This window comes from Xenopus laevis, chromosome 2S (assembly GCF_017654675.1).
Source record: "Xenopus laevis strain J_2021 chromosome 2S, Xenopus_laevis_v10.1, whole genome shotgun sequence".
In the NCBI taxonomy this organism is placed as follows: Eukaryota; Metazoa; Chordata; class Amphibia; order Anura; family Pipidae; genus Xenopus; species Xenopus laevis.
The window spans coordinates 13,328,464-13,472,642 of record NC_054374.1 but is presented as its reverse complement, the minus strand read 5'-3'; the positions used below and the strand labels follow the sequence as shown (position 1 = coordinate 13,472,642).

The following is a 144,179-nucleotide window of genomic DNA, read 5'->3' as shown; positions in this document are numbered from 1 at the left end:
GCGTTTTGTCGCAGCACGTTGGATCGCCCCGGAATCGTTCGTGTAGTCTACCCTAAATTGTAGTTAATGTCAATACCTGCTACGTGGCTGGCCCGATACCCGTGGGATCGGGTCGAGCTCTTCTTCCTGCTCTCCCCGCCTGCCACCTTGCACTGGCAGCTTCCGACTTGCAGCTTCCGTTTTTATAGACACGCGCCTTCTCGCCCCTTTTGTGATGTCATCGGCAGCGCAGGTTTATATAAGGAACCCGGAAGTCGGGTGCGGGCTGAGGGAGGGCGGGTTAGGGTCAGGTGTGGGTTGGATTTTTCCCGACCCGCACATCACTAGTCTACTACTAAATTATCAGTAAAGATGGTGACAATGTTTCCTTTCTCATTTGTAGGTTCATATACAATTTTAATCTCCCCTTTATTTTAGAGGCCTACATCATACAGTCACCAGCAATACTTTTATGACATTGTATTCATCCAAAATACAATATGGGCCATTTCCATATGTAGTGCAGTGGGCAAAGTGCTTATTTTCAGTTGCATCTTAAGTTAGTTCTGCCATGGGGAAAATAATATTAGCATGCACATTTTTTTTTTGGCACATGTCTGCTGTAGGTTTAATGCAACCTGCTGTTAAAACCCACATTCAGGGTGGCTTTAGTTCCAGGGTCACTTCATCAGTAGATACACTTGAGCGTGATTCAGCAGAAGAGACAGGTCGGACGCATTGGTGCAACTGTACAGAAGTGCCAGGTGCAAGTAGCATTAATGATTGTCTGCAACATTTGTGTGTGCTCGAATACATATGCAGCTGCATACATAAATGACTCTTAGGGGGCAATTTATTAAAACTCAATTTTTTCCCATTATATTAATAATAAAAATTTGACTCCCAACCATGATCTGGCTTAATTTACTAAAAATTAGGTTAAAAAATTGTCTGTACAGGAAAAGTCTCAACAAAAATGTGCGACAATTTGAATTTTGAGACTTTTTCTAATTGTCGGCCAAAAATTTGAATCAAAAAGTGTAGCACTCTACAGGTCTTAAAAAAATAATGTAACACATTTATTTAATTACAGTAATGTTTAACAGCAGGAAAAGCATTGAGGATAAACAAAAATGACTGTTCCCATTTTCAAACATCACCAAGATTTACTTGCTACTACTTTTTGTGAACAGCTAGGGAAGCCAGGGCTGTTCTCGGGTAGTTGGTATGGGTGGCCACTCCAGTCACAAAATTAAAGCAGCCAGTGCCTTTAAAAATATGTTTCTATTTGATCTTGGCCTTTAAAAGGAAAGCATTTCCAGTATATCTATATTCAGCCTTGGTGGTCCTGAAAGAAAATAGATTCACTCTATATAATTGGCTAGCACAACTGATCCAATCGGATCAATGACATGCAAACTTAAAGTGCATGTAAAGGCAAAAAAAAAAAATCCAATTTTACTTTCTTTAATGAAAAAGAAACTCCAATATACTCCAATATACTTTAGTTAAAAAATGTTTACTGTTTTACGTATAATAAACCTGACTGTATGCAGTGAGATTCTCCCTTCATTTACTGCTGTGGATAGGAATTGTCAGATGGTCCCTAACTGCTCTGCAGGGAAACAATCATACTTAGGAACAGCAGGGGGAGCCCCGCCTTACTTCCAGCCACGCAGAACTCAAGCAGCTTTGTTTGTTTCCCTGTAGAGCAGTCTGTGTAGAGATTTGTATTATATTTTATTTTTGCCTTTACATCCCCTTTACTGTTTCCAACTCCAGCTGCAGGGACAAAGATCATGGAGCCAGATTTAAACAAATAAACTAGGATACTATTTGGAAGATTATTTTTCTGCAGCCACTGGTTCTGCAGAGTTGGAGAAAGTTTGTATTAAACAATACAAAACTATAAAATCCACATTAGATTACATGACAACACAGGAACCAGTGCAGTCTGCATTCTGATTATTAATCAGTCTTGCTGTATCGGCTTCTGCAGATATTATTTGACTTGTGCTGTTTTGATTATTTATGACGATCCCTAAACAGCCCAGACCACACTGAGCATGTGCACAGTCTTGGTCTTGCAAAGATGTTTAACAAAGTTACAAGATGGTGACCCCCTGTGGCCAACTTTGAAAGCATAAATCATTTGTTTGATTAGGCTTGTGGCGCAGAAAGTTTATGTTTAGTATACAAAATGCAGCATTTCCATCCTTATTCTATTTTAGACTTCACTTCCCCTTTAAGGGGCTTGCACAGTAGCACTGGATCGACAAAATCACTTTTTGCAGAGCCTGCTATCACAAGCAAGGGGTTGGAACCTCAGCAGTTGTGGGTAAGACAAACATTAAATTCTCAATATACTTTTTTCGTCTTCTACAGAATCTCAGCAGATTACAGAATTTTTTCATTAAAATTTTCAAACTCAAAAATGTAATACATTTGCCCCTTATAGCAAGTTTTTGTGTTACACTACTATCTAGACATCTGCTTCTTCAGCCTATGTCGGGCACCGTTTGGGAGAGTTTTGCTTGTTTTTACCTCTTTACAAAGGTGCACTAGAGCTGCATAACATGTCAGTTCTTTATAAATAAAGGATGATAATAATAATAGTTGCAGTGCAGATGTATTTAGGGCTGACCTTCAGGCTGAGGAAGGTCACTAAGCAATATTAATGAACAGGCCATCTACACCTGAAAATGTATATTATCTTGAAGGTAAGGAAAATGAACTTTATGTTCCGTCTCTGATGTTCTTTCTAGGCACTAAAAGGATGCTTGTAAATTAGAGATAGAAATGGCACTTGCAGAGGTTTCGTATCTCTCAAAAGGCTTGGGTTTATCAGTCCAAACCAGAAATTTTTGACCTGCTATTAAAGCTGTGCAAGATGTGTGTTAATTACATTGCTTCTACTCATGCCTCTAGCCTAACTGTTCACCCACGCAAGTCATTACATTGTCCAGAGTGCCTCCATTCTCTTGGCACTGAGCTGCCCTTAGTACATTCCAGTCTAATGCCTGTGTGCAGTAAATTGCACCTTAATATACCCTGGTGTTCATCAAAACATTTCTTGGTTTCTCTATTGAACTAGAAAGAATGAGTACACCTCTGTGTCAGATTGAACATATTGCATAGATAACCTTCGTGTAAATCTTTGTGTTATAAATTAAAAATAAATAGTTAGATTTAGATCCAGAAGTTGTCTATTCATCTTTTACTCTTGATGCAAACCCTCTTGTTGACATCATTGCCGGTCACTGGTGGTATGATACTTCTTAAAGGTAAGTTTCCACTCCCACCTGTCCTTTGCATGCAAAGATTAACCAATACTAACTATATTAAGGTGAATTAAACTTTGTATATGTTACCTTGACTGGGGTCAAAATCCTCCTTGTAATATTGAATGTCATTTTATCTTCTCCCGACACAGCAGTTCTGCATGCAACTTTATATGCAAAAAAAAAAATGTAATTATTATGCGGAGCATGGGCAAACAATACTGGGGTATAAGCAAACATCAATAATGGTAGAGAGTAGTCATACTAAGACAAAATGGGTAATTTATGACCACAAGTGCAGTTGCGGACATGCAGATTTCTCTGCAGTAATTGCGTAGAGAGTCATTAAGGGTACTTTTGTCATTAGATGCTTCTTGCAGTCCCGGGTTGAGCTCAGACCTGCTTGATCTGCATTGTATTCCGTTCCTAAATTGAGCACAGTACGCCTTTGTGGAGCTACCACGACTGAAGGTGGTGGTAGCTCCAGGGTTCCCAGTGGCCAGTGTCAATCATTGCAGCACCCTAGGGCCTAAAGAATCAGAACGCCAATGATCCAAGTATAGGAGAAGGAAGAGGAACTCCAGAAGTATTACTGCAAACAACTTGTTTGCAGTAATACTGCTGGAGTTTCTCTTCCTTCTCCTATACTTGGATCATTTGCAGCAGTTGCAGCACAGAGGAATTGAACGCATAACATTTGGAAAAGCTGTGCTGACCACCATCCCCCTCTCCTATTTGAATCAGAACACCAGAAATTATTCTAATTGGCATTCAAAAACTTTTTTTTAGTGCTGTCGCATCTACTTAAATTCAAAACACATGCACATTTATGTAAATGTTTATGCATTGGCAGCAATTGTTTCAGGTGGAATGCCTACTGCAATGCAACTACTTTGGAATGAAAACACTGCATTGTGGGTAAAAAATATGTCTGAAAGTGCACTTTGCACACTGCAATTGTGTTTTCATCATCACTTGAAGCAGGAACAGCAACCCTTACTGTCTATGATGAAAGCAAAATAAGTACGTAGCACAGAATTATAATAGTACATAAATATACACTAGGGGGAACCCGAATACCCAATTACTGAACATGGCGAAGTCTGAAAATAGTAAACAGGGTACAAATACAGCTACTTTGTAAGCTACAGCGTAGAAATCATGAATTTGATGACTGAGCAGACTGAGATTAATAAGTGCAGCTAAATTACATTCACATGCTGTTACCGCCGCTTTGCTATATCATAAATTCATTTTCGGATATCTCAACTCTTGAGTGAAACCAGATCATTAACAACTTTTTATATGGTTAGACAATCTGATCTGAACATGTGCTGACAAATTTATATAAAAATGTAGCTTGTTCCCTCAGATAAACTGCAGGCCAGGCAGATAGCTGGAAGATGTGAAAACCATGAGACAAACTACGTCAACTCTGCATAAAATTAGAACTCTCTCTAAATGAAAGCCCTGCAGCAATCTCAGTGCAAAGCCCACACAACATAATAAGAGAAATGACTGCACATGCCTTCTGGCACTTTAATTGGACATGTTTAATGAGGTCTGTATATTGATGAAACTAGTGTTAGCCCTGCAATTTGAAGAAAATAGAGGTGAGTACAATATAAGCCATGCTCATTATAAAACATACACACTAGCAATAATGTTTCCACTAAAAACTTTCTCGTCATGGGGTCCCACTTATATAATGGGAATCATAATGGGTGAATTTGGGCCATAGAAAGAAAAAAAACTGGGTAATGGCTCTGAGCTTCTCCACGAGTTAATGCCTAGGCATCCTTAGTACTTACACACTTGACTTCATGATTGCTTGACCACCCCTTCAGTAGCTGTAAGATCTGAAAGGTCATGTATGTTAGAAGAGGCAACTCCTGCTGGTATTTGATACTAATATTAAAAACAGATTTATTTTTAATTCACTCTAAGGACTGGAAAGGTTTATAAATGTATGATGTACTTTATATATCCATTAAGATTTTCATAAATAGACTATATGGTGAAAAACATCTCTACTTTCCAACATCTCTTTCCAAAACCAATAGAATTAATATGTAGCTGGTCTTCTCTTTGCTGCTAAAACAGCCTCTGCTCTTCTGGGAAGGATTTCAATGGGACATTTGAACATTATTGCTGGGATTTGCTTCCATTCAGGCACAAGAACATTACTGATGTTGGACACCAATGTTGAGAACAGGCCTGGCTCACAGTGGGCTTTCCAGTACATTCTTCAGGTGTTTACTTAGATTGAGGTCAGGGTTCAGATAAGTTACATTCTTTAACTTCCATCTCAACAAAATCAATTTTTAGGGACATGTATTTTTGTATAGGGCATTATTGGCCTAAAGCAAAAAGAGTGAGAAAGGCTAAAAGGATCCAACGAGCCATTATCAAATGCAAGACATGCACCGAGAGCCTTCTTCAAACTGATACAGCCTTATTATTCAAAGCCATATATGCAAATTTGAAGACAGTCTATTTTGATTGTCTTAGATCTAGTAAGTGCAAGATATTGGAACATGGCTTCTGAGAGGGAAGGACTTGGAAAGCAGCAAGACACTAAAACTGTTGTCAGAAGAAAGCAAGAAATTGTCAGGAATGTCATTGTACACTGTAGAGTAAAGATTTACTTTTAATTAAACCAGGAGGCCTATCTTAAACCATGAATAGCAGCCTTCGTTTATTATTCCTACTCCACCAGTCTATAGAGCTGGCATTACACATTCAGGCCCCATGCTTTCAATGAGAGATGTTGACAGTTGTCCAGAGACAGTTTGGATTTTTACACTGAGCATTCCAAGGGGCAGATTTACTCGAGGGCAAAGTGGCAAACGCTAGTGTCAATTCAATATCGTTACTGCCAACAGGGACATCGCCAATTTATTCATTTATTAGCGAAAGAGATAGACGCAAACGGCCATTCACCAGGTGACAATTTGCTCTGGCAAATGGACGTTACTCCGAATTCAATGAAATATGGATTTTACTGAACGTTACCTCTTTCGCCAGACTTGCCTTCACCAGCTCAGACCAGGCGAAGTGCACTGGAGTGCATAGATATTCCTCAATCTTCTGTTACGTACATCATATTTTTTAGTGGAAAAAGCTTCTAAGTCCAAAAAACGCTGGCGTCTTTTCTTTTTTCAAAGTGATAGCCTGCAAAGTCTTACATTTTCTAACATATGGAACATTAACTATACAGTGGGCTCATGCGTAGGTCATTATAACAACTCTATTTTCTTTATTTAGGTTCCCTGGGCTTGTGTAATGTAATGTATTTGCTGCAACATAAATGTCCATTCAACTTTAAATTTCCCGCCGTATGCAAATTAACCTGAGTGCAAGACCTCTAGCGAATTTGAGGTAGGCAGAAATGAATGCTAGTGCATTTTCACTTTCAATTGCTCGCATTGCTGAATTAACGCTAGCAAAACGTAGCCCACGACAAAACTTTGCATTCCAATGAACTAGCGTTGTCTGAACAAATTTTCACCTGGCGAAGTGTAGCGACGAATCAGTCGCTGAGGAATTTTCACCCTTGAGTAAATCTGCCCCCAAATGAGAACATGCTTTTTAAGAATATAATATATAATATAAGAAACATCTGCATAGGTTTGGCCATATAGGGGTAAATTCACTAACCTCCGAAAATTCGCCAGCTATGGCTTCGCTCACAGCGCAACACTTCACCAGGAGTAGATTCGCCAGGACAACGCTAATTAGTTCCGAAGTTGCGTCCAGGGTGCCGAACTAATTTGATACTTTGTCACTTAAAACCTGCCAAGTACAAGTCAATGGCAGAGGTCCGAACAATTTGAAGATGTTAATTGCCTTGCTGATATTCAAGGTTTTTTTCAGAGGAAAACTTGATTCGAATTTGATTCTAATTTTCGGGTCGTTACTATTTGATCGAATATTAGACATTAAAGTTTTTTCATAAATAACCTCCCATCCGAGTTGTGAGTACATTCGAATTTATTAGAGTTAAAAAATTTCACATAACTTCAAAATATGACCTTTGATGATAAATCTGCCCCCAGTGAACTTTTTTTTAGAGCGTTAAGAATTGTCTGCCTTCTTAAATATGTCACCCAAACCCTGACTATGTGATAAGTCTGCGTATAGATACACTTGCATGATTTGTACGGAAGTTCTACTTGAACTTTACCTTCGTCGCATTTGCAGAAAGCAGACCATTACTTTTTAACTACAATGGGAAATGTTCTTTAAAATTCACTTTAGTGGGCGCTTAACTTTTTATTAATAGAATAACACTGTTCCATCTTTGTGAAGCACTTTTTCCTGGGGAGAGCTTCCATGGAAACTTATATTCTTTCAAATATGTCATCTGTCATTCTCAAGTGAATTGGTCAGGCAAAGATACGGGGAAAATGTTACATTTATGACATTAAAAGAATGTGCTCTATTTTTTGTTGTTGTATTTAATGAGCTGATCATTGTTATTTTAATATGTTTTCTGAAAGGCTTTAACAAAATTTCCAATTTGTTTTTAACAGTAGGTTAATAATTCCTATTAAATGTGTTAAATATTCACAGCCATCAATGCCACTTATCTGTTTGCATAAAATGATGAGAGTTTGCCCTTTTGTAAAAGTCCTCTGTGGAATATCCTAAAATGGATCCTATTATTATGGTTAATATTTTGTTCTAATTATTTTGTTATAAACACGTTGAAGCTTATTTATCACTATTCACGTTTAAGTGATTTAAGAGGTATCACTTATAGTCTCCCAAAAAGCCAAGGCTCTGGTCATGGCTCATGCTTCTGCCTATAACAGCAGCCTTTCCCTTCGGAAGGATCCCTCTGCTACTCGGATGCTGCCAGGTCTTAAAGTGTGAGAACCAGGGCACTGGTTCTGGATAGGCAAGGGAACCAGAGTGTAAATGTAAGGAACAGGGATAAGAGTGTAGTCAGAGGACAGGGCCAGGTCAATGACTGAGAGGACAGCAAGGTACCAAATCAAAATCCAAAAACAAAGTCAAGAACAGATAACAGGGTCAGGACAGGCAGCAATCATCAAGGTCATGATCAGGCAGAGGTCAAAACTAGTGATGGGCGAATTTCTCCCGTCTCCTTCGAAACACCAATTTTGACGCCCACGTCAAATTTGACGCCGTTGTTAAAGTCAATGAATAATTTTGACGCAAGCAACTTTTCTGACACGTGTCCAAATTTTTTTGATGCCTGCGAATTTTCTTAGGAGTTTTGCGAATTTAGCTGTGAAATGCGGACTTTCACCGTGAATTTGGGCCATGCAAATGTATTCGCCCATCACTAGTCAAAACACAAGAATCAATACAGAAGTTGCACCCAGGAACTATACTGTATAAGCAGAACCTACGTTGGGCAACAAGAAAAGCCCAGGCCCTTTAAATATTTGGTTTTTTTACCAAGCAGCATGACATAACGTGGCACAACAAAAATAAAAAGATGTGTGCGTTTGATGTGTCCACCGAAACTTAAAGACAAGGATGAGGGCATCCCCGCCACTCCACTTAACCACCAGGCATTGTTACAAAAGGGTTTTTGAAACCACAATTAAACTCACAAACTCAAAAAAAACCAAACAAACTGTAAAACCATGAATTTCATGGAATTTGATCCAAATATACCAACGAAAAAAACACTGAACAATCTAAAAAAATAATAAATTCCTCAAACATTTTTGTGAACAATAACTTCAAAAAAAATCCAAAAACCTCTAAGGGGGTTATTTATCAAAATCAATTTTTTTTTCTTGTCGGAATTTTAAAGGGGAAACCAACATTTTTTTGTAGAAAAAAAACTTTTTTTGTGATTTATTAAACTCTGGTGCTCCAACTGAGTTCATGTAGAAGGCAATGGCAGATGTCCCGTTGATATCCTGGTCTCAGCTGGGTTTAGTTCAATAATCTGAAGATTTTGTGTTTAGGGTGTCAAATCCAAAAAAGTCTCCGTTTTTGGCGACAAATCAGAAACATTCTTATGATTCAGATTTTTTCATGATTGTATTGATTTTGTTTCTTGATTATTGATAAATGGGGGGGGGGTCTGTGGATTTGGTCAGGGTAGTTTTTGATAAATCCGAATTAAAGTCCCAATTGATTAAAAACAGTCCAGTAGGATCAGCCTAGCTCCCATTGACTTCTATAGGCCCTCAACAACATTTACTTGGCAAATATTTGTTTTAAATTTTTTCGTGTTTTTTTCACTTAGTGAATCTCAAATTTGTAGAGCTTTTAAGAGATATAGAAAAACCACAGATTTTCGAGATTCGTGGAAAAAATATAAATTCAGTTGTTAGTAAATGGGCCCCTAAATATGTAGATGTTTTGTAGGTTACTGCCTATTAGATGCCATAAACATTTTAATTGGAAAAATATGTGCCTTTATAAAAACACGCCACTTCATATACCAAAAAGAAAAAACCTGTATCACAAAGAAAACCCCAGTGCTACATGTGTGCAAATGATCAAGTAATAACATGATGTCCATGTGAGAATATCTGTATGAAAATGTCTGAGATGTTAGATTGTTGTACTTGACAGAAAATCATGTCATAAAACACATCCAGTAAAGACTGAGGACAGATTTAAGCTTGAGGCATAAATCTAAAAGAATTGATTGCTCTTGGAGAATCCTAACATGCACATTTCATGGTTGGGAAAAAAAAGAAGATTACACGCTCTGTTGGTCGGAGATACTGCTTGGTCAGAGAATTTTAGATTTAACTGTGTAAAGAAAGGCCTGTCTTGTATTGACGTTTTGCATTTTATTTTCTTGTGCTTCAGTTTCTCAAGTTCAAGCCAGTGGTAAGTTGCCTATGGCATAATAATCATTCCATCCTATATCCTTCCATCTCTACAGAAGAGCCTGCTGCTGCCTTTCCTGTGATAGTCCTCGTACAACTGAACAGTTTGCTTGCATGTCTGGAGGGGGAAACATGGCAAGTCCATCAATAATTGTAGAACGCCCAAACTATATTTAGCATTTTATCCCCTGTGCTAAACCCAGCAAAGGCAAGGCATTTTATTTTATTTTAGCAAGCTTTCAGTAAAAGGACAAAAAAAAGTCAGTGCAAGAGCTATAATTATTTTACTGTTTAAGTAACGTTCATTAGTTTCAAAATAAAGTAGCAGTGTAGCCATGAATTTGTGACACCCATAACCAGATTCCATCTATGTTGACATGGAAGATTTAGAAAGTTCAAATAGTTTATGATAAAGCCAGGCAAAGTCAGAGGGATGTCAATGTAGTAATGGATATGTTGCCAAAGTCCTAAAAAATCACTGAACGCCTATTATTTTGACAGCATTTCTATTCTTTTGATCAGATTATTGAAAAATATTGATGGGTTCTTCTCTCTCTCTTTGACAGAAGTTCTTTATCCTCCCCTAGTGACGTTATTTCATTGATTTATCTTTTTAAATGTATTTATTACATCTCCATTAACAAACCAAAGAGTGAGAAAGACAAAGGTTACATAAAGTAAGTAAAGGTTGACTTTTTGGTGACATGACATATTAAATGGAGTACAGTACAGCAGTTTGACGAGATATTCTTGATCTTTTGATGGTGAAGTTCTTTAAAAGGCCAGTTGTGTTTAATTTGTTTAGTTTACTGTAATAATAAATCCAAACTCATCTGACTCACTACAGACATCCCAGATATATAAGTGTGAAGTATACCGCTGTGGTAGGAGGGTACAGAGCTCAAACAAGATGGTGTTCACAGCCATTTATATAAATAACTCTGTTCAAATTAAATCCATCTGAGGGGAATTGTCAAAAAATGTTTACTGCAATTTGTACAATAGTGAATTTTAGCAACTAATAGCAAAGGAGATATATCTAATTTGCTGTCCGTATGTGGATTCTTAAAGGGATTCTGTCATTTTTATGGTGTCGTTTTTATTTCTAAAGTACACTGTTACACTGCAAATAACTCACTCTACCATGTAAAATTTCATTCCTAACCCAACAAGTGTATTTCTTTTGTAATACTGGTGTGTAGGTGCCATCTCAGGTCATTTTGCCTGGTCATGTGCTTTTAGAAAGAGCCAGTACGGCACTATGGAACTGCTTTCTGACAGGCTATTGCTTCTCCTACTCAATATTACTGAGGGAGTCGCAGTGGGACATGGATTTTTGCTATTTTGTGCAGGTTTTATATCTACCAAGGAGCTGTTATCTGGTTACCTTACCATTGTTCTACTGACGGCTGTTTGGATGAGGGGTTGATATTACTTAAAAAAAAATCCACTTGCTCTTTTGAAAAAGAGCTGAAGTCTGCTGGAGCAGCACTATTAACTGATACATTTTGAAAAAAAAACAACATATATCTGTCTATATGTATTCTGTGGGCACAGCCTTTCCAGATACAGTCAAGTGATCCCAGTGGTGGCCAATGAAAGGGCAACCATGTTTGGTAGTTTTAACCATGTGATCATAATTTATATTATATAGTGCTGGTTTCACTTTTGGGCTAAAAAAATATTATCACCTTTAAAAATGGTCCCTATATTGGCACTCCCCATAGAATTACTTCAAATTACAGGTGGGCATGTCCTAACAGTCCATGCCTTTGGAGTCAATTGGTGGACTTTGAATCAACTTCGATCTAATGCGCTATTTTGATTCAAATATGGCAGAATAAGGACCTATTCGACCAAAAAAAACTTCAACTTAATTTTGGTTGGTCTTTTTGAATTAGAATTTCGACGTTTTTTCAATTCGAAATTCGACCCTTGATAAATATTCCCCTATATGTTCATTACTTTAAACCACTTTAATTTTTTGGTGTTACTGTTCCTTTAAGCTGCAAATCACAGTTTCCCCAAGAGACCTGTATCTTAAATTACAAAAGTATCTAAGTATCTATTCTGGGCTCTCTGCCAAAAGCCAATTAAGTTAGAAACTTTGTATCTTTTTCAGGCTGTTCAGTGCAGGAGATAAAAGAGAAAGTCGAGACATTTCAGTAACAAACCCAGACTGTGGGTTGAGCTGTCAAAATCGGGACAGTCAGCAGGTATGAGTGTTGTATTATATAGTATTGCTTTTGCATAGCAGTATTGCCAGAAAAAGAAAAAAGACTTTGGTTGCAAAATCTCAGCCAGTAGTTTAGTGGCACATACAGATGACTGATAATATTGTTGTTTTATAGGCATTGATGTTTGTGTCTTGGGATACAACAGACAGCAGCCTGGGTTCAAGCTTGAGTTCATATTGTAAAAAATTGTATTATGTTTTGTTGTTAAAGTGAACAGCACCCGTGGGTCAGCAGACAGATGTAATGTTTCCTATAGATTTCTGCTTGAAATGTTATTTGTGCTCTCCACAGCACTGACCTCCCAAGCCTTTCAGATCTGAATACACTATGGGGCAAATTCAGTAACCTGCGGGGTTGCGCTAGCGCAGGCTTCGCCAGACGAAGTTTCGCCAGGGCGCTGCTAATTCACTAAAATCCAAAGTTGCGCTCAGGGAGGTGAAAGGTAGCGAAGTTGCGCTAGCGTTAATTCGTCAAGAAAAGCGAAGTTACGCTAGTGATGCCTTATTTGCATACGGCGCCAAGTTAAAGTACAATGGACGTATATGTAGCAGCAAATACATTACACTACACAAGCCTGGGAAACCTTCATAAAATAAAATAGAGGTGTTATTTTTCCCTACACATGTGCCCACTGTATAGTTTAGGTGCCATATGTAGGGGGGAAGGAGGGTACCCCCCAAAAATATTACGATCTTTTTCAGCCAATCACCCTTAAAAAAGGAAAAGACGCCAGCATTTTTTGGGACTTAGAAAAATTTCAACTTTTTTTGAAGCAATTCCTATCTACTCTATTGCACTTCGCCTGGTCTGAGGTGGCAAAGGCAAGTCTGGCGCAAGAGGTAACGTTCAGTAAAATCCCCAAGTAGTGAATTAGCGTAATTACGTCCCTTCGCCATAGGGCAACTTCGCCTGGCGTAAGGGTGCGAAATAGCGCTAGAGTAGGTCCACTTCACTAGCGAATTTACGCCAGCGCCCGTTAGTAAATCGTCGAAGTAACGAAATGATGTCACGCTGGCAAATTTGCGCTAGTGTTAGCCGATTCGCGCTTTAGTGAATTTGCCCCTATGGGGCAGATTTATCAAGGGTCAAACTGAATTCGAGGGAATTTTCGAAGTAAAAAAAGTAATTTTTTGGATACTTCGACCATCGAATAGGATACTACGACTTCGAATTTACTTCGACTTCGTTTCGAAGTAAAAATCGTTCGAATATTCGACCATTCGATAATCGAAGTACTGTCTCTTTAAAAAAACTTTGACTTCAATACTTCACCAAATTAAACCTGCCGAAGTGCTATGTTAGCCTATGGGGACCTTCTAGAGCAGTTTTCTAAGTCTTTAGAGGTCAAAACAAAATCCTCCGATCGATCGATCGCTGGAATCGTTCGATTCGAACAAATTAAACGTACGATTGAACGACCAAATTCGGTAAAAAATCCTTCAACTTCGATATTCGAAGTCGAAATATTTTAATTCGATGGTCGAATTTCGGAGTATTTTTTACTTCAAAATTCGACCCTTGATAAATCTGCCCCCTAGAGTAGTATTGCAAACTACCAGATAAACGCAAGTTCTGGAGGGTCAGCTTAAAGGAACAGGAATTTCTTATAGTCAGAAGCATACATGCAAAGATTGGCTAACCAACATGCTGATACCTCAGTGTTTTCTGATATTTGGAATAATTTGGAACTACCACAGACAACGTTGAACATTGTTGCAGTAAATTATTTACAGGTATATATTTTTTTAATTATTTCCAGTTTTCCTAACTCAATTCATTTAGACTGACTAAAAATCAATTCAAATATTTAAAACACTGTAGCAACAAGAATCAAATTGTTGCTAATATAATCTTTCCATCTGCCACTATGTAGCAATAATTATAATCAAACAATGGTTTTTTTTTGGTCAGGGTAGGATAATTTGCCGTGACACACTGAAAATGACATTTTTTATGGTTGTTTTCTTCCAAGATCCCTGCAGGTGTTAATTGCAAAGGATATCAGTTCTGCAAGAACGCTACCGTAGTTCTTTTTCACTCCAATTCTGGTGTAACAGAATCATTAAATGCTGGCACTGAGCATATTTTTCTGTAATTACTCTTGGAAATAGTTGGAATACATTAGATTTTGGATTTAACAAAATTAGGCATGTGTTTTCTTGCCGAAGGACTGTTAACATTTTCTGCATTGCAATGAATTTCAGGGTTTTATTTGCAGTATTTTAAGTAAGGTGAAAACTGGAGTGAATTCTTTGAACTCATTTTTATATCATGGGTATGAACACTACAACAGATTTATATTCAAACGGTGTCATCTTGCCATTACCCATTAAGAGGGAATAATAAACTCAGCTGTTTTTTTTTTATAAAAGCTTGTAGCAAATACATTGTAAAAATCAACAGTGAAATAGATTAACTGATTTCAGGAGCTAGTATTTCCTGGTAATTCCCATTAGCACTCCCATTCAGTGGTTATTTATTATGGTCTGAATTACTATAAAATCCGATTTTTTTTGTGGAATTTTTTGAGATTTATTATACCCCGAGGCTGTAAAAAGTCTGAATCCAAAAATACTCCATCTTCAACCTGTCGAGGTCCTGTAGAAGCCAATGGCAGAAGTCCTATTTGTAATTTGAAGATATAATTGTCTGCACTGGATTTCGTATGATAAGCCAAACATTTCTGGCTTTTCCACCAAAAATTATGATTTGTCGGGCGTTAAATCTGAAAAATTAGAATTTTCCACAAGACAATACGAAAAAGCCGCGGTTTTAGTGCGACAATCTGAAAAAGTCACGTTTTTGGCAATCCAATTTTTTTGTGGTTTTTATTGATAAATAAGGGTAAATCATGGATTCTAGTTTGGTCTGACTTTTTTATTTAAAAAAATCAGGATTGGATTTTGATAAACCCGCTAAGAAATGCATTTATTTAAAATTTTACTTACGGCAGTTTAGATAGAAAGAAACATAGGTGGTTATTTACTAAACTCCAAAATGCTAAAATCCTGAAATTTTTTTGATTTTTTTTTTTATAAATCAGACTTTTAAAAAATCACAATTTTTTTGGAATTTATTAAACCCTGAGGATGAAAAAGTCCGAAATAGAAAATCTGGCATCTCAGATCTGTCGAGGTTGCATATAAGTCTTTGGGAGAAGTCCCAATGATTTTTTGATGTGCGCTGGGTTTCATGCAATACCCCGAAGTTTTCGGGCAAAAAAGCATAAGAAATCTGAGTTTTTGGGTGAAAAATCGGAAAAAACAGAGCTGATTTGATTGGAGTTTGTAGCAGAAAATGTTGAGATAAAATCGGACTTATAAAGATAAATAACCCCCATGGATATATATTATAAATATAGGCAAACTTTTATTTAATTGGGTGACAGGTGAAAATACTAATTTACCAATCTACCCTTAGGGGCAAATTTTCTTATGGTCGAATATCGAGGGTTAATTAACCCTTGATATTCCACTGCCGAATTGAAATCCTTCCACTTTGAATATCGAAGTCGAAGGATTTAGCCCTATTCCTACAAACGAACGATCGTTCGATCGAATTAAATCCTTCTAATAGAACAATCCTAGGATTTTAATCCATCGATCGAAGGATTTTCCTTCGATCAGAAAATTGTTAGGAAGCCTATGGGAACCTTCCCCATAGGCTAACATTGGCCTCGGTAGGTTTTAGGTGGCGAACTAGGTGGTCGAAGTACTTAGACTATCGAATGGTCGAATAGTTGAACGATTTTTAGTTCGAGTCGTAGTCGAAGGTCGAAGTAGCCCATTCGATGGTCGAAGTATCCAAAAAAACCATTAGAAATTCGAAGTTTTTTTCCTCTATTCCTTCACTCGCGCTAAGTAAATGGGCCCCTTAGTAATTCTGCCCCTTAGTGATTTAGGAAATGGACTATTTTTCTAAAAAAACTGATTCAGAGATGAGCACAGGAAGGACAGGATTATCATTAGAGTATGTCTAAGGTAAAATAACCCCAGCAAAGACAAAGATCACGTTTGTTGGTTTATGTTTTCTACAGGGATTATTGATTCATTCCTTAGCAAAAAGAAATATACTGTACTTTGCTCAGGAGATTTAAAAGATATGAGGAAGGAATTCTGATGTAGATAATAACATTCACATGCATGAAGACATTTTATAGGATTTGTGGATGTGCATTGAGTGGATTGGAGGTAGGGAGGGGTGACCGTATAGTTTGATTTTTGGTTCATTTATAGATCTTTTGGCATGATACAAAACATAAATTTAAGTATTGCAAGTTAAGGGACTATGATGATTAAACTAAGGAACATGGAGTGGTATATTGAAATTCTGAACATCTCTGTGTGGAATACGTTGCCTGATCTAAGGTATGGGTCATCCATGCTTTCTGAAAAGAGATTTATAATTATATCTATTAAATTGTTCATAGGCTGGACTCTGATATCGATCTGAACTGATATTGAACTGTCTCTTTGCTACAGTCCTGTGTGGCTATTATCTATTCCATGTACGTTGCTAGGACTGCTGTTATGTGTTAAACAGTGAGTGTGAGCTCTAATTGCAGTTGGATCCTTAGGGATGTAAACAGTGCTATTTCTCTAGTACAGGTTTAGGATATGTTATCTAGAATGCTGGATCTTCATACCTTAAAGGAGACCCATCACTCAAAAAAAAATATTCAAAATCCTATTTTATCACATTAGTCAAGCAAAACGAACTTTAATTACACTATATAAATTATTTGAATCTTGTTTCCTTCAGTTTGGGAATTCATAATTATAGCAAGGAGGCAGGAGCCATTTTGTGGACACTGTTATTAAGACAAGCCTTGTATCATCTCAGAATCTTGTTTGTGCACCAGAATGGGGGACCTGATGTCCATTCCCACATGCCCTGGTTACACAATTAAATGGTAAAGAGAACGGGGAATGTGGGGAAAGCAGTGACATCTAGGAAGTGCTGACAGGAAAGTGAAAGTGATTGTCTGCCCCCCCCCTCTATGCCATTGGCATTCAGGAGAAATATTTGATTGACAGCTGAGATTTTTAAATGAGCTATGAATGCTTTAATAAAAAATAGAAATTGGATTTCTTGTTTAATTTGAAAAGGACTTTTATTGTACAGATTTTTGTGTCTGGGTGACAGGTCCACTTAAGTCTACTAGAAAATCATGTAAACATTAAATAAACACAATAGACTGGTTTTCTTCCAATAAGGATTCATTATACCTTATTTGGGATCAAGTACAAGGTCATGTTTTATTATTTCAAAGAAAAAGGAAATCATTTTTAAAAATTTGGATAATTTGGTGAAAGTGGAGTCTATGGGGCAGATTCACCAAAGGGCGGATTGTTGCCAGCGACCACTTTGCAAACGTCGCACCACTTTGGCAGGCAGATATTTGCTACCACTACGCTAATTCACTAATATGCGAAGTTGCGCCCTGGGCCCCGAACGCTGGAGACTTTTCATAGAGAAGATGCGCTAGCATTCGTTTGTGCTAGTGATATTGTGCTTAGGTCAATTTGCATACGGCATGTAATTTAAAGTTGTATGGACGTCTTTATTATAATGTTGGTGCAAATGCTTAAAGTTACCACTTTTTCTTACAAATGTCCAGGGAACCTCAATAAAGACAACAGAGTTAATATAATGCCCTATACATGAGCTCACTGTAAAATGAGTGTTCTATATGTTATGAAATGTCGAGAAAACCGGTTACCCATAAAAGTTCAAGTCAGAACTTATGCAGGCAATTCCGCTTCAAAAAAGGAAAAGTCGCCAGCGTTTTTGGAACGCATTTTCGGCACACAGTATATGATGTAAGTGACAGAAGATTAAGGAAGATGTAGCTTCTTTTTAGTACTTCATCTGGTCTGAGGTGGTGAAATTAACTCTGGTGAAAGAGGGTAACGTTCAGTATAAGGCGCACTTTAGTGAATTTGCAGAGTAGCGCCCCTTTGCTGAGCGAAAACACGCTTGGTGATAGGGTACGAAACTGCACTAGTGACGGTCTGGTTCGCTATTGAATTGGTGCTTGTGCCTATTAGTGAATTGGGGATGTCGCTAGGGGTACCAATGCTAGCAATTTGTCGCCACTTCGCTTTTCAGTAAATCTTCCCCTATGGGAGTTGGATTTTCCATAATGGATCCCATGGCAGTCACAGTACCATTGTGAGACCTTGGTTTCTACATCTACTCTTGGATGTAGTTCTGACTGCTGAGTGAGACAGATGCTTTAGGTCACAGTCTATTTCGTATAATTCTTGTGACTGAGGTGCAGAAGAACGTTTTTGTATTGTTTCTTTTTTTTTTTTTCATTCCATAAAATACATTCTTGAGATATACACCAGAACTCAAACCATGCTAGGGAAAAACATATTTCAAATAGCAATATCAGTAGCTACAAAACCTTTGGCTATATGACTTATGACACTTAATAAAATCTAGTCTTGCAGTTGTTATGTACGCTTTGTTTAGAGATCACTTATGAGATAAGACATGACATTCCCTCAATGCAAGAAATGAAAGTGCACGTTCACAAAGGAACATGAAAATTGTTTTATGACTCATTTTCATTTCAGGTCAACGTGACTCATGTTAGAACTCTTTGGTCAAACAAGTTCAGACAGACTATAGCTCTCACAATTAACAATATCCTTTTTAGTCAAATAATATTGGGGTATGATCAAATAATTATGTCTCTACAAAAACAATTGTTTGAGTTTCTTTTACACAAAAAGTAGTCAGCACAACAGCACTTCAATTTCTCACGTAGTGCAGGTTCCCCAATGGCTACTTTCCACGGGTTTCAACACAGGATTAGAACATGGAACAGCACCACTTGTCCTATTGCTGTAATGCCCTACAAAATTATGCCATAAAGACGTTTTATACTATTTTAAATGACAAATTTTGCTGTTCCATGTTCTAATCCTGAGTTTCTTTTAGATGCAGTCTTCCTGCACAGTCTTCTTTAACCACAGCTTAAGTAAAAATTATTGTTAGACTGAGCTTGTGGGATATTCCGAACAAAACCCAGTGGGCCCCCAATCCTCCTGGGCCCTGCTGGCCCAAACCTGCTGCTGCTCACGACCTCCTTCCCTTGCCTCAGTAGTGAGCAGTAGGGGAGTTGTGGCTGGGTCCTGTGGTGTCTCTGTGGCCGGGGGCCCCAGTCCAACCCTGATAGTTGTCTTCTTTCACACTGCATAAAAACAAGAGTGGGGATTCAATCTATCAAAGCAAAGGGAATCATGGGAAGGAAGTCCAATTTCACTCCTAGGGGCAGATTTACTCAAGGGCGAAGTGGCTAACGCTAGTGTCAATTTGCTATCGTTACCGCCAGGTGACAATTTGCTCTGGCGAATGGACATTACTCACTAATATTTTACTGAACATTACCTCTTTCGCCTTCACCAGCTCAGACCAGGTGAAGTGCATTGGAGTGCATTGATCTTCCACAATCTTCTTCTTCTTATATCATATTTTTTAAGTGGAAAAAGCTTCTAAGTCCAAAAAATGCTGGCATCTTTTCCTTTTTTCAGAGTGATAGCCTGCAAAAGTCCTTAAATTTTTTTTTTCGGTAACCGGGTTCCCCCCATATATTTTCTAACATGTGGAACATTAAGGGGCAGATGTATCAAGGGTCGAATTTCGAGGGGTTAAATCCCTCGCAATTCGACTGGGGAATAGAATCGAATAGGCAATTCGGGCGAATAGTCGAATGGGCGAATATTCGCCCGGCAAATAGTCGCACAATCGAATATTCGATCGAAGGATTTTCATTCGAATGAATGATCGATCGAATGCCTTTTTATTCGATCAAAAACTTAGAAAACAAGCCTATGGGACTTTCCCATAGGCTTTTAAAGCAATTCAGTGGGTTTTAGGTGGCGAAGTAGGCAGTCGAAGTATTTTTAAAAGAGACAGTACTTCGACTATCGAATGGGCGAATAGTCACAGCGTTTTTGCGCTCAATCTATTCGAATCATTCTACTCTGGCGAATTTACGCCAATTCGATAGTCGAGGTGCACAAAAAAACTAATTCGAGTTTTTTTCCCTCTATTCATTCACGGAGCTTAGTGAATGTGCCCCTAAATTTCCAGAAATATGCAAATTAACCTGAGAGCAAGACCTCTAGCGAATTTGCGCTAGGCAGAAATGAACGCTAGCGCATCTTCGCTTTTAATTGCTCACATTGCCAATGTAACTCTAGCAAAACTACGCCAGTGTTCAGCCCCCACAATGAAACTCCGCATTCCAGTGAATTAGCGTTGTCTGAGTGAATTTCCTCCTGTCGAAGTGTAGCGATGGCTTCAAATCGGTCGCTGGCCAATTTTTGCCCTTGAATAAATCTGCCTCCTACATTTTCCATTTTCATGTAATACCCTCTAGATTAAAGCTCACCTAGCAGGCTTTTCACCACAGCCAGGGCAGTTGCTGTTCAAATATAAACTACACACCAGTTTGTGTTTATTAGGTTCATCTGTATAGTACAGGGTTTTTAGATCAGCATAGAGCCAGGGGAGTGGACCCACATGAGAAGCATTTTAAGGGGCTAGACACTTCTATTTTGTATGCAACGCAAGTGGAAATCTTGGAAGCAACAGCTTTGGCTGTGCTTTAAAAGTTCAGACTTGGCAAAATCCTGTTAATTCCTAGGATGAAGCAGTTGTTTTGGACAAAATGAAGAAAGAGGTCATTCATATTTTACTATCTGTAGGCAATTTTGCTAATGTTTCATTGAACTGGAAATGTAGTTCAAACCAGTTAAAGTAACCTTTTACTACATCAACAAACTTCCATTACGAAGTTGATAATGACTGCTTTTAGGAAGTTGTAGAAATAGCTTATCCCTGTCTGATGATTTCCATTGAAAAAGTGCACATTCTTACTTAACATTTTATTTATAGGTGTAACGTTCACAGCGGGAAGACTCTGTAACGGGAGATAAATTCACTCTTGTGGTGCATGTGGTGGAAGCCCAGGGAAAAAGCCATAAATACTTGAAGCAGGCATGGTGAAATATACAGGATTTAATGGAACTGAAGCAAAATAGGTCAAAAATAAAGTCTTTACCAGGAAGGCAATGAAAAGCTGGAACAAAAACACAGGAACAAGACTCTGGAACTTGGAACAAGGAATATCCAGGAACAGAATCAGGAACAAGATTCAGGAACAAGATTCAGGAACAAACAAATTACATTCAGATTCAAACACATTCAATGACTCAGCCCTGAGCAAGGCTCAGGGCGTGGTTTATAAAGGGCAATTGATTAGGGAATAGGAGACACATGAGGGTAAACAAGGTGGGTGGAAAACATACTGGAAACAGACAAAATATAGGATCACAATAACACAAGAGCCCCCAGTGGCTCATGAGGTAAATGCACCGACTGTGCACTGAAAGTCCAATAACCCCAATCCCAGTGTTCAAATCCAGGATGGTCCTTACAATAGGGTTCTATCAGGGCCACTCCTTTCTCAGGTGGCAGTTAGTGGCCAGTTATCAAGGCTGGCAGAAATCTGCCTCTTTAAGAGCCAAATTTCCGGTTTCTAAAATGGAAATTCAGCTCCGCTAGTCCAGAGAGCTATAGATCTGATTGCACTAGCGATGCTAGTGCATAGCGGGAGCAGGATCTCAGATGACAGCAGCCCTGGGTCCTATATTACATTGTTGGTGCATAAACACACACATACATTTGCTATGTAATATGCAGACAAAAATCCATCTGCCATCAAAAATCAAGTAATACAAAAATGGTGATAATCTATCACTGTTTTGTTTGTTTTCCTGGCATAATATACTTGCAATCTCAATGTTTCATAGAAATAATGGTGTAAAAATAACAATGTTATAAACAAACATTTTAAATTTTGTTATTTATTTTACACTGCTTTTTACACATTTTTCCCCAGAGTAAATATTGCCCCCTAAATGGCCCACAAATTCTGCCCAGAGTTACTTATGTTCTGGTGGGTTTAAGGTGCATTGTGGGCAAAGAACGTTGCACTTTGTGTTTTTTACTCCTTGGATCTAGGCACCATTTCCCAAAAAGACCCTATAGTGTCTCTGATTGATATTAGTACAGGGCCAATAGCTATTAATTTAGGACAAATAAGACAATTTATGCTAAACTGATTGAGACTGCCATTATTCACGACTACAACTGAAACCATAAAATATGCTTTATGAAGATTATGAATTACGGCTGAATATTTAGCTGGAGTTAATATACCATTACCATGATAACAAATTCATTACCAGTCCTGATACTACCAAATTTATTCAATGCTTGGCTATTAGATTAGCATAAATTTCATCTCAGAAGGTTTATCTGAATAGTTTCCATCTGAACATTTCACAGCTTGACATGGTGATTATATAATATATTGATTCTGATGTTAATAGGAAGGATAAAGATAGATTAGAAATAGAACTTGTATAAAGTGTATTATGGGAACAGCTTTCAGTTGCTGGTAAAGAATCTAATGTCCAATGATATTATCTCTTTTATCCCCACTCTGTGGTTTGGGCAGAGAAGAGGGTGACCTCTTACTTGGCAGAAATGCTGGAGACCTTTTCTGGATGGTTGGGCTTCCTTATCAGGGATGTCCATTCTGCTGCAGTGATGTTGTACTTCAACTTGCAGCATCCAATACAACTTTTGGTTCTCACTTAAATGCTGGGAGTTAAAGGTTGATTAAACATTGGTGGACACCATCCCTGTGCTACCCTGAGCCCGTTTTTGGATCCGAGTCAGGACAGGGGCGTAACTGCAGATAAAGCAGAAACTGTGAAGAGGCAGCCTAATTCCCAGAAGGATTTATTGTCATACCTAATTTTGCTGTTTACAACTACAACGAAAAAACTATTGTTCTTAAATTGGCTGTCCGAGTCCACTCCTTCAATGACTGACATTCCATCTCTTCTAAACCAACTTTGTTGGCAAGAAGCAAAAAGGATAAAATAAAATAAAAGCCACTTTTGTTGGCCCCAGCAGCTTAGACAACTCTGCCTGTGCAGTATCCAGGCTTTATGAACATATTGGAAGTATACTCCAAGGTCATGTGTGAAGACGTGAGAGAAAGAATTGAGAAGGTCACACACAAATGCCAGCATTGTTGATATATTTCCTTGGGGTGGAGTTCATAAACCATGGGTGACTGCCTGCTTTGTTGAATGGCATGCGAGTCCACAGCACCTGCTGGTATTTTCAGTTTGATTTTCTTTTAAACTTGATAGGTTGTGAGTTGGGAGTGATTTTAGTTGCTAATGGCATTAACAGTGAAGTGATACTATTCACAATCTCTAGAAATATTACACCAACTTTACCAAAAGAAACACTAATTTGTGTCCGAAGCAATGTATCAAGCACAAGTTATAGTATAATTATTTTAGACTGTAAGCTCCTTCGGGAAGGTCCCTCCAAATGTCTTGTAACGGTAATTGGCTGCTTTTTATGTAAATCTGTATGTTCAGTCTAAATGCCCATTTCTGTACAGAGCTGCGGAATACGTTGGCTGTGATAATGATAATAGGGAGAATTCGGCATTATGGGTAATATATGGCAATTTGCCTTCAGAATTTTGCTCATTGCATTGCATTTGAAAATGAGGCTTTATGGATGTCTACCCCATACAGTCATCTTCCTTGCTACACACACACACTGCTCTTTCTCACTGTTTCACTTATTTGCACATAATCATCCTAATGTTTCCTTGTATGTTATAAACTCATATGCACACACACATACACATAGGGGCACATTTACTATTGGTTGAATATTGAGGGTTAATTAACCCTCGATATTCGACCGTCGAAGTAAAATCATTTGACTTTGAATATCGAAGTCGTAGGATTTACTGCATTCGTACGAACGATCGAAGGAAAAATCGTTCGATCGAACGATTAAATCCTTCGAATTGAATGATTTTCCTTCAATCAAAAAAAGCTTGGAAAGCCTATGGGGACCTTCCCCATAGGCTAACATTGTGGCTCGTTTTAAGTGGCGAAGTAGGTGGTCAAAGTTTTTTTTAAAGAGACAGTACTTCGACTATCGAATGGTTGAATAGTCGAACGATTTTTAGTTCGAATCATTAGAGTCGAAGGTCGAAGTAGCCAAACAAAAATACTTTGAAATTTGAAGTATTTTTTATTCTGGTCCTTCACTCGAATAAAGTAAATGTGCCCCATAGTGAGTTTCTGATTGCCAATGTAACACCCTGGAAGCTCAAAATCATAACAATTTTAAAAATATATATATAGTTTACCAAAATAGATCTCTAAAACAATAAATGCCAACTTGAAGACAAACTCCATTCAATTTGATGTATGCCATCTAAAAGTGTATTTGCTTTCTTAAAATCACCACTATTCGACTAAAGCAAAAATCATAGAAATGCTGAATTCATGTATTCCCTTTGATGCTGAAAGTATTGCCGTCCAATGAGTCTTTCTGGTACTAAAGTGCTCTGATAAATTGCAAGATGGCACTGCATGAAATCAATAAGGATTTTTTTTTTAGATATTGGGCCAGATCAGGCAAGAAGAAACGTGTTTTAATCTTGTTAAAATAAATGTAACTGAAAAGAAATAAAGATTTTTCCTGTACTACAATAGAGATCACAGCTGGCAGTTGTGCTGAAAAGGCAAGGAAAAAGTCGGCTGTGTGCTTTGAAAGGATAAAGTTTCACTGGTTATTATGCCTGGCGGAGTTCTAAGCAAGGATGCATGCAGTCATACGCATAAAAACCTGGGATGCATCCCATAGACGATATGTGCAATCAAGTCACAAAGTGGCCACGTGTGACTTGGAAGGTCTCTTCACCTGCTGCTAGCATACAATTACATTAAAGCCTACATATTACCTTACTTTAGAATTCTTTTATACATTCCTACATAGGGCAAAAAGAGTAGATACTCATATATTTCTGTAAACGGCCTTCTGTTCTTACAGCGAATAAATCCAGCTATAAAACAGAGTATTATATTGAGCATCTACCAAGGTGGCACAGATTTTATCAGCCTATCCCTTATACGCGTTCTGTATAAATATGTTTGCCAATAAAATATATTTTAGCATGGACTGACTATAATATACAGTGATTCCAATTTATGGCAAAACATTCTCTGGATATAATGCCATTATCTTGTCTGTTTTTGAGAATGTCTGTTGAAATCTATCTTTCTGAGCTGGCACTGAAGAAAGCTCAAAATAGCATCTGACTTTAAAAAGCTACCCATGATTGGAAGAGTGCACATTTGGTTACACCTCTGTGAGTCTCCTCTCTGAAGAGTTACAATGTGAGTTACAATATGCCTGTGTGATTGGATTAGTGAAAGAGTTATGTGCAGTGATGGGCGAATTTGTCCTGAAACGGCGATTTTGACGCCAACAACAATTCACTGGCCCCAAAATGGGCACCGGCGTCAAAATGGACGCCGCGTCGGAACCTTAACTGGCATCAACATTTTTTTCGATGCCAGCCAGGGCCGGAACTAGGGGCAGGCAGAGTAGGCATGTGCCTAGGGCGCAAAGCTGGGAGGGCACCAGGCACGTACCTCCTCTGTCCCCTACCCCAAGTCTGGTTCCCTTCTCTGCGCTTCTGCGCATGTGTGCAAACTTCAATTCACGCATGCGCACTATATCGCAAATGCGCACATGATCGCAAATTTGCGCACGCTAAAGAGGCACCGCAACCGCCCGGCCTGCCTAGGGAGCCTGCCCAGCTTGGCCTGGCACTGACACCAGCAAATCTTCGTGGCAAATTCGCAAATTTATTCGCCGGCGTAGAAACAGGCAAATTCGCTGTGAATTTGCGCCTGACAAATAAATTTGCCCATTATATGCTAAGGATTTTCCATACCAGTCAGCTGAACTGAAGAAGCTGCTCGGATGAGTAGTGAAACATCTTCAATGATTCCAGTTTCTCTAGAATTACTCATTCTAGATTCACTAACAAATGTGTGAAATTTCAGCAACCATTCATCAATTAGTTTTGATTAAATGATGGGTAATCTTCCTCAAACATTTGCAGTGCACACCAGGAGGCAATTTCTAAAACATGGAACATTATATTTTTTCCCCCATATTTCTAATAGTTTTCCCAAACTCAATTTTTGTAATAAGAGTTTTCCAAACTCAAAAATATGAATTGAAAATTCAAATTTGTTACCAATGGAGTCAATGGTAGGTGCATTTTCAACACTGTAGGTATTATTAAAATGTTAGTTTGTTTTTCCATCAAATTTGTAAAAATGAAAAGAACAATAGCATTTTTATTGTAATTGCATTTTTCCATGTTTTCCATTCAAATTTTCCAATTTTACATTATGATTATTATTATTATTATTATTAATAACTGCAATTGTAATAAAGAAAGAAATCATTACAATTATAATAAAGAAATCTGCCTCCCTGTGCTCTGATGCTACAGTTTTTATATTAGTATAGTCTTGGTTTCTAAAACCGCTAAAATTCGACCCTTAATTCCTGAACTCTAGAAATTCAAGATTTATTAATGAGCTTATTTATCAAGAATATAATTTGTGAGGTTTTACTGTGTTTTTCTACTTGGAATAAACTTGCAATTTAAAAAAACCCATGTTTTTTCATATATTTTTTTCAAAGTTTAGGAAAAAAAATCTCAATATAAAAACCTAAATTGAATACAATTGTGGAAAAAAAACCCTGAAAAGCTCAAATTTGTGAGTTTATAAGCTCAATTTTGTCTAGGACAACTCCCAATGACTTCTACATGAACTTGAAAGCTTTAAGATACTGATTTTGCATTCAAGGTTTTTGAGGCTTTTTGTCTTTATGCAAAAAAATTTGAATCATGGCAAAAAAAAAAAAATGGAAAACTCTAATATACATTTGCTGGTGAGGTCCTAGAGAAGTCAGTGAGAGCTGCTCTGGTCATATTGGACATTTTTAATCAATACGGTCAATTTGGAGGTTTACTTTCTTTTTTTTTTTTTGCTAGTAATTGTGTTATATTTTTTAGTGCATTGTTCATCATTTTTTTTTATTTGTACTTTTTATATTCAGATCTCTTAATAAATTACATGGCATTCATGGTTTTAGAGAAAATGTGTTTATTAAATGTGTTACAACATGAGAATGTTGATAAATGGGCTTCTCTTCTATTTGGACCTTTCAATATACAAAAGACCATTTTTTTCCCTTGGACATCATTTCATGTAAATATAAACTTTTGATCTAAACATGTATTATTAGTTTGTTGCTGTATGTATACTGTATATATACATACATAAATATGTTAAACTGAGAGATTTAAATAGAACAAGGACTTTGCAAACTATCAATACGTATAAATATATAAGGGGATCATATAATAATCTCTCTAATGCTTTATTTACCAGTAGGTCTTTCCAGCTGACACAAGGTCACCCATTCTGATTAGAAGAAAGAAGGTTCTGCCTTAATATTCGTAAGGGTTTTTTTCTCTCCCTGAATCAGGTGCACAGGCTGATATATTAGATCGCTTTAAGAAGGGGTTGGTGGCAGTTTAGCAAGTGAGGGAATACAGGGTTATGAAAGATAGCCCATAGTACAAGTTGATCTAGGGACAAGTCTGATTGCCATCTTGGAGTCAGGAAGGAATTTTTTCCCCCTCTGAGGCAAATTGGAGAGACTTCAAGGGGCCGATTCATGAAGCTCGAGTGAAGGATTCAAAGTAAAAAAACTTTGAATTTCGAAGTGTTTTTTGGGCTACTTCGACCATCGAATGGGCTACTTCGACCTTCGACTACGAATCGAACGATTCGAACTAAAAATCGTTCAACTATTCGACCATTCGATAGTCGAAGTACTGCCTCTTTAAAAAAAACTTCGACCCCCTATTTCGGCAGCTAAAAGCTACCGAAGTCAATGTTAGCCTATGGGGAAGGTCCCCATAGGCTTGCCTAAGTTTTTTTGATCGAAGGATATTCCTTCGATCGTTGTATTAAAATCCTTCGAATCGTTCGATTCGAAGGATTTAATCGTTCGATCGAAGGAATAATCCTTCGATCGTAGCATTTGCGCTAAATCCTTCGACTTCGAAGTCGAAGGATTTTAGTTCCTAGTCGAATATCGAGGGTTAATTAACCCTCGATATTCGACCCTTAATACATCTGCCCCCAAATGTTTGTTTTGCCTTCCTTTGGATCAACTGGCAGTTAGGCAGGTTGTATATAGACTTAAAAGGTTGAACATGATGGATGTGTGTCTTTTTTCAACCTAACTTGCTATGTAATACAATGATTAGTAAAGTTATTAACACACTTCACTTACAAATAATACTTAATACTTACAAGGGCTCTAAACAGTAATTTTTGGGCAACTTTCAGATTTCCAACTGCCGGAAATAATCCAAATAATAATTATAGTCCTAAAAAGATGCAGGGCAAAGGGGAAAAACATAAAATACAGAAAAATATGATCTATCTATAACAATTCAATAGAAAACTACAAAATGTGTTTCCCATTCTACAAATCCATACTCAGTATCAGATATATTAATGGTGCCACAGAGGATACCTTCAGAGGTTGGACAGTATACAAGGCAATACATTCAAATATTAGTTCAGAGTACACAAAGCAAAACATGTGATAACTAGTTGCATTTGTTATATCTAAATTGGCTTGTGTAGTCCAAACTACTGTTTGTTCATAATTACATGTATACTACTGTACTATACCTCTGCAGGTATTCCCTGTGCCACTAATACTATCGGATACTGATTTGCAGCAATGCATAGCATTATTATATTTACCATGTTGTCTATTTTATTTTACATCTTTTTTCCACTGTGTGTTTCTAGAGCAGATAGACTGTATAAACCTTTTCCAATTGAGATACCATTAAACCATAAAACCATTGCACTTTTTACAATTACTTTTGATTGCCTGTTCTGCTGTTTCATTTTTGATTTTTCTATATTTCCTAAGCAAAAAGCATCAGTATGAATCTAAAGCTCAAAATATTGACCATGTTTCACCCTATACCCATCAACCAGTTTCAACTGAAAATGAGACGTGTCGAAACCCTTGGATTCTGATGTTTGACATCTACAGTATCAAGCCTTTTGCTCATAGCGCCACAGAAATGCTGACAATATTTCTCAGCAACATTTATAATTATTATAAAGAATAAATTGGTTAAGAGATAAAATGAAATTTAAAAAAAATAGAAGCAAAATTCTGAATTTAGATTAGAAATCTATAATAATAGGACAAAATATTTCAAAAGCGATATTAGGACTATGTATTATTTTATGCCGAGATTATGTCTAAATGCTGAGTATATGTGAGGCAGAATATTGTTGTTTTTCTAATTATTTCTACTAATAGTAATAATAAATGCAAGCAATAAGCAAATTACATCAAGACCTTAGACAAGTTCATTCCTGGTTACATATGGTAGTTACCATTGCAGATGGATATTTTAAATTTTTAGTTATTTATTTATAAAATGATAACATATCCAATGATTTATGGAGTGCCACATCATTTCAACACAGGAAAAAATAGTGTATTTTGGGCCATAAAATATTTATCCCATTGATAGGTACAAATTATTTCTTAGTAAGTAGCTAAATAATCAGCTGATAAATACACACTGATACAGTCAATTTTTTGACAAGCATAAAACATTTAAAGTCCTTTCTTAATGACAATGCCTGCATCGCATGAGTTTCTGGAATGCTTTTTTAAAGTCTTCATTAAAAATTGTATAAATGAGAGGGTTGATTAGGGAATTGAGGTATCCGAGCCATCCAAGGAAATTGGACATATCATCAGAGATGTAACATGCTTCACAAATATTAACAATGACTTCCTTTACAAAAAATGGCAGCCAGCATATAACAAAGGCTCCCAAAATCAGTCCTAAAGTTGTTGCAGCTTTACGTTCTCTTGTACTGGAAATTTTTTGCCTTCTGTAAGCTTTTTCTTGCTTCATTTCAAACTTTGCATTCCTCACCGTGATGTGAATTTTGTCAAAATCCGTGGAATGCTCAGAAAAAGATTTTTCTGCAATGCATAAAGTAGTAGTTGCCTCCAAAAGAACCTGTCCATTTTGTTCTCTTTCTACTCTGCTAACACTCCTTTTGTGATATAATGTTTTGGCTGCCTTATAAATTTTGTAATACAGGATTAAAATTAGGGCTAATGGAATATAAAATGCTCCAAAAGTAGAATAAATAGTAAATACAATGTGGTCATGTTTGATGATGCATTCGTCTTCTTTGTTGAGTGCCTGGTGGCGCCAAAATAAAGGAGGCATTGAAATAAATATGGAAATGATCCACACCACAGCAATCATGAATGCAGCATGCTTAGACGTTCTCTTTCTTGCGTACTCCACAGCATCAGTGATAGCTCGATACCGGTCAAGAGCAATAGCCAGTAGATGCAATATGGAGCATGTACAACATGTAATGTCAACACTCAACCAAATATCGCATATCGCTTGGCCCATAATCCACGTTTCTTTCATGATGTACATGATGCTAAAAGGCATCACCAAAACAGCAACTAGAAAATCTGTAACGGCTAGGGAACATATTAAATAGTTGGCAGGGTGATGTAGTTTCCGTGTCACGATTATAGCAGCGATTACAAGGGAATTTATGGCCATTGTCATCAAAGTCAAAATAGACAGAGTAAGCGAAATAAGGATTTTGCCTGTGATCCCTTTTTGTAGATGTTCTGAAGTGCAGTTGTAATCCGTAAAGTTCTCTATATCCATATTTTCTTTAAAATTTAAATTCACGGAATAAAGATGATATCTATAAAAAGAAATGGAAAGGTAACATGATTTTAATTGTTTAAACGTGGCTCTTTAATAAATGCTAGACTGATATGTGCACTATTTTTACCTATGGTATATACCAATTGATCTCACATTTAATTACCAATTTTATCTTGATTTTTAAAATTCTAAACAGAAACTGTAAAATTGTGATTGAGCTACAATCCCCAGTTTGCAACTGCTATTTAATGATTCTTTAAAACTTGGTAAGCATTGCAATCTTCCACACGGAGGGCGACAAAGTGAAATCACATTCTATCCATCATTTTCAATGAGCCAGCCAAAATTCTAATTAAACTTTAAAAGTTGAATTGAAAAGTAGCAACTCCTATGACTTCTGCACGAACTTGCCAGCTTTTAGGCACAAAACTTTTATATTCATATTGTTTTGTTTACTTAGGGGCATATTTATCAAGGGTCAAATTTCGAAGTAAAAAATACTTCGAAATTCGACCATCGAATTTAATTACTTAGAATTCGAACTTTTTTCATCAAATTTGGGTATTCTGCGGTCGAAGTAAAATTGTTCGATCGAACGATTAAATCGTTCGAATTGATCAATTCGAACGATTTTATCGTACGATCGAACGATTTTACTTTAACTTCAAAAAACTTGCTGTAGAAGGCCCCCATAGCACTTTGGCAGGTTTAATTTGGTGAAGTATTGAAGTTGAAGTTTTTTTAAAGAGACAGTACTTTGATTATCGAATATTCAAACTAATTTACTTAGAATCGTATTCAAAGTCGTAGTATCCTATTCGATGGTCGAAGTATCCAAAAAATTACTTTGAATTTCGAATTTTTTTACTTCGAAAATTCCCTCGAATTCACTTCGACCCTTGATAAATCTGCCCCTTAATGGATCTTAAAAATTTAAGTTTCGGAAATTCAAATGTGTGATTTTTGCAGCAAAAAAACTCAAATTGTGTTAAAAACTAAAATTCTTATTTTGATAAATGACCCCCTTAAATTTGAAGTAGCCCTCAGTTGTCTATCTGTAGAGTGTATTTGTACCACAGAGCTTACAAGTATTCAGGAGATCTATGATGTGTTTGCTGTAGCCATCAATTAACTCTTCACTTATGCCACAGAGCTGGAAAGCAAATCTATGACATAAAATTTGTTGCACCTGAGGGGGGTAGCAAACCTAATTAACATAAAACGTAACATAAAAAAATAGGATTATTCAAAAATGGAAATCAATAGAAAAAAACGTACTTGATTCCTACAAATTCAAAACAATATACTTTTAGGCAAGCTACCACTTTAACACATACATACAGATGAGCACTGGGAATTTTGACTTTTACAATTACAAATTTTGTTTGTGTTACCCATGTGACTTGTTCATTTAATACTAGCTTGCAATATTAGTCTTTGCTAAAAATATCAACAAACACCTAAAATGGTTAAAATTACAAAATAATTACTTTAAAACTGAAAATGTTTACTTTTTTAAAAAACAAAGGTAAGATTTTTATTTTGCTGGTCTTCTTCTGTACATACATACGTTCATTCATTCATTCATCTCTTTATACTTTCATCAGAAGAATACAATCTGAAGGTACAGGAGCCCTGTAAGTTTGTCCATGTCCCATGAAACATGCAGCACACTATATGACACAGTTTGGGCAATTTCTTTGTGTTTCCAACAGCATTCTGCAGGTTTGTGGATATTGAATGTGTATAATATGATGACCAAACCTTAGGGCTCATAGATGTAGACGTCACAATCTATTTATCAGTTTGCATTATGGCTCACTAGGTTTTTTCAGATTTAGAATTATGCTAATGAAGAAATGATTAGCATTCACTATTTGTCCTGTTAGAAGCTAATGCTTTTTCTCTTGCGGTTAGTTTGTCATACTTGTTCAATTAGAGAGAAAAGCATATAAGGGGATTGTTGTATTTTGTAGCAATAAAAGTGCTAACTGAAAATAAATGTTCTTTAAGCTGAATAAACTATACATTTTTTTTCCGTATACATTTCTCGATATACCCAGAAGTACTGGGAAAAATGTATACACCTCCTATGATGTGAGCTTGATGTAGGAATTTTAGGGATGCATGTGCAATAGCACTATGGGGTAAAAGAGTGCTAAATTCCAGCCATAGCAACCAATCAGATGTTTACTTTCATTTGCTAACTCATAGTAGACCAATCAAAACAGATAGATCATTCTTTGTTTTGGCAATTCATTTGGGAAAATGTATCACTCTATGTTTGTAAAACCCAAAACCAAAACATGGTTGGGGCAAGCAGGTGCGAACATTTTCTCCGCCACCAAAGTTGTGGCGTAATTCAAATGCAGAATGTACACATAAATGTTCGCAATTTGCGATTTTTGACATATTTAAATAGACATTCGCATTGCAAAAAAAAAATTAAAATTCTGTTGCACACTCTTATTCAGCTTTATAAATGTAACCATGCGCAGGGCAAATATATTCACTTTGCAAACTAATTCGTCCTGTGCGAAGTTTATAAATGAGCCCCAATATGTTATTCACAATATGACAGCTCTAATCAGTAGTCACCCAGGATTGGCAGAAGATATGGCAAGCCACTACTGAATTGTGTACATAAGTATGGTCCTGGATAAATAGATCGGCAAACTAGAACAAAGAAAATTGCAAGTTTTTCGTGATAGCTGTTAAGATAAAAATTGATTTTTAAAAGATATTCATGCAGCTAAGGAGAGCTCAAAATATTACATGAAGGAATGTCATTGATTTTTATGGCAAAATTAAATCACTGCAATATTCCATATGTGTGTGTGTTTATTTGGTTACACCAGGGGGCAGATTTATCAAGGGTCGAATTTTGAGGGGTTAAAACCCTCGAATTCAACCATCGAATTGAAATCCTTCGAATATCGAATTCGAAGGATTTAGCGCTAAAATAAGCATTAGATCGATCGAATAAAAATTGTCCGATCGAACGTTTAAATCGTTCGAATCGAACAATTTTCATCGATCGATCAAAGGTTTTTTATTCTATGCCAAAAACTTAGAAAATGCTTGTAGAATGTCCCCATAGGCTTATAATGCAATTCGGTAGGTTTAATTTGGTGAAGTATTGAATTCGAAGGATTTTTAAAGAGACAGTACTTCAACTATCGAATGGTCGAATAGTTGAACGATCTTTAGTTCGAATCGTTCGAGTCTAGGTCGAAGGTCGTAGTAGCCTATTCGATGGTCGAAGTACCCAAAAAATTACTTCGAAATTTGAACTTTTTTAACTTTGAAAATTCACTCGAGCTTAGTAAATCTGCCCCTTAGTAGATTGACTTCAAAACTATAAAAATAACGAACTGTCTGCTTATAGAAGCAGAGGAAGTAAAAGTAGAAAGAAATAATAGCTAGGAAAAAATTAGAAAGTAATGTTAACATTCTGGTAACAGGTAAACAAACTTGCAAATTGTAGAGGAAAAATACTATTTTACTGTTACTAAGTGATGCAAATAAACTGAAGTCATCAATCAAATGGCATATAAAAGTCTAACAATCACACACACATTAGACGAAACTCCCAAACCCGAATCCCCTTAATTGAAAATCACTGTTAGACCCTCTAAGATAACTTGAAGGTGAATTCTGCATGACAAACCCTAAACGAAATGTAACAATAATATGGATGCTTTTTTTCTAATAACCTGTTCTTAAGTGGATTTTTCCTATCTATAAATACAAACCCTGACTAAAGGTCAGCACAGATTCATTCATCTGTATAACATGTAGAAAATCTGAATCTTTCCTTTAGCCAAAATAAATCATGAATGAATCGGTTTCTATTAAACTTGGAGACATTCGTCAGGAATTCTCCCATGAGGCACTGATCCAAAACATGAGGTCACATATAAAAGAGCACAGGAATGATTTTGTAAGAAACTTTAAAGGTTAGAAACCTATATGTTTGGATTCGGTGTCTAACTCCATCTATCACACAACAATACTTACATTTCTGAAGTTTAAACAAAGTGTTATTTTCAATGACTAAAATAGCTCTCTTTACTTAATAAACTAACATTTTCTTTCTCCAGGACCGGTGATAAATTGTTTGTAGAACAACAAAGAATGTCAATTTGCTTCTCCATGCTGAACAGAATTATAATATATACCTGGTGATTTATGAACTGTGAACAAGAGACAACAAAACACTGCAGGTGTTGCATTAATGGGCATCTGCCTCCGAAGAAGCCGCTAGTTCGGCGAAATGTGTTGGGCGGCATAGGTGGACGGTGGGTGATTAGCTCCCACTTGTTCCACGTAGATAGGCAGGAAGCACTGGGGAGCAAACGGAAGGGAGAGGAAGGGTGGCACGGGTAAATTACGTCAGCCATTGGGCTTTAATTTAGAATTTGCAATCTTGATCATCGCAGTACCCTTGCCATTACGTTTTGAACAAGATTTCTGGGTGGACCACTCCTACTTGTCTCCCAGGCCAATAGGTGGCGGCCCCAAAGAGACGACACAGATGGGAGAGGTGAATGATCCACGTTGATTTATTAATAAAAATACTGTGTTTTCACCTGTAATTGAGATTATATCAAGTTACAGTTTTTCCAACGTTCCATTCTATTTGTTTTTAACATGAGTGGTTTTATGGACACGTCCAGCACTACTACTGAGATATGTTTGTAGTGAATCTTGAGTACCAGGCAGCGTGTTTTTAGTGCATTTCAAATAAAAGTCAAGTTTTACTTCATTAATTTTGTCGGTCACCTGAACTGGTAAACTTGTGTGTTACAGATTGGATATTATTTTTACATTGTATCCAGTCCTGTGACACTACCATTGTTTCTATTTCATCTGCCCAGCAACTAGAAAGATAAGGAAGTGTAGGGATTTAAAGCCATAAAGACTTAGTAAACCTTTGGGTCTCTACATTTGCAACTATAAAATGTTTTGTTTTTGGCCAGGCGCACATATTCCTTAGCCTACATCTCTATAGGTATAGCTACATTCATATACGTAAAACATTCTGTAACTAATACAAATCATATATGAGTATTACAAACTTAGTATATAAATCTTGCATAGCTACAGTATATACATGTGAATGCATAATTTATATATATGGTTTGTGAAGTCATTGTTGGGGAGTTGAAACAGCATGACCTAAACAGAACTCCCCGTGTCATAAAAATGCCTTTTATCCCCACATTCAGGCACAATCCATTAGCACGTCTACAGTCCTTTTCTTCAGAGGGCAAACAGGTTTCGGATGATGCCGGTCTTAAAGTGAGAGAACCAAGGCAAGAGTTCTGGGCAGACAAAGGAACTAAAACATGTGACTGGAGTAACAGGGGAAAGAGCTAGGTGTAGTCATAGAACAGCCAGGGTCAAAATCAGTCAACGCAGTACACAGTGAAGAATAGTCAGTAACAGGCAAAGGTCGGTACAGACACCAAATCAGCAGTGGTCAGGGACAGGCAAGGGTCAAGAACAGGAAACCAGACAATTAGCACACCCTAGAACTATCTAAAAATAGACCTTCATTGGGGGATGAGAATTAAGTTGTGATGCCTTTATATAATTGAATTTTGTGTCATGTGTGATGACGTCACATGGTATGCTGAATTAAAATGGCGCACGTGCACATTTTTACACACATCAAAAACATCAAATACAGGAAGAGGATAGAAGGGGGTGTCCCTGCAGGGAGCGTGGCTGACCCCCACCCCAGTAGGGATTTTTGGCCCAAAATCCCTGAAATCATCGGTACTAACAGCAGCATAGACACTGGGACTTTCCCCATTGACTAATACAGGACCCCAAGAGCTCTGAGATGCCGGGTTTTCGGATTTTCAGTTTTGATACCATCAGACTTTAATAAATCCAATAAAATTTGGATTTTTTTAGGTCCGAAAAAAAAAATCAGATTTTTTTGGATTTTGGATATTCTGAGCTTAATAAATAACGCCCATAATGGACAATTGACAAAAAGGACCAAAGGAAATGTTTGATGACTGTGATTGACTCTCTTTGTGGTCAATTCTGCATCATTAACACTGGGCAAATTATGGCACAACGTTTAAACTAGAAGGATATTTAAAAGAGGGTCAACCTAGAATTTTGTTAGTCAGAGCTATGCCTAGACTGATAATGCAAGCTTTTCTGGCAATACAAAGTATCCATAATGCATGCAGTTTTTACATGTGTAAACCATCACTCTATACTGTATATCTTAAAAATGTATACATAGTCCTTTAGCACATAAATAGCCTTATACTCAAGATACTCTTCCATGAACCATTTATAGCAAGCATGCAATTTGACATGACGTTTCATGCCTGCCAAGGGATTTTATTAGGTCAAACTGTCTCAGTCTGCTTCCCATCCCTCCCCAGCATAGTTTATTAACTCATTTCTTTCCTAGTCATTAAATAAATGAATGTATTAATTATATAGTCCCTGCAGCCCTGTAAAGATGTGAATTGCAAACAATCCTGGCCTCTAGTAAGAGTAGGTTAAAATGTGTTAAATAAGTACAGTAAATTTCCCACTAATTTCCTAACCTCCAGATATTATACTGTACAAGTTCTGCTAAAGGAAAAATAATATATAATACATGAATATGCAATTTTTATGAGTTCAGAATTTTGCTAATGTTACTAAGAATATTGGGATCGGTAGTGTATTTGCAGTGCATAAAAAGTAATTTGAAGCATCCAACAGAACCACCTAAAAACCACCTTTGCTATTTTAAAATATGAATGGGGTTTTTAAGGCCCATCCACCCATGGAATTACCAAAATTTTAAATTGTAACTAGCAGGGTCTTCATTCTTTTCCCAGTAACTTCTGACTGTGACCGTTTTTTTAAAAACCTGCCACCTGTGACCACTTCCTGACACACTTTAACCATTTCCGCCAATCCGTAACTGTATGGGACCACATTTTTTCTGGGATTAAAGAACATTGTGGTGCAAAAATGTCATTTCTTTTTTTTTTTTCAAATTTGATTTAAAAATATTTCATAAATTTCATGAAAAATTTAGACAGCTACAATTTGTGAAGCTTCAATGTATATTCTATGTATTCAAGTTCTTTAAATAGTTAAATATGTAAAAATGAAGGGAGCAATTTGTCTTTTATTGAGAATGAGCTTTTTCTGCAAATGAACTTGATTGAGTTTTCAGAGGATTTATTAAAATGCTAGAAATCAAGATATTGAAATCAGGAAAAAAACTCAATTGAGTTTAAAGGGATACTGTCATGAAATTTTTTTTTCCAAAATGAATCAGTTAATAGTGCTACTCCAGCAGAATTCTGCACTGAAATCCATTTCTCAAAAGAGCAAACAGATTTTTTTATATTCAATTTTGAAATCTGACATGGGGCTAGACATATTGTCAATTTCCCAGCTGCCCCAAGTCATGTGACTTGTGCTCTGATAAACTTCAATCACTCTTTACTGCTGTACTGCAAGTTGGAGTGATATCACCCCTCCCTTCCCCCCCCCAGCAGCCAAACAAAAGAACAATGGGAAGGTAACCAGATAATAGCTCCCTAACACAATATAACAGCTGCCTGGTAGATCTAAGAACAACACTCAATAGTAAAAACCCATGTCCCACTGAGACACATTTAGTTACATTGAGAAGGAAAAACAGCAGTCTGCCAGAAAGCATTTCTCTCCTAAAGTGCAGGCACAAGTCACATGACCAGGGGCAACTGGGAAATTGACAAAATGTCTAGCCCCATGTCAGATTTCAAAATTGAATATAAAAAAATCTGTTTGCTCTTTTGAGAAATGGATTTCAGTGCAGAATTCTGCTGGAGCAGCACTATTAACTGATTCATTTTGAAAAATTAATTTTTTCCCATGACAGTATCCCTTTAAGAGCAATTTTGGATCCATTTTTTAAAAAAAACCTCACATCTGCAAATGCATATATCTGCCTCCACGTCATTGGTTAAAATTGATATACAATAGAGAAGGATAGCAAAAGCGTCTCATTATTGTATACTTTAACACATTACATTTTTATCTGCGAGCCTCAGAAAGCTATTTGAATATTTTTTATGTCTTTCCGGGAATTTTCTATTCTTGAAGTCTCATTTTAATGTTTTTACCAATCTATCATGAAGCTGGCAAATCATAATTACCAAGATTCCTCCGGCAAAATATAATCTATATTTCCAACACTGTGTAGCGACATCAAAGACATAAAGTGAAATTAATGGGAACTTTGGTTAATGTTCTGTATAGACCTAACTGAAATGCTGTTTGTAACTGTATGGTACAGGAGTCGGTTGAAAACCCTTTTTTAATGTTAATGTACAAAAAAATAAATAAACAAAAGTCAGCTCCTTTAACGTGTTCAAAGAATAATGTAAGTAAAAATAAAACTGACAACTATTCAACAATATATCAAATATATTTATATAGTGATGCATATATACCTATAAAATTGTTTTACAGTTTTGTCTCATTCTTAGAATTATCCAGGAAGTGCTTTTCTTGGAAGATTGTACAAGCTGGTGCACTATTCTTCTATTTATGCGCTAAGATAACTTAAATAGCAGTCATATGAGGTTTCTGTCACAGCTACATAGAAAACAGACACCCACACTAAAATTTTTAGTGGAAAAAAAACTTAAATATTTTCAGGATTTATTAAAGCCCGATGCTGCAAAAAGTCAGAATCTGAAAATCCGGCATCTCAGACTTGCCGAGGTTGTATATAAGTCAATGAGAGAGGTCCCTATCCTATTTGGAAGTTTCTATGGTCTGCGCTTCTATAAAGAAGCATAGGATGTTATTACCAGTGGATTAATTTGTTTTAAGAAGATGTTGAGAACTTTCATAAATTATCTTTTAGAAGATAATGGCAGTAAAAAGACCTTGGGTAAAATTACCCTGAAACTATATATTTTGCATGTAAGTCCATTTTCTTCATCTTTGTTCATATATTTAGTAATACCAAATTGTGTGTTGTCTCGCAGTAAACATAACACTTTAAGGGGGTTATTTATCGAGGTCCAAATTTATCTCAGTATTTCTAAGTTAGAAATCCGACCAACTCCGATTGCCCGAATGGACCTTATTTATGAAGAAAATAGCCCGAAAAAATAGGGCCGGGCAAACGTCGGAGCTTTCCCCGGAAACTCAAAATTGTTTGGCGTTCTGCCAAATTTTTCCATAATTTTTTTGCGCAGAAACCATGAACTCAGCGGATGTCGGTACGGACATTAGCACATACACTGGGACATTCCCCATTGACTTATACAGGACCTCTAGAGCTCCAAAATGCCGGGGTTTCGGATTCAGAGTTTTTAGACCATCGTACTTCAATATATCTCTAAAAATTCTTAGTTTTTTTTTCTTTCGAAAACCACAAATTAATCGAGGTTTGGATATTTGGACCTTAATAAATAACCCCCTAAGGGTTTTCTGTCCTCTAAATATATTTTTCTACTGCCTAGTATTTTCATATTGCCTGAGATTATCACATGTGTCTGAAATTGCAACACCCAAATTCATGTCATGTCATGGAATGTTTCTTATAAAATTATGCATTCTATTTTCCTTGTTATTTTCTTTCTTTATGCATTGGTTTGTACTTTTGAGCCACAAACATTTCTTTACAAACAATAGTCCTTGTTTTATCTTTTAATATATACTCCCTGAAATTTATCTTGCGTAGAGTTTGCATCATCAGCGAAAAGGGCAACATTCTTGTTGTACCATCCGTTACTTTGCTAATAAATATATTAAACAAGATTTCATACAGAACAGAATGAACCCAATTTTAGTTTTTGAAGCTGTTTCCCCATTAGTGCTGATATAAACATGATGCTCTCCGACATGTTGGTTTAAGCTCTGTAATAGTGCAGATCCCTTTAAGTATGCAAAGGTGATTTCTGCTATTTCAGCAGTGCAGAGGTAAAATTATCAAATTCTATTTTTTTTTCTTATTCTATATGAAAACAAATGGGATTGCAGTATATTACTACTTCATTTAGTAGTATGTATAGTATAGTATGTGAAATAGGGTAACCATAATATAATATATATAATATAATAATTGAGTGAAACGTACAAAAATTTGTAGAGTAGTGTTAAGCTTCTGACACATAGGGGTATATTTATCAAGGGTCGAATTTCGAGTTTATGGAAGTTTCTAAAGTTTTATATTTGGGTGAATAGGATCTACCTGCCCATAGGGGCAGATATATCAATGGTAGAATTGAAAATTCAAATTTTTAAATTTGAATTTCAAGTTTATTTTAGTGTAATTCAACTAGCGAATAGTCCAAACTTGATTTGAGTTTAAAAAAAAAAATCTAAATTAGAATTTCAAAATGTATCATGTTCTGTCCCTTCAAGAATTTGAATTTGACTATTCGCCACCTAAAACCTGCTGAATTGGTGTTTTAGCCTATGGGGGACCTCCTACAATTTTTTTTGGTGAAAAGACTCAAATCGAATTCGATTCGAATTCAATTCAAATTTGCAGGTTGATCCTATTTACCCGAATTTAAAAAATTAGAATTTTTAAATAAATTTCAATTGGTCATTTTTTTTTTGAAATTTCGAGTTTATGGGAGTTTATAGGAGTTTTTATAAACTCCCATAAACTCTAAATTCGACCCTTAATAAATATGTCCCATACTGTCAGAAAGGTTCCCTGTTAAGGGAGGAGCCTACATACTATTTGCTCTTATAAACAAATGCAGGCTAGACAAAACTTCAAGTTTAACAAGATTTAATAAAGAATAAAGCCAGGCCCCCATCACCCTCCAGAAGTGATCTTCTTTCTGACTATGCAGGCGCGCAAACCGTGGCAGGCCCAGAGGGGGTGGGGGCCCTGGTGCAATCACACCCCGGCTCCCCGGGAGTTCCATCAATGATTAGAAGATATTAAGATAACCTGGCTGGTTACAACCACAGTACATTGTGGCTCAACCCAGATGAGCAGTGGCTGGAATATCTTAGGTCACTGGTTCTAAACCAGGGAGTTCCTGACACTGCCACTCAAAAACAGGCAGCTATCTGGAATTTATTAACTTCAATCCTTCTCTCCATTTGGATAGTGTAAGAAATAATTGTTTGAGCAAATGTTTGTCATATTCATTCTTTAACCTCAATAAGTATGTTGGTTTATTTATTTATCCAGATCCTCAGTGTGTGCTTCAAATTTCAATTATCTTCATATACCTAATCTATCCAAGAATAGAGGCCATAATTATAAATCTTTCACTTGGAAAATGAAAGATAGAAATAAGGCCAAGATAGTTTATATACCTGGAATGAATTGTTCTATCTGAAAAATGCAAATTAGAAATTAATATTCACTCAGATCACCTGTTAATTTGGTATGAGCTAATTGGAAAGACACACATTTAATGCAGTTCCCTACAAAACAAATGAACTCATCTGATCGGGTATCTCCATAACTTATTAGATATTTATAGAGAAATTGTTCTCCATATTCATGCATGCACATTCCAATTTTCTTCTGTAACGAACTGTGAGTGGTTAATTTCATGATGATTAGAAGAAACTGAAGTAGCCTTTGCATGTTAATATTTAGTTTAATTATAATATGTGGACTCAGCAGCAGAAGTTCCATAGTTCTATAAAGGATTATATATTATGTTTTCTGTAATTCTTTATATTTTTCTGATAGAGTGGAACATTTTATGTGCAACAGGGCACTAGCACACCCAGATTTTTTTAAAATGTTTTTAAATTATATCAAATTGAGACTTAAGTCAATCAGTTACCACCAGTGTTTTGGGTTGCATCTTACTGCTTTGGGTCTTGTTGGGGTGGTTGACCCATGGATGTGATCCCAGAATACCTTGTGCTACACTTACAAGTTCCAGCACTGTAGCCGTAGCACATGCTCTAGTTGTGTTTCAAAAATCCATTGGGTGAGAATTTGCTTATAGAGGCTGATATATTCTAAATGGCAAAAGTACAGTTGGTAGTTTGAAAAGTCTACTACAAGTTGGAAAATGAAATCACCAAACTGACTGGTTGCTATTGACAAGTGATGTTGTCTAATTTTGCATGGTAAAAACCAAGTAATATACTGGCAGAATTAGCGAAATTATACATAATAATTATACATAGTAACAACATTAACATAACTTCTATTTTGACTGAGTCTAAGTCACAGTATTTCCTACCATGATGTAAAATGAGTGTAAATTGGAAATTTAGCTCTTCAAACACAGAAAGCTCAATTATGCTCTTTGTGCTAGTGCCCTGGCCCTCTCTGCTGCCCTTGTGGACCCCCCCGGACCACCTCCGGCGCAAAAAGGTGATCACATGAGGGAGGGGGGGGCGGCAGCAACTGCAAGCTGCCTCAGACGGCGAAGGGGCCAGGATCGCCCCTGACCTTAAATAATTAGTAATTAATCGTGTCATGATCGGCACCCTAAAGGTGCTATGCTCTCTCGTCACGGCTCTGCTTCCAAATGTAGCAGCCGCCTTTGGCCTCGGGAGGAGCCCTCAGCTACTCAGATGCCGCCAGGTCTTAATAAGAGAGGAGCCAAGCAAAAGTTCTGTATGAGCAAAGGGGCACGAATGTTAACCAAGTATTTAGGATGGAAAGCAACACAACTCGGAAGGATCAAACAGAATTGCGTAGTCAGACAGGCGGATTGGTACAGGGAGAGTTCACAGGATAGTTAAACTGGCAAGGATCAGGATTGCAGAGTTCAGAATAGTCAGGCAGGCAAGGGTCAAAACCAGAATACACACGTAGAATTCACAAGAAATAAACACCCAGGAACTAATCAAGTTGGACCTAACTACGGGCAATCAGCTGTCATTCAAAACCCCAGTTAAATACCTTCGAATTTCGCACAAGGCGCAATGACATCATCACGTCAGCGTGTAAAAACAGGAAGTGCGTGCTGCACGTGCCATCGAAAAACCGGCAATGGAGGAACAGGGAACCATGCAGCAGGCGTCTCTGCTGGTGGTGCGGCGGACGTCCCCATCGGCCACTAGACCGCCAGGGTAAGTGTACATTACAAATTGCCACTTGTATATATATCAAAAGTGCTTAGTGCTTGTATATAAGTTAGATTAACAATTATTTTAAATTGCAAATTTTCCTCTAATAAAGTGCCGTGCCACAAATTTCATTTTATTAAAAATTAATTAATCGAAATAAAGTGACTGAGTGTTATCTCCTTAATTCCCCAAGAAGGATTTCATAGATTCAAAGTGACTACATGCTATTCAAATTAATAAATCATTTGGAATTAATTAAACTCAATACTGAAATTCATTGACAGCAGAGAGAAAAAGGAAATTCATAGATGGTGGAGTTGTCCCCAAAGACCTATCTGTATTTTGGCTAACTCTGGGACACCACAAAGTTGTAGAAGGCAAAGTATCAAGGACTGTGGTCTCAAAGTACCTTCCCTATCTGAATTGGAGAAACTGACTTCCCTGTAAAACCACAAAGCCAAGCACTCTCGCAATCAAGGAGAAGGAGAAGAAACAATTAACTTTTAGGCTGGAATTGAATCACCACCATAAGATTAAAAAGGCTGCTAAAATCTAGGTATATAGAAAAAGTATTTCAATCTTTTGCCGACACTCGTTTTGCTCCTGCTTTATCAATCTGCAAAAAAATATAAACCTGTGCATGTCATCTATCAGCATGTAAAGGATAATATTATATTTGCACAGATTTCCCTTCCGGCCATCACACAACGTTTCAATGTGGAAATACCAAAATGAACTTCATATCTGTTTAAAAACACTGAATGCTTCTCAAAAAAAAGCAAAGGATTTCTTTAATTAAAACTCCATGAATATTAATAGAATGCAATGACACACACACAAATACACCTCGTCCCTCGCAGTCACCCCCTCTCGTCTGATTCATTCCATTCACTTTTGTCAGTGTCATATAATCAGGGATATTGTAATGATAAATTTCCCTCCTTTTCTATTTGTGGCACATTATAGCTGTGTTTTTAAAAGCAGGGTCTTTCTTTCCCTCCCCCTGGCATACGATTTGATCTGTTAATTATATCTGAGGGTTTAGTACAATGAGTTGGTGCCAACTTGTCTTCTTTTCATAATTGCAGTAAATTGAATTAATATGAAATGGGACTTGGTTAACAGCAGAATCAGACTGGCAATTCGCCAGGCTACTGTGAGCATTGAAATTCGGAAGTTAGTAACACAGTCACACTGACAAACGTACATTCTAAATGTGCATTATTTTACTACATACTGCAATTAAAAATTACAATTTGAATTGAGTTTTCAAAAAATGCATTTCAGTGATGGGCGAATCTGATCCGTTTCCATTCACCAAAAATTTCATAAATGGCAAAAAAATTGCCAAACGCATTGAAGTCAGTGGGTGCTTTTTCACGCAACAGTTTCTATAGGCATTGTTTCTTGGGGAAAGATGGCAAACCTTTAGTGAATAAAAACACAATCAATTTCTTTTTCATGACCAAGAGGAGATAATGATCAACAAGATCAGGAGATGAAAAAATTATTTCACAAAAAACTCCATCAGATAAATTACATTGTACCATCCATTTTTTTTAAAAAAAAAATGTACAAACTCAAATAATAAAATATGACTGAATGTTAAGAATATACCATCCACTGACTTCTATACAGCTTGCCAGATTTTAGTTGCAAAATGTTTGCAGTTTCGTTTTTTCCATTTTTTAAGTTGCTAGATCTCAAGAATTTCGAGGTACTTGAATTAGAGGATAGTCAAATATTCTGTCTAGTTCCTACATGTAGATTAAAATGTGGAGTCAAATGGCTTCCCATAGGCCCAGAAGTATTAGCTCCAATTGGTCCAATTACAATCAAGATCGGGTTCTAGTTATGGTGACCCACCTGGAATGCCAAAGCTCCATTGGGACAGGGACTAATGAGACTGATATATAATCATTATAGAATATGCCAGCACTATAGAAATAAAGAATAATAGAATAATGATAATGAGGCACAAGAGCACATGACTACTTATCCTTAACAGGAATATCTGAATGTGAGACAATGAATCCAAACATATTGTACCTTCATATTCAGCTGCATTCACATACATCGTCTGATTCCTCTCCACCATTTTTAGGTCTGTTTTGTTCCTTTTTACTTCAGTCATCTTATAAAGGAATTGGCTTCATCAAAACCGGGTTGTGAATGACGCATAAACCTACAATCAAAAAAGAAGGTAAACAGCTGGCTTTGATACTAATATAGTATATAGAAGGTACCGAAGTGGAAATAACCTGCTACAATGCAGTAGCACTAATACAAATACTCCATAATATTATGTTACAAACTCATTCGATAAACAGCTTAGTCTCTAGCAGATGTTACCGCTAATTATCTTGAAAATAACCTTTGCTTTTCTGCCACCACTTTTACTATGTGTGATGTTACAATCTACAGTACTAATTTTAGTGACATAATGGGGAAGATTGGATGATCAGCTGTTCAAGTTAAGTTGGTTATAATTGTATTGCCACTGAATGTTCATTTTACAACATAAGCTGCAAATGCCTGAGAAAATTATAAAATATTTAGTTTGCATCAGGCATGTCCAAATTGTGGCCTGGGGTCCAAATGTGGCCCGTCTTCAAATTTACACCGGCCCTCAGCCTCCAGCATGAAATTAATAATAATGTGACCCGCCAGCACAGTGCAATCAGGAATCACCTAGCCGTAATATTTGGGCACATTAGTGAAATGATCTGCCACTTGGTCTATACTGCTGGTCTATACTGCTGGTCTATACTGCTGCCTGTGTGCTGAAGAAGTTGGCAATGGACACTTACTTGCACATAGTGATCGCCACTTCACATACTTCTTTAGGGCTGAAGGTGTCAATAGACGTACTGACGAGTATAGACCAAGTAAACTACATTCCAGTACGTGTCTATTACTAACACCTTCATCAAACAGGCAGCAGTATAGATCAAGTGGCAGATCATTTCACTAATGTGCCCAAATATTACTACTACGGCTACACGATTCCTTGTTTAAATGAGTTAAATTATGTTAATAGTTCAAAGAATGTCAGGCTGAATGGTCGGCCCCACACATTTTCACTTCACCAAATCTGGCCCTTCATTGCAAAAAGTTTGGACACCCCTGGTTTTACATTATGTAAGATGTAGGGAGGGAGTTGAGTGATTCTCCTTCAAAGCCAAAGCTGCTTAACAGTAGAACATTGTTTTACATTGCAGCCCCTACATTGCAATTCAAAAAACTGATTTCCTGAGCTTGGTAGAAGCCTTGATGCCCTCAACCAGCCTTGATGCCATTGCCCATTTGTAAACATTTCTTAAGGAGGTTCTTATTGGACAATTCCTCACAATTCTAGACCTGGAATTTAAATGCATTATTAAATGAAACAAAATGAATTTTTGATCTAGACATGAAACATTGATCCAGACATGAAACATTGCCCTGGAGTCATGGTTTAAAAATCAAATTGTCTCAGTAACTGGTGCTGAAGCATCACGGGAGAGATAATGATTCAGTAACAGGGGAGCTGGCTGAGCTTGTAGCTTCAATCACTAAACCTAAAGAAACACTTGCGAAGTTAAGTGATAAAATACGTCTTCAGAAATGTCCTTTTGAACTTGAAATAAATACAAAATGAGAATCATGTCAAAAGTGCTGATATGGTAACTGAAGAAAGCTTAAAATAAAGAGAGCACTAGAAAAAGAGCAAATGAGCAACATATGGGAGAGAAACAAGTAATGCCTACATGTGATAATGGTTGTAGCTAGGCTTGATTGTCAGAGCTCATTAAAGGGTCTGTATAATGAGCAATTATAACGTTCGAAAAACACCCAAGCTTTGTATCCGGTTTATTCCTAAGTAAACCAATGATGTCCCCTCCCTCCTTTAAACTCATTGATGCCCTGGTAAATATCATGTTAAATTTTTCTATAACTAGGAGATAAAAATTGCTAATTAAAACACAAGCAAACAACACAAAGCAAAACAAAAAGAACAAACTTTGCAGCCCTTTTCCTGATAATGTGGCCACCAGAGGACACCAAAACTCCTGAGTCTCCCAAGTTTATATTTGCCCAGCAAGTGCCACTTAAGTGACTTTATGGGGCCGATTCACTAACTTCGAGTGAAGGATTCGAAGTAAAAAAACTTCGAATTTTGAAGGTTTTTTTGGGCTACTTCGACCATCGACTACGACTTCGAATCGAAGGATTCGTAGTAAAAATCGTTCGACTATTCAACCATTCGATAGTCGAAGTACTGTCTCTTTAAAAAAAACTTCGACCCCCTAGTTTGCCAGCTAAAAGCTACCGAGGTCAATGTTAGCCTATGGGGAAGGTCCCCATAGGCTTGGCTAACTTTTTTGGATCGAAGGATATTCCTTCAATCGTTGGATTTAAATCCTTCGAATCGTTCGATTCGAAGGATTTAATCGTTCGATCGAAGGAATAATCCTTCGATCGTTTGATCGAACTATCTGCGCTAAATCCTTCGACTTCGATTTTTGAAGTCGAAGGATTTCAATTCCTAGTCGAATATCGAGGGTTAATTAACCCTCGATATTCGACCCTTAGTGAATCAGCCCCTAAGTGTTCAGCAAGTGCCACTTCCAGCATAACCTAGCAAATGTTTTAGCTGCTACTCCATCATTTGGTTGCTCTAAAGCTGTATATATGAAAGCAGAGGTTAGGCTTCATTTAAAAGCATCCTGTCTTACTCTGGCAATAAACATGTTAAAGGAAGCAGCAAGGCATTTAGGGCACTGGCACATCAAGCCGTACAAGATTATATATGGCATTTAATAAATGGTAAGTGCTAGAGGCTGTAATTTGTAAAATGAAAACGGTGATGAATCATGTTTATTTTTGATCGTTTGTTGTTACTACTGACTTGTATTGACCCCTTTTGAATAGCTAGTATTCTTCAGCTTTGACTATTCTTCAGCATTTGGACATTCACTGGGCTACAACAAGTTGCAAGTGTTACAATGTTCACATTTCAATAATGAACTGAACCGGTTTCATAAATTATAGGAACGTCAACAGCATGGTGGGTACCTTAAAATGAAATAAAGGAAGATCCTGTTTCTGAATTGTTTTCTTGAGTGCCTGCCTACATGGATGGATCAGTGATGGAAATGTAGAGGTATAGAAAACTCAGATCATAGAGACAAACGGAAGGAGCTGTGAGTGAAGAGATTTTTTACCAAATCTCCACGTGTCTCTGCCCTTAGAGGCGGTGACTGGAACAATTTACTGGTACAAAGGAAAAGGCATGAATGAACAATATAGTTTATGCTGTTTTCTGTAATTCTTGATTTTCTTCTTCTTTTTTTAAATTTTAAAAGAATTAAGAAAAGAGTCAGCTAGCTGTGTGGTTTTATCTCCTGCCTTGACATTTTTCATGGGTGAGGACAGGAGAAATAATTTCTTTATTGTGCTGGTTCTTAAAATTTGATAAAGTTTGTAATTTTTTTTTTCTTTGTTAGCATGATTATATTTAATCAGTTTGTATCATGCCGGATGTTTCAGTTTATTATTTACCTTGCATGGCATGTTGAGGTTTCTCTACTTAGGACAGGCCTCCACGGGCAGTTTCCTATCATCTAATGAGTTTAAGTTTCTTTGCAGTGGCTTCTAAAAGTGTGATTTTTGCTAATGGACTTACATCCTGGATGTTTTTCCCGGACTGTTAAGATTATACAGACTTTTGAAAGACTTTAATTTTTATACTATTCTAATTTGATTTTGGATACTTTCTTCTGGATATTTTTCCTGGATACTTTTTCTGGATATTATGGACAATAGTCTATTGTATGACTGACTCATTTGCACAAAAATGTCTTTTAATGTTGTTTTTATGTATTACCACTACCTGGAATAAATGTCTGCTGGAGTTCCATTTCCTTTCAATCTTTGATGTTTTGTTTAATATTATAACATGTATTGCTCAATCATTTTAAGTCAACTTTTTAGGCATCTCCCTGTGATTCTAGTCGCTAGTTCCTGGTTGTGCTTCTTCTTCACAAAATGTACTGGCCCTGGGTGCTTTTCATGTGAAATTATAACTGCCAATTTGTTCTAGTGTCCCAGGAATCCCAGGACAATATGGTGGCAACTTTCCTTCTCCTTTAAATATTGGCTACAGAAAATTTTATGGGCAAAAAAATTAAAAAGTTGTATGTAAGCAAAAGATATTTGTGCCAATAAATCCACAGGTACTGACAGTCATTACGCTCTTTGTGAGATGGAATTCCCATGTTATAATTATGCTGTCTTGTATGTAGGGATGCACCGAATCTACTATTTTGGATTCGGCCGAACCCCCGAATCCTTTGCGAAAGATTTGGCCGAATACAGAACCGAATCTGAGCCCTAATTTGCATATGCTAATTAGGGGTGGGAATGGGAAAACATGTTTAACTTCCGTGTTTTGTGACACGAAGGGGCACATTTACTTAGGGTCAACTATCGAGGGTTAATTAACCCTCGATTTTCGACCGTCGAAGTTAAATCCTTCGACTTCGAATATTGAAGTCGAAGGATTTATCACTATTCGTTCGATCGAACGATCTAAGGAATCAAAGGATTTTAATCCATCAATCTAACGATTTTCCTTTGATCATAAATTGGCTAGAAAGCCTATGGGGACCTTCCCCATAGGCTAAAATTGAGGTTCCGTAGGTTTTAGGAGGCAAAGTAGGTGGTCAAAGTTTTTTTTAAAGAGACAGTACTTCGACTATCGAATGGTCGAATAGTCGAACGATTTTTCGTTCCATTCGAAGTCGTAGTCGAAGGTCGAAGTAGCCAATTTGATGGTCGAAGTAGCCAAAAAAATACTTTGAAATTCAAAGTATTTTTTATTCTATTCCTTCACTCGAGCTAAGTAAATTTGCCCCAAAGTCACACGTTTTCCCTCCCTGCCCCTAATTTGCATATGCAAATTTGGATTCGGTTCGGCTGGGCAGAAGGATTTGGCTGAATCCAGGCCGAATCCCGAACCGAATCCTGGATTCGGTGCATCCCTACTTGTATGATGTCACAGCTGTTGGGCATGGATGGAACTCACTACCAGAAGGGATGTAAGGGAGGGTATGACAAGCACCACCAGGGAATGCAATTAAAAAGGTGTTCTGCTCATACTGAAATATATCTATATATATATTTTAATGACACTATAACATGAAAGAGTGCCCTAATATTTAGATAATTGATATGACAAGAAGCCAATCAAAAATGATTTAATTAATCTGCCCTAAAAATAAATTGAACAATATATATTTTACCTTTATGCTCTGTTGACTGTGCCCAAGAACTCCACTGCTGGTGACACACAAAACCTTTCTTCTTGAGCTATATTAATATGAGTGCACTGGACCTTTGTGACATCAATCAAGCATGAAATCATGTCTTAAATGTAAGACTCTGCAGGGTCTTTGGTGCATAACTTAGAACTATTTAATGGCATTTTAAATATTTATTCCAATTGTGTTCTAAAAATAGCACCTATTAACTTTCTATACATTCAAATGGTAGGAAGAATTGTATGCAGAGAACAGGGAAAAATAACAGGAGAACTGGATGAGTAAATAAGACATTGTTGAGGGACAGCATCCGTTGAAACTCAAAAAAATATTGTATAAACACTTCTTGTCAATTTAAACAGAAATGACGGTACTTTTAGGAAATTGTTGCACGTGAGGTCAAAAAGAAAAGATCAGTGTGATAAAATCCAAGCTGCTTTACTGAGGCATATTTAAAAAAATCCTAAAACCAAAGGCCTAAGCACAAGCCGATAGGGGGAATGTGGGCAAATGAAGTATAGTGTTAAAAAATCTGCTAGATCTAATACACTGAGCCATGCTGTGGTTTTCTGGTTTATTTCCTGATTACTTACAAATAGACCAAATGCATTTCTTCTGCAGTCTCTATTTTCATTGGATTTAACATTAAAGGAGAACTAAAACTTAACTGAAGAAATAGGTTAGAAATATTGTACATTATGTTTTGTGTACCAGCCGAAGGCAACCACAGCCCTTTAGCAGTAAAGATCTGTGTCTCCAAAGATGCCCCAGTAGCTTCCCATCTTCTTTTCTGCTGATTCACTGCACATGCTCTGTGCTGCTGTCACTTACTGAGCTTAGGGACCCACTCACAATATACAGTACACATAGAATAGAAATGTCACAGTATAAGGCTGATTAGTAATTAATACAGATAATTACTACATGGCAGCACAGAAACCAATACAATTAGCATCAGAATTTAATAATCAGCCCTGTAGCATCAGCTTATATTACAGACCAACCTCATTTTCTGCTGGATAATTAGTGACGAGCCCTAAGCTTAGCTTCTCAACAGCCAATCAGAGCCCACTGAGCATGTGAGTGTCACAGACACTTTCCAAGATGGTGACCCCCTGTGACAAGTTTGAAGTCCTGGATCATTGCTGCTATTGAGATGCCGGTGCAACAGGATCAGTATGTAAAATATGGTATTTTTAACCATATTAATTTTTAGGGTTTAGTTCTCCTTTAAGTGACAGAAATCTAGTTATCAAGAGCCTATATAAGCCAATGTTTTCTTTCTTCCTTTAACTGCATGGACTGTAGGTTCACTACTTGTGGTCTAGTCTAGTCCTAGTCTTGACTATTGACTATGATTACTTTTGACCAATGCACCAGACTCAGTGGAGCTCATTTATAAACGCAGAACACTGTTCGCACAGTGAATATATTTGCCCTGCGTATGGTTATATTTATAAATCTGGATAAGTGTTGTATATTTAATATGCAAACAGAATTTAATTTTTTTTCACACTTGAATGTCCATAAGAGCTTTTTAAAATGGACCTCAAATTAAACATGAAATTTAAATTCTTTTTTTATTAAAGCGTTCATAGCTGTTTTAAAATCGTTTATCTCAGCTGTCAATCAAATATTGCCTGCCCCTCCTCTATGCCTTAGGCATAGAGGCGGGGCAAGCAAATACTTTCACTTTCCATTTAGCACTTCCTAGATGTCACTGCTCTCCCCACATTCCCCCATTCTATTCACCATTTAATTGTGTAACCAGTACATGGGGATGGACATCAGGTCCTTCATTCTGGTGCACAAACAAGATTTTCAGATGATACAAGGCTTGTCTTAATAACAGTGTCCACAAAATGGCTCCTGCCTGCTATAATTATGAATTCCCAGATGGAAGGAAACAAGATTCAAATACTTTTTACAGTGTAATTTCAGTTCATTTTGCTTGACTAATATGATAAAATAGGATTTTGGAATAATTTTTTTTGGGTGATGGGTCCCCTTTAAATATGGCAAAAATCTCAATTTGCGATTGAATTATGGCACAACTTTGGTGGCAGTTAAAATTCGCAAAACAGTTTTGCAAATCGTGAATTTAAGTTACTGTCAACACTATTTTTACGCATAATAACCTCGCATAGTGGACGCACTCACGCAAAAACCCTTCATTTGAGAAAATTTGTGTGCAATGTGAATTCTAAAAAAAACAGAAAGACGGGCATAGTGGTGCAATATTTTAGCATTCAGGAAAAAGCATGGGCAAAACAACCATTTGGGAAAAAATATGCACTGGGCAAATTCTATAAATGAGCCCCAGTGTGTATATTCTTCTCTGCTACAGATTCCGGATAACAGACCTCTCTGTAATTTGGATCTTTATAAAGTCATTCAGGGGGTTATTTATCAAAGTCTGAATGCCAAAAACGCTAAAAAAATGTAACTATAAAATCAGAATTTTTAGTGGGGGAAAAAAACTTGTTTTTCAAGATTTATTATACCCCCAGGATGAAAAAATTCTGGATCAGAAAATCGGGCATCTCAGACCTGCCGAAGTTGTACATAAGTCAATGGGAGAGGTCCCTATCCTATTTGGAATTTCTGTGGTCTGTGCTAGAATTAGCCTGAAAATCTGACTATTTCGGACTTTTCAGCAAAAAGCCAAAACATTCTGACTTTTTTGGAAAAGTTTATTTTACCAGATTATTTGTCTCTATCTTTCCCTCTCTATAGTGATAAAATATTTTTTTATTTTTCTCCATGAATTTTTTTTTTAAATTGTCTAATTAGTTGACAATTGAATAATATAAAAAAATCCCTTTTAGTGTATTTTAACCAGTCACTATTCCAAATTTACAAATTTTACAAAATTGTTTTCCACTGCATCTACAAATTTCCACTGCATCTACAAATTGTGTCACAAGGTGGTAATACACCATCAATTTGTTTTATAATTCTGTAATTTATGGAACCCTTCCATTCATTTCAGTTAATGAGAGATTCTGTTTTATACAGATATGGAACCTGTTATCCAAAATGCTCAGGATGTGGGGGTTTCCAGATAATGGATTTTTCTGTTATTTAGATCTTCATACTTTAAGCCTACTAAACCATGACAAAACATTAAATAAACCCAATTGGCTAGTTTTGCTTCCAATAATAATCTTCCTTCGGCTCAAGTATAAGGTACTGTTTTATTATTAAATATACGGCTGTTTCATAATTCAGAGCTTTCTGGATAACGGGTCTCTGGATATCAGATCCCATACCTGTAAAAAAAACTCATTGTTCTCTTTTTCTGCCTTGCTTCATAACAGTGTTTCATATATAAGAAAACATTGTTGGTAAAAAATGCCCCCAGTACACAAAAGGCCAAGTATAGTGATGGCCAAATTTGTCCCATTTGCTTCTACAAAAAATTCACTAATTTCCTGCAAAATTTGCAAAACGCCCAAAAAATTGTGGAATGCAAATTTTGATGCCAACGACAATTCCGACGCCGGCAACAATTTGATGCGCATTAAAGACAATTGGCATGCGGAATTTCGCCGGCGTCGAAAAAAACTTTCCCCCGCGAATTTTCGCTGCAAATTTGCAATTTATTCACTGCCGGTGAAACGAGGAAATTCGTGTCTGCCAAATAAATTTGTCAATGTATTTTTATAGCCATGTATTTCACCGACAGTAGTATTAAGTATTTTTATATTACCGTCAGCCATAAGCAATGACCCATATCATATTTGCATGAAAATATAATTGAGCCTTGGCCAGATAATGTCAGTAAAATAATGCAAGGGCATGGTTATCAAATCCAAAAAATAAAAGGTGCTCGATTATGTTAACCTCAGCAAAATATATTAACATATGTGAAAGATTGATTGACTAGTAAAATGTAGAACAGTGAATCAATGTATTAAATTACATGCAAATTACTCAGGGTGTCTTTTGACCTTGCCCAACTCATTTACCTAAAATCAATTCATACTCACTCATTAAATAGGTTAAAGAACAAATATTCAAGATCTTTTTAAATAACTAAAAATGAAGTAACGTTTTATTAAGAGACTGAAAACAGCGTCTGGCATCTACTATATTTAATTTTAATATTAAAAAAAATGGCCTAATCTACATTGCAGTTTGCTGTTTGTATTATATACTAATCCATTGAAAAGCTGTTCTATTTTAAAAATGCTTTACTTTACAGAATCAGTTGACCTTTCTTGTTCAGGACTTACAGAAATAGACTTGGTAAGAGATTGTTCCATAAAAAAAACTCAACACTTATTTACAAGTGCAGTTATTTCATTCAGAGATATGCGCTTCACAATTGTGGAATCTCAAATGCCACAGAAATTCTATATAAGAATAAATTCAACAATACCTGGGAATCATGGCGGGGCATTCATATTAGTCTAATAGTGAATGTATGAGATGGGCAACGAAAAGCAATTTCCTCTAGGTCAGTGCTGGACAAATTGTTTAGTAAACCATAATGGTTTGTTATTGGGTGAACAATCTCTGGATTTTAAAACTGTTCTCAAGACACAGCTAACACAACAGCTTTCTATAAAAAACAAATTCACTAGAGCTACAGTATATGTTGCTCCATTTACAATAATAATATGTTAACACTGAAAAGTGACATATTGGACATTCTTAAAATTGAAGAAATACTAGTTATTTTTAGACACATCAAAAATCTCTTATATTGAAGGTAAAATGCAATCCTTAGGGGGTTATTTATCAAAATCCAAATGTTTCTGTTATTTTTAAATAAAAAAAAGTTCAACCAAACTAGAATCCATGATTTGGCCTTATTTATCTATAAAAAAAAACAAGAAAAATCGGATCATGAAAAACCGTAACCTTTTCTGATTGTCACATGTAAAACCCGAATCTTTCGAGTCTTGAAATTTCTAGTTTTCGTGGAAAAAGCGGTGTCAAACCCCTGAAAACTCAGAACATTTTGTGAGGGTTAAAACATCTTACAATGGTTAAGGGGACATCTGCCATTGACTTTTAAATGAATTCAGCAGGTTTTAGATGAAGGATTTTCCATCTGGAACAGCTTAGAGGCATAGTAAATCACAAAACAATTTTGCCTTAATAAATAACCCCCTTTATTTATGTGTACCCCTGACATATTGACTGATATGAAGTGTGGGACATATTGCCAAGAATGTGTTTTTATGGGGTACAAATAGAAGAATTTAGGAGCAGATTTATCAAAGTGGCAAATTAGAGATCACCACAGAACAGTTCACCCACTTTCTATTCATTCCTATGCAATATATTTATCAGTGGGTGATAGTTAGATACATTTGATAAATGTGCTTGTAAATATTCCATAGGAATGAGTAGAAAGTGGGAGTAGGGATGGGCGAATTTGACCCGTTTCATTTTGCCTAAAATTCGCCGGCGGAGAAATGTCGCTGACACCCATTAAAGTCTATGGTCGTCAAAAAATGTTGTTGCGCGGCGAAATTTTTTTGATGTGAATCTTTTTATTTTGGCAAGTCTATGGGCGTCATTTTTTCAGTAAAAAATTTGCCCATCCCTAAGTGGGAGGTTTTTTATCTCTAATTTTACACTTCACACATCAAACGTATAAAATAGTGAGAAATGTTCTCATTATTTTCTGAAAACCACTTCGACCATGCATGGACTTTCCCCCTGCATTTATCAATAAATTTTCATAAAATTTTTTTAATAAAATAGTGGAAAAAAATCCATGTAATTTTACCATTTTTTCAGGTTTGTTGGTGATTTTTTTTTTTCCAACAATAATTATTGGTAAAGTAAGGGGATTCAGGTTTTTGAGTTTGGTCAAAAAACTTTTTTTATAAAGTGAGAAAAAATCGAGTTTTTAGCAAATAGGCCTCGCCATGCACCATGCATTAAAGGCGGATGCAATGCAGCTTTGTCCAAACTGCTTGCCCTAGGACAGGGATCCCCAACCTTTTGAACCCATGAGCAACATTCAGAAGTAAAAGGAGTTGGGGAGCAACACAACCATGAAAAATGTTCTTGGGGTGCCAAATAAGTGCTGCGATTGGCCATTTGGTAGTCCATATGTGGCTTGTCAACCTACATTGAGACTCTGTTTGGCAGTACATCTGGTTCTTATACAACCAAAACTTGCCTCCAAGCCTGGAATTCAAAAATAAGCTCCTGCTTTGAGGCCACTGGGAGCAACCTCCAAGGGTTAGGAGAGCACCATGTTACTCATGAGCTACTGGTTGGGGATCACTGCTCTAGGACATGGGGTAAGTACAGGGCTTTTGTGCAGCCTGTTTCCACCGGCACTTTTCTTGTTAGTGAAAAGTATTCGCCAACCACAACAATGAATGGAGTATTTAATCTGGTGAGGTGATGAAGTATCTGGTATCTGTTGCTTATGGGTAATAATGAATTCAATTCCCTGATTTTAAATAACGGTTTCCCGGATTTTGCATCAAAATTTTGTCTTGATGTACCCAAAAACTTGCTTTTTTCCCCTCTATGAATGTTATTATTTGTGAAATAATGACGTTTAAAATACTTACCAAATGTATATTTTGCCATGGTTCTGCCTGTAAATAGTCAATTCCAATTAGTCTGCCCCTTATACAGTCCTGCACCAATCACTTATTGCTTTAGGTTGTGTATGTGACAGAGAGGCCTTGCACTTGCCCCCCATAGTGTAATATTAATGCTGAAATGTTTAACCTTTATTAACACACTAAATATTGCATCTCAAAGTAAAGTGGACTCCTGTGCTTGTATTCTTTCAGTACTTGAAGAAAAAGTTACACATTTCCCTGATTTTACATGTTCCCGGATTTTACATAATATTTTCCTGGTCCCCTGAAATATGTAAAATTGGTGTTCTACTGTACTGTATAGTAAGTAGCCCCATCACATCATAATTCTTAAGTTAGCCATAGATGCACTGATATTATAGTACAAAAGATCTTTCGTATGATAATCCTTGTGTGTGTGTGTGTTGGGAGACAAGGCAACTAATATTGGTAAAATGAAAATTTTAATTGGACGCTTTTAAAGGTTCCCGAACATCATAACGTTAATGATGAATCATCAGATAGAGCTAAAGAATTATTTATGTTTTTACCTGCATATATGACAATTCAACTCTTAACATTAGTAGAGTTGGTGGAAGATCGTAATTGTAGCATGTACAGTATAGCCATCTTTACTTTATTTAGAAGAATAGCTAATGCCCAACAGTCTGAAATATTTAGTAATATTCACCATACACTTAGGGGGTTATGTATCAAAATCCGAATTTTTCTAATTTTTAAATAAAAAAAAGTCAGACCAAACTGGAATCCACTATTCGCCCTTAATTATCAATAAAAAAAAATCGGATCGACAAAAACGGCAACTTTTTCAGATTGTCACCCGAAAACCGCGACTTTTACGGATTGTCTCACGAAAAATCCTAATTTTACGGATTTGACCCCTGAAAATTCTGAATTTTTCATGAACTTGCCAGAAATTTTCATGAAATTGCCAGGAAAATTTGCTTGGCTTATCGCACGAAACCCAGCGCAGACAAAAATTTTTTTACAGTATCTTCAAATTGCAAATAGGACCTGTGCCATTGACATCTACAGGACCTTAACAGGTTGAAAATTGAGTTTTTTCAAATTCAGACTTGTTGCAGCCTCTGGGTATAATAAATCTCCAAAAATTTTATGTTTATTTTCCACTAAAAAATCAGATTTTATAGTAAAAAAAAACTTGAATTTTTCGAGTTTTTAGCATTCTTAGCAACCCCTTAAGACACTTCTACTAGAGTGGACCTTGTATATCATGAGTTTAGCGGTGGACATGTAACCTATTCTTGCAAAACATTCAACTTTTTGGAATGTAAGTGGAATTAGCATTGTCTATATGAGTATAGGACAGGTTTAGGTATTTATTGATATTATTTGAGCAGAGGATTTAAACGTCCTGAGAATATTTATAAATGTTACTAAAAATAACATGGTGACTTGTTTTGTCTGTAATGGTCCTTTCCTAAAAAAATATAATAAGTGCTGCTAAGCAAACACGAGAAAATGAAAGTTGATTTATTACTATAATTATGTGATAATTATGTGCTGCTCTATGAACCTTGTATGATATTGAGCAAAGCACAGACTTCACTGCATGACGTTTTCACAAAAGTATGTGAGGCACTAGTTAATTTAAGGGAACAAATATACTTGTTTGCTCATCTATTAACACAAAAAAGCTTGAATTGTATTGTTCAATAGTTTTTGATTCCCTAAATAAACTCCAAGACCGATTTTTAAATACTTTTTATTACTGAAATCTCCGAAATTGGATTGAAATTAAAAAAAAAATCAAATTGCTAGTTTTTGCCACAATTTTCTTCAATTAATAATGAAATAATGCAATCTTGAATTTTTATTACATTTGCCCCTTAATCTGTTTAGTGAAAATGATTTAATTCTTGGACCCCAGGTTTGTCTTCTTTCACTTCCAGACATCTTGCTTAATAGTGTTTGCATTTTCCCATTCCAACTAAAAAACAGTCAATATTTTTACTGAACATATTGCCTTTGAACTCTTTCAGTCCTGCAAATGCTTAACATTTGTAACAGAAGGCATTTCTTTATCATTTCTTTATAATTTTGCCATGCATTAGGCTTATATGTCCATCATGAAATCATTTGCATAATGCATAGGAAATCTATTAAAAGCCAAATGAAGTGATGGCAAAGGGCCTGTACCATCTGTCAGTCATACCTATATTTTTCATTGAAAGGATAAACTAACTAATTTGACACTTTTTAATAGGATTAAACATAAGGTCATGAATATTAAAAATAAATCTACTGTACAATGACCTTTTTCTATTTACGTTCCTTAAATATACAGTAGGTTATAATGAAATATAATTGTTGATCTATGTATGACAAATAATTCTGGAGGCCTCAGATTCACAAGGGTGAAAATGTATAACCTGTATTTTGCAAGCCCACTTTACCAGGTATTACTGCTTTTACTCAGCAGAAGCATATAGAGTGTGAAAATGTATATTAATGAAAGAAATAAATTGCACTTAAATATTAAAAATGTACATAGATTTCAAAGTGTAAATTTGCAGCTCACCACAAAAAGGGGCACATTTACTATGGGTCGAATATCGAGGGTTAATTAACCCTTGATATTCGACCATTGAAGTTAAATCCTTCGACTTCGAATATCGAAGTCGAAGGATTTACTGCAATTCATTCGATCGAATGATCGAAGGAAAAATCGTTCTGTCGAACAATTAAATCCTTCGAATCGAACGATTCAAAGGATTTTAATCCATCGATCGAACTATTTTCCTTCGATCAGAAATTGCTAGAAAAGCCTTTGGGTAAGGTCCCCATAGGCTAACATTGGTGCTCGGTAGGTTTTAGGTGGCGAAGTAGGTGGTCGAAGTTTTTTTTAAAGAGACAGTACTTCGACTATCAAAGTCGAAGATCGAAGTAGCCAATTCGATGGTCGAAGTAGCCAAAAAAAAACCTTGAAATTCGAAGTTTTTTTCCTTCTAATCCTTCACTCGAGCTAAGTAAATGTGCCCCAAAAACTCACCCACTTTTTATTCATTCTTATAGGAGCTTTAGAAGGGAATTTATGCCATTTATTTACTATCACCCTCTGATAAATGTGCTTCTAAAATAGTTGATATGGCCATAACTGTACCAACATTATAGGCAGGACTTACCTATCACCTCTTCAGTCAAGCAAAACAATTACAAATAACATAAACTGATCTCTAACTTCATTCTTTGATAAATATACCCCTATGGGGTATATTTATTAAAAACTGAAATTGAAGATCGCCACAGTCCTCTATAGTGAAATTACACCACTCTCCATTCATTTCTATGGGATTTTGAAAAAGCATGAACTTTCATTTTCACCCAATGATAAATATTGTTTTAAAAATCCCATAGAAATGAATGGAGAGTGAATGAATGAATTGAATTTCACTCTAGCAGACTGTGATGATCTCTAACTTCACTCTTTGATAAATATACCCCTATGTGTCTTATGTAAAACACTGATCAACACCAACTGGTCAGTTTCTGTGCTTTGACCAAATCAATAATTGAATATATTCAACAAGGCATATGTTGAAGCAATGGTTGTTGGACTTTATATGTTCAAGACTCCCTTGGAGGCTTTAACTTTGGTCAGGGCTCCCTAATGACCTTCAAGGTGGACTTTCATTTGTATCTAGGAGAGACAACTCCACCCCAAACTAACCTTCAGACTAGCCCCTTCCACCGTTCCAGGTCCCAAGAGAGTGTCTAGTCCTACAATTTGCAAACCACTATGTTATAGACACCTCCATCCATAAACTTCCAAAATATTAAAGGAATAATAACACCAAAAAATGAAGTGTTTTAAATGAATGACAATATAATTTAGTGTTGCCCTGCACTGATAAAACAGGTGTGTTTGCTTCAGAAACACTTCTTTAGTTTATATAAACAAGCTGCTGTGTAGCCATGGGGGCAGCCATTCAAGCACAGGATACACAGTAGATAACAGATAAGTACTACTATAGTTTATATAAACAAGCTGCTGTGTAGCCATGGGGGCAGCCATTCAAGCACAGGATACACAGTAGATAACAGATAAGTACTACTATAGTTTATATAAACAAGCTGCTGTGTAGCCATGGGGGCAGCCATTCAAGCACAGGACACACAGTAGATAACAGATAAGTACTACTATAGTTTATATAAACAAGCTGCTGTGTAGCCATGGGAGCAGCCATTCAACAGCACATTGTACTTGATCCAACTAAGATATAAATCATCCTTCTATCCTTCAAATTCAAGTTTTTTTTTTTTTACAAAACAAATTGTGTTTTTCCGTTTTAAAGTCTGACCAGAAACAATCAGACTTATAATAAATAACCCCCTTAAAGTATGAAGATCCAAATTACGGAAAGAGGCCAGAAAGGAAGACCTAACCATGTCATTATTTTTCAACTTACAGGCACAAAAGGATTACAATATTTTTAAATTTATAATTTAAATTTTATATATATATATATATATATATATATCCTGAAGACGGTTCAGAGAGAACCGAAACGCGTTGATGTGGGGTAGATTGTAATACTCCAATAAAAGCCTTTTTGTTACAACACCCGTGAGTGCTCCTAACTATATCTATATATATATATATATATATATATATATAGCAACTTAATACACTTTATCGAGAGTGCCGGCTTCACGTGGATTTATATATATATATATATATATATATATATATATATATATAGTCCTCCATAAAGCCAGCACTCTCGATACATAGTTTCAAACGCCTGGGTGCAGTATCGACAGTTTCAATCTCCATGCAAAAATAAGATCCGCACTCACAGGACTTATGAAAATTATAGAAAATTTATTGCAAAAGTCTAACGTTTCGGCCTCCTCCGAGGCCTTTTTCAAAGTAACAAATACAACAATACAAATGCTTTAAATACCTAGATTGGCGGGAAAGCAAGTTTTTTAGCCAATTAGAGATGACGTGTCCACCTCATCATCAAAGCACGACAGATATACATATCCCAGACAACATAATATTTATCCCCAAAATCCCTACACTAACATAAATTACAATGTAACAGAACCCCCTCTCTAATACAATGTTAAAAACAAATTAAAACCAAATATTTAGTAACATTTCCAATTTGTTGCCACATTTGTTAACTAAATAGTAAGCTGTTACGAAAAATATCAAAGTTTGAATAAGGGTGGAAGGTCAATCCAGGGGCTAACTCTGCATATATATATATATATATATATATATATATATATATATTCGATGTTACTATTAAAATAACTGAAACTGAATAACATTCTAATCATCATATGAACCCCCTCTCTCTGCCGCTAGATCTCATTATAACTCAACATTCCGCCCACCATCTTTAATATATTGTCAGAACATGGTAAAGGTGTTTATCATAATGATATTCTCTATTACTATATTCATTAATGTTCACTATAGGGTCGGCTCCGTACCTAGCAAGGGGAGCTGTATTCATTCTATCCCAATGACCCGTATCCATATAGCCTAATGTTAAGGTATGTACAGAATGTACATGTATATCCAACTACATCCATATATTGCACTAACGATCCTCCGTGTAGACTTTTGCAATGAATTTTCTATAATTTTCATAAGTCCTGTGAGTGCGGATCTTATTTGTGCATATATATATATATATATATATGGGGATCTGAGTGCGCTGGGCCCCTCTGAAGATTTTTTTGCAGGGGGGACCGACACACTGAAAGCAGTTCCAGTTTAATTACCCCTACATGTCAATTTAGATCCATTTGTATGCTGTTCTTTAATCCCCCATTTCCACTTATTACTTGGATAACTTACTTGTAATTTACTCTTAAATGGAATAATATGTGCGGTTTCGATTCCATGGAAATTACATTACATTCATTTTTATCCCTCTAGGAAAAGATAATATTAAAGGCAAAAAGCCTTACTACACTTCTAGAACATCCAGTGAAAATGGCTTTAAATTGAGGGCAAACAGCTGGAACACAATTGATATAATTAAAGGAGTCTTTGTGGACAATTTGAAGACATAGGTGTAATTGTTCAAATGATGATAATTTTCAAATATAATTGCAGAAATTATGCATGAAAGATGTCCGCTTTTCAAGTACAAGATAGCGAGCTCCCGTTTCCATCATATCAAAGCATTAAAATGAAATATATTTTCATTGACTGTTTAATATTAATGGTTTCCATATAACAAGACTCCAAATCCTCTCACCTAACACATTTCAGGAAAAGCAGATCTTGTCAGTACTAGGGGAAGGGTCTGTATAAGTATACTCTTACTAAACATTCATTTACTAAATATTCTGTACAATTCAAGGTTTTATGGACCCACAATGCACTGTATTTCCCCATAGTGCCAGAGTCTTTGCATACACTGCAGCAAGATGTTTCTGCCGCTAGACACAAGCTGTGCATCAATACTGGAGCAAAATCTTTATCGAAGTGCAAAGACCAGAGGCTTAATATGGACATTAGTTTGGGAATTCCCTTACTGTCCTTTTATTTGTTTGCTGTAATTGATCATTTGTATATGGGCACAGTGTTCTAATGAATATATAATATAAATAGGTAGGTAGAATAGGTACCCAGAAGCCGTTGTGAAACATAGGGTTTTCTGGTGCCTATTACATTACATTTTATAGTTTTTGTATTATTTAATACAAACTTTCTCCATCTCTGCAGAACCAGTGGCTGCAGCAAAATAATCCTCCAATTAGAATCCGTTTATCTGTTTAAATCTGGCTCCATGATCTTTGTCCCTGCAGCTGGAGTTGGAAACAGTAAAGGGGATGTAAAGCTAAAATAAAATCCAATATAAATCTCTACACAGTCGCCAACTGCTCTACAGGGAAACAAACAAAGCTGCTTGAGTTCTGCATGGCTGGGAAGTAAGGCAGGGGCTCCCCATGCTGTTCATAAGTATGATTGTTTCACTGCAGAGCAGTTAGGGACCATCAGACAATTCCTATCCACAGCAGTAAATGAAGGCAGAATTTCACTGCATACAGTCAGGTTTCTTATAAAAACAGTACACATTTTTTAATTAAAGGATATTGGAGATAGGTTTCTTTTTCATTAAAGAAAGTAAAAATGGGATTTTATTTTTTACATGCCTTTTAAGTACAGGTATAGGATCCCTTATCCGGAAACCCGATATCCAGAATGCTCCAAATTACGGACTCCATTTTATCCAAATAATCCAAATTTTTAAAAATTATTTCCTTTTTCTCTGTAATAATAAAACAGTAGTTTGTACTTGATCCCAACTAAGATATAATTAATCCTTATTGGAAGCAAAACCAGCCTATTGGGTTTATTTAATGTTTAAATGAATTTCTAGTAGACTTAAAGCATGAAGACCCAAATTACGGTAAAATCCGTAATCCGGAAAACCTCTGGTCCCGAGCATTCTGGATAACAGGTCCCATACCTGTATTTACTGAGGTGAGGGTGACGACCATTTGACCAAGTTAGTTTTCTGTAATAAGTGCGGGTGCACCTTGTTTTTTGTTTCTTGTTCCTGATAGCACAGTGCAGTATTTTAAATGAATTGACTTGGCAACTCCACTTGCTTTGGGATGAAAACCATCTGATGGAGTAGGCAGAACAATAAGAAATATATTTTTAAATTGCCTAACAATATTGTGCTTTGAAGTCCCCCCATGTCCTTTTCCATACAGATGAAATGAGAACACTGGAGAAATCAAAGACATCGGGCTGATTTGTAGAACAAGATTACTATAAAGGAAATGCATGTTCTGTCATTTTGTTGTCTCTATTTATTCAGCAAGTGTATAGTGAGCTTACAATATATTTCTTTATAATGGGACTAAACAAGCCGCACAAATCCAAGAAAAGAAGGGGAAATATACTATGATCGCATTGAGACAGTTGCCATAGAAATATTTTATCCTTTGTTGGAGGTATACCACTCAGTGGAAGCTAATGATTCTTTTCCTAAATAGCTCTTGAAATGTTGTAGTAAATCAAAGTAATGAGGAAAGCAGGCACTTCCATGTGAACTTAGAAAATGGATTATTTCTGTATGAACTATGTCAAAACAAAACTGACAGTACTAATGGAATGCCTAGTTTGCTCTCTACCCCTGTCATTTGTTTGTGTCTGAAGAAGAGAAGACAAGGTTCAATGTGCATTTCCTTGTGATCATTCTACAAATAATAATATGCCATGGCCACCCTACTGAGAGCAAGGAAAAGGGCAAACACAGCAGAAATATATGACTAGTATGTGTTATAATAAAAAAAATATTATAAAACATATCAAAATGAACTTCAGTGGTCATATTTGTTAAACTTGTATTTACTGTATGTATTTGCATGTTTTAAACTGCATATGCATGATACTGTTATGTATTTGGGAAACACTAAAAGGGTCATTTACTCACGTATGACTGTGTCCACCACGTTCATGGTAGAATTAGATACAGCCAATGGAATGTATTTGCACCAGCGTTTATTCATTAATCAGATGTATATTTCGGGGGGAAAAATATATAGTGGGCAAAGATGTAGGGGGTTATTTATCAAGGTCAGAATTTATCTATTTCTAAGTTAGAAATACGACCAACTCCGATTGCCCGAATGGACAATATTTATTAAGAAAAAAGCCCAAAAAAATAGAGTCGGGCAAACTTCAGAGCTTTCATCGAAAACTCTTTTTCGTAGTTTTCGAAGTTTTTTCTGCAGAAACCACAAACTCATTGGATATTGGCACGGCCATCAGCACAGACACTGGGACATTCCCCATTGACTTATACAGGACCTTGGGAGCTTTTTGATGCCAGGGTTTCTGATTCTGAGTTTTTAGACCATCGGACTTTAATAAACCTCGAAAAATTCTTCGTTTTTTTTTTCCTCCGAATTATTCGAGGTTCGGATATTCGGACCTTAATAAGTAACGCCAGTAATTTCCAGCGTTCTTTGGTGTGATTCTTTGGGCACAAATTGGTTGCACCTATTGATGCAGCCCCCCTGGAATTACCAGGGTTGCTTTAGGGTTTCCTCCCTTGCACGAATAGGCTCTTTATTTTCAAAACCAATGATCGTGTTAGGACAGAAACACCTTACTGTCACCTATCCAGTTCTAAATAAATGCTACTGCCAGGCTAATGCATCTTAGAAACTGCTCCTCCTCTGCCATGCCACTTTGCCAGTCTCTTCCAATACTTGGATAATGCTTGGATAAAATTAAAACAAATGACCCTGACATTTACAGGTGTTCACAATTCTGCTCCACCCGTCAACCTTTCAAGTACTCACCAAGCCATTCGTTAGGCTCGTAATAACAAAAAAGTAAACATTTTACACTATGCTTTTGGGATACGCAAAGATTAAATGGATTGGTTTATTCTACAGCTGCCATTCACCCTGATATTCACAGAACCAATACCTTATTATGAAATTCCACTACCAACAGACAAAACAAAATCAAAAAAGTTGTTTTCCCTCAAATAAAACACACCCAATAATCATCATTTAGCAATAATATTTACTGATAGATATCTATCATTTAAACACTCAGCAGGTGGACTCTATCTTTCACAATCAGCTGAGAGTTATAATTCATCATCTAGATAGCTGCAAACTAAACATTTCAGATGTGTCACAATTTAAATATTCAAAAACTCGAATGACTGCACACACACACAAAATAATATGAAAGCAAGTAGAACTTGTAAGACTCACTTGTAAATGTCCTATTTCCAAATCTTCTCCCGAACCCTTGCCAATGAGTTCCTGTATCCCTATCACATAATATGAGAGATGGAACCAACCAATCAGTTTGCAATAACCCATTCAAGTCAGTTTTGTGGCGTGGTCATCATTGTGTTACTGTCCCAGGTCTCAGTAATGTTACTGCCAAGGGTTAGATCTTTGCAGCTTCTCCCTCAACATGTTAGACATTTCTTTAATATTTCTAGACCTGAATTTGTGAAAAGGTCACATGGGCCTGGGCCTAATTTGTCATTGTGTTGGCTTGTAGGAGAGGGTCCATCATCTAAACATGGCCTCACGCTTACTGGTAAATCCATTGCTGGATATTTTGCATTGCTTACCCTATGCGCTAGATGGCCATGTTCTAACATGTTCTACATTTATAAAACGTAAAATTAAAAAATCTAAAAATAAAAACAGGCCGCAATCTATTTTACAATGCATTTGAGGTATAACTACTGTTTTTCCCCACAACCATTTATACATAAATGCAGCCCTCTGGGAAGAGAAATAAATTATAGTAACTTTATAAGCCAACATAAATGTTGGATTTCAGTAATATTTTTTTACTAGACCATTTTAGTCACCAAAAAAAAAAGCCACTGCCTTTAATCTCTTTAGAAACTCACAAAAAATACACCTGACATATTGTAATTAACTTGTAATTTATCTTAATGAATGTAAAGCTCTATCTGCATCTGAAAAGCACAGTAATTGAAAGTACTAAAATAATGCATAAAACCAAGTTAAAGTTACATGGTGAAACGATTAAACCGTTTTTAGTTTTTCTTTTGTAAGTTCATACAACAACGTATGGATTGTTTATTAAACTGGGAATATTCTACAGCCAATAAGATCTTATGTCTCCCTCTATTCACACTGCATAATTATGAACATATAAGTCAACCCAAATATTTACATATAGATCATAATGCCCATATGCACACACTAGTAGATATATGATTTGTAGACTTAATAAGAAGCGGATCATCAAAATTTAATTTTAATTTAAAAAACCTTGAAAACACAGATATTTTTTATGAAAAATAAAAAAAACTCAATTGGTTAAAAACACGAAAAAGCAACTCAGATGCAGTGGAATCCTATTCTAGCCTTCATTTTCAACGAGTTTGCCAAGTTTCAAAGTAAAGGTGTAGGACCTGTTATCCAGAATGCTCAGGAAAATTAATTTGAATGAATCTACATGAATTTGCTAGAATTTAGTTGCTAAGTTTTGGAGCTCTTTGCTCTTCCTAATTCTAGAAAAAAATTTTTTGAAACATGAATTCAAGTTACAATTTTTGCCACAAATAACTTTACAGTGAGAACTTCAATTCAAATTTTGATACACAAAAGGCCTCATACTAAATAAGTGAAAAGTGCAAAAATCCACCCCATCATTCAAAATATGTTTGCATACAATGCAACTTTCATATCTAGTATTCCAACTTAAAGGGATGCTGTCATGGGAAAAACATTTTTTTCAAAATTAATCAATTAATAGTGCTGCTCCAGCAGAATTCTGCACTGAAATCCATTTCTCAAAAGAGCAAACAGATTTTTTTATATTCAATTTTGAAATCTGACATGGGGCTAGACATATTGTCAATTTCCCAGCTGCCCCAAGTCATGTGACTTGTTGGAGTGATATCACCCCCTCCCTTTTCCCCCCCAGCAGCCAAACAAAAGAACAATGGGAAGGTAACCAGATAGCAGCTCCCTAACACAAGATAACAGCTCCCTGGTAGATCTAAGAACAACACTCAATAGTTAAAACCCATGTCCCACTGAGACACATTCAGTTACATTGAGAAGGAAAAACAGCAGCCTGCCAGAAAGCATTTCTCTCCTAAAATGCAGGCACAAGTCACATGACCAGGGGCAGCTGGGAAATTGACAAAATGTTCAGCCCCATGTCAGATTTCAAAATTGAATATAAAAAAATCTGTTTGCTCTTTTGAGAAATGGATTTCAGTGCAGAATTCTGCTGGAGTAGCACTATTAACTGATGCGTTTTGAAAAAAACATGTTTTCCAATGACAGGATCCCTTTAACTTCATACACTGCAAATCCCCAGTCTTAACATTTGCATCTGTTTTGTCAATGAGAAGCATGTTGGAAGCCAATAAAACTACTTTCACTGACAAAACTGCCCCATTAATGCCTCATCTTTTTACATGGAGTTTATTAGTGTAAGTGAACTGTGGGTACATTTTTAATGAACACATCTGTTTGCCATAATGCATAGCACTCTGCCACTGCCACTCTTAAATTAATGTCAACAGAATTTCCATGGCAACCTATTGAATGCATTCAAATTTAGTTTCAAATAATGATTGAATATTCTTTGAATCGCAACACTGTGTACGCCAGGAGTATTAGATGCATAAAGTAGGACAATTAAAAATTCATTAATCATGTGGAGGATTTTCTACATTTTTCTGGCACACAAATTAAGCCAAAACACAGAAACTTAACCTTTTCATAAATGTGACAAATCTTTTGAAGTACCTTAAAGTGAAAATAAACCCTAGTCACAAAGTTTTGTAATTTTTTTTTAATAAAGGTTTACTAAACAGTGAGGCTTATTCATCCGAATTCTTTCATATGATTGGAGAAACTATGTTTGCAGTAACAATGCACCCTCCTTCACATTCTCTATTAAACAGCTCCCTCTAATGGTGATAATATTGTTGTAAATGGGGTTTTTTTGTTTTTTGCTTTTTGAACTAAACCTTTCAAAACAAATCTTGAATTACATAGGAAGAAAAACCATGAAAACTGTTTTCTGAAATGTTTAGCATAATACCACTATACATATTAATATAACAATCTTTTGTTAAACTAAATTTGGAAAACCCTTTAATATATATCCCCTGAAGTCCAGCATTTTACTCTTAGCAAAAAAGGTTATTTTTCATGCATAATTTTAGTCCATTTACTTTGTTTATCCCTAGTGAATGTTACTTTTTCTCATTAGTCTTTTTTTTTGCAGTTTACATAATTTTTACAGGAAAATCCTAATTTCGCTTACCCCCATTACACATTTATTCCCTGAAAAATGTCAAATCGGGGTTTGACTGTAAAAAATCAGTAGCTTGTACTTGATGGTAACTAAATTACATTAATCCATACTGGTGGAAAATAATCTTATTGGGTTATTTATTAATTTTTTCTAGCAGAGGTAAAATATGGTGATCCAGATTATAGAAAGATTTCTTATCTGGAAAACCTCAGGCCCCAAGAATGCCAGATAATATCTTCCATACTTGTATAAGTTATAGAAACATGGCAGCTGTATTCCCTATAATGCAGCTGGAAACTTATAAAATACATTTTATCAAGGTTTTAATTTAACTATAGTGCTTTTAAAATAATCCATCCAAAAGGCTTTCCAGTGACTTTGCCCTTAGGAGATCCATCACTTGGATACTATGGGGCACATTTACCTAGGGTCGAATATCGAGGGTTAATTAACCTCGATATTCGACCGTCTAAGTAAAATCTTCGACTTTGAATATCGAAGTCGAAGGATTTCGCGCTATTCCTACGATCGAACGATTAAATCCTTCGAATCGAACGATTCGAAGGATTTTAATCCATCTATCGAAGGATATTCCTTCGATCAGGAAATTGTTAGGAAGCCTATGGGGACTTTCCCCATAGGCTAACATTGGCCTCGGTAGGTAGCGAACTAGGGGGTCGAAGACATTTTTAAAGAGACAGTACTTCGACTATCGAATAGTCGAACGATTTTTAGTTCGAATCATCGATTTGAAGGTCGAAGTAGCCCATTCGATGGTCGAAGTAGCCATATTCGACCATTCGAAATTCAAACTATTTTTCCTCTATTCCTTCACTCGAACTAAGTAAATGGGCCCCTAAGTGTTGTACCTTCAACTTGTCCATAAGGTTCATACAACCATTCATATAAAAAGATGGGTTCCAGTAACGCTTGCTATGTAATGCTTCATTTTATCTTTATGGCACTAGAGTACATAGTCTGTAAGAAAATATCAAACCAACAAATACATTATCCCTGCACTGCATTTAATACTTTACTATCTAGAGAAAGGAGGGTTTACATTGTATTATGCATAAAGAACTGGAGATGGTTTTACAGCATGGGGCAGATTTATCAAGGGTCGAATTTCGAATTTAACAAACTTCGAAATTCGAACATCGAATTGGCCAAATTCGATAATCAAACTTTTTGAATTTTTTGCCCATTTTCGGTCGAATCAAAATCGTTCGATCGATCATAGAAATCGTTCGAATTGAACGATTCGAACGATTTAATCGTACGAACGAACGGTTTTCAAAAAAAAATACTTCGACTTTTTAAACCTTAGCCAAATTTTGCCTATAGTTTCTAGGAGGTCCCCATAGGCTAACATAGCAATTCGGCAGGTTTAAGGTGGCAAAGTGTCGAAGTCAACGTTTTTTTAAAGAGACAGTACTTAGATTTTTGAATGGTCGAATAATCAAAGTATTTTCAATTCAAATCGAAATCGAATTTGGCCTATTCGATGGTCGAAGTTCCCAAAAAAAAAGTTTTTTAATTCGAAAATTCACTTTGACCCATAGTAAATGTGCCCCTATGAGTAAATAATAGCAATAATAAAGGCAGTATCCCAGAGGTGTGTTTCAAATTAAACAATAGTGTAATTAACAAGTTAATACAAGGATCAGTTTCATACAAAAATGTATAAAAAATATATAATATAGTTCTGTGCAGTATAGACAGAATAAGAGGAATAAAGGTCCCTGTGGAGAGTAGGACAGTCATTCCAGAACAGAATTGAACTTGATAGCAATGAATCGGAAGATTTAACAAATTACAGTGGGTAAAGCTTGGAAAATAATAAGGATGGAGAGAGAACAAACAATGAATTAAGGTTTACATTTAAAGGAATGCTGTGAAATTCCGGAAATGCTGGAAATGTAGGAATTGTCAAGTAGGTTACAGGTTGGAAGCTGTGACGTTGGTTGGTTGAACTCAGAGTATTGCTTGACAAGAGGAAGTTTTATTTAAAGTGATGTATGAGGTAAATATCTATTCATTGAATTTATTATAAATTCCATAGGGGCAGTGGAGGATGTCTATGATAAATTAATGTTTAAAGGGTTTTCTGTAGTCATGGCAACAGATGAGTGCATACATTTCACTGTCTATGAGAGAGAAGGGCATAGATGCACATCACATTGAGTGGGTGGAGGCAACATACCCCCCTTGCAAAAGTAGTAAAAGGTAAAGCAGTAAAGGGAGGGTCAACTGGAAGTGACTTTAGAAAATAGAATTTTATGGGTGTGTTACATAGATTGGGCTGTGATAATTGAAGGAAACAAAGCTGTTTCCCTGATAAACAGTATTGGATATAACCACAACTGGATCAACTTGAGGTAGAAGATGGTTTATAGAAATTATATGATTATATCAGTGATCAATCTAGGGATTTATAATAAAAAAACTCTTTAACATGAACATGTATTAGCCACCTGCTAGTCTTCTTTTTTCCTTCATGTACATTGGGGTGGCGGACACAGAGGATATAGTTGACATTAGTGGTGTTTGCTGGGCCGAGAGCTGGAAGGGATTGCAAAATTGTGCGTCCACAAGGGTAAAAATATTTCGTTTTTCATTCTCACCAAATAAAGTGTTATTGTTTGCTTGTTTGACTAGGAACAATTAAAACTGGACCTTGAATGAAGAGGTTCTATAAATCTAAGATTTGAAGATGGTTTAGCGGGTGTAAATGTATGCCTACTTTGAATAATCATATGTGGCTCTTAGGGGCAGATTTATCAAGGGTCGAATTTCGAAGGTTAAAAAACCCTCGAATTCGACCCTCGAAGTAAAATCCTTCGAATTCGATTTTAGCGCAAAATGTTCGATCGAACATAAAATCCTTCGAATAGAACGGTTCAAACGATTTTTAGCGATCAATCAAATGATTTTTAATCGATCAAAAAAAACTTAAAAAAGTGATCTGGAAGGTCCCCATAGGCTAACATTGCACTTCGTTAGGTTTAAAGTGGCGAAGTATGTAGTTGAAGTTTTTTTTTTAAAGAGACAATACTTTGATTATCGAATGGTCGAATAGTCAAACAATTTTTACTTTGAATCGTTCGAATCATTCGATTCAATCAAATTCGATGGTCGAAGTACCCAAAAAATTACTTCGAAATTCGAAAATTTTTGCATTCGAATTTAATTCTAATTTCTAATTTATTGAAGATCAAATAACATTAATGAAAATACACCAAGAGTGCATCAAACAAAGCCCATGCTTTACGCGTTTCATGGCTTCAACGCCACTTCCTCAGAAGCTTCACTCAGAAGCCACTTCTGAGGAAGTGGCGTTGAAGCCACGAAACGCGTAAAGCATGGGCTTTGTTTGATGCACTCTTGGTGTATTTTCATTAATGTTATTTGATCTTCAATAAATTGGAACATTTTAACTTCCGACCTGGTCTAGTGCTCCGTGGATCAAAGACTTTTACACATAGCACAGGTCTAGCTTGTTCCTGCCAATGCTGTTCTCTGCACCTTCTACTGGATGTCCAAACTGCCATTAGATGAAGAGTGCAGCCAGATACTGGACGACCATGTTAAAAGAAAAAAGGAAAACATAGGACTTGACTTCAGTTGAGAAGTGTTACTGCAGACATATGTTAATCCAACTTCCTTGTTAGTTTGTCGCACACAGCGCAGGCTATTTATACTACAGTGTCCACAGGGATTCATTAGCTTAAAGATAATTATGTTTATAGAAGGCATCAAATGAAATACATATTTATTATGTGTGACGTCTGTTGTACCTCTTTAATCCATGTGCAAATATAATCTGATGATTTCGCTTCAGCTACTGTATGTGTGTATTCTTACACTCATGGTCATTTTTACATGTTCCCCTATTATACTAGAGAACAGGCGAACAGTGATATCTTCTCCATGTAGAGTTAAAAGATTCTGTCCCAGGAAAACATGTTTTTTTTCCAAAACACATCAGTTGAATTCTGCACTGAAATCCGTTTTTCAAAAGAGCAAACAGATTTTTTTTATATTTAATTTTAAACTCTGACATGGGGCTAGACATATTGTCAGTTTCCCAGGTGCCCTCAGTCATGTGACTTGTGCTCAATACTTCAATTACTCTTTACTGATGCACTGCAAGTTGGAGTGATATCATCCCCCTCCCTTTTTCCCCCAGCAGTCCATCAGCACAACAATGGGAAGGTAACCAGATAGCAGCTCCTTGGTAGATCTAAGAACAGCACTCAATAGTAAAAATCCAAGTCCCACTGCAACTCCTACAGTTATATTGAGTAGGAGTAACAGCAGCCTGCCTGAAGTGCTGGCTCTTTCTGAAATCAGCAAAATCACCTGAGACGGCTTCCTACACACCAATATTACACGTAAAAAATATATACCTGTTGGTTCAAGAATTCAATTTTACATGGTAGTTGTGAATTATTTTGCAGTGTAAACCATGTAATTAGGAAATAAAAACTTCCCCATGACAATCATGACAGTATCCCTTTAATAATACCTTGACAGAAGCTAGATAAAACTAAGGCAAGATAAATATAAATTCAACTGTTAGGGGCATATTTATCAAAGGTCGAAGTTAAAAAAACTTCGAACTTCGAATTCAAATTCCAATCGAATGGAGATCAAAGTTTTTTGGGGTCGAAGTGGGCCGAATTTGGCCTACTTCGAATCGTACGATTGTACTTCGAATCTTACGATCGTACTACGATCGTACTTCGATTCAAAGTTTTTTTTACTTTGACCTTCAATCTCCCAAACTCCCCCAATTGCCTCCATACAGGTTGTAGGAGGTCCCCCATAGGCTAAAACAGCAGTTCGGCAGCTTTTAGGTGGCAAATGGTTGAAGTCTGAAGTTTTAAAGAGACAGTACTTCAAAAAAATTCAACCTTCGAATTTCAAAGTTTTTTCAAATTCGAATCGAAGTATGACTATTCCCTAGTCGAAGTACACAAAAAATAGCTCGAAAGTCAAAGTTTTTAAATATAGAGAAAGTACATGTATTAGAGTAATTTTATGTATCATACTCATAATTTTTATTGCATTGTGATGAAATCCTGTATTATGCAACACTATTCACTATCTCCCCTCAAAAACTGGAAACCCATGAACGCTTGAGTTTTTTTAAACATACAAATTAGTGTGTTCATTTGTCACCATGACAGACCAAGTCAAATGAAAAAGGCCAAAGCTTAATAGGGCAAATAAAGTGCAATTTCAGCAAAATGTAATGGGAAGTGCATAGGAATGCAATAAACACATATGCACATACAGTGTATCAAGCCATAAATGTAAAATATTCATACTACACAAAGGTATGGTGCCTGATATCCAGAATGATTGGGATCTGGGATTTTCCAGATAAGGGATCTTTCTATAGTTTGGATCTCCATAAGACCTTGGATGTAGGTACTAAAATTAAAATGTTGTGTAAGTTTGAAAATGTACTACAAAAAATCTATTAAAATCATTTAAACACTAAAAAACCTCAACAGGATGGTTTTACTCAGATAAAGACTCAGTATTTCCTATCTGGGATCAATTATACGGTACAAGTAAAGAAAAATGCTTGGGACCTTGGGTCTTTCTGTAATTTTTAAGTCTTTACTTTGTCTACTATAAAAATCTTATACATGTGAAATAAACCCAATAGACATTATTATATCCAATAAGAATCAATTATATCTTAGGTACGGTTTTATTATTACAGAGAAACAGAAAAGCATTTTTAAAAATGTTAATTATTTGATTAAAATGGAGTCTATGGGAGATGGTCCTCCCTTTATCTTTCTGGATAATGGGTTTCTGGATAAATGATCCCATACATTTACTGTGTTATTTTTACAGAGGCAATCAATTTGATTACATTTTTTAAACCACATTACTTTTTATTGTAAAATTGGTTAACACAGAATATGACAGTCATCATAGTAGATAACAAATAATACAATCCTGGGTAAAGTAAAAATAAATAAATATGTGGAGCATATCAGGTATCTAGATTTTTCAAGATTATCTATTTAACATATCATACAGACTGTGGGGAATGAAGATGCTTAAGAAAAATGGGAAAGTAGGAGAAATCTTTATAGAGGCTCAGTCAATCGGGTACATCATTAAATCACTATAATACAGTTCTTTAGTTCTATAGTTTTATGTATAGTAAGGGGTTTGTTTTGTTTCCAATTTTTGGCTATTTCAAACCTACTGAGCCGGAAAAAACTGGATAAAATTGTGAAAAAATTCAAATAGTTTGAATTTTTCAGATATGATGTCCGAAAACTCAGATTTTTTTGAATTTTTGCCAGAAAACCACAAAATCTTTGGATTTTTGCACAAAACCCATCGCAGATCAGGATATCTTCGGGACTTCCATTGAATTTTACATGAACTCGGCTGGTCGAAGTTGGAGTACTTTTTAATTTGGACTTTTAACACCCCCTGGGTTTAATAAATTACAAAAAAAATTTAGGGCTTTTCCACTAAAAAAATTGAATTTTTCTAGTTTTTGGCAACAGACTTTGATAAATAACCCCCTGCATATCCTGAACTATAATCATGAATTGTCCATGTGAGGCATTAGAGAGGAATAAATAAAAAATCTCCAGCACTGGAACCAGGAGATGCTGGTGCTTTGCATCCTCTAGATGTGCTTTCTGGGTCCTTACCTGGTTTCCTGTACCCCAACTTCCTATATTTACACCTCTGCTCGCATTATAGTTCAGTTTTCTTATGAATATTTCTAATGAAGGTGTTGACAACATGTTTTATGATAAATCGAGTAGGTATATATCAGCTGTACCCGTGAAGGCAGTCAGGACTATGTCATATTGCTATTACTAAAACAAAAGATAAATATAGGGACTGCACACTCAAAATTTAAAAGGCAAAAGTTTATTACATTTACAAAAAATACACTCACATGTTCAGCTATGGCCCAGTATTGGCCCTACGCGTTTCGACCACAAAAGTGGTCTTCATCAGAGACAAAATCCATAAGGTATTAGAAAAAGGATAAAAAGGCAATATATATATATTGCTATTACTACTCAGAGATAAATGAATTCCAGAATCCCACAGAGATCAAAAGAGAAACAACAATATCACAAAGAATACACATCTTTCCTTTCTGCTACCTTTAGCCTGCACTGACAGTTGCTCTTCATAAATTAAGTCATTCAGCATTTTTTGTCAGCTGCAAATCAAATTACCTAAATGAAGACCATAAAAAATGATCAGGTAATCACAGGTCTCGTGCAAACCGCAAATAGATTAATGGTTTAAATCATGTCGATATGCAATGTAAAGCAAAATGCAAATTCTGTAAATTGCCATGATTAGCATCCAACTCTGATTAAACCTGAATGATTTGCTAACCCCTATTCATCAACTTAGAGACAGTCATAGTGCAACCTGCTGCTATTTAACGGCCCTCTAGTCCCAACCAACATCCAATCAACTGTATTCATTTTATGGGAATTCTCACATATTATTTCTTTTCTTAAGACTAGAATTTAAAAAATACATTAGACACATGGACCAGATATACAAAATGTATTCAAATTCATATCACTGATTTTTTCTTTTAAGCTGCTTGTGGATATATTTCTCAACCTCAAAAATTATTAAATAAACCTCTAGAGTGAATTATTACAGGTACAGTCTTAACACTTGCTAGCCTACCTTGCAGACCTTTGTCTCCTACTTCGGCCTCCTGTTTCAGACTCTTTAGCACCATACACCTCTTTCACCAAGAAGGGTGCGAAAAGGATCCCTCCACTTTTAAAGATGAGAGAGCCACCTGACAACCATTGTCAATAAGAAACTCCCAGTTTCCCAGGACATACTTTATCCTAGAAAGAGAAATCTTCCCCACAACTCAGAACAGACCAATCCCATAGATAAACTTAGCAATTAAAGCAGTTTTACTAAGTAACGGGGTGGCAGTTCCCTTTTTACAGTTGAAACCCATTACCCAGAAACTTCTAAAACACACCATTGCCACCTCCCATAAAGTTTTAGATAAACACGATTATTCCATTTTTTGTGAGTTTGCCTTTGTAATAAGTAGATAATATACCCAATATCCAGAATGCTCCGAAATATAGGAAGGCCATCTCCCATACAGCACATTTTAAGCAAATTGCTTTATTTTTTATTAACTTCCTTTTTCTCTGTAATAATAAATCAGCTTGTACTTGATGGTAACTAAGCTGCTTGAATCCATAATGGTGGCAAAGCAATCCTATTGGGTTTATTTCAACAAGAGTTCCCTTATCCTAAAATCCCCAGGTCCCAAGAATATGGGGTAAGAGATCCCATGCCTATACCTTGTTCTTGATGGTAAGTAAGATAAAATAAATGCATATTGCTAATAAAATCATCCTTGGTTTATGTTTAATCCAAATCACTTTTGGGGGCCGATTTTTCAAGGGTCGAATTTTGAGGGTTAATAAACCCTCGAAGTAAAATCCTTAGAATTCCGAATTAGAAGGATTTAGCACAAATCGTTCGATCGAACGATAAACTCCTTGGAAGGATTTTAATCGATCGATCGAACGATATTTTTTTCGATAAAAAAAAATGTAGAAAAGTGCTGGGGAAGGTCCCCATAGGCTAACATTGAACCTCGGTAGGTTTTTTATTTTTTTATAAGTATTTTTTAAAGAGACAGTACTTCGACTATCGAATGGTAGAACAGTCGAACGATTTTTAGTTTGAATCGTTCAAATCGAAGTTGAAGGTCATAGTAGCCTATTCGATGGTCAAAGTACCCAAAAAAATACTTTGAAATTCAAAGTTTTTTTCATTCGAATCCTTCACTCGAGCTTAGTAAATGTGCCCCTAAGTATACCATTCCAAACTTGGAAAAACTCAATATCCATGCATTTTGGCTAACACTGTGGATCCCAGACTTGTATGTCTTTTAGACTTTATCCCAGGACACTGTACAGTATAGTCAATGAGACCTTCTGAAGCATGTGGACCTAGGCTAGTGCTCTGCTACCTTCTGTTAATGATAAAGCCAGAGAGTTATATAAATTGTATTACTTGAGTGATCACTGGGATTGACATCAATCATTTTTGCACTCCTATGCAATACCATCCACCTACAAGTATTCAACTATATTTAGATACCTCTAGACTCTGTGTTTCTGTGTATATTTTGCGTAACTACACACAATTCAGAGCGGCAGCCAAAGAAATGAAATGGCACTTGAACTGAAACACAGTAATATTAGATATGTGCATTGGTATTCATCCCCATCACTCTATCTATTTTGCTCTGTAGATCAAGTGTTTACTTTCCTCTTTTCATTCTCTTTCTGCATTTTACATGAGTTGGGCTTCCATCATTGTTGTCATTCTTCATCTTCGACTGGCTCCGTGTATTGAGCCTTTCCAGGTGACATTTCTCTGATGATATAGCATTCGATTCATTTTCATTATTGCCATTGCTATTTTCATTTATTTCAACTCCAACAGTTGAAACAGCATTATTTGTGAATATGAATACCACTAATTCCTGAAATGTTCATCCATCAAATTATTCTCTTTGTGCTAGCATTCAATTGTGCCTAGCAATCTAGCGCTTCGGTCAATTTGCATAGGGCAGGAAATTTAAAGTTATATGGACGTCTTTATTATAAATGTTGCTGCAAATGGTTTAAGTTACCGGTTTATATTACACATGTCCAGGGAACCTTAATAAAGACAAGAGAGTTAATATAATGCCCTACACATGAGCCCACTGTAAAAATGTTCCAAATGTAATAAAATGTGTGGAGAAAACCGCTTCTCCTAAAAAGTAAGTTAAGACTTTTGCAGCCAATCCCGCTCAAAAAAAGGAAACGTCGCCAGTGTTTTTTGAACTTTGATGCATTTTCAGCTCACAGGATATGATGTAAGTGACAGAAGATTGAGGAAGATCTAGCGGCTTTATAGCACTTGCCTGGTCTGAAGTGGTGAAGGCAACTCTGGTGATAGCGCTAACGTTAAGTAAAATCCTCATTTTAGTGAATTTGCGGAATAGCGTCCATTCGCCAGAGCCAAAAGTCGCCTGTCGATAGAGTTCAAATGACCTCTAGCGACGGTCCCGTTCGCTAGCAAATTGACGCCTGCACCTGTTACTGAATTGTTAATGTCCCTGCGGGAGGCAACGCTGGTGAAAAGTCGCTAGCGTTAGCCACTTCACTCTTTAGTAACTCTGCCCCTATGACCTCACTACTACGTAAGACCTGTAGTATCTGAAGATTTAGGGTATTCAATGACTGTAAAACTTCTTCTTGCCAATAATACTTTACAATTACTCAGCATTATGGATCGATGGATGCAAACTGCACGGGATATCTAGTTTACATATTTAATTTACATGTAAATCAAATGACTTATCAGGTGTGATCAGCTCACATTTTAAGACTGATAGACAAATTTGTTTTTATGTCGTGTCTTCAGAGAGATTTTCCTAGTGTGTACCACTGTTTTCCAGCATTGCAGGTGCCAGAGGAGCTTTCTGCTCCTTGAGTCTTATGACTTGACGACAGCTATGTGATATAATGGTATGATCATTTGTATTATACAGTAGGATCTTATAAAGTTATGATCTCTTTTCTACCTCTGATTCTCTGCTTTTAAAGTGTTTCTTCCCTTATTCTGTGCAGTGAACTGTAGGTCCCACACATTGTCATATGCATTTTAACTGTCCAGATAACATTTTTTTTGCCATTGCATATTTTTATGGCATTTTGTCATTTTGGACACAACATGTCACATTGTACTTCACTAACACCTCCTTGCACAGCCACAGGATTTCTCAACTATCCATATTAATTTGCTCATCTTCTTTAAATTGTCCTGCTTTCCTTTCCTCTCTACCCACTGCTGACCTCTCAATCAATATATGCATTAACAAGTTCTCAGCTCTGTGTATCCAATGCTATTTATTTAGTGGATTTAATTCCCAAGTACTTTTCACTTCAATGGACCATAAAATATGAAGTCAAAGTTAGAATATTAACAGAATTATATTTGAATTAAAATTCAGACATATGTAAGGGGAGCTGTATTACAGGCTTGTTTGATTTGTACCATAGTAGCTTACTTTCTGGGCTCCTCAGGTGTGACCCTGCTCCTTCCCTAAGCCAGGAGCTAGTGATGGGCGAATTTGCGCTGTTTCGCTTCGCAGAAAAATTCGCGAAACGGCGAAAAATTAGCAAAATCGCACCGGCATCTCGTTTTTATGCCGGCGCCCGTTTTTGACGCCGGCGCCCGTTTTTTCTACGCCGGCGCCCGTTTTTGACGTTGGCGTCCGTTTTTTCGGAAATTTTTTTTTTTACGCTGGCGAATTTTTGCCGTGAATTTTCGCGGGCGTTTCGCAAATTTATTCGCTGGCGGCAAATCGCGCAAATTCGCCGCGAATTCGCGCCTGGTGAATAAATTTGTCCATCACTACCAGGAGCTAATGTATGTGCAGTATGCAGCTCTTGGTTTCTAAAGTCAGCATTGTGAAATATGTTGGCACTCTAAAATCCATGTTAATAATAAATACAGTGCATGTGCCCTATGCCATGATACAAGTCCATTTTCATATGGACCTATACATGGGAAGTCATAATTTTTTTTAAAACACTTGTACTCACTGTTAAATAAATCCGATATTTGGATTGTTTGCACATTATCGGGACATTAGTAAATTTTCTATCACCAGAGAAAACCTAATGCTTTTGGAGAAACCATTAGTCGTTTTATGTTTTTTTGTGTTATCAGAAAATGAATAGTTTCTCTCAAACATGCCCAGTCTGAGAGAGGTTTGGCACGGCCCAAGAAGCCTGTTAATAGCACTTACTTAATTTGCTAATGGAGTGGAAAAATTTCATGAAACATTGTTTTTTTACAAAGCTGTTAATGAGGCAAAATATCACATACTGAATGACTCATGGCTCCAGAGGCTCTACCCAGTCTTTCTTATCTGTTTTTCTATTCCCAGACATAAAATGTTGGTGTACAACAATTAAAAGCAATTAATTACGAAAATTACCGAATCGATACTTGGTCTGTTTGTTGTTCTTTGAGTGAAAGGTCGGTTAGGTAGCAGCTAAGTACCAATGCACCTTGTTCAGAAGTTCTACTAAGATGCATGAGTCTTCATCAGCAACCACATGCTAGTAAAGTTTGCAAAGTGCACATTTGGATGCCAATCTCCATATTTTTTACTCATATTGCAGTGTTTTCCCCACAATTCCAGCATCATTGCTGCAGTGTGTGGATTTATAAGATTTTGTGCTTTTTCACTTTATGGGCATTTCCTTAGTTTACAAAAGAAAACTTTATATCTTTTTTTTTCAGAACAACCATTCTAAATATACTTTTTGCATAATTCCAACTCTGTAAGACGATATAGGCCATAGTATTGTTGTAAAATTGAAATGCTAAATAAAAACTTTAAAAAAAATAAAATAACAAAGAAGATATAGGCCAAATACCTGAAGAGTACAAAGAGACACACATTTTCCATTATATAGATGCATATCAGAAATATTGTTTGCACAAATATACCACTGATTTAAAGAGTCCAATGTCTCTTGAATGTGTCAATACCAAATTTGTATAGTTTTATAGAAGTTTCTGACTTGTATATGTCAAAAACTCCCACCAGAAAAGGACTGCAATTTCAAAGCACCTGTCAGCATTCTTTAGATTTCAAGCTATAAAAAAAATCACACTTACAGTACGGGGCCTATTAATTAATTAACATTCTAAGTCAGTTTTTTTACACATCTCAAAACTTTTTTTTCCCTATTTTTCGAAAACTCTAAAAATTTGCAATTTGGGGGCAGATTTGTCAATTGGTCGAAGTGAAAATTCTAATTTGGAAGTCAAATTTTGAATTTTGAAAATCGAATGTTCTAGTTTTATTTTAGTGGAATTCAACTAGAGAATAGTTAAAATTAGATCTGAGTTTTTAAAAAAATTTAATTTGAGTTTCAAAATGTATAATTTACTGGCCCTTTAAGAATTCTAATTCGACTATTCGCCACCTTAAACCTGCAGAATTGCTGTTTTAGCCTATGGGGGACGTCCTTGGATCAATTTGGAGTTGTTTGCAGACTTCCTGAGAATCGATTTTTTTTCGGAGAGAAAACTTGAATTGAATCTGTGGGTCGATCCCATTCACCCGAGTTTGAAAAATTAAATTTTTTTTGATAAATTTAATTGCTCAGTTTTTTTTTTTGAATTTCAAATTCATGGGATTTTAATGGTAGCTTTTATTAACTCGCATGAACGCGAAATTCAACCCATGATAAATCTGTCCCTAAGTGTAAGAACCATGAAAAACTCTAACATAAAAATTTGCCAAGTAAAAGCTGTTGAGGTCCTATAGAAGTCAGTGTGAACTGTGCTGATCCTATTGGACCATTTTCAATTCAGACTTTTAGAGGATTTCAGATTTTTTTATAATTGCCCGAAAAATTTGTCTTTCTTTGGTTTTCATTCATTGTTTTTTTCCATTCATTCTTTTTATATTTGGATCCTTTAATACATTTCATGGCATTCGTGGTTTTAGAGAAAATTAGTTTATTTGTGGTTGCAGAAAAACTTTAAAACCACTAAAATGATACTGTTGATAAATGGGCCTCTGTGTGCTGAAAGAACACATTCTGATGAGTTTGTCTTTCTACTCAAACTAGCCATCTGTTGTTATTTCATGAATTAGTGTTTTTTTTGGGGAATTTTCGAAAGTACACATTCTCCTGAATCTAAAATGAGTAAATATGTCTTTATACTTGTAGGGACCATAAAGCCATGGGCCTATTGATCAGCTCCATGCTCAATTTACTTTACTAAGGTATATAGCAAGTAGACACCCCAAAATTAAACTAATGCATTTGTATTTTCATGGTTAACAGTTGCAAAATGAGCACACAGCATACATGTTATGTTGCATAAGAGCCCCCTATAGTATTCAAACCCCTGGAAATAAAAGCGTAATGAATTACAATGCAAGAATACAACTGCAATAAAATCACAAAAAAATAAAATAAAATTACGCAAATCAGTGAAATTACGAAATACCAATCCAATAGTCACGTTGTGAAATAAGTAATTAAACATTTCTATGGGGCCAATTGTTAAACGTTCAAGTTTTTTGTATACTTTTTTTTCATTTTTATTCATTTGTGCTTTTTTTATATTTGGATCTTTTAATAAATAAGTAGACATTTGTGTTTTTTTAAATGTGAGTTTATTCGATTTTGAAAAAAAACCTAAAACTACACATTCTAATTTTGAGAAATAGGCCTCTAAGTGTGTGCTTGTGTATAAATGTGTTTACCCTTGTAAAAAGGTGTGTGATTGTGTGTATATGTACATGTGGGTGTGTAAATATATGCAATACATGGAAATCAACAAACCCCTTAGGCTAGCCAGTGTTCCATCTGTAAGTGATCTTCTTCTATACTAAACAACACTCCGCAGGAAATTGTAAGCTACAGTTTAATAATTCAGTTACAGACATTGATTCAATGGTTTGCCCTTTGGAATAATGGTAGGTGGCAGATACAAAAGGATCCAATTACACTGCAGGAAAATCACATGAACTCCCAAAAATTGGATGTGATTGTATGTTGACAGTTGCAGTAGAACAAAGTCTTTACATGGGCAGGTCTGGTAGAAGAAGCAATGACAACTGATGCAGCACATTTATTGGGCACTAGAGTCAATATAAATTTAGGGGGCCAAGTAAGGACCAAACTGAAAAATAAAGAATATACAAAAGATAAAGTATTAAGACATTTTATTGTGATTTGTAACCCCTCATAATAAAATGACTTACTCAATCCTGTGTTAATATTGAATTAATACATTAAAAAGAGTCTTTAAACAACTATACACATATTTATACTACAAAGGACACCCTTTTCTGCACTGCGGAAATGTTCCTGTCCCTCAAGCTCAGTTGCACCCACAGGCTGTATTGTCCTGAAACATTCTGGATCACTGACTAATGCCTAAATGCTATTACTGTGATGCAAAAAAAAAATGACCATAAAAATCCTCCGCCATTAAACATATGTAAAAAGGAAATCTTAAAACATTTTGGTATATATATATATATATATATATACCTTCTGTTGATAATAAGGGGAGGATATAGAGCCACGAGAGGGGAGGTGGTTGATTAATGCCATATGTAATTAATGTTGGAGGATGACTGATAACACGTAGGTTTTTTATCTGTTTTATTATTTATTTATTAAACAGGAGGGTTTATATAGGGGTACACTTGAGTAGTGTCACATGAGGGGATACATATGGGACATAATAAGTATGATTTACATGAGTTGTGCACCTCAGAGGACAGCTTGATTGAGCAGCACTCATGAGGTTAATGTTAACACAACCGGAATTATGGAATAAAAATATATACAAAAAATATATACAGTATATTAGAGCTAGTGGGAGGAATAATTATTGAGAGTTACGCATTGTAGGTATTTAATAAGTGATGTATCAGGTAGCGTTTTAGTCAGGACCTTTTGACATCCTCAAAGTATGTTTAATCAGTGACACTAGAAACAGAGTTACATACTGGAGCATAAGTAGTCATTATATTGTTACAAAATAGCTACAAAGAAACAGTGTCTTGATTTATTGTTTTTAGATACATATACTGTTAGATTTAAGTATAATGCATACCTTATAATGAAATACAAATGATTCTGTGTTTTCTATCATGAAGGGAGTCGCTTTGTTTCTGACGAGCAGTAGACGTCATAGCTACTATTGTTTCCTGCCAGATTGTGTGTATATAAGGCATGTTTATTGTAAAATGATCACTTTGAGAAAGGCCTCGGAGAGGCCGAAACGTTAGTCGTTTGTTCTAAATAAATATTTTTAATTTAACTTAAGACCTGTGAGTGCGGATTCTTTTGGAGCGTTATAGATGAAGTTATTGTTTCTGCACCCAGGCAAACTAACATCATTTTTCGTGAGTGCCGACACCTTGGTGGAATATATATATATATATATATATATATATATATATATATATATATATATATATACAGTAGTTGAATCCATAAACTGCTTGCACAAACATCATCTGTTAATGGCACATCATATACAGCTCCTCATTAAAATAGTCACTATGTATTGATAGGGGTAGCCACAGGTCTCTGCACTCCATAACTGAGAGCCAAGATGTGATGGAAATTGTCAGGGAGGGAGGGAGAGGGGAAGAACAAAAAAAAGTGGGCAAATTGTCTCATTTATGGCACTTTGAACCCTGAACCTCCAGTTGGTTAATATCTCCATGATAGACAATTGGGCTTGGGTTGATTTAGATTTTTTATTGATTGTGCTCTAGATCTTCCTGTGATCAGATAGACCCAGTTAGTAACAATCACACACCTATAATTCCCTACAACATGGACACCATTGGTGCATGTCTATATGGGCTCTGGATCACACTCACACCAAGGAGATTGATGTCTGTGGGAGCAGATGTAGGCTAGTCCCCTTGAATTTGATTAATTCTGACCCAGTTTCCTTCTGATAACGCTCAGCTGTATGTGTGTTTGCAGTGATCAGCTGTTTGTTGGTATTTCCTTGACAACGGATCTGTGATTCATTTCACTTTAATTAGTAGTTGACTGATGCCATTCCATAGTTGCAGCTGAGCCTGTTCTCCTCTCCACAGCCTGCATCTGCTTCAGCCCACTCACTAGGGCTCATACACAAAGCAAGGGCAAAATGCTGATGCTGATTTCCATGTTTTTTATCCACAATACATAATTTAGTTTCCAAAATTCCAGCCTTCTTCTAAATATCACATGCTAAATACCAGCACTTCAAGCATATATGTAAGGATCTCTGGGATTCAATACAGGAACCTACAGGTTTTGGTTGCTCTCCTTAACCATTTGACCAGAAGAGCAGCTAGCGAGTTCTTTCATCTCTTATTTACACTAATCCTCAATTATTCTCAGGTTTTCACCTTGTCTCCAATCACAATCCAGTAGCATTATTGGACAGCCAACCAGAGCTGGCCGACCCCTATTAAAACCCTTCCTTGACCTCCATGTCTGAGCACCGGCTTAATAGCTTGAACACTGTCGCTTGTTCCTAGTTCTTGTTCCTCTCCCCTTGCTTTCGCTCCTGTTCCTTCACTAGTCTGTGCTGTCTAATTTTGTCCCTTCACCCACTCCATCTTGCTCCTACCTGTCCTCTTCCTGATTGGTCACAATAGCTAGTCCATCCCTTAAAGGAACAGTAATACCAAAAAATGTAAGTGTTTTAAAGCAATGAAAATATCATGTTTTGCCCTGCACTGGTAAAACTGACCTGTTTGCTTCAGAAACACTACTATACTTCATATAAACAAGCTGCTGTGTAGCAATGGCGGAAATTGAAAAACGGCTATATGGCACAGGTTAACAAATGGATAACAGATAACACCATTAGACAGACAGAGCTTATCTGCTATCTGATGTGTAACCTGAGCCTTTTCTCCTTTGAATGGCTGCCCCCATTGCTACACAGCAGCTTATTTATATAAACAATAGTAGTGTTTCTGAAGCAAACACAGTAGTTTTACCAGTGCAGGGCAACACTACATTATATTTTCATTACTTTAAAACACTTTTATTTTTTCATGTTACTGTTCCTTTAAGGATTTACCACCCATTTAATCCCTTACAATGTGTCATCATAAAAACTAACATTTTAGATATACATACATACTCTATACCTGTGAGTCACAGCAGCTCAGAGCATGTGCAATTAATTAAAAAAAAGAAGATGGAGATCTACTGGGGGCTTATTCAGTGGCACAGATCTACCCTGCTCTAGTGCTGCAGTTGCTTGGACGCCCCAAAATAACATTTCTGGCCTACTTCTTTGCTTTAGTTTAGTTGTCCTTTAATCCTGAGAAAAAGCAAGGATAGGAATATAGTGGGTAACTATTCCTACTGTACTGTAATTCTGTCTCCCTTACGTTAATTACAGAATGGAAAATACCTGCCAGTGCAGAGTTTCCCTAGGGGGGACAAGGGACCCCCTCTGCAGTATATGAAAATGAAAAACATGACTCACGATTCTTCTCTAGGGACCTCTCTGGAGTCTGTCCTTGGGGTGTAATTATGGCATAATTATTTGCTGTGTGTTTGCCATCCATGATGTGAGGGCAGAATGAAAATGTCAAGTGACTGAACATTAGCTGGATAATTTGAAATGGGCAATTGAAGCAAAATGACTCACGGTTTGCAAATATACAGTAAGCATTTAGGTTCTGCAATGAAGTATATGCTGCTGGAAATGAACAAGAGGACTGAGATCAGGAAGATAAAACATATGCATTAAACTTTTGTAACCCTTTCTTTGTTGTATTGCCTAAATCCAGCTGCTTTCGGCAGAACACTGTTGCATTTATGAGGAAGTGTCTGAGGAAGCTTAATTGTAACTATGAACACACTCAGTGCTTGAAACAATAAAGGGCACCATTGGTTCTTGAGCCAAACAGTTTATTAACAAACAGTAGCAGTACTTCTCAGTATATTGACTATATTAAATAAAGTAGTTCAACTACCTCCCAGAGCCTCAAGTGTGTTCCAAGGGGTTACACAAAGAACTCATTCAGTTCCTACCCCTAGACTTGATGAGTACCACTTGGGAAACTACCAAACACTCAGTGGAGCCCAAGACTGCCCACTCTAGCTACCCTGCCCTGTCGTGTCACACTTATTAAGAGGTTGCTATTACAGGATCTGCTATCCACTATCTAAACATTGATCCCTTAATGGGGTCCCTTTCCATGGCTTCAACAAGAAGATGCACCTTCCTTAGGACACTAAGTTTGAGAAGTCCTGAATCAGTAACCCATAGCAACCAAACAGAGGTAAGAATGTTCTGGTCACCTGCTTAACAGCAAACATCCTATCAGTTGCTATGACTGCTACTTCGCAAACTTAGCGAGTTATTTACCAAAAACCAAAAACTTCATTATTTTAGTAAAACAACTTTGACAAAACTGCCATCCACAATTTTAACTTATTTATCAATAAAATCATTTTAAATATGCAGTGTGGAAAAAGACTCAATAAAATTGTGAAAAAATTCGAAGCGTACAATTTTTTTTGGATAATCACCCTGAAATCCACACATTTTTCAGATTATTTTACGAAACCCAGATCAGATCATGATATCTTCCAATTATAAAGGGACATCTGCCATTGACCTCTACATGACCACGGCAGGTTTTAGATGGAGTATGTTTTATTTGGAGTTTTAGCAGCCTCGGGATATAATGAATCTGTAAAAAGTTTCATTTTTTTGGCCACAAAAAAATTGTTTTCCCCTTTAAAACTCCGACCAGAAAAAATAGGACTTTAGTAAATAACCCCTTACTGTCTTTTATTTCATATGGGGGAAAACATATTACTGGGGTTTTATACTTCAGGTTCCACAGCACATCCAAAGTGGAAGTCGCCCACCACATAAATAACCTTAAAACATGGACTAATTACTATATCCTTGGTAAGGTTGCCACATTTTTATAATATCAACCAGGGCCGCCATCAGAGGGGGCACAGGGGGGAGTTGTACAGGAAATGGATAGGGGAAGTAGGAGCTTCCCCTTCAGCCTATTCAATCCCAATGCAGCTTTAGCGTGACTTATCCTTAAAGAACCAATGAGGGTAAAGAAAATCTGAATAGGAGAAAATCTTGCTTGTAGGAGCTGCTGTCCTATTTCCTGAAGCTGGCAGCATGCACAAAACCCTGGCAAGCAATTTTTTTTAAAAATTTTGGGGGGCCTGACCACCAAGTTTTTTTTTAACTTAAAGGAGGCCACCAATGGCTTTTTATAACTTGTGGGTGGGGGGGCCAGGTCATCAATTTTTTTTTACTTGCAGGGGGGTACCCTGATCACCAATGGCTTTTTTATAACATGTGGGGGGGGGCTGGCCACCAATGGCTTTTTATAGCTTATGCGGGTTTAATGTTTTAGCTCTGATGTCTGTGTGGCCTTTTTACTGTGGGATGGTCAAGATATGGGGTGGGGCTTGAGGGTGGGCGGGGGCCCATTTAATGTTGCTGTACAGGGCCCCATGATTTCTGAAGTTGGCCCTGATATCAGCCTACGCAGAGAAGGGGCTGGGAGATGATGTAAGGATTGGGCAGAACTAGGAGGGCTGGAGATGTTATGTAGAAGAGGCAGGAGCTTGGGTAGATTTGGGTAGGCAGGGTAAAGAGCTGTCAGGGAAGAGAGATTGAGGAGTTAGGGAGGGAATTGGGGAAGGTTGGGGATAGAACCACTGGAGATTACAATTACAGTGCCAGTAAATTTGTAATACCTGCACAAGCTCTACCTTGTATTTTACCAGCTAAATTAATGGCCCAGTGGCAACCCTAATCCTTGGCCCTATGGGTACAAATTCCACCCCCAGCCATAGGATACAGCTACTGGGACTACATGAGCCAATCACTTGGTCCCATTTGTACCCATAAATCTCTCAGTAAATTATAGTATGGAATGTTGTGCATTTCTGGCAAAAGCTCTGTTAATATAATGAATGTAATGAAGTCCAGTTCTTGATGAGCAGATGTGAGTTATAACAATTAGATCCACATTGTATGGGACAGAACTGGCAAACAGACATTCTGTCTGTAAATATACTGTTTAATTCTATTAACCTGTGGAATAAAGTTATCTTTAAATTAAGGCTGCTATTAGAAATATAGTTGTCAGAGCATGCCTCCAAAGAAACATATTATTAATCTACAAAATGTGAGTTTAATGTAGACCATAATGACTATCTGTCGTGGATTAACTTATTCACATATGGGATGAGTCATTCAGCATTTATGTTTGTAATTAAAATTTTACCTTTCCTTTATAAAGCAAATAGGGAATGTGCCTGATGCAAATCATTAAAAAATAATAGTAGTATTGCAGTTTTCCCAAAGCTCTGCATTAGTCACAGCCTTCGCTGTGTTCTCTGAATTTAAATTTCTTTCGCAGCTAAGATACTTAGAGCAGATGTCTTAACGGAACTGTTTGTAAGCAGTATTTGCCGTCCACAAAGGGCATCTTTTATTCATTGTAAATGAACTGTTAATGTCTTATGCGATATTTGTCAACACCACACAGCGCATTGCAGGCGTCAGTATTTTATAGATGGCAGAGAATCCCAAATACATTTGGTCTTTTACCAGCAAACACTGCGAGTAGCGCTTAAGTGAAGTCACTTGATGGTTATTCCCAAGTGCTTTAAGCAATTTGTAGAACTGACAGGCTTGTTAGTTGTAAAGGTCCATAGTGTAAGCCCAAGGACACAATGAGCAGGTCTTGTGTATCTATGAAACTAGCAAGCTTTTATTGCCTTTATTTGGAAGCTAGAAAATTCCCACTTATTCCATGTATTAAAGGACCAATTTTGCCTTCAAGCAGTGTGAACACTTCAGGCTTCATCATTAAATGAAGTTTATATTTATATTTTGTGCAATATTAAGTGGAATATTTGGAAAAGTAGGTAAGTCCCAAAATCAAGTTGCATTAAGAGGCCAAGCATATCAGTTCTACAGATGCCTCTGCTCTTGAAGTTTGTATTGGCAGATAAATTTAAAGGAGATAATGAACTTAAGCTGGCCATAGATGCAACGGTAAAGTTGTACGATATTCAGACCATGGGTCAATTGTCCCGAAATTTTTTAGTTGTTTAGTCAATCAGACAGGTTCGACAAGTTTTTGTCGTATAATGATAATATCTCTGTATGTATTGCCTATCTGATATCAATGGGTGACTGTCACTGCTGTTTGTTGGACATAACTTTTGTACGATTGCTGCATCTCAATTCATGGCCAGAACATCATCTGCAGTGATAGGCAAATCTGTTCCGTTTCGGTTTGACGAATTGTGAAAAATTAGCAAAATTGTGAAAAATTAGCAAAATTATGAAAAATTTGCGAAATTGTGAAAAATTTGCGAAATTGTGAAAAATTTGCGAAATTGTGAAAAATTCGCGAAATTGTGAAAAATTCGCGAAATTGTGAAAAATTCGCGAAATGCATTGTAGTCAATGGGCGTCAAAATAATATTGATGTGCAACAATTTTCAAGTGAGCGACAATTTTTATACACACTTCTCTTTTGTCCAAATGCATTAAAGTCAATCAGTGTTTTTTTTTGTTGCAGTGAACTTTTCCACTGCGAATTTTCGCAGCAGTTTAATGAAAACATTTGCAGGCGGTGAAGAGAAGCAATTCATCGCAAATCCATGCCTAACAAATACATTTGCCCACCAATAATCATCTGATTTGTTCTTTTTGCCCCTTCATTTAATGTGAATTGTGAGTGTTAGATTGAAAGATGTCTACAGATGGTTGTTCAACGGACATAAGGATACATCTGCACGTCTATGGTCAGCTTTTGTCTCCTAATAAAAATTTAATAAGTGATGAAGTGAATTTATCATTTTTGGTTTAAAAAAGTCATCAAAAGAAATTGATCAAAAGCATTATCTTATCTCAGAACCAAAATTGGATGGGCTGTCTAGGTTGAGAGACCTCCAAATCTTCTCACAGTTTAAACTACCAGATAGAAACCTGGTTTCCTCCCTTTGTATATTAGGCTACACACAGCAAGGGATAATGTCTGAATGGCACTTTCTATTTGATTCAACACATTTGTCTTAAAATCATATAGGGGAAATTGGAGGGAGGACTTGACTCTACAGAAGACTTACCTAGATGGCACAGAATGTGGGAAATGCAACCAAAAACCCAATGAGTGTCTTCATTAAAGAAAAGGACACAAATAAGGTGGTATCACACACCAGGACTCTAGAACCCTCATATAACCATGTCTCAGGGAGTCTGGAAGAAGGCATAACATGACATATATTCTGGACCTGTCAAAAGCTTCAAGATTTCTGGAAAAAGATTGCCAACTGTTTTTTTAAGCAGATGGTAGCCATTTTCCAGAAAAAAGGGACTGTTTCAGGTCAAGAGGGACCTATTTATATTTGTTTTAGGTGATAAAATTCCAAAACATAGAGTGCAGAGACTTGCTAACTCAATTGTATCCACAGCAATAGGCTCTTTAGCAAGCAGAAAGAAGAAGAAAGCTGAACCTACAGAAAACAAATTCCATATAAAAGTTCCAGTATATCAGATGGATGGACTTGCTCATTTTTATTTATTAAAAAATAAAGCAGTAGACTGCTTTGATGAAATATGGGATCATTGGGACACCCTACAGCCTGCAATAGTTTGCACTAATTTATGTATGATAGAGGAAAAGAAGCCTTTACCAACCTACCAAAATAATAAAATAAAGGGGTGATTATGTATACAAAAAGAAAGGCAACAACAGCAAGATATAAATGAAATACTAATGTAGCTAGAAATTTAGCCCCAACTAGTGAAATGTATTTAATTTTTGCAAAGGCAAACCCTCCTCAAGTGCTGTAGGTGACAAGGTTTCACCACTAAGTTTTGAACTGAAAACAATTGGTTTCTTGGTCAAGTGCATGAGTATGGACTGACGCCGGCACCTAAAATTGCAGTTTTGCAAATATTTTGCCAGTTTCGCCATTTGAAATTCATGGCCGGGACAAATTCGCCCATCACTGAGCACAGAAAATGCTAAATCTCTATATACTACCATCTGCACAAAGCAAAATACAACTTAGCGCTTCCCTGTTTTAATATATATTCCTTCCTACAGAGCTTTTTTTTAATTGTTTTATAAATAGCCTAGTTCATAAAAATATATTTTGATGGTTCTGTATAGCTTCCAGTTAACAGATATAGGCCAATTTATTATAATAGCATGCACTATATTACTCCCCACCAACACCAATGCAATGTGACTTCTAGTGATGTAGATGGAATTTATACATCATTTACAGTAACGCAGCATGTCAGAAGCCTTGCACATCACATGAAAGGGTCCAGCTTGGGCTACAGCTGCAGAATTAGCTTATTCATATTACCTTTTGTCAGTCATACAGAGGTAAAGAAATGTGCTTTTTATACAATTTATTTATATAATTTCCTTTAAATTATATTTTTATATAAAGGATGCTGTTTTGTCTATCACAAAACAGCAATTCTGTCATGCTTTGTGGCTGAGATTCTATAACAATTATTCAGCCCAAAGAGGTCTGTGATTCCATCGGAAATCCATGATTTACATATACAGTATGTAGCTGCAGACTTCTGAGATCTTACCAGGGTTAATTAAACGTGTGATTGAGATAAGAAAGCTTAGCTAAAAAAAAGCAGCTTTGAAAAAAATGTAATTTTATGAATATTAGATATACTGTATATACCCGAGTATAAGCTGAGTTTTTCAGCATCCAAAATGTGCTGAAAAAGTCTACCTCGGCTTATACTCGGGTCAGCGGTACCCAACCCGAGTAGCTGAGATTGCAGTCACTTTTAATCATTCCTATACCAGCAGTTCACTTGGGGAGAGACTGCAATATCCCACAATGCCCTCTGTTGGTTATATGAAAGAATAACAGTGCGCCCTCTGTTGGTTATATGAAAGATTAACAGTGACTGCAATATCACACAGCGCCATCTGTTGGTTGTATAAAAGAATAACAGTGCGCCCTCTGTTGGTTATATTAAAGAATAACAGGGACTGCAATATCACACAGCACCCTCTGCTGGTTATATGAAAGAATAACAGTGCGACCCTCTGTTGGTTATATGAAAGAATAACAGTGACTGCAATATCACACAGCACCCTCTGTTGGTTATATGAAAGAATAACAGTGCGACCCTCTGTTGGTTATATGAAAGAATAACAGTGACTGCAATATCACACAGCACCATCTGTTGGTTATATGGAAGAATAACAGTGACTGCAATATCACACAGTGCCCTCTGTTGGTTATATGAAAGATTAACAGTGACTGCAATATCACACAGCGCCCTCTGTTGGTTATATGAAAGAATAACAGTGACTGCAATATCACACAGCGCCCTCTGTTGGTTATACGAAAGATTAACAGTGATGGCAATATCAAACAGCACCCTCTGCACATGGTAGTGGGACAGTGGGACAATGCACACAGTAATCCGTTTGGCAATTCTCTGTCACCATCAGCTTTGCAAAGAAGTCCGATTGATCGCTGGGGGAGTTGCTTTGGCAGAATGTGCGCTGCTGGGAGACAGGGCTGTAGTTGTGTCTAGGCTTATACTAGAGTCAATAAGTTTTCCCAGTTTTCGTAGGTAAAATTAGGTACCTCGGCTTATACTCGGGTCGGCTTATACTCGAGTATATACGGTACTGTATGTAGTGACAGAAAAAAACTGTGGATAATGGGTTGCTAAATAAATACACCAACCTCAAAAACTAGATTTACTGTAATCTTTCTCTTAATGTAATACAATATTATATTTGTGTATACTTGGTTTCAAATATTTCCCCAAAATATGGCTCTTTCTTTTTTTTAAAGAATGTATGTATGTGTATGAATGTATGCGTGGAAATGTTTAAAAATATGTGATTTGGAGTTGTTGTTTACTAAAAAACCAGAAAAGTTAGGTGCTCTTGATCCCATGACCACAAAATCAAAAATAACCCTTCCTTAAAAGAAAAGGAGTCTCGTCCTCCATAGTCCAACTGCCAGAATGCTCCAAAAACTGGAGTCTTTGGACCCAACTTAGCTAAAGCTTGAGTGGGCTTTGGTGGGCCCCTTTATCCTCAATGCCTGCCCTGCACAAAGGGACAAGAGTCTTCAGACCATCCTTCGCCTCATCCCTTTCCCTGGATTCAGCCAAGGCTTCACCAAGGTTTCTTCTGAGCTTTTAATGAGTGTTTTCCATTTAGAAGTACCACTTCTGCCATTGTCAAGTGATTTTCATGCACGTTTATTGGACATGTTGGGATGGTGGTGGTATACTGACTTGCGGAGAAAACAACCAGTATTCCATATGCATTGCTGATGCATTCTAAATGTATTTTTCCTTAATTATGATACTGTGATATTATGGAAGGTCCCCATAGGCTTTCTAGCCAATTTGGGATCAAAGGAAAATCGTTCGATTAAATCGATGGATTAAAATCCTTTGAATCGTTCAATTAGAAGGATTTAATCGTTCAATCGCAGGAAAATGCGGTAAATCCTTCGACTTCGATATTCGAAGTGGAAGGATTTTACTTCGACGGTCGAATATCGAGGGTTAATTAACCCCCGATATTTGACCAATAGTAAATGTGCCCCTTCAAGTTTTTTGCATTTGGACTTTGATAAATAACCCCCTAAATGTTTTACAATTTTAAAAAATAAGATAGACTTAGAATACAAATACACTATTTGAATATAAACAGCTGTGAAGTATCTTATTTGTTAAAGTAGAACCTATATTTTCATTCTCATATTTTATATGATTTACCAGATATGAGTAATTAAAGTTCAATGCAATAAAATAATGTATTCCTTCATCCGGAGTATAAATAAACGAAAGCCCAATTAAGGAGGCTGACAATGCTGTGGAATTTTCAAACTGGTCCATAATTTAGGTTTGAATGTAATGTCTAAAACTGGTAGCTAAAATAGACCTGCAAACATAATGTTCTGACGTCCTACAGCACATATGTCTAAGTTTTCAAGATTAAATAAGGGGAGATGTGCCAAGTGCTGAAGAAAAATTATGAAGGCGAAAGCAAAACATTGGGTGTAGTGAAGCAGAAACTGCAAACTCTTGTGAAATTATGGGCTTCATGAAAGGTTATGGATAAAAGCACAGACAAAAAAAAGCAGGGTAATTGTGGTCTGTAGATGGTAGGCTAGAAAGTCTTTTTTTGTAAAATAAAATGCATGCAACAAAAGATGATGTATTAGTTGTTCAAAAGCTGGACTTATTTTAGGAGGAATTTACAAGGTCTTGTGCTTAGATGTTCTCCCGGCTATAATTTTTCAAAAGATTTGTTTTCAGATCTAAGTACTGGCTGTTGTCAACATTGTATTCAGATTTGTAGTGACAGAAACATTAACAACTGTTCAAATGTATAATTGTAACTCTTAGGGGGTTATTTACTAAACCCAGAATGCAAAACAGCATTTTTTAATATTTAATTTTGAAATCTGACATGTTGCTAGACATATTGTCAGTTGCCCAGCTGCCCCAAGTCATGTGACATGATAAACTTCAGTCACTCTTTACTGCTGTACTGCAAGTTGGAGTGAAATCACCCCCTTTCCTTTCCCCCCAGCAGCCTAACAAGAGAACAATGGGAAGGTAACGAGATAGCAGCTCCCTAACACAAGATAACAGCTGCCTGGCTGGCCATAGATGTTGAGATTTTTAAAAGATCAGATCCTCATCGTGAGACCACGATTTTCGTGGAATGATCGTACGAGTTGACCATCAACTAAAAAGACCAATTTGCCAGGAAAACAATTGTTCAAATCCCAGTAACCGCACAATAATTTCAAAGGCTTGGTCGGACTTCCCTAAAATCGGTCGTTCGGCAAGAAGAATTGTCGCGTCTATGGGGAGCATAAGAACAGCACTCAATAGTAAAATCCAGGTCCCACTGAGACACATTCTGTTACATTGAGTAGGAGAAACAACAGTCTGCCAGAAAGCAGTTCCATCCTAAAGTGCTGGCTCTTTCTGAAAGCACATGACCAAGCAAAATGACCTGAGATGGCTGCCTACACACCAGGAATGAAATTTTATATTACAGAGTGAATTATTTGCAGTGTAAACAGCGTAATTTAAAAATAAAAAAATACATCATAAAAATCATGGCAGAATCCATTTAAATCTAAAAAGTCTATATATGAAAGTGCTATTTATGTTTTTTATTAGAACATTTTTATTTCAATAACTTAAAATATACCATATTTGTAAACAGTAGCTGTTTTCTTATCACTTACCCTTAAATAGATAGTTATGTGCTGGTAGAACATATTGTGCTTCAAATATTCCCCCACTGCATTTTTATATTAGATCAGTTATTTTCTCCCTGAACTCCGGCATAACCTCACCTTTATATTTTTCCACATTAACACAAACTATGACTTTATTTATATAGGATAAAACAAGTGGAAGATTAGTCCATCTTACATTTTTTCTGTAAGGCACCTCACATTCTCTGATCTAATTTGCTGCACAACATCTAATTTAGCTGCATTATGGCTTCCCCGAGACACAATGAAGCAAGACATTTATAGAATTGTCTAACAAGCTTCTCTCTATAAACAAGTGCTGCACAAATCTGTATACTTTGAAATCATTAGGTTAGAAGCAATTTACAGCAATGGTTTTGTATTTGCATTTTTTTTGCATTATTGCCAGAAAACAATGAAAGTGTCTCTGATTTCGAAATAATTTAAAGGAAACAAGCAGCTTTAGATTGGAATAGTTTTTTTTATCAGTTTCAATAATTCCAATGAACTCTTAGCAGTACATTCAATTTGTTCATTTTAATTCATGCCTTCCATCATGCCAAATTGAATAATCGGGACATTATAGGACCCCTAAACATAGGAATCAGTGTCTGCCTAAACATAAATATTGTTGGGGTACTGCAAGTAAATCTGTTGCTTGAATACCTTTATGAGAAATAATTTTGTTCAAATAGTAATGGTTTCCCGAATGTTTTTATAAATGCATTATAATAACTCTCAAGTTCCAGTGTAGCCGATATCACTATACAAAATCTGGAGAATCCCTCCTACAACATATTTACATATAAACATATATATTTACATATAACATATAAACAGTCATAACATATTAAAAAATACAAGGGGCAAATAAATAGTGATGGGCGAATCTCTCCCGTGAAAATTCACAAAAAATGTGTGAAATTCAAACATTTTCATGGAAAATTTGTGAAATTTGGACGTTTTCCCAAAAAAATTGAGCACTTCGAATGTTTTCACAAAAAAATCGAGGACTTCGAAAGTTTTTACGAAAAAATCGAGCATTTTGAACGGTTTCACGGAAAAATCGTGAAAATCGGAAAATCGCCGGCGAATTATCGCCAATTTATTTACTGGCGGCAAAACGCAGGAATTTGCTGCAAATTTGTGCCAGGCGAATTTATTCACACATCACTACAAATAAACCATATGTTTAATGCTAGTTACAAAAGGAATGACATATATAAAGAACAATTATTTACAAAGCCTCAGGCAAGGTGCAAAGGGGAGAAAAAGTGGTGCAGCATCAAAAGTGGACAGTAGATCATCTACATCCCTTGAGTGTCCACTACCTTCTGCATCTAGGTGCATGAGCTAAGTAAGGAACTCTGGTGGATGCAAGGTGCTGAGGGCACTTTGCACAGACAGTTGTCCCAGATACATGGGCCTTGTTTTTGTGCCTTCTCATGCTCTAACACTTGCACCTAGAGCAGTGGTAAATGATGCCCAAAGTCTATCAAGTTCAGTCTTTGATAAAACCCTCTCCATGGTAAAGCCAATGTCTCTGCCAACACAGCTGACAATTTAGTAGCACACGGTGCCTCTCTCCTGATGCTAAAAGTAGTGATTGGATGGTTCACTCAATATCAATAAGTTCAATATCAACAAATTCTTTAAACACCTACAAACATGTTTCTGCCATGTAGCTCTTTGTAACTTTCTTATACACTGTTTGGGTTGTAGAGCAATTAAAAATGGAGACTTGACTAGATGCACCTTAGGTATACATACAGTTGTGAGAGCCACTGTATAACTGAACAATTTCTGTTTAACTTATGGATCTATTTTAACAGCTTTAACTCAGCCTATATGCTGCTAAGGTTATTCACGTGTCAGCAAGTCCAAATGTTTTCTAAGGTCAAGGGATAGGAGGCAGGTTCAATGATCTGGCATGCCTATGAGATAGTAATCTCTCCTAGTTTAAGTGGATCAACTGTGGGATGAATAGAGTTGAGCCAATCGATTTGGCAATCTTGAAAATTCCTTGAATTTCAGTGATTAATTTGCCGCTTCAAGAAACACTCTGAAAGGTGCAAAGAATAGATGGAAATGTGGGTCTGCTATTTTATGCTTGTGGGAGATTTAGGATAGAGACAAGGACTTCTTAAGGGTATGATCAAGGGAAAGAGACAAGGGAGAAACATTTGGTTTACTGGGCCAGATTCAATTGCATGAAAATTAACTTATCTCATGGTTTATCACATGAAAACGTTGGCACATGAAACGAAAAAATGGATTGGTTCATTAGCACCTGTAAATAGTAAACCTCTCTGCAAGGCAAATGCTCTTTCTGAACTATCCTAAAACTGTCCCTACAAGTATCTGCAGTAAATAAGCCCCCAACTAGTCTCTTCAGAAATACATTACTGATCCTTGTAATATCTTTTTGTTTTTTCATTAACAACTTGGAACTTGTCTGTTTCCCGGAACACATGCATGTTTTCAAGCTTGAACAATAAGGACGTTTTCATTTTGTTTATTCTTTTGAACGGCAGGTAAACGAATTCTTCTGCACATCCTTTGTGGGCAGTTTATTTCAATGCCAAATGTTGATGCAAATCTATCAGGAACAGCAGCTGAAGGCACAGATGATTGCCATGGGAATTAGTGACAAACTAAACAAAGTAAAAAAGATTTTCTCTACCATCTGAAAAACATATTGAACAATTTTCAATTGAAAATGAAATACAGAAGAGGAGAAAAAAAACCATCACATTCCAGATCAGGATATCCACTAAACGTTCTTCCCTTTAGGAGGACAACATATTTCAACATATCTTAAGATAAGCATATCAGCTATATGAATAACATTTTATTCACAAGTGGGATCCTTCAATCTGGTTCAAATCATGAGAAGGGGCTAAGTAAGAACAAAACTCAGGTTCAGATTGCTGGGAGGCCCAATATTTTTTGCAGGGGGCTCAAAAAAATGTTGCCTGTGGAGGCAAGTTATGACCATGCCATATTTCAAATTTACTGCATAACTAAACTAAGACCAGAGATAAAACTAGAAAAAAAAAGTAACAGAAAAAAAAACAAGTTCTAATTGCAGATTTCCTAGAATACAACAGTCATCATCATATTAACTGGAAGCTAAGGGGACCCTATAGCAAGAGGTTCAATAATGTGCAGTTGCCTGCCAACACTAATGAGTAAAGTGTAAGTTTAATTCATGTGTGAAATAATGTCACTTCTGCATAGGATTTATGGCGTCTAAATATATTATCTTTTTATCATCTGTGGTGTCAACTGTTACTCATATGTTCTAAATATTTCAGCTGACAAATTAAAGGACCTTGCTAGTTGATCTTGTTCCTGTCTCCCTATACTGTATGTATTTCTTTTAGTTATAACGTTCTTTGCCTGTCATCCGCAGGGCAATTATTTTGCTCTTAAACTCATTTACTAATTATGACTTATTTTCTCTACTGTGTCAGGGCTAAATAGGCAGCTAAGTCACATGATGCCCTAATGGCTCTCTAATGCACCTATTTACTGCCACATAGCACAAACCTTAGTATATTATTATCATAAAAGGAAAGTAATAGCTGTTTAAACATAGGATGACATTGATTTTGGTCAACTCCAGACACTCCAGATGGCATAAGCATGGGGTCAATATGCCCAGCTGATATCTGGTCTAGGATGAGACAGGTTTAAGCACAGCAACAACTGCATAGTTATCACACAATCTCAATAATCTTCAAGTGGTGTGTAACCTACCTACTGTAGATTCTTGAAATGACATCAATACAATACAAAAACTGCTAAAAGTCATGCTCACTTGGTGGCTGATGAGGACCTCTTGGACTCACATTTTAATATACATTTTGCTGTCCAAAGCAATTTTACTAGGATGGAACCAGCACATGGCTATCAAATTTTGAAAATCACGTCCCTGGGGCTTTCAAGCTGAAATCCCAGCTACACTCTTAAGGGGTAAAGGCATAAGGTGCATCAACTCCTCTCTCTTCACTGTCCAATTGGCACAGCTAGTCTATGGCCAAACTTAGTGATTGAAAGATCCACATCTCTATGGGGCAGATTTATCAAGGGTCGAAGTGAATTTGCGGGAATTTTTGGATACTTCAACCATCGAATAGGATATTATGACTTTGAATTTGAAGTAAAATCGTTTGAATATTCGACCATTCGATAATCTAAGTACCGTCTCTTTAAAAAAGATTTTCAATACTTCGCCAAATTAAACCTGTCGAAGTGCTATGTTAGCCTATGGGGACCTTCTAGAGCATTTTTCTAAGTTTTTGGAAGTCGAAGTAAAATCATTCGATCGATCGCTGAAATCCTTCGAACCGTTCGAAGGATTTAATTGTTCGATCGAACGATCTTACTTCGACCGCAGGATACCCCGAATTCGATGGAAAAAACTTCGACTTCGATATTTCAATTCGATGGTCGAATTTTGAAGTATTTTTAACTTCGAAATTCGACCCTTGATAAATCTGCCCCTATGTGTTACTGAAAACCATCACCAGCAATTTCCTCAAAAAGAAAAAAAAGTCATAGTAGACCCTTATGTTTAAAGCCCCACCTGGACCATGATAGAGGCTCATTGCCATTAGGATGAAGACTGAACTGGCTTACCTCAATCATTTGATTCACACAGGCCCTTCCTTTCCATGAAATTAAGCGGCATGTAAGGTTTAATCATCTCCACTTGATCACCAAGATAAGCTCCTTTGGCTCAAGACTAGACATATCCTTTCTGATGGCCCTAATAAATTCTCCTCACTACTCACTACCCCTTTAGATTAATACTAGTGACCCTGAATATTCTGCATATCATAAAACAATATTAAAGTCATTTTCGAAGGATATCTTAGAAAATAAATACTCTTACAAAGCAGGAATTTCCTTAAATGTGTTTCTACCACATTACTCTAGACCAGGGATCCCCAACCTTTTCAACCCGTGAGCAACATTAAGAAGTTAAAGGAGTTGGGGAGCAACACTAGCATGAAAAATGTTCTTGGGGTGCCACATAAGTGCTGTGATTGGCCATTTGGTAGCCCTATGTGGATTATCAACCTACATTGAGATTCTGTTTGGCAGTACACCTGGTTTTCATACAACTAAAACTTACCTCCAAGACTGGAATTCAAAAATAAGCTCATGCTTTGAGGCCACTGGGAGCAACATTCAAGGGGTTGGAGAGCAACATGTTGCTCACGAGCTACTGGTTGGGGATCACTGCTCTAGACTATTAACAATATGTCCTTCGATTAAATATCTCCTCTTTGGATAGTTTAGTGATCATTAGCATTTTATTGGAGTGCCTTCAAATTATTTACCATTTCATGCTAGACATTATTCTGCTTAACTCTGGAGCAATTAATATTGAATCCTCAATATCTCATATCTCTTTTTTTGTTTGTTTGTTTACTCTGTGGAATAAACTGTTATGCCTTTGCCACATATAGAGATAAATACAGATCCTGGGTAAGCAGTTAATGTGGAATAATTGCAAATTCCCTCTCTATGTGCTGTGATGCATTTTATGTAGGGCACACACGACAGGCAAATATCCTGCTTAAGCACTTTGTGTGCAGGGCTGAGAGGGAGTGTGCTTAAAATGCACAAGATCCTAATTTTGAAAGACATGGCTTATTTGAGTTTTCCATGAGAACACTAATCAGGTTTGAAGTGTTATTGCCTTACTGGCTTCAATAAACTGTTAAATCACCCCCCACACACACACCACCCCTTCATTTTATGAGCTCCATTCATCCTCAGCGTGGGCTTTTTGTACACCTGCTTGCTGTGTGTAAAAAGTGTTAACGTTTTGTATAATTTACAAATCAAACAGAGGACATGAAAAGATCATTTCAGCGGGTTTAATATACTTGCACAGGAGGCTGTTTCATAAGAATAATTCAGTTCAGAAAACCAAAAGCATTTATTAAATAGATTAATTACAGTATGTATCAGCAGAAAGAAGTGCTACGCTACTATATAACAAAGAAAGGCAAATTGTATTTATAAAAGGGCACAAGAAAGCAAGCATGTCTTTCACTGCATCTGCCATACACACTCCGCCAATCCCAGGCCTTGCCTAAAATCATTAAAGGAGCTGAGCACATCTAGGTATTTGTTAGAGCACCCAACACCCAAACCACTTTGTTAGGAACTCTAAAGCCATCAGGAGCAGATGTAATCTGCCTTGTGCCGACTGGTGCAACACTCAGAAACTCACACCGAATTTTTAATCAGGTATGAGGTATATAGAACAGGTGTGCCCTGGATGCAAATGCACCCATATGTGCTTTAGCCCTTCCTTTCTATGCATCAATAAAGGAGGCTCTTCACCTTTTTGGTCCCATCGTTTTTCTATTTACATATGACATGGGATGACATCTCACTGACTGGAACCTAATATGTCCAAGACTGAACTTTCATTCTGCCTTCTCTGACTTTCTCCCATTTCAACCTTTCACATGTTGCTCATCAAACCCTTGGATGTTGCTCCCAGCGGTCTCAAAGAAGTGCTTATTTTGAATGCCTGGCTTGTATAAGTTGTATAAAAAAAACAAGTTTATGGCCAAACAGAGACTCCTGTAGGCTGCTAGTCCACATAGAGCAACTAAATAGCCAATCATATGCTTTATTTGGCACCCCTGAGGAACTTTTTACATGCCTGTGTTGCTCCCCAACTCTTTTTACATATGAATGTGACTCATGGGTAAAAAAAAGTTGGGGACCCCTGCTCTAGACCTTGTATGGGGACAGACTGAAGAACATAAACCAATATTTATTGGGCAGTAGTGATGACTGAAATTTGCAGCACAATTCTGTGTTTCCCCATCAACATGTTCTTCTTTATTTTGTGTAAAACCACAGCAAACTTTTGCCACAAAAAATTTTGCTGTGAAAATGCAGCAGAAAAAAACAACATGAAAAAAAAACATCTATTGACATCTATTGACTTATATTATTGAGTATATTTTGCTCAAGTAAACCCCAAACCTTCTATTGACTCCAATGCATCTTCACAGAAAACTGCCGTATTTTGGGCAGGGTTAAAGATCCAATTTGGACCTGAAAATCGGTCAATGATTATGTTCAGATTGTCGGCCAGGGTGCTTAATAATCACATAAACCTGATTTGCTCACTACATTGGGGGGATATTCCACAAGCCAAGTGTATCTTTTTGTGAATGCCCAGCTTAATAATTCATTACCAGTTATATTATACCGTTGCACTCCTCATGCTAAGCATTCATTAGTTGCTATTAAGATTTAGGTTGTGGGACTCAACTTCAGTCTCTAGGCTAAAAAAATGCATGTTTTATGCATTGTTTTTTTTTGGCATTATATATTTTCCTTTTACTAGCATGCAATATCATTAGTTACTCTCCCGTGCTGTACTATGAAAGTTGAGTACAACTGGCACCTCTGGTTCATATGCAGTTCTATTATGCTATAATAAATGGTACAGAGCCATTATGAATTACAACCCACTATTTTTGTACCATATCTCTACATATTGATTTCTTTTAGCAGAATTCAGTCCATTAAACCTCAGGTGTTTAATCAGGAGTTTGATCATTCCACATCGTGCTCCGAGCACTTCCAACATACATAAGCACACGGCGGGGGGAATAAAAGCTTCACACTCCATAGGAAGACTCCAAATTAGGCCTTTGTGCGTCAAAGAGTAATTACAGCAAATTCTCATAAGGATATCCGATTAGTACAATAAATTTCAAGGAAATCTTGTTTTTTCCCTTTGTCCTATTTTTCTCTATTTTTTGTGTTTTTAACTATTTACTGTCAGCAGTTATTAGTTCTGGGGGCTTATGCCATACACAGCAGTGAAAAGCACACTTAGGGGCAGATTTACTTATGGTCGAATATCGAGGGTTAATTAACCCTCGATATTCGACTGCCGAATTGAAATCCTTCGACTTTGAATATCGAAGTCGAAGGATTTACCGAAATTCGTTCGATCAATTAAATCCTTCGAATCGTTTGATCGAACGATTTTTCTTTGACCTAAAAATTGTTCAAAAGCCTATGGGGACCTTCGGTAGGTTTTAGGTGGCGAACTAGGGTTTTTTTTTTAAAGAGACAGTACTTCGACTATCGAATGGTCGAATAGTCGAACGATTTTTAGTTCGATTCGAAGTCGTAGTCGAAGGTCGAAGTAGCCCATTCGATGGTCGAAGTAGCCAAAAAAAACATTTGAAATTCAAAGTTTTTTTTATTCTATTCCTTCACTCGAGCTAAGTAAATGGGCCCCTTAGTCAGAAGGAATAAGGGGTCAATGGCACACCAAAAACTCACAACAAAGAATTATTGAGTTTAGAAAAGTTTAGGCGTATACATAATTATAATTTGGAATAATTTGCCATACAATATTAAACAATGTATGTATGTATCTATCTATATCTATCTATCTATCTATCTATCTATCTATCTATCTATCTATCTATCTATCTCTATCTATCTATCTATCTATCTCTATCTATCTATCTATCTATCTATCCATCTATTTAAATCAATCTGTCTTTTGCATCCATTCACTTTTCAGTGGAATTAGTATACCTTGAACCACATACATTTGTATCTAAGGAGATTTCTACTGAACTTTCTACTGTAGCAATACAAACACTAGGAACTCATTGTTTCCTGGTCTAAGATTCCAACAATGAATGAATGAACAAAATATCTTCCTTATATAATACTGACAACTGGTATGAAAGGGTCTGAATAGACGTCAAGACCAACAGGACGTAATTTCAACTCCAACATTAAGGTCAATGAAATGTCAATAGCGCTTTGTTTATCTTACATAACAATAAACACACCATGGCTACTAACCTCTGAGATTGAAAAATAAAAGTGAAAGAAATTGCAGTGCATCTTTTATAGACATATAAGACGTATATTGACATTTAGAGGCCCATTTATCAAAGTCCGAATTTATCTCCATATTTTCTGAAAATGACTCCGACCAAATCCGCACGGGTTTATTCTCCGTATTTATCAATACACTTTCCTGAAAATTTTCTTTGCGGGAAAGAACCCGAAAAAATAGTGTTAAAAAACGAATCGACAAATTCTTTGGATTTTCCACCCGAAAACTCTGTTTTTTCTTCAGATTATATTATGAAACCCAGCGCAGATCAACATATCTTTGGGACTTCTCCCATTGACTTATATGCAACTTTAGCAGGTCTGAGATGCCGGATTTTTAAATTTGGGCTTTTTCCATCCTCTGGATATAATAAATCCTAAAAAAAATTGTGGTTTTTTTTTTCACTAAAAATTTGGATTTTAAAGTAAAAAAAACAGATTTTTTTTTTGGGTTTTGGCATTGAGTTCAATACGTAACCCCCTTAATGTATGTCTAATTTTAGTATATCTTCTATGTTGAAGTAGTTCTGTATACAATTATAAAATGTCTTCTGTATAAAATCTGTATATTTGCCTGTCTTTGACTTGTTAAGGTATTGGATCTATTATCCCGAATGCTTGAGACCAGGAGTTGCATTACAACAGTACAAAGCTATGGACAATGTTTGAATTATTCTAACTTTTCCAGTTAGTTTGATCAAAAACAACTACTGATTGAAATAAATTATGGAAAGGTGACTTCCAAAATTTGCATAATGGCTTTGTCCATTGCTACTGGAGAGCCAAATACTGGAGATGTGGGTGCCGGAGAATCTGGGAGAATCTGTACATATGTTGTCTCTACTAGGAATAACTTCAAAACTGAACAATATATGATTCATTGGGTCATATTCCATTTGCATGATGTTATTTCAAACTATATATAGTCAGCACAGAGCCAGAACAGCATTACTGAGTGAGTAGCAGAGGAAAGCTAGTATAAATGTGAAGAATAGAAAGTGACAGGCACAAAGAATTTAGTTAACAAGCAGTGAGAACCAAGATTACCAAGGAAATAACTGACAGATGGGAATGTAGATAAAGCTCAAATAGAAGAGGCAAAAATTCTAAGGAGCCGAAGGGCAGACAGACCATTAATAAATACATGCAGAATTTTTGCAATTGCAGTATGTTTTTGCATACTGTTTTAAATCAGTATTAAAAGGGAAAAGGACTCACATAAATGAATGCATACAAATGACTATGGGGCACATTTACTAAGCTCGAGTGAAGGATTCTAATGAAAAAAACTTCGAATTTCGAAGTTTTTTTTTGGCTACTTCGACCATCGAATTGGCTACTTCGACCTTCGACTTTGAATCGAACGATCAATCGACTATTCGACTATTTGACAGTCGAAGTACTGTCTCTTTAAAAAAACCTTTGACTACCTACTTCGCCAACTAAAACCTACCGAGCATCAATGTTAGCCTATGGGGACCTTCCCCATAAGCTTTCGAAGCATTTTTTAAGAGAAGGAAAATCGTTCGATCGATGGATTAAAATCCTTCGAACCGTTCGATGCAAAAGATGCAAGACTTGATTATACATCATATAATATCATCATTATATTATAATGGTATAAAATGCAATACATTCTATTGTTTGTATCAAATGCTGAGCTTATTTAGAGCCCTTTCAGGTCTTGGGTCTTGAGTGCACATGAAAATATATTCACTATTTTACTGTTTTAACTATTAAGCCTACCAACTATGCATGTAAACTGATCTAGTAGCTCAAGAGAACATTAGCAAATTCAATTATTACTGTGAATATAAAGAGCAAGTTACTACAGGGATGACCAATACAAAAGTGACCTATCTTACATGCATACAATACGGTGGAGGTATTTAGTAGACCCAAGCACCAATAGGAGTTTTATTGGGTAGGTGAGATGTTCATATACTTCCCTGGCCTAGGAAGCAAAAAGCTGCAACAAACAATATATTTTGCTGTTTTACATTGCATGAAAAGATATCCCTAAAGCTAATTTTGGGGAGTCTAGCAGCTCCTCCATTGCCCCTTACAAGTGAAAATGGGGAAAATGGTCAGACCATGTTTTTGTATTTATAAACATCATGTTGAAATGCATTTCATGCAGCTATTGAGGTTAGGAAATATGTTCACAGAACTGTGTTGCATGTTCTTTTTTTTCTAAATGGTGTCATATTTGCCAAGTATTTTGTTCATTTTAGAAACTAGCCATGGCTGCTTTTCTTCTACCATATCCCAAATCAATTTAGTATACTGTGTGGAGTTGTCAGACAGTTGCCTAGGGTACATTTAAGGGACTCAGATACAGCTCTTTGGCAGGCCCGATCCTGTGCATTTTGCCGCCTGAGGCTGGCTTCGTTTTGCCGCTCCCCCCCTTCCCCACGGTACTCACTTTTCCAGACCGGGACGGGTAGGGGGGGGGTCCACGCCACTAATGCAGAGCGCGCAGTTGCGCGCTCTGCACTAGAAGAGCCGAATTTCCGGGTTGAAAACCGGAAATTCGGCTCTTAGTTACCAGGAGCGGCATTTTTGCCGCCCCTGGTAACAAGGGGGCGCTGCCGCCTGAGGCGAGTGCCTCAACTCGCCTCATTGGCGGAGCGCCCCTGCTCGTTGGTCCAGTTTTATACAACTACTTATCATTAAATACGTAGCAGAGCACAAGGGGTTGAGGATACCAAAGGGGGTTATTTATCAAGCTCCGAATATCCGAACCTTGAATAATGCGTAGTTATCGGGGAAAAAAACAAAACGATACATTTTTCAAGATTTATTAAAGTCCGATAGTCTAAAAACTCCAAATCCGAAACCCTGGCATCTAAAAGCTCTTGGGGTCCTGTATAAATCAATGAGGAAGGTTCCAGTGTATGCGCTGATGTCTATACCGATATCCAATGATTTTGGGGTTGCGGTGCAGAAACTCAGGAAAATCTGAAAAAAATTTAGTTTTTGCGGGAAAACTCTGAACAATTCCGTGTTTTTGTCGAAAGCTCCGAAGTTTTCCCAACCCTATTTTTTCTGGCTTTTTTTTCTTCATAAATAAGGTCCATTTGGGAATTTGCAGTTGTCAAAGTTTTAAATTTGGAAATACAAGATAATTTCGGACCTTGATAAATAACCCCGTGACATGACTTTATGTTCTGAATGTTCCTTATTTCAGTATTTCTACTGACCTTTGTGCAACCCTACAAGAACTGTAAATGTAGTTGTATATTCAATGCATGAAACCCGAAGGAACAGTATTAGCTCTCTCAAGAATTAATATAGGTTCCATGTAGTGATTAATTCAACCTTCCTCATGGCAACTCATTTTAATAAATCTCAGAGAAGCTTTATTATGCTTCTATGAGGGAAAAATATTGATTTAAACTCAACTTTAAAACTGAAGTAATATATATTTCCATGATATTTATATCTCAACATTCATATTTCACTAATTGCAAAGTTACATTCCACTTTTACAGGGCACTTGAGAGACCTTTAATGAACACTACGGAGCCGATTCACTAACTTCGAGTGAAGGATTCGATTTAAAAAAACTTAGAATTTCAAAGTGTTTTTTGGGCTACTTCGACCATCGAATGGGCTACTTCGACCTTCGACTGTGACTTCGACTTCGAATCGAAGGATTCGAACTAAAAATCGTTCGACTATTCGACCATTCGATAATCAAAGTACTGTCTCTTTAAAAAAAACTTCGACCCCCTAGTTCGCCATCTAAAACCTACCGAACTCAATGTTAGCCTATGGGAAAGGTCCCCATAGGCTTTCCTAAGTTTTTTTGATTGAAGGATATTCCTTCGATTGGTGGATTAAAATCCTTCGAATCGAATGATTCAAAGGATTTAATCGTTCGATCGAAGGATTATTCCTTCGAACGGTCGATCGTACTATCTGCTAAATCCTTAGACTTTGATATTCTAAGTCGAAGGATTTTAATTCCCAGTCGAATATCGAGGGTTAATTAACCCTCGATATTCGACTCTTGGTGAATCGGCCCCTACATGTAGAGCTGGCAAACCACTATTGTTGAGTTGTAAAATAAAGCAACTATCATGTTCTTCAGGCTACACAATTTTGATATTTCAAGATTCTGCCATTAGTAAATGTAAATAGTAAAAGCAAAATAAAAGCAGTACTTTTAGAGACATTTTTATCAAGAAACTCTACACATATTGAATTTAAATTTAGACTCAAAATATATTTGTCAAATGCTAAATAATTATAAATAGAAGATTGTTGTCGATTGTTGGACAGTAAGGCCAGTAATTTCCATACTTCACAACTATATTTGTGCAGCAATGGTTCACTAACGTATTCCTTTTCAGGCAGTGCAGACAGAAATAGATGCACTGGAATTACTTCAGCTGTGGTCAAATTTTGATTTTAATAATGATGATATTGTGAAACGATTTCACAGCAACCTTCCCAACATAGTTGAGGCTGTTACAGTTTAGTATAAAAGTGAGAACCAACTTCATATTATAGTATCATCAAATACAACCACTTACATTAAACATTTTGGGGGTTATTTATCAGGTCTAATTTTGAATAAATGTGACATTTTTTTGCACTCTAATAAATTCAAATGTACTCACAACTCGAATGGGAGGTTATTTATGAAAAATTTTGAACGTCTAAAATACGATCTAATGGGAACGACCCGAAACTTTCAAATCGAATACGAACTTGAATCAAATTTTTCTCCATAAAACTTGAATGTCAGGAAGGCTATTAACATCTTCAAATAGGTCAACGGACCTCTGTCATTGACTTGTAAATGAATTTGGCAAGTTGTGAATATTTGAATTAGGTCTGTTTCCATGGCCAAGATGTGGTAAATCTCACATTCCAATATACATTTGAGTTGGTGCTTTTAAATTCGAATTTGTGAGTTTTGACACAAATTTTCTTTTTCCGAAAATTCAAAATTGAATTTACCACTTGAACCTTAATAAATCTGCCCCTAAGTGGTGGAACTGCGGGATTGGGAATGTTAATTTAATTTTTCCTATACCTTTTCTACATTCATTCTGTACCCTTTGCTATTGGTCTTTTCTCAACCCTCCTTCCTTTCTCTATACTAATAATCTTGTAATTTTCCATTAACCTTTCATGTTTTATTCTTCTTTTCTGTTCTTTAACCTTATATCTTTTGATACTTGCTTCATTTTAATACAAATAAGTGTTTCCTATAACCCTAGAAATCACTATACATGGTTCGCCTTCCTTACAAGTATCTAAACTGTGATCTCGGGAGCATGTCCATTAGCTAGAAAGAACTTTGAACCATCTGCTTATCTAATCCATGTGCTGCTTGCAATTTCCTCCCAAGTAGGAAATAACAAGTAGTAAGAAGAGCAAACAATGTCTAATGGGTAATGAGGCAGCAAAGGCACCCAAAGGTGCCAGCGGTAGTGATGGGCGAATTTATTCACCAGGCGCGAATTCGCGGCAAATTTGCACGATTCGCAGACAGCGAATAAATTCACGAAAAGCCTGGGAAAATTCGCGGAAAAAATTCCGGCATCAAAAACGGGCACCGGCGTCAAAAACGGGCACCGGCGTAGAAAAAACGGGCGCCGGCGTCAAAAACGAAACGCCGTTTCGCGACTTTTTTGCCGTTTCGCGAAATTCGCAAATTTTTCGGCGAAACTGCGCAAATTCGCCCATCACTAGCCAGCTGCATTTGATTGCAGCAGTGTACATCCTCATACCCACCCAATGATGTTGTGCAGTCAGTTTAAAAGACCTAATTTTCTCTTTTCAATTAGAGACAATTTTCTGATGAAACTGTCCCTTTACTTGTAATATCAACCACTACCGTAGCTTTATTTAAGCATGATCATTTAGCAATGGGAATTCATTATAAATTCACTCATTTATACTGTAACATTTGCTGTAAGAGGTGTTTAAATTACGTATCTCTGACCTCAGTGATATGTCCTTCAAAATCTTTCATGCCTAAGGAAAAGACATCAAATTGTAAACCAGTTCAGGTTGTCAATAAAGAATATCACATTAATCTTGCTTTTAGGTAGATAGCCAGCACTTGAATTATTTCTAGATAGGAGCACAAATGGAACATCTTATTAGTGTAACTTCCTAATGTTTTGTCTTTTTATATACTTATACTGGTCAATGTAAATCTGTATGATAGCAATTAACAAAAAGAATAAAGAATACATAATGAATGAACTTAATCTGAATGTACCTGTGTTTGCCTTCCTATTGTTTAATATTTTTTTCTCTTGGCACTTTGGTACCTGTCTCCTTCCTGAGAAATATATTGCAGGTAAGTTCTTTCTTTTAATAACACCCCTGGTATCATTGGATCATAGATTTCAAACTTCAGCTCATCAGAACCTCTGCAGATGGAATATTCCCTTGAGCTAAATTGTTTCTGAAGTTCAGAAAACCCAGCTCTTGAAATAGATTTTATGAGAAAGCCAACAATACCTACACATTCTTCTGCAAGGCCATTTCACTGAGCGAAATGTGTTGTGGAGATTGTGTTTGTTCACTACTTTACTGCAAAAAGCATATACAGTAAATCTATTGATACTCATCATTGTTTGAAATGTACTGTATTAATTCTCCATTTGAGCGTTTTTCCAGCTTGCTGATTTTAGATTGCATGCAGTAGTGCTCAGCCAGAAAATGGAAACTCTTCTCATACTGTAAGAAGAAATGATATCTAGAGCTTGACACACCATTGAGGGAGTTCTCAAGACCTCAGAAGTTCTTTGATGGTTTCCCTTTGATTGGCTTGGCATACTGGACATTTTACTATAAATCTTTCATTGTCCTTATGTATGCATGGGCAGAACTGGTGCATCTTTTTTTGATAACACTGTTCCCAAGTTACTATGATGTATGGTTGTCAATATTTTATTGTTTGGACACAAGAGAATCACAAACCTGCCAGAAGTATGAACTCATTGACTTCTGACAAGATGTCCTCAAGATGGCCACATTCTTTTATTAAGAAGTATTCTTTATTTTGTTCTCAGGCTATTCTCTGTGCATAGTGTGTAACAGTTTCTTTAACACATGCTGAGCTGTTGCCTTTTGTACATACTGTACAGATATCAGATGTTTGTTCTTTCTCTTTTTGTGTGTTACTGTCATCCACTGGTATCAAAGCATGGAAGGCATAGGGGACTACTTTTTCCCTTAAAGTACTGTCCTCAGCTCTTTTACAAATTCACTTAATTGTGATTTCTTTTTGGCAAAGAACATATGCCTAATGAACTATTTATTTGCATGTAGCTTGTTGGTGTAGTCATATCCATAATTGCTTTTATTTTCCTTTTTTTTTTTTTAGAAGAATTGTTTTCTAATACTCCTTGCATGTCAGTACCATTAATTCCCAGTCATTGTTTGTGTGAACTTGTAATCCTGTGCAGTTCTAACTCACTTTGCCCTTAACTAGTTGGTGCCAGTTATTGTCTGGCCTTCAGTGGCGTAACTAGTTGTTACTGGGCCCCATAGCAAATTCAATTTAGGGCCCCAAAATATTTATAAGTTGACCTATTTTACCAAGATGTATTAAAATTGCTAATTAATTAGGGTCTCAATGGGCCCCCTACACTCCTGGGCCCCCCTGCAACCGCAGGGTCTGCTTCCTCTATAGTTACGCCCCTGCTGGCCTTGAACCAGGTGTTTACTTGCTCTGTAGTTTTGGTTTAGATGTTACAGTTAATGTTTTCCTTGTGTCTATTTTCCCTTGGAAACACAGGAGAACTATCTAGATTCAGATGCCGGTAATTCCCTTATTAAGGGACTATATATGGCTGCCTCCTTCACTGATCAATGCTGGATAATTCATACCTTCCTATCAGATGTAGCCTCCTATTTACTAGTTCCTGACCACCTGTTGAGAGTCTGTTCCCTCATTGTCTAAAGCTCCCTATGCTATAATATTCTGCTTTGATCCCTCACCAGTCTCATGGACTTTGCTTGTGCCTGTCTTATAGACCTTTCTTGTGTGTCACTCGCTGATTCGACAGACTTTCCTCTTACCCTGCCTTTTTTGTTTCAGTTTTATTATCAAATCTTACTTTAGCTGCACATTGAGGCAAATTTAATTAGGTCCGAATTTTCTTTTCCAAAATCTTCATCATATTTCGCGCAGCTACGTCAGATGTTATTTCGCCACAACTACTCGTATTCATCAAAATACAAAAATTTGTCTCGGCAGATGAACGTGGCGTATTTTTGCAAAACTTTATCTTTAGCGTTACTTTCTTCCTAGCAAAACTAAATTAACATACTTAAGCTTACATCAATTTACCTATAAGGGGCTTAGTGAAATATATGCATGAAGGGCATACCAACAGGTAAGAGTAGTACATGCTCATGTAGGGTTGCCACCTTTTCTGGAAAAAATATATTTTATATATAAAATATATTGCCTATATTTTAGCTTTTTTCCCCTATCCATAACATTGGCATCAATAATCATTGTAACTGGCCAGGTGGCAACCCTATGCCCATGAGGAAGTGGAAACAAGTTTGCATAAAAAGGTATTTTATTCTTGAAGTTTTTATCCATGCAAAACCTTTCTCAGCTCCCCAAATCAAACTATAAAATAGGCATGTTGATGTTTACTGATCTGTACAAGCTATAGAGTAAAATGTTTGGTGTTAGTAAAGTGAGAAAGAACAAACATCACAACTCAACAGACGGGAAAAACCCAGTGGACAAAAGCTCTCCAAACCATGCAAAAGAAAACTTTGAATTCCTTTGGTCATAAAGAGGTTATTTCAACAATACAGAATATGATTAAGGAGATGTTGGTCAAATTCCATCATCTGTAATTGTATTGATCTGACTTCATAAGCATTTGTTCTGCCTCACAGTTCACTGCTTCCCATTGTGTAATGAAAAACTCACTTTGACAGTGAAGATTATTTTTTTGGTTAATAGAAAAAAACCTTTCCAAATCTCAAAAATAAAATATCTGATAATGTTTAGCTACTCTTCTGACCTGAAGAGGACTTGTCTGCCACGCCATGGCACTCCAGTCCAGACCGTCCCATACCTGCCCACATGTCTCTCTCTCTCTCTCTCTCTCTCTCTCTCTCTCTCTCTCTCTCTCTATCTCTCTCTCTCTCTCTCTCTCTCTCTCCATGAAGTATGAGTAAAACATACAGAAAGTTGATTTAAATTATTTCTACAGATAAACCATGACCTGGATAAATTAGAACCTTCACAGCCATATTAGTATGTTTGTTTTCAAACACATATTCCATATCACACAGGTTCTGTATGGTTCCATTGAACAGGCACCTGAACTAATTGAAGATTGCAAAGAAAGGAAGAACGTGACTTGCAAGTACAGGGCTCACAATGAGTTCAGCACACGCTATTAGTTTGATGGCTCCGCAAAACAGTCTTATCTTGTATTTACAGAATGAGGTCTGCATCGTACGCATGTGAGGGGAATTGTAACAAAGTAAAAGGAGCTATCAGAATATTGATTTTATCCATGTTCAGCCCTGGAGGCAATGGACTGAAATGCCGATAACATGAACAGACCGCTCAGCATTAATCCAACGGCGAATTATAACGTGCCACAGAAAATCCAGCTGTTAATTTCTGTATTTCAGGATCACTCAGGGTCTCCTTTTGTTTTCTACAAGAGATGTGCAGTTAAAAGCTTGTAATTTAAAGTTGAAGCAGGTCATGAAAGGGGTAAAAGGCTCATCTAGAAATTAGCTTGTACAGTGGAAGCAGTGTTTTGGTATGTTCTGTATATTGTATTGTAAGATGTGTTGAATCCTTTCATATATCAATCTTTATGTTTGCTAAGGACAAGCACTCTCTTGCATTAGATTTAAAACAACAAAATGCTGTTTAGTAAAGGCCCCAATGTGGTTGAACACAACATTTTGTTGTCTTTAAATCTAATGCAAGGTAGAGCTGGTTCTTATCCTTACCAAACTCATCGTATAGAAGATTAAAACAAACAAATAAAAAAAAAATATATATATATATATGGTACATTGAGCCCATGAGAAATATGTAAATGTTTCTATTTCCTTGACTATGTCTTTCAAATGTATTAATGAACTTTATTTTACTTTTTTAAGATGAAAATGTGGAGGTGAATTGCCAAGAAACCGTTTGCATTCATTTTAATTCTAATAGTAATCTAATTCATTTTTAAGATCAAACCATGTAGCATATTCTTGGTTTGCAAGATAGAACATACAATTGTCAAGTTTGGTGTATATGGTTCAAATATGTCTAATATTGTAGGTCTATCCGGAATCACCTTGATGTTGGGTTATGCCTAGAATTTTCCTTAAGATTTCCTCTAGATCTTATAATCATTGAATTCCACAGAATTTAAATTTGGCTTATGTAATCATGAGCAAGCCAACTCTGGCTGTCATACCAAAGTTGTAGCATGTCCAACAGTCTGAGTTTAGTCTTCCAGCTGCCAGCAAACGTGTTCTGATTCAAGCTTTAACAATAGTGATGGGTGAATTTATTCGCCAAGCGCAAATTCGTGGGGAAAAAATGGACGCAAGCATCCAAAAAACAGATGCCAGCATCAGAAACGGACACCGGCGTCAAAAATGAGATGCTGGCGCCAGTTCGCATTTTTTCTCGCTGTTTCGTGGATTTCGCGGGAAATTCGTGAATTTTTCGGCGAAAGCGAAAGCCCCAAATTCGCCCATCACTATTTAACAATTTCTGTATTTGGATTAGATTAATAACAGTCCAACTGCAATTAAATTGGAGCCCGTACTCTCAAAAAGCCTGGGATGAAAAGTTCAAAGTCAAAAAAAGCTATGGGGAGGGCACATATTGTATATTCTGAAGATAATATACCATTGCTCATTTACAACTTCATTTGCCAGTGCAGTTACCATTTATGGTTTTAGAAAATATTGCAATATTTTATTTGACTTTCTTCCAGCATAATACAAGGACACTCCCATAAACCAGTTATATTGCTCTATTGAGCCTTTGGTTTCTACATAATGATATACTTTATTTATACCGACTGCCATGCTTACTGCACGAATTTCCTGTAAAATCGACTTTCTCATTAACTGAGTTTTATTGCCCGCCCTACTAAACAAAGGGCAGGAACATATCAGATGTGTTTCAAGGGACAAATTGAGTTTGCTCAGCTGGAACCATGAAGACGGCTTCACAAAATTGTGCAAATTGTTGCAAATTACTGTGAATTGCTTTGAGAATTTGAGAATTCATAAGAATGTTGTGATTTACAGCTCAGCAGCTTTGAATGGAATGTCATTTCAATTAAGAGATGTATTTACCTTTATTCGCCTTTACAAACCGGCTAAATAGCTATCATCATACAGCCTGTTGCCACATTACTCAGAAACAAAGGGGAACATCCTACTAAAACCACGTATTCTATCCGTTTATTTCATTTTTTCTACTCTGTGAGGCTTTATATATCCACTAAAAACGGATTAAGAACCTGTTTATCTAAAGGCTTATGATTATGCTTAAGGTGGTTTCCCCTTAGTGAGGGGCTGTGCTTTAAATCATCTTTATCAGTCTGTACCACAAAATAAATTATTATATATGTGTGACATGTCTAACCTCGTATATTATATCTGAAGCTGGTAATCATGGGCTTGTTGATAAACAGGTTCACTTCAAATAGGTCTTAAATTTTGTACTGAAACATTGCTTTTTTTCTCTCATTGACACACACTGAGAAATTATTTGTATGCCTATTGACTTTAATTTGGACCAAATAGTTGCGAGTATTTGACGTGCGTCAACATTATTTTGATGCCCATTGACTTCAATGTGTTAAGTGAATTTTTCGCCTTTTCACTGTTTCCCGATCCACTGTTTCCCGATTTTTTCAGAGAAGCGAATTGGGACAGATTCGTCTATTACTAGCAAGAAATTATGCAAGCTGCAACATTTCAGTTGCAAATACAGTATGCTGAAAACCACTGAAAAAACATGGCAATTTGTACCAGTATGTTGTACCAGTATGTTGTACCAGTATGCCTTTGCTCTTCCCCCGTAACCACCAGCAAGTAGTTAGCATTTACTGTTCTTATTGAGTTTGAATAATGTTTGGTCTGAATGGACAGAGTGTTGTCTAATGCACATGGTAGGCCAAATGGTGTGGATCCACTGGCAGCTCTACAATGGCAGCTCTGACTGCTTATAATTAAAATGAAATTGGTTTGTAATCAGTGTAGCCCAGTAAACAGAGGGAACGCTAATCTGAAAATAAATAGTGGGGGGAGCTGTGGAAACTGTTAACTTGGGGACTGCAAAAATATACAGATAAGAGACTTAGGAGTGTGCTTGGATGCCTATTTAGGAAGATATTTAAAAACCATGTTTTAAGCATCTATAGATCCAATCATTGTCAAAAATGAAGCAGGATATCTGATCAAATCATTGCATATATGATATATATATATATATATATATATATATATATATATATATATATATATATATATATATATATATACGTAAGTCAATATATTTTGGGCAAGGCTAAACCTTTCCTAAATCTTCATAATTGTCCTCCTTTGCTTGGCAGATGGAAAACCTATATTTATGGCTTGGTAGTATCAGTACCATGGCATGCACAACAGCTAGCACACTATTACTAACAACAACCATGTCAGGAAGCTCACAAGAGAATAAAACCAAGCTGTACATCCAAAATAAATAACCCCCTTGGAAATGATTTGGAAAATACTTTGTGATACCAACATTTTATCATTTATTGTAGGCTGTAGCGCTCTTATTTCTTATTTTACTCTTATTTCCTCTTCCTACAACTTGGTGGGCCATATTGGACAGATATCGACATGCAAATTGATCTCAAGGTGTGTGACCAGTTTAAGCCTGTAACATGATTACTATTCTATGTGAATGTACAGGAGGAATTGCGGGGAATATAGTAAAAAGACACTGGCATGTTACTTATGTAGGGGATCAGTCATTCCTATGTTTTTCTGTCTGTGACATCATCCAGCCCAGTTACAGGCTGGAGAGCCATCCAATTGGCTGAGTGCCCCAGTGCATCCCTGGGAGAGGAGGAGGATCCAGGATGCCTGACTTTGGAACCAAATGCCCAGGGTTACAGAAACAGCTGATAAAGGGGGCCCCTGCTGCAGCAGCCAGAGCCAGAGTGAGGCTAAGAGTGACAGCAGGGAGAGTGAAGCATGTAATGTGACAGAGCTGCAGTTCTAAGTGAAATGTTGTTTTGGGCTTAGCTGGACAGATCTGAGTTTCAGCCTAAAAGGAAAGGTTGTACTGCATTCCATTCAGCAGTTGGATGGCAGTTGTCCCCAGTGTGAGGACAGGTGTTTCTCGTGAGCCTGCCACATGCGAGTTACATCCTATATCCTAAAGGAGAGGTACATTGGGCAGGTAGCACTACCTGGGGAATAAAGAGCTCTGGGGAAAAGGGACATTATATGTGAACTGAACTGTGTTGTCCATCTGGAGTGGAGAGAGACTGTGCTAATTACTAGACAGAACCATGTTCCCCAGTGTAGGAATATCATTGCATTACACTGTCTAACCTATTCTTTTCCTTTATTCTTTATATAAAGTTTCTCTTGGTTTACTGCAAACTGTGTGTTTTATTTTCCTAGTGGAATTCCCCTAAGGTGTGATCCTCAGTGCTTACTAGGTGGAGGCACTGCCCTGTAAATCCCATTATCTTTCATACGCAAAGAGAACTCAGGTCCCTGCATTACAAAGGGTTGATTGTTGTTTAAGAGAGTGTGATCCAATTCGCCAAGAAGTGTGGTAATGAAAAGATTCCACATACAGTACATACAAACTTTTATTTTTATTTTTATCTATTAGCAAAGTAATACAAATATTTCAGTGCATGGCTTCTCACTGATATTCACTGCCTCCTGACCCTGTCTGCTGCCTTTTTATTAAACAGTATTGCATTATTATACCAGCATTTGTAAATTTAAGACACATATAGGAAAGTCCACTCATATGAAGGCTTTCTTTATTTCTGTTTCTGTCTGAGCCCTGTACACACCAATTTTATAACACATAGAATGAAGCTAACAATTCTGCACTTTGCTGTTCTGCATCTTCACCTTTTCCCATCCATCTCCTGCCACTTCTATTTAATTTCACACTGCTCAAACTAAGCAGAAAACACAGAATCTACCTAGAAGGGAATTCCAGTTTTTCCTCTTCTTAATAAAGGTTTATCATATTTTCATCTTCCACTGTTTAATCCTACCCATTGGCCAGATTGGCAAATATCTTTTTGTTCCTCTTTCTTTAAGTTTTGTCTGTGAGCCACTTCCATGTTATCTTATTTCTGTAACTGTGCTGGTACTTATCAGCGGGTTGAATAGTCTCTGGTGTATTCTATTTCGCTTTATACCTTATATGTCTTGTCTTAACAATGTCATGTAAGGCAATCCCAAACTCCAGGACAGTAACTACTCTAGGGGTGCTCTTCTGCCTATAACAGCCACCTATGACTTTGGGCCTGGCTCTCAGCTACTCATGTTCTCTGGACTGTATTTAGGTCTGATGCTGCCCTAAGCACCGGACCTAAACACACCCCTACGTGGCACGTAACATCAGAGCATCATGTGTGTGATGTCAACACGCAGTGGGCGTGACGTCAGCACGTCGTGCGCGTGATGTCACACACACAGACATCTCGGAAGTGACGTCAGGCAACATGTGATGTCACTTCCACCAACCAGCCCAGCCCCCTTCACCTCACCCCCCAGCTCTTTCACCTGATTTCCTATGGAAATCCATGGAAGAGATTGGGTAATTTATTTTTTTTATTGAAAAAATACATTTATAGGCACCCAAGGGCCACCCCCCAAAACCTGCCGCCCTAGGCACATGACCCCGGGTGCCTTAATATAAATACACCCCTGCAGGTTCTACCAGCTCTTATTGCCTGAGACTCTAGAGAATTCCATTGGTGGGGCATGAGGGAGCCAGATATAAAACTGGTAAGAACAGAGAAGGCAGAACTAAGTGTAGTCAAACAGACCCAGTCAGAATCAGATTAATAACGGTATATTTTATGGGGAGGCAAACTCAAAAACATGAAACAGGATTGAGGTCAAAACCAGGGTATCAATACTGGGGCTAGAACCAGGGCAGGAATCATAACTCAAAATACAGAAGAAATGGACTGAGTAATTAGATCATGCTGGTACAACCAGTATTGATCTACAATTGGCATTGCATGAGCTCAGATTTTATAGGAAAACTAATAAAAGACTATACCTACTCACAAAAACCCTGGTTTCACTGGGAGCCAGCAAAATTAATTTCAGACAGGTGGCAGACGGAGTTAATCTAAGGAGAGATGCATTGCTCTGGCAGCAGAATTGAGGGCAGATTGCAGGATGGTGGTGGTGGGGAGATATGAGCAGCAGAGTAGCAAATGCACAGTGTTACATTAATCAAGCTGTGAGAAAATATATACAGTTTTTATACAAGTTATTAGGGAAATTAAGCATATGGGTTGAGAAAAAAAATGAGAAGATAAATGTGCCATTAAATCTAAGACTGAAAACTTGAGCTCGTCTGGCATTCTGATATAATGACACGATCAGCAGCGGACAGAGAAGATAAAAAAAGGGAAAACACGAAGACTTCAAAAGATATTTCAAGTCTTATAATGGCAATAATGGGTTTTCTTAGAAAATGCATTTAAAAAGAGAAGCAGGAATAGCACCCCCGATACAGAGTTTTGAGCTGCTGTTACTAATTTTAGTGGAGATGATGACTTGTTAGCATATGTTATCCCTTTAAGGTACTGTATGTGGGACCTTTATGAACAGAATGATCCCCAGTACCCTGAACTGTACCTGTGGTTTGTATCATTTCATTTTAACTCATTGGTTCTATTAAAGACTATTCTATATATGTTGTTTTTCTGTAGATTAGAGGTTCCACTGGTTGGTCAACATTGGTGTTGTGCAACTTGAAGGCTGTGGGTTGAATGTGGTACTTTTGGCCTCCAACTTGGCCTTTTATAAAGTACATATTGTACATATTGTAAAATAAAGTACAAAAGATCACTATACAGAATAATTAGGTTTCAGGACCCTTCGACTAAGCAACGCCCAGCTGGGATTGTATCACATATACGGTAAGTCATCCAGAGTGTAAGAAGCACTAACGGTATTTGTTCAGTTGTTATGAGACCTTGAGGCTTCACTTGGCAGCTCACTATAGAGAATGCCTTCTGGTGTAACTCTCAGCATAGAATACACTAGATCCTCAGTGGAGAAGGCAAGTGCAGCAGAGTCACATCAAACTCATATAAAATAGAAAAAGGAAGCTGTCCGTTAATCTCTGTTTTAAGGTAACTAATTACATGCTCTAGAAATACTGTACCATTGATACAAAAACTGGATTCCCACCGAGACGACCAGTCTCTGGAGCTGCCCAAGGATGAAAGCTTACTTTGAATCCAGCAGCCCATTTAAAAACAATAGCAGCTATTTAAAAATTTACAAAGATAAGTCAAATATTGCTAAAAGGCTGCATTTTTGCTTTTCGCAACTTGAGTCGTGCCATTCCGCTGCATAATTCATCATCACTCGCCAGCAACTAAAAGTAAAGTTGTGTTATTCCTTAAAAAGACAAAAGCGGTCACTATGTGTAAAACGAATGAGTCTAATGAAAGCAGATAAGCCTGATTTAACTCCTAAAACACGTTCCTGTACTATTTCAGTTACTGTATGTCTGGGGAATGATCTATGGAAGGAATCCAATGATATTGTAAACCCTGCTACAAATGCTTCTCGCTACACAAACAACAAAAATGAATGAAATGTGGAGTAAATGATTAACAGGAGCTCGAACGGGAGCCAGGCGTTCAGAAAATGATTATAAAATGTAATTCAAGTGTAAAGAAGTGTGTGTTTGTTTAGTTGTGCTAGTGGCTTTTGTTTTCAGGACCGGCACACTCTTCTAGACTTTTGTGTGACTTTTGTGCTTGTTATTATTGCTTCATATTGGACCTGTCTCTGCTTTCCTATAGTTTTTTGAGTAAGTCAACATCAGATATTTACACTTTATATGTGACGCATGATTCATAATATACAATTAGTGACTAATGTAGCCCCTATTGTAGAATATAAGGATATTCTAAGTCACAGAGTTATGAGGCTGAAGGTGTTTTTATACAGGTCATGGAATTCTGTAGGATCCAGTAGGTGTAGAAAGTTTTAGAAATTTTCTAATAGTCACTCTAGGAGCGAGAGAACAGATCAGGTAGTTATAAGAGTAGTCAGAGGCTCCAACAAGGTGACTAGTAAGGTTAGTACCCTGAGGTGAAAATTCCAAAACATAATCCCATTGACTTTAAAGGAGAAACAAACCATAAACTAAAAAAACCCTACCCCCCTACCCTACATAGACCTCCCCCTGGGCAAATGCCCCTAAGTCTTTACTTACCCCTTGGTGTAGATTCTGTCCAGTGGAGTTCACGGGTGCCATTTTCAGCCACTTCGATAATCTTCGGGTCTTCTTCCAACACTTTGGAAATTTCCGTGACTTTCGGCACATGCACGGTTGTCGCAAATTGGAAGATTACTGCAACTGCGCATACGCCACTCTAATTCCGAAGATTACCGAAGAGAAGAAGATGGCTGCCATGAACTCCGCTGCACAGAATTTGCTTCTCTTCGGTAATCTTCGTAATGACAGCGGCATAACGGTGCATGTGCAGTTGGAGCAATCTTCCGGTTCGCGACAACTGTGCCTATGCAGAAAGTCACGGAAATTGCCGAAGTGTCGGAAGAAGATCCGAAGATTACTGAAGTGGCTGAAAATGGCGCCCGTGAACTCTGCTGGACAGAATCTGCAAGTTATTTGTGTGTAACATCAGTGTAGTTAACCCTTCCTCCAACAAGAACACAAGGGCCCTACTAAGGTGAAAATAGCCCATGTAGCACATGCTCTACAGGGAGTTGCAACTGCCAGAGGCCAGCCTGGGAAAGACCTGTATAGGTACAAGATACTAATAAGCAACCCCTTCCTAGGACCTGTTACATAGACATTTTTGGTACTTGAATGTCTTCTAAACACCAGAGGTAGTTACAGGCTGAGTCCATATAATAAAAAATGGGTCCATTGGAAGGTTCATAATCAATCAATAGAAGGAACTCATTAAACGTTGCGATAAAAGCTGCCAGTTGCAACGGAACTCTAATATCAAATGTGGAATTTAAACAATAAATCTTACTGCTGGGTTTCACAACCATTTTATTTTTTTTAACGTATTCCGTATTCTTGAACCTTGCGGCCATAAATCACGATAGAATTGCGTGCGATAAGATGACATTTACTGTCTAGTGACTCGTTTCCTAATCTCACTTCCCCAGAGAGACCTTTATGTAAAAACTCATTGAAAAATCCAGATTGTTTGGCAGCTGTATATATGGAGCAGCCTCCCCACTAGGGCTCGGTGGCAATAATTGTGCACATTGTAAAGGATTTTTTATAAAGATGAAAAGTGATCGTAACTTTCTGGGGCTTATAGAATCCCAGCCATGATGGGTAAATTAATCGGGGCCTGAAGAAGTCAGCAGAAGTTTAACCTTTTAAATGCTGACATCGTAGACTCAATGCTGCTGCCACTAAAGTTACAGGCAATGTAGATTCCAGGTTATACATAATTCGGTGGGTTAAATGATTAATCCCATTGTTCAGACAGAAATAGGCAGTTGCACATGGCTCAGGGCTTACTAACCAAATCTGCCTTGAGGCTGTATGATTAAGCATAACCTAAATTCTGATTTTAAGGAACTCGGTGCAGCCATTTTTGCAGCAGTGTAAATGCATTAAAGGGGCGTATGCTGATATTTTGAGCTATAGAAGAAATATCTGCAACACTAGTACTGGTAAAGTACTGGGAGAAATGGGGCAGTATGATAGGTATTGCTTCATCATAGAGATTACATTAGAGAGTGCCTTCAGGTGGTCAGACTAAGCACAAGAATCAGGAAACAGCAAGTCTATGAGAGTGTTCACACTTTCATTCATTAATCACACAGGAAGGTGGGCAATATGGATCGGGGTCAGAGCAAGGGGTGGTTGGGGCATAACAGGGTTTTGTTTGAGTTTAACAGGCCACATGGGTAGGATCTGCCATGGGTGCGGCCAGAAATCACCCAGATTTGGTTTCCATGAGACTGACATCTGTGACGTTGCAAAGTACGAGCTGGCAAAAGTCTCACTAAAACCTTAATGGGGTTATGTAATAAAAGGTTCAATGCTTGCCACTTGTCTAGTAACCTATAGCACCCATCAGCAGGCAACATTTACTAGATGGCTGTTTTATAACATTGGCTAAAAGTTACTGCACCTGCGCAGGCTTTGTGCCTTTTGTTACACATGGGTGTATGTCTCAAGGTTGGCACGAGGTCTAGTAACCAATGGCAAGCAGTCAACAGGTAATATTTACTGGTCATATATTTGTAACCATAAAATGATGCCCCAGAGTGGGAGGGCCATTGCCATTCTGACTAATACAACTGCTGAACGGAAAGGTTGGTACTAGCAATGCAAGACTGTAATAAATGAAACAAGGTTTGCCCAGGTGCAAAAACTCATATTGACCAATCTGGTGACCAATAAATGCCTCTGCTCCCTGCTCATTGGTTGCCGTAGATGACTAGACCTGTAGCAAACTTTGTATCTTTTATTACTTAACCCCCTAAAACTGGTAATATATCAAAAAAACTTTTTAAAATAGAAATTTCATGTAAATAACACAAGTGTTCAGAGGAGACGTCAAAAAAAGTATACAGGGGGGGCCTTATTTATCAAAGTCCGATTTTTTTGGATTATTTTAATCCAAAAAGTATTAATAAAAAAAAATGACAATTGAAAAAATCAAGTTAAAATCCGAATCGTACAAGTTTTTTCTTGAATGACTCGATTTTTTCAGGACTTTTCCCGAAAAGACAGTATTTTTTTGATTTTTTTGCCCGAAAAGTGTGAAAAGTGCAGATTTTCAGGCTTACTTCAGCGCAGACCACAGAAACTTCCAAATAGGATAGGGACCTCACCCATTGACTTATATAGAACTTGGGCAGATCTGAAATACTGTATTTTTGGATTCTGACTTTTTCCATCCTCAGAGTATAATAAATCTTGAAAAATTAGAGTTTTTTTCCACTACAAATTTGGATTTTAAAATAAAAACTTGCATTTTTTGAGTTTTTGTCATTCATACTTTAATAAATGAACCCATGATTATATAGTTGGGTGTATATTCGTTTTACGTGGTTGTGCCTAATTTTTCTTGTGCCTGGCACATAGGCACCAATTGTAAACGAGGCACAAGGGAGCCCTGTACACTGTACATGTAATGGACCTATTATCCAGAATCATTGGGACCTGGGGCTTTCCGCAGAACGGAGCTTTCCGTAATTTGGATCTTCACACCTAGAAAATCATGTAAACATTAAATAAACCCAATAGGCTGGTTTTGCTCCCAATAAGGATTAATTATATCTTAGTTGGGATCAAGTACAAGCTACTGTTTTATTATTACAGAGAAAAAGGAAATCATTTTTAAGATTTTGGATTATTTGATTATAATGGAGTCTATGGGAGACGGCCTTTCCGTAATTCGGAACTTTCTGGAAAACGGGTTTCCGGATAATGGATCCCATACCTGTACCTGCCACTGACGGCTTTTGCACTAGACAAATTTGGCAATTGACATAGGTGCTGACAAATAACCAATTACAGGCCTTACTGCGCATCATTAGGAACTTTTTCATGTTTGCGTTGCTCCCCAACTTTTTTTTATATTTAAATGTGGTTCACTGGTAATAGCGGTCGGGGACCCCTGCTCTAAACCCTGCAGAAAATGAGAATTTGGTTCCCCCATTAGGATCTTTAGATTCTTGGGAACCCTTCAACTTTTAAAGGGGGAAGCTGCCCCTATTGTGAAAGCCCTTGTATGGACCCCAGAAACTAGAAAGCAGGTTCAATTCCAGACTGGATAGCTGTAGAACACAAATATTGATTCAAACAACAACAACAAAAAACAAATTACAGGCAAAGTTCCAAATGAGGTTGGACAGTACTGAATCATGGACCCCAAACAGAGTGGAGTTTACCAGAAAGTAAAGTTTGGGGACGCATCAGGAGTATATCCAGACACAACGGAGCATGATCTAGAATGTCCCATATTTGAAATTCAAATGGTAGGTATGAAATTACCTTAAAAACACTTAAGTAAAGCGAACATCCCAAAGCTACAACTCCACGACTTTGGGCAAAAACTATACAGGTATGGGACCTGTTATCCAGAATACTCAGGACCTGGGGTTTTCCGGATAATGGATCTTTCCTTAATTTGGGTCTTCATGCCTTAAGTCTAATAAAAATTTGGTTTATTTGGATAAAATGGAGTCTATGGGAGACAGTCATTCCATAATTCGGAGCTTTCTAGATATCGGGTTTCCTATACCTGTACAAATGAATACCTCTTCTGATATTGCACAGCGACTGATAGGAACCTGCCCTTCTATTTATCCCTAGATATCTGGGCTGGGAGCTCTATGGGGGTCAATAGGAAATAATATCTTGTCTCACTACATCACAGAGGCTTATATATGTATTCACTGCCCCTCTTCTTCTTCTTATTCCTTCATCTAATCAATGAGAATTACTGAGATTCCGTAAAGAGCAACACACCGTGTTATAGTAAAAAGCAGATACTAGTACAGGTATGGGATCCATTATCCAGAAACTCGTTATCCAGAAAGCTCAGAATTACAGAAAGGCTGCCTCCGTTATAATCAAATAACCCACATAAATTTACTTTCTTTTTCTCTGTAATAATAAAACAGTAACTTGTACTTGATCCCAACTAAGATATAATTAATCCTTATGGGAAGCAAAACCAGCCTGTTGGGTTTATTTAATGCTTTTACGAACCACATTAGGACCTTTATCCCTTTATACAGTATATATATAGAAGTATGGGATCCATTATTCGGAAACCCATTATCCAGAATGCTCCGAATTACGTAAATTGACCATTATAGTAAAATAATGTGAATTTTTAAAAATGATTTCCTTTTTCTCTGTAATAATAAAACAGTTCCTTGTACTTGATCCCAACTAAGATATAATTAATCCTTATTGGAAGCAAAACCAGCCTATTGGGTTTATTTAATGTTTATATGATTTTCTAGTAGACTTAAGGTGTGAAGATCCAAATTACGAAAAAATCTGTTATCCAGAAAGCTCAGAATTATGGAATGGTCATCTCCCTTACACTTCATTTTATCCAAATAATCCAAATTTTTGAAAAATGATTTCCTTTTTCTGTGTAATAATAAAACAGTAGCTTGTACTTGATCCCAACTAAGATTCTGGATAACAAGTCCCATACCTGTATGTATCACCTTTCGCATGTTATATTGCAAGAGTCACGTTGCCAGAAGAAGCCAATCAGCAATTAGTTTTCAGGGGACGACGCTGTCCTACTTCTAAGTTAGAAACTAAAAATAAATTATTACTGGCTGCAGGTAACTTCCCTAGCGCAACTTAGCCCCTATGTTACTAAATGATGATGAAGGAAATAATGACACTACACTATATCACAATACAGTAATATAATAAATGCATATTGTGTATGTAAAGTTACAGGTTAAGCCAAGCACTTTCACTATACAGTAAATTCCTTCATTAAGAGATAAAATTTAAAAAAAAAAATGCATTTAATGTATAAATATCATTAATAATCCATCAGCATTCATTTTTAGCTATGCGCTTATATTTATACTCTATAGCAGCTGTTACTGTTAAACTACAGCTCCCAGTATCCCACCGGCTGGAATTTGTAGTTCAGCAACAGCTAAAAGGCGACAAGTTGCTCTCTAGGACTTTATAAAGGGACAGAAGCAGCTCACCTGAATACACAGCTCAGCTGATGCTCCCCACTAATCTTCCCCAACTTTACCTTCATTTCCCGAGCGCAGAAGACTGGATGCAAAGCTTCCCTTCTTATACTATTCCAGCAACATTCCTATCAATCCGTGTGTTCTGGGATGAGGGCACAGCAGTCTCTCCAGGCTAACAAGGCAAATAATGTGAGAGGACTTGCAGGCAACCCAACAGCTGAGAGCTTTGAATGAGATGCTCACAGTGATATCAAGCTGCCTTTAACTGGGACAGCTGCAGAGCCTCTACTGCCATCTGCTGGATATATTGTATATTCTCAGAGCAGAGCAGTGCTGAGTTGATGTCAAATACTCATGCAGGCAATGTAATATTATCTGTAGAGCATGTGAGTTAGCTTACCATTAAAGCCATCGATGCCAAGTAGCACAGAGCACTGTAAAATTCTTTTTCAAGTGAAGTTTCAGTTTTTGCCTTTATTGTTACTGCAGTTGGTGCTGATTATATCTGCGCGCTGTGTCTTTTTCATACAAATATTGATATGTTAATTATTTCAGTTGGATATAAGCGGCACGATGGGGAACGGACTGCAATAAATCACAGACCGACAGAACAGACCGGTTAAACACATAAACGCTCAAGCTCAAGGCATCGAACTAAATTATATAGAATCAATTAGACAAAAGTGGTTTTATTGGAAAAATGTCCCAATATTACTATAGACGTGGTATTTATTTGTTGCATGCATTGTAATGATTATTGCTGCATCAGAAACCTGTCTACCTATTTGCCAACACCTATCTATCTATTTGTCTGTCCGTCCATCTGTCTGTCTATCCATCTTTCTATTTATCTATCTATCTATCAATCTGTCTGTCCGTCTGTCTGTCTATTTATCCATCTGTCTATCCATGTCTGTCTGTCCTTCCAACCATCTCTCTCTCTCTCTCTCTCTCTCTCTCTCTCTCTCTCTCTCTCTCTCTCTCTCTCTCTATCCATCCATCTAATTATCTATCTATCTATCTATCTATCTATCTATCTATCTATCTATCTATCTATCTATCACCTGTCTGTCCGTCCGGCTATCTATCTGTCTTACTAGTTATCTATCCATCTGTATATCATCTATATATCTATTGATCTATCTATCTATCATCTGTCTGTCTATCTATCTATTTATCCATCTATCTATTTATAATAGATAAATAATAATAATAATAATGTAATAATAAACCCCCCATGTACTTGATCCCAACTGAGATATAACTAATCCTTATTGGCTATTCAGTTTATTTAATTTTTATATGATTTTCTAGTAGACTTAAGGTATGAAGATCCAAATCACAGAAATATCCGTTATGCGGAAAATCCCAAGTCCCAAACATTCTGAATAACAGGTTTCATACATGTATATGTTTGACAGCAATCCCCTGCTATATAACAACTTAGTAAGATATAAAACACTCCCCAGCCATATCTGAGAGTTGGACCACAGCTCTTCTTGCCCACGGCTGTGCTGCTCATTCATGTGTCAGGCTGGGCTGGGAGTAGGGCGAGACACTCATATCCTTGATAGTTGTATCAGTGTAAAGAATAAGGCTCATTTATGAATGTAAGTGAAAATGTAATGTGCTCCAATACATGAGCCTCAAAGCTTGGCTGTAGCATAAGACTCAGTGCCTTATGCTACAGCCAAGCTTTGAGGCTCATGTATCAATCAGCCTTTTCTGATGAATTTTGCACGAGCGCAAAGTTCAAGGGAAGCTGGAAATCAGCCCCAAAGCTATGGAGAAGTTTTGCACCCATTAGCAACATTATTGCCCATTCCACAGTACATGAGCCTTTTATATCCATAATATTCTTTTCTTGAAATGTTTTAATCTAATTTTAGCTACTTGGTTGTGAAAACACTTACTATAATTGATAAGCCATGAAAGTCAATAATGTTTTATGATCTTTGATTGTATTGACAGATAAGGATCGTTTGTAGCAAACCAAAGCAAGGTTGGGTTGTTGGGGGAGGAGACATGGCGTCTGCTTGTCTGAACCAAAGGCTACTTACCAAATATTTGCTTTTTCTCCATTTGCAGTCGATTTCCCTGTTTTCTTAATATGCATCTTGACTCTAAGCTTCTCCTCTTCTACCATTCTCTCCATTTTTTTCCATTATTTTCTTTTTTTTTTTAAAAAATCACAATGTCCGCCTCTGACTCTAGCTTTATATGTGTCATTTGTCCTCCTCGTACCTTACTTCCCCCTAAGTATTTCCATTTAATCACTCAAGTCTTAACACTTTATAATGAAGGGGCAAATGACAAAAAAACTCATGTCTACTACAGGTGTGGGACCTGTAATCTAGAATATCGGGATTTAGGGTAATTCGAATAAGGGATTTTTTAAGTCTAAAGGCTGGTTTTGCCTCCAATAAGGATTAATTAAATCTTGCTTAGGATCAAGTACAATGTACTGTTTTATAATTACAGAGAAAAGGGAAGTAAGTTTTAAAAAAATTAGAACTATTTGATTAAAATGGAGTCTATGGGAGATGACTTTCCCATAATTCTGAGCTTTCATGTTTCGGGATGATGGATCCTGTATTATTAGGCATCATGGCCGTTGAAGAAATAAAAGAGAACTATTGTAACAGAGCGTCAGCCTGAGTGTATAAAGACTGAATTTGGGTTCTTTGTGCTCTTCTAGGGTTCTAGACCAGAATGATTCTCATTACAGAGTGGATTGTTTAGCAAAAGATATATTTTTAAAATGCAATTATGCCAAGCATTATAACTTTGTTGACACAAAATGAAAATAGATGGAGCAGTAAATCAATTTAGGAAGAATGAATCTATTTTAAATGAGAAAAAATGCCTTTTTGTGCTAATCACCATTGGCATTCTCTGGTTTTTAATTTGTTTGGATTGCTTACCTGTAGGTTATAGACCTCGTTAGTAATGACATTTTCTGAAAAATATGAGCATGATGTTTGGGCTTATCCGTTTTCTTCTAGGGAATGTAGAATAGCAGGGGGAAAAAAAGCAAAACTCTACTTCCAATTGAAAGAGCTTTTTTTTTTTGTTCAGTCTTTGGTTTGTATTATTTTTAGCATCATTTTTTTAACCAATCACCATTTATCTTTCAAAAAGGTTCCTTTCCAGACATGGTAGAATCTCACTTTACTCTCATTAGAAAAAAAGGTTTAAGACATAAAAATGGGAAACATGTGGGAGGAGAATAAAAAAGACAAAATCCTAGTCTACTCGGGAATGCTGATGTAATTGGCGAAGAGAATCCGGAAGAAAAAGTAAGAAAATAGTATTCTGCCATTGGATTGTATTTAGAAGGATTATAGGTAAGAGCGCAGATGGCAGTTATACTAGAGATATAATTACATATGGATAAAATATCTGGACAGTAACACTTGCACTGTTGCAATTGAAAGCCTTTACCATATCCTAAAACTCTTTAGCCATATATGAACAGCAAGATAAAGATGCACTTTAAGGTCAAGTAACGCCAAATACCAATGACTTTAGGGGGAATTTAATTAAAGTTGCAAAGAGAAAAACAATTTGAATCAATAAGAATAAACATCTCGCAATGTAATATTGTTCCTTAAACTGTTATTACATTGTGAATTTTAATTGCGCACTCTTAAGAAGTGCTTGAAGGTGTCGTTATCTTTTGGAGCAAACATAACGACTTTTTCAGTAAGAATTCTTATTACATTTACTGCACATCGGCACAAACTATAAAGTTTGCAAAGGGTCTTCCACTGTCGGAAGTGGTCGCTAAACAGTTTCCGGGTTCGCAAAAGTTATATTAAATTAGTGCAAAGCAAAATTTTTGGCGCAAAGGCATAACTTTTCGCATTACGAATAGTTTTTCCGTTACCGACTTTTACTACATTCCACTGTTAGAGTTTTTCAATTATCGAGAAAAAGAACTGGCAAAAAATGGACAAATGTTAAGTGTTTTGCTAAACAACATTTTAGGCTGATTAGTCAAAGTGGTGACTTCTGTTCCCATTTTAGTCATCAAAGTTCTTTTTAAAAATTGTCAAGACTGCCCATGGGATGTTCTATATCTTCTTTTGAGACATTTTTGAATGGTTAGTAAGGCAACAGTGTGGACTGAATTCATTACTTTGGCATTTTTCCATGTAGCACATAGTGATTCTGGGGTTTGTGCTTCACAATATGATTGTGTTTTAGGGAAACATAATTTGCATTCATAATTAGGCCACTTATTTTCAGTGTGACTGCTGTAGGACCAGTTGTGTCTAGTGTAGAAGGAACCATAGAAAGGAACTAACTTGAGTGTATGGTCCAGCATGGTCCTAAATGATTGGTTGTGCCAAAGCTGGTTGACTTATAGGGTCACAAGCATGATGCTTCCTTTCAACCTCAGAGATCTACTATTCATGTTGTTTTTTCCATATGTACGGTAATTCCAATGATTTCCATTTGATACTGATCTTTTTCCACTAAGATGTGCTCCAAATCCATTCAATCCAAGTACTTTGTTAAGTAGATGTTTGTTATTCTTAGAACATCACCAATGAACCATTTTTGCTTCTAATGTTCAAAGAATTAAAAAAAAAAAATTAAAAAGAAAAATATCTGAAGAAGGAGAAAAATCACTGGATTTATCTAGTTTGAGCAGCCAGGTAAAGGTGCAACTTGATTTCTGTCAGTTTTGATTCTCGGTCTTTGCTCCCCATCTTGCCAGAAACACTAATGAATAGACCTCACTAAATGTGATGGAAGCTATCACAGGTATGTCATCCCTTATCCAGAAACCCATTATCTAGAAAGCTCTGAATTATGGAAAGGCTGTCTTACATAGACTCCATCCAATTTTTTAAAAATGATTTCCTTTTTCTCTGTAATAATAAAACAGTAGCTTGTACTTGATCCCAACTAAGATATAATAAATCCTTATTGGAAGCAAAACCAGCCTATTGGGTTTATTTAATGTTTACATGATTTCCTAGTAGACTTAAGGTACAGAGATCAAATTATAGAAAGATCTGTTATCCAGAATATCCCAGGTCCCGAGCATTCTGGATAACAGGTCCCTTACCTGTATGTGTAACTCAACCAATACATCTGCAAAAATATCCTCAAAACTGTTTTGTAGAACCTTCTCCAGTTCTCATTTAAGTAGGAAGTGTCTTGAAAGCCATGTTTAAGTTGAGGTCATTTTGACCTTGGAAGAGTCACTTCTTTCTTATATTTTAAATAGTGCTAATTAATCCAGCTGCACTTAACAGCAAAATAAATTAGCTTTCCGGATGGATGGAGGGTTGCTTTGGCTAACTACATTAGGGACTGTTTGTATCTTTACTTCATAGTCCTCTTTTACTCCTTATTCCTTGGCCACAAAAAGAACGCAGTGTGCTGTACTCCATATTTAGCATAGCATAGAATATATTGTCCTAAAATAAAGACATAAAACGGTGGAAGGCCTTGAGCACCCATTGGTCCGACTCTTTTAGTCAATGCTCTCTATTTATAATGGCAGTTTTGTAATAATATCACAATTAATGTTATTGCTGTAAGGTGTGGCAGTGTAGTGAGAGACCATTGAACAGGTCAATTCTATTAATTAGGTATAAATCTCCTAAATGCTTGAGAAATCTATTGAAAGATTTCTGCAGAGATCATGGATCTGTGTACGTATTTGCGTCAAATTCCAATACCCACATCACGAGCTGAAATGATTTGAAATACATCTCATACATAAAACCGCTTTTTAAGCTAGATCAAAAGAATGAACCAGGACTGACTCATGATAACTCTCAGCTATCCATAGAGAAGCAAAAGAGTGCTCAGAACATCTTCTGATCTATAAGGGCAACAGAAGACCAGAAAGTACATGAAACATGATTCATCAGAAGCTAAAGCCAGAGGACAGGATGTCATTTATGCCACAACATCTGTGATAAATTATAGTAGGAGTAGTGTAGATATCACTCCAAGGACAATTAAATACGTCAAGTCAACAAGGTTCACCTTTGACTCTAGTAGCGTAGATAAGTGACTCTATCTGGAAAGAAGAGTTTTTTCTCTCTGTAGTTTGTGTTTTTTCAATCAATGATACAAAGCTGAGTAGAACCATGGCTAAGTTGTCCCACTGTTGTTATAGCAAGGAATCACAAATAAGCTTTTATCTGGCAATTGCAGAAAGAATTGTGATGTAAAAACATTTATTTAGTGCACACTGGGCCAGGGCCAGAACTAGGGGTAGGCACCTGACTAGGGCGTAACGATGTGAGGGCGCTGGCAGGTGCCTGTTCAAGATTCTTCTGCCTACCCCTAGTTCCGATTTGTTCCCCTCTGGAGCTCTCGCCTACCCCTGTCGCTCACCCCTCTGTCCCTCCCCTCTACTCTGCACGCATGGGGGGGGCTAGCCAACCAGGTTGCGTAGGGCGGCTTGGCCCGGCCCTGCACTGGGCTTTACAAGCCATCAGCTAATATAAGTTAAATTATTCCGAATAATTAAATGTATAAGTGTGAGTACGTTAAATGTACAATGGGAAAGAGATCCCTACCCTAAAGAACTTACAGTTCAGCATTTTTCAGTCTAAACGTACATGTAATTCAATTTTCCACGAAGAGGACATTTCATAATGTTTAAATTGCATTATATGTTACTGTACATCTAAACTGCAACCTATAATTTTAGTTTCAAAAAAACCATTTTGCTAAATAATCTCTTCTCTGCACTCAAGTGAATCTCTATCTTCTTTAATGCTCCTTTCTCTATGTAAATAACATAGGGTATCTTAATTGCACAATAAAAAGGATTTTTTTCAAGCAAGTCCTGTAATTGCTGAGTTATTGCTGTGGATGTGCTTGCTGAACTACCACTTGGCACCCAGGCAGTTGCTGGATTTTTTTTCTTATATGCCATTAATATGGATATATGTTCATACTATATGTTTAATTAATAATTAATTCTTCTTCTGTAAGTGAGCGCTGTATTGGCACATGAGCAGTTGGAGCAGTCTTCTGGTTCGTAGAAACTGCGCATGCACCAAAAGTGCCGGAAATTGCCAAAAGAAAGGAAGAGGACCCGAAGAAGACCTGAAGATGGCGCCCATGAGCTCAGCTGCGCTTACTCTGCACCGATACGTGAGCAAACTGTTTTGGCCAATTTCAGGGGTAACTAACAATGCGGGGGGAAGCAGGGAGGGGGGACTACCTAGGGTAGTATGTAGGGCCTTTTCTTATTGGTGGGTTTATTTCTCCTTTAAAAAGCAATTTTGGGTCCACGGGTATGGTCAAACTATATACAATTCAACTATTTCAACACTTCAAAGATTTTAAAGTGGCTTAAATGCATGTCATTTGCGTCAGTCCTAAATTAGTTTAAAGAGATGTATCCACATCTTCTACTTAACCTTCCTAATGCTGAGCTACTGGACAGCCCTTTAAGGGGCGGGAGTATTGAGAGAGCTAAGATTAAAAAGCCACCTCCATATACTATATATACATATTGAGCAGTAATGCCTCTCATCAAAAATCTCATCTCAAAAGCAATTTGGGGTGCAAGAGACATAGTTAACTAGAATAGATATAAAGTGTATATAAATGCATGTTAAGAAAAAATGAATCATCAACTATACAGGTAGCGAGGGGAAATAACTGCATTCGATAATAACTGGAAAATTTTATTTATATATAGTATATACTAATTTAATAAAATATTACATTTATTTACTTGCTTGTGACGAAAACTAAGTGTTTCATTTAAAGGCAAAGGAAAGGTTAAAACTAAGTAAGCCTTATCAGAAAGGTCCATCTAAATATACCAGTATGCTCTGAGTCCCCTGTCAAAAGAAACACAGCATTTCTTTCCTTCTATTGTGTACACATGGGCTTCTGTATCAGACTTCCTACCTTCAGCTTAAACCTCATTGCCCTGGGCAAGAGCATGCTCAGTTTGCTCCTCTTCCCCCCACCCCTTCTCTACTGTAATCTGAGCCCAGAGCAGAGAGAGACTTAGGCAGGAAGTGATGTCACACCACATTAATACTTCAGCTCCTATCCTAAACAAACAGAGAGATTCTAGAGCTTTTTACTCAGGTATGGTAAAACATTCTACAGAATAAATATAGCATTCTAGCTTGCACTATTGCAGCTAATCTATTGGCAATAAAATGCCTCCGTAGCTTTCCTTCTCCTTTAAAGGAGAATCTCCTAGATACGATTTTAGTCACTTCATTTCTTTTCATAATTACATGCAATTTTATCTTTCAGTCCTTCCTTGGCTTTAAAAAAAATTTCTTGCTTTTAGCATCTATCATTACTAATTATTCAGATGGCTATCAAAAGTCTTCTTTGTCTAAATAATTATTCCTTTCATAATAAGTGTAATTATATCTCATTGTTCAATTGAAACAGATTTTTTTTCCATGAAATGGTGATGGCAAATTGTCTGTTTGATAACTTTTGTAATTATTAGTTTAAAACCCATTGCATACTGTTTGATGTCTACAAATGTTTAGCAATCATGCATTTTGGTGGTTTTAATATACTAAACCACTTTTGTTATTCCAAATGAAAGAGAAAAAAAAAACTGGTAAAACTACATTGAAATCGTGAATCAGACCATTTTCAATGAGATTCTAATGCATCTCAAAAACTCAAATTTAAAAATAGCTTGAATTGTGCCTAATACAAAACTAGCCATCTTTTAGAGGCCTATTTTTTAAGTTTTCATGTGTTTTGCACATCCAATATTCAAGACATTTGCTGAAAAATAAAAAAACGTAGAGCAGGCATTCAAACAAAGTCATTTTCCCACCAGGCAAATAAGTACAGCCTTTATTTGAGTGTCTGCTCTACATTTTCTTGGTTTGATCCGCTCCCCTTGCTGAATGCTCAGAGTGGTGCCTCTTCCTGAATGTGGTGAGTCATTATCTAATTTGGAACCTTCTATTTATTTATATTTACTTTTGCTGCAAAATACCGGAATCCCTGTAAAACACCAAATTTGAATATTAATACATCATGGTTTTAGAGGTTTTTGGAATATGGTTGTGTAGACAGCCATCTCAGCCAGGTCATTGTGCCTGAACCAGAAAGTCAGCACATCACAATGGACCTTCTTTCAGAAAAGCTAATGTTTCTCCTACTCAGTATAACTGGAGAAGTCACAGTTGGGCATGGGTGTTTTTCTATTGAGTGCTATTCTCATATGTACAACTAGGTAGGGCATGGGAGCATTTTTAGCATCGCAGGTGTCAGGGAGCTGTTACCCTGTTACCTGCCCAATGTTCTGTTGAAAGACAGCTAGGGGTGATATCACTCCAACTTGCAGTGCCTGAAGAGTGCCTTAAGTTCCAGCTGACACGAGGTCACCCATTCCGATTAGATGAAAAGAGGTTTCGCCTAAATATTGGGAAGGGTTTTTTTACAGTGAGAGCTGTGAAGATGTGGAATTCTCTCCCTGAATCAGTTGTACTACATTAGATAGCTTTAAGAAGGGGTTGGATGGTGTTTAGCAAGTGAGGGAATACAGGGATATGGGAGATAGCTCATAGTACAAGTTGATCCAGGGACTAGTCCGATTGCCATTTTGGAGTCAGGAAAGAATTTTTCCCCCTCTAAGGCAAATTGGAGAGGCTTCAGATGGGTTTTTTTTGCCTTCCTCTGGATCAACTAGCAGATAGGTAGTTAATAAAAAAAAAAAAAAAGGTTGAACTCGATGGACATGTGTCTTTTTTCAACCTTACTTACTATGTTACTATGTTACTATGTTACTATGTAGATCACAAGTCATATGGCTGAAGGCACCTGGGAAACTGACAGCATGTCTAGCCTCATGTCAGACTTCAATATTAAACATAAAAAAATCAGTTTTCTCTTCAAAAATTGATTGCAGTGCAGCTGGAGCAGCTTTATTAACTGATTCATTTAAAAAAAAAAACATGTTTTGCTGTTACAGAATCTGGAGAAAGGGGAAAGCAGGTAGCAACCTAATTTCCATTATTCCATTGTGAGCTGGACCTAGCAGGTCAGGCTACAATGAACCAGTATATATATTGCATTTGATATTTGTGTGTTTCCTCAATGTGGTTCAAATGATGTATAACCAAAAGCAATATCCATTTCAGTGCTGTCATATCATTATTGTACTTGGACTATCAGCCTGTCAGTTGTCAATTGATGTTCAACAAGGCTCATTAAATAATCAGTTTTATGTTAATATCCCCAGCTGATAAGTATAGCTCTCCATATTGCCTGACATATTAAAATAAAATGGATTGTTTGCTCTTTTGAACTATAACATCTATTGTATTGACATTGATGGATATAGACTCCTTCACTTACTGACAGTTAGCTTCTGTTCTTCTGACTAGCACTGCGTATCTTGACAGCGCTATATAAATAAATGATGATGATGATGACTATTATAGTGATCAAATGGAACGGATAAGAACGAACTGGACTGCTATAACTATATCAAGCTGTCTGTTATCTTTGTACAATTCCACACTTATGAATCAGGTCATGAGAGTAAAATAAACGCATAGGTAAAGGTTATAGTATAAACTTTCAAGGGCTTCCAATCTATTGTATAATGTGGAGATCTAAAGGGTACACTCAGTGCATCGTGTGTGAATTAGTCTGGCCATAGATGAAAAGATTTGATCGTACGAATCTCCGTTTCGTACGATTTTCGGGCCGTGTGTGGAGAGTCCCGTCATTTTTCGTGAGATGACGATTGGTCGTTCAGTTGGACAGGTTACAAAATTTCTGTCGGCTACTGATAATATCTCTTCATGTATTGCCGATCTAACGTTATCAGTGGGAGACTGTCACCAGCTTTGTAGGACATAAACTTTCGTACGATTGCTGTCAGGGGCAGAACATCGTCTGATCTGTTCTTTTACTACTTTATTTGATCTGAAAGGTTAGTGGCAGGTCAGGAGATGGCACCGAACGATCATTCATCGGATATGAAGGTAAATCTGCACGTCTATTGCCATCTTTATACATTACTTTCTGCAATTACTTTTCCGCAATTACGCCTACTAGAAATGGGTACAGTGGGTTCTTCAGCCTAAAACTTAACCGTGAGGTCCACAACAATAAATATAAGGTTTATAAAACAATTTAAGGAAGACAGGGCTGTCTAAATGCTATACAATCTCTGTTACCTTTAAAATATTCTAGAGAATTGGATATTTGTGCTGAAGAAAGAAACAAAAAAAAAGGTATTTATAAAATAATAATGAAGGAGACAAGACACTGTACACTCAAAATTAAATTGGAGTCACAAATGTAGTGCACAAAGTACAATTCTGGATGTAAATTGCCAATGTTTTGCCCAGATTGCAGTTTTTTCTGGTTGCAAATATGCGAGGAGTCTACCCACTGCAATTCTTGATTGGCTTTCTGAAGAATTACAACTTTGCTTCACTTGCAAAAAAAATGCCTGAAAACCTGTAATGGCTTTCTACGCAACAGCAGTGTAGAAGGATGTTCTTTATCTTGACAAGAATTAATTGAGATAATATAGCATTCAGGAGAAATCTATTGAATTGGTTTGGAACACACTCTAAATCCCCAAGGTCCTTTTGAGGATAACAAAGTAGAAATACATTTATTAAAGGTGTATTTGGAGACAAAATTGATCTGAATGAATAAGAATTTTAATTTTGCTTAAAAAAATTTCCATTTAAAACCTGGCCGGCCAGGAACCCAACATATTACAATATAAATACATAAAAATATTTTTTCAAAATGATTCAAGTAGGTGGTCACTTAAAATCTCAATAATAGAAATTCTCCAGATCTACTAGGTTGTATTGAATGATTCTCCCAGTCTTGAACAACAATTATGTAGAGCAAAATTGGTGTGTTACAGTTCTCCAACTTGGGAGCATTACGGTGTGATTTATAGTCCTCAAATTTGATAATCAAGTAAAAGGTAATTTTCCCAATTGGGTTGCCAGGCTTATTATGTGGAGAAATATGAATAGAGGCGGGGCAAGCGATTACTTTCACTTTCCATTCAGCACTTCCTAGATGTCACTGCTCTCCCCACATTCCCCCAGTTCTCTTCACCATTTAATTGTGTAGCCAGTGTATGGGAATGGACATCAGGTCCCCCATTCTGGTGCACAAACAAGATTCTGAGATGATACAAGGCTTGTCTTAATAACAGTGTCCACAAAATGGCTCCTGCCTGCTTGTTATAATTATGAATTCCCAGACCAAAGGAAACAAGATTAAAATAATTTAAACAGTGCAATAAAAGTTCATTTTGCTTGACTAATGTGATAAAATAGGATTTGGAATCATTTTTTTGGGTGACGGGTCCCCTTTAAAGAAAGACAGTAATAAGGTTTTACTAGATTATTGCATCTGTGCAATTTGTTTTGTGATATCTGCTGTTCCACGCTGAGCTGCTATGTGACAACTGCTTTGTGACAAGTTCGGTTTTGATATAGCTTCTATTTATTTAAAATATAATTTCATCCTTAGCTATGACTTAAAAAATATGAAAATAACGGGTTTTATTTCCAATAACATTGATATATTACTTTATTTATGAAACTACATTATATCAACATACTGTAGACTTAGAGCTGATATGCTTGGGAAGCATCATATGGTGACTGGGCTAGTTTAACTGAGACATAATTCCAGATTTCCCCATAAATTCAAATATTTCTGAAAAGATTGAAGAGAGAGTCTTTTACCACGTCAATTACCACCTTCAACATGGTCATTATTGTGTTTACAATCTCTTTACAAACCGGCTGGGGTAAAGCACTTTTAACTTTTGGTGTTACTTTAACTATCCTTTTTTTTTTGGAAACTGTTTCTGTCCATATAAACATTCAGTAGGATAACCCACTCTTAATGAATGTTCTTCAGATTTCTACTGCTGTCCGAATAATTTTCTGCACACTAAGGGGCAGATTTGAGGGTTGAATTTTGAGTTGATGGGAGTTTCTAAAAACCTCCCATAAATATATTGGCACAGGAGGTATTTAAGCCAGGAGACCTACCAGAGCAGTCCTACCCAACAAATATGACTCAAGACTGCTGACATACTGGGGCAGATTTATCAAAGGTCCAATTTTCGAAGTTATGTGAACCTTTTTTAACTCTAATAAATTTGAATGTACTCACAACTTGAATGGGAGGTTATTTATGAAAAAATAATTTTCTACTTTTCGATCGAATACAAACAACCTGTCAATTCAAATCGAGTTTTCCTCCGAAAAAAGAAACTCGAATGTCCGGAAGGCAAATAACATCTTCACATGATTCAACAGACCTCTGCCATTGACTTCTACATGAACTCAGCAGGTTTTAGGAGGCGAATATAGAACTGTTTCATAGTCGAGGTGTGATAAATCTCATTTTCAAATTCCATTTCGAGTTGGTGATTTAAAATTCGAATTTGTGAGTTTTGTTTTTTTTTTTTTTTACTTATAGTTTATTAATAAATTTTTCCTTTTTTTTCCAGATAAAAAGAATAAGAATACAAACAAGGAAAAGTGAGTTTTAACCCAAAAAAAAAATCAAAAAATT

The 144,179-nt window shown here is 36.7% G+C and overlaps 1 protein-coding gene across 2 annotated transcripts; it reads right to left on the bottom strand.

Moving 5' to 3' along the window:
- Nucleotides 1-29,813: 29,813 nt before the first annotated feature.
- htr1f.S (5-hydroxytryptamine (serotonin) receptor 1F, G protein-coupled S homeolog) lies at nt 29,814-130,788 on the bottom strand. Of its 2 annotated transcripts, none has more exons than XM_018248521.2 (3): nt 130,632-130,788; nt 46,181-46,316; nt 29,814-31,127 (listed from the first exon to the last, which is right to left on the bottom strand). In XM_018248521.2, the coding sequence occupies exon 3, from the start codon at nt 31,085-31,087 to the stop codon at nt 30,005-30,007; it is 1,083 nt and encodes a 360-aa protein (XP_018104010.1). In that variant the 5' UTR covers nt 31,088-31,127; nt 46,181-46,316; nt 130,632-130,788; the 3' UTR covers nt 29,814-30,004. The 2 variants fall into 2 exon arrangements, with proteins under 2 accessions (XP_018104010.1, XP_041439304.1); XM_041583370.1 differs by having other exon boundaries at nt 130,682-130,788.
- Nucleotides 130,789-144,179: the final 13,391 nt, after the last annotated feature.

What these genes read in the sequence shown, in the direction of transcription:
- htr1f.S (XM_018248521.2), bottom strand. Translation starts at nt 31,087, where the DNA reads ATGGATATAGAGAACTTTACGGATTACAACTGCACTTCAGAACATCTA.